Source organism: Ranitomeya variabilis, chromosome 5 (assembly GCF_051348905.1).
Source record: "Ranitomeya variabilis isolate aRanVar5 chromosome 5, aRanVar5.hap1, whole genome shotgun sequence".
NCBI classification, from domain to species: Eukaryota; Metazoa; Chordata; class Amphibia; order Anura; family Dendrobatidae; genus Ranitomeya; species Ranitomeya variabilis.
The window spans coordinates 222097433-222235759 of record NC_135236.1 but is presented as its reverse complement, the minus strand read 5'-3'; the positions used below and the strand labels follow the sequence as shown (position 1 = coordinate 222235759).

Genomic DNA, 138327 nt, shown 5'->3' with positions numbered 1-138327 from the left:
CGTCCCCCCTTCTCCTCCTCGTCCTCCAGCAGAAGCGAGAGCTCGTCCACAGACCGCAGTCGCACGACCACTCCATCCGCAGCTGCCACTGTTGCACACGAGGTGTCCAATTATGGAACAGCTAGTGGCAAGCGTCAGCAGGCTGTATTGGCAATGAAGTGTTTGGGCGACAACAGACACACCGCGGAAGTTCTGTCCGAGTTCTTGCAGCAAGAAACTCGGTCATGGCTGGGCACTGTACATCTTGAGGCAGGCAAGGTAGTAAGTGATAACGGAAGGAATTTTATGGCTGCAATAGCCCTTTCAGAACTGAAACACATTCCTTGCCTGGCTCACACCTTAAACCTGGTGGTGCAGTGCTTCCTGAAAAGTTATTCGGGGTTACCCGACCTGCTGCTGAAAGTGCACAGACTTTGCTCTCACATCCGACGTTCGCCCGTACACTCCAGCCGTATGCAGAACCATGAGCGGTCTTTGAACCTTCCTCAGCATCACCTAATCATCGACGTTGCAACAAGGTGGAACTCCACACTGCACAAGCTTCATAGACTGTGCGAACAGAGGCGTGCTGTTATGTATTTGTGGGAGGATACACATACACGGGCAGGCAGTTGGATGGCAGATATGGAGTTGTCAGCTGTGCAGTGGTCGAAGCTCCAAGACCTGTGTCAAGTCCTTCAGTGTCTTGAGGAATGCACTTGGCTGGTTAGTGCAGATAACGCCGTAATAAGCATGAGCATCCCCCTAATGCGTCTGCTGATGCAAAGTTTGACGCACATAAAGGAACAGGCGTCTGCAGCCGAGGACGAGGGAAGCCTTGATGACAGTCAGCCATTGTCTGCTCAGGGAAGTCTACAGGACGAGGTGGCGGGCGAAGAGGAGGAGGATGAGGAGGATGATGGGGATGACTATTTTTTGGATGAGGAAGCTTCTCAGGGGGCAATAGAAACTGCTGGCGGTGCAAGGCCGGGTTCAGGGTTTTTGAGGGAGACAAGTGACGTTGATTTGCCAGAAAGTGCTCCATATGCACTGACTTGACAACTGGAACATTGGCCCACATGGCGGAGTATGCCTTGCGTATCCTCAAAAGGGACCCACGCATTATAAAAATGATGACAGATGACGATTACTGGTTGGCCTGCCTCCTTGATCCTCGCTATAAAGGCAAATTGCAAAATATCATGCCACATGAGAACCTCGAACAGATATTGGCAACCAAACAAGCTACTCTTGTAGACCGTTTGATTCAGGCATTCCCAGCACACAGCGCCGGTGATGGTTCTCACACGAGCTGCAGGGGGCAACAGGGCAGAGGTGTTAGAGGTGCACAGATCAGAAGTGGTGTAGGACAGAGGGGTTTTCTGACCAGGTTGTGGAGTGATTTCGCAATGACCGCAGACACGACAGGTACGGCAGCATCCATTCAAAGTGACAGGAGACAACATTTGTCCAGTATGGTTACTAACTATTTTTCCTCCATTACCGATGTTCTCCCTCAACCGTCATTCCCCTTTGATTACTGGGCATCCAAAATAGACACCTGGCCTGAATTGGCTGAATATGCATTGCAGGAGTTTGCTTGCCCAGCAGCTAGTGTGCTATCAGAAAGAGTATTCAGTGCTGCTGGGTCAATACTGACCGAAAAAAGGACTTGTCTGGCTACCCAAAATGTTGATGATCTAACCTTCATTAAAATGAACCACTCATGGATTTCAAATTATTTTGCCCCACCTTTCCCGGCTGACACCTAGCTTTCCTGTAAAAAGGTCTTGCTTTGGGACTGGTGTTACTGACTGTTCCAATCTCTTAATTTGCAGCTGCTGTTTGTCCAGCATACGACATGTTTACACCTCCCTAAATGGCCTAACTCCCCCCATGGGGCCGTGGTCTCGCCACTTGGCACAAGCACCCGTCAGTGCCGTTTGTCTGAAGAAGTGGGTGTGCCCACTTTTGGTCGATGGCACTGGCACTGGGTCCCTCATAGTACAATGAAGTGTCTCTGGCGGTGGTGGCACGCACCCAACATCAGACACACCATTGTAACATGAGGGGCCCTGGGCCTGTACCGCCGGCCACGAGAGAGTGTCCCCCCCAGGTCAAACAGTGCTCTACCACTTGCAAAATTATCTGTCGCTGCTCCACCACTGTTTAGTCTATGCGCTGAAATCCTTCCATGCCTGGCACAGACAATAACAATTTGTTGACATGTATGATGCTAGTTAAAATAGTCAGGGGCCCTGTCCTACATTTACACCAGTAAACACTTTGCGCCAAATTACAATGTCTGAAAGTCAGCATAGGAGCACACCCCTGTACCTAAGTATGCCACCCTTTTTTTTTTTTTTGGTTTGGTTTTTGTTTGGGATACATTAACATCAATTTAGGTTTTGGGAATCGGAGTACTTACTGTGTCAGACACTCCTTCCAATTCTCCTCCGCTGACCACACCAATGCTGCCTGTGTACCCCTGCCACCTAATGGAAGCTGCATAGAGCCTATTTTATTATTTTAGGCCTAGGAAGTCTGTCTGCAGTCCCTCCTTCCAATTGTCCTACGTTGACCACACCAATGCTGCCTGTGTACCCCTGCCACCTAAAGGAAGCTGCATAGAGCCTATTTTATTATTTTAGGCCTAGGAAGTCTGTCTGCGGTCCCTCCTTCCAATTGTCCTCCACTGACCACACCAATGCTGCCTGTGTACCCCTGTAGTCAAATTTAAGCTGCATAGAGCCTATTTTAATATTTTGGGCCTAGGAAGTCTGTCTGCGGTCCCTCCTTCCAATTGTCCTCCGCTGACCACACCAATGCTGCCTGTGTACCCCTGTAACTAATTTAAAAATGCATAGAGCCAACTTTTTAAGTTAACACATACTACTTTTGTCTGTCTGCGGCGCCACTCAATCACGCTGTCCTCCACTGAAAAAGCTGAACTTCAACCTTCAGGCTCTCATTTAGTAGTTGTTTATATAAGACAGCAGTTACCCTACTACTTTGGTCGGCACCTAGTAACGGTGTCTGCCGCTCCTTGGTGTTCTCCTCCTCCTTGGTGTTCTCCTCCAGGTTTCTTTGTCTGAGCTTCAACCTTCAGGCTCTCATTAAAGGTACCGTCACACTAGGCGATATCGCCAGCGATCCGTGACGTTGCAGCGTCCTGCATAGCGATATCGCTATGTTTGGCACGCAGCAGCGATCTGGATCCTGCTGGGATATCGCTGGTTGCAGGGAGAGTGGACGAACTTTCTTTCGTCGCAACTCTCCCGCTGACATCGCTGGATCGCCGTGTGTGACGCCGATCCAGCGATGTCTTCACTGGTATCCATGGTAAACATCGGGTTACTAAGCGCAGGGCCGCGCTTAGTAACCCGATATTTACCATGGATACCATGGTAAAAGTAAAAAAAAAACACTACATACTCACCGTCTGTTGTCCGTCACGTCCCCTGGAGCTTGCCGTACTGACTGTCTCAGCGCCGTCCGGCCGTAAAGCAGAGCCCAGCGGTGAACCTGCAGTAACAGCGGTTCACCGCTGGGCACCGCTGTTACGGCCGGCCGGCGCTGAGACACAGTCAGTGCGGCAAGCGCCGAGGGACATGAAGGACGACAGAAGGTGCGTATGTAGTGTTTTTTTTTTTTTTTACATGGGGACTTCGGCATCGTTGAAGACAGTTTCAGCGATGCCGAAGTCGCTTGGTCGCTGGAGAGAGCTGTCTGTGTGACAGCTCCCCAGCGACCACGCAGCAACTTACCAGCGATCACGTCGCTGGTCACGATCGCTGGTAAGTTGCTTAGTGTAACGGCACCTTAAGTATTTTTTAATGTCACACTGCAGTTGGCCTACTACTTTGGTTGGGGCCTAGTAACGGTGTCTGCCGCTCCCTGGTGTTGTCCTCTACTGTATAATGCTGAGCTTCAGTCTTTAGGCTTTCGGCCTATATTATCAGATATTAAACTGCATTTGGCCTTCAACTTTGGTTGGGCCCTACTAACGGTGTGTGCCGCTCCCTGGTGTTGTCCTCCACTGTATAAAGCTGAGCTTCAGTCTTTAGGCTTTTGGCCTATAGTAGCAGATATTAAACTGCATTTGGCCTACTAGTGTGGTTGGGCCCTGAAAAACGGTGTCTGCTGCTCCTAGGTTTGCTCCTCCACTGAACAAAGCAATGCCGCCTGTTTAGTCCTGTTACCAATTTTGAACTGCATTTAGCCACTTTATTCTTTGGCCCTATATCTGTGTTTCCTCCTCATCCTGCCCATTGCCCAGCCACTGCTAGATGAGTCTGCTGGTACATTGACCCAGACCACTACATTCCCCTTGCACTCTACACAGCCAGAATCTGACCCTGCTGAAAGTAAGGTTCCCCTTCCCGCACGCTATACCACCTTACACAGGGACAAAGAGGAAGGTGCAGATGAAAGTGCAGGTTCCTTCAGGTGGGGGGGGCATACTCGTTGGCGACGTCACTGGCACAGGGCCCCTCAGAGTACGCAAAAGTGCCGCTGCCGGTGGGAGGCGCCCCCGCCGTGCAAACACACCGCTGTACTTTGAGAGGCCCTGTGCCAGTGCCAATGCCAACGAGTGGGCCCCCCCTGCTTGCTCAGGATCACAGCACTTGCAAACTTGACATACTTACCTCTCACTGCTCCACCGCCGTGACGTAGTCCACGTTTCCTGGGCCCACTAAAAACTTGAACCAGCCCTACCCCCCACAACTTTAGCCAAATGACCCTCAATTTCCAATGCCTATCTATTATTATAAAGTAAATTAAGATTGACAAGCTTCAGTAACAAGAATGGATGTTTTTGCCATTAAAATGGGCACTGTAGGTGTTTTCCTGGCCTCCACTCACTGCCGACTATGCTTCCCCATTGACTTGCATTAGGTTTCATGTTTCGGTCGATCCCCGACTTTTCGCGATAATCGGCCGACTTCACTCGACTCGACTTTTGACAAAGTCGGGTTTCGCAAAATCCGACTCGACCCCAAAAAAGTAAAAGTCGCTCAACCCTGTCATGGTGTGTTCATATTTTTGTCCCATGAGCCAGGGGATAGGTTTTCTCTTTATGTTTTTGTAGGCTTATGACTGTATATTATTACATTATGTGTCTATATTTATGTGGGGACTAAGTGTTGTACTTGTACTGTTTTTAATTATGTTTTACATTTTTGTGTGGTTTTCCAATAAATTTTCTGTTTCTATATATGATTTGTTACGTTTCATACGTTCGTGGAGTGCATATTTGTTGTGGCTTCCTTTTTTCTTTTTTCTTGGTTTACATATAGGCCACTTTTTGCACCCCGGCTGATACTCATTATATACCATTCATTAGTTGTGCGCTTGGTGTGTTTTTGTTTCTTATGCTGTGAGATCTGTCTGCTGCCGGCTCCATGCCATGTGCTCCATGGCCGCTTACTCTGTGTACACTTCCGGGCTGTGTGCATAGGGGGCGGCACCAACAACTCCAGATTCTTATTGAGACTGTGTGCACCTCCCTAAGGTGTCCCTGGCCAATAGCCTAGAGGCCTCTGATACCCATTGGAGGATGCCTGAGCAAACTATTTCCCTCAGCTAGCATTTGCTACTGAGCTGCCAGGTCGTGTCTTTCCTGTCTCTGAGGGCTGCAATACGCAGGCCTTTATCTGTGTTCTGTTTGTGTCTCTGTGTATGCCACCCAGTGGGGCGTTGTACCCTGGTCTGAATCTGTGTTCCGTTACTTCTGTGTCTGAACTCTGGTCTATGTCCATTCCTGTTCCTTCTTTGTTTAACATTCTCACTCTGCTGTGTTTATCTCTACGTTTTCTCTCTGCTTCGCTTGCCACGATCAGTGGCTCTGCATCTCTCTGCTCTGTTCGCCACTACCCATGGTTCTGTGCTTCTCTGCTCAGTTCTGTCACAACCTGCGATTCTGTGCTTTTCAGCTTTGCTTGCCACAACCTGTGGCTCTGCACCCTCTGGCTCTTGGCGTTTCCTCCTGCGGTTCTGGCTCTTGGCGTTGCATCCTGCGGTTCGCTCTTGGCTCTGCCTCCAGGGTCTCCACTTTTGGCTCCGCCTCCAGCATCTCCGCTCTTGGCTCCACCTCCAGCAGCTCCATTCTTGGCTCTGCCCCAGCGGCTCAGTCCTTAGCTTCGCCTCCTCTGCCTTCTCCTTCTCTGCTCTTAGCTCTGCCTTCTCCTTCTCTGCTCTTAGCTCTGCCTTCTCCTCTGCTCTTAGCTCTGCCTTCTCCTCTGCTCTTAGCTCCGTCTTCTCCTTCTCTGCTCTTAGCTCCGTCTTCTCCTTCTCTGCTCTTAGCTCCGTCTTCTCCTTCTCTGCTCTTAGCTCTGCCTTCTCCTTCTCTGCTCTTAGCTCTGCCTTCTCCTTCTCTGCTCTTAGCTCTGCCTTCTCCTTCTCTGCTCTTAGCTCTGCCTTCTCCTTCTCTGCTTTTAGCTCCACCTCCTGCTCTTACTCCGCCTTCTGTGATTCTGCTTTGCATCCGCTCTTGCTCTACCTCTGTTCAGCAACTTGCTGTACATATCTCTACCTGTTTCTTTATGTTCACCAGTCTGAACAGGTTCTTACCTGTTTCCATACACCTGCCTGTATACCGGTTCCTACCAGAGTACCAGCCCTGTCTGCCAGAGTGCCAGACGTGCCCGCCTGTCTGCCAGAGTGCCAGTCGTGCCCCTCTACCTGCCTGTACCTCCGTCAAACCTGCATCTCCGTCAAGCCAGTCTGCCCGTCGGGACCTCTGCCATACCCATCCATCAGCCAGTATCACAGCCGTGCCTGCCTGCCTGTGTCTTGTCCCCAGTGGGATCAGCATCCACAGTCAGACTCCACCCTGGAGTGGTACCTGGTAGCTTCCTATTGCACAAGACTGAACTCACCATCAGAGGCTTTAGCGAACACCTAGAAAGCTACTTAGTTACGCCCCTTGCAGGGACGTTTGGTCTGTGGTCCAGTGGGGCCACACCCCCAGATGCCCGCACCAACCAGTCTCGGCACAAGCCTTACAGGAGAAAGTGCTGCCAACTGGCCCATCATCTCAACCCCTGCTCCTTAGCCTCCTGTGGCCCCGCCCTCCTCCACGACTGCATCTTGTCTCCTGACTCTACCGATGTCCCCGGTGCTGGCAACAACTGCATCCCATTGACTTGTGCCCATTCTGTCTGGCAACCAGGGACCCACTGCTGGAGATGCTCAGTGGATCCGGAGTGTGATTCGGGATAAAAAGAGGCGAGGGCGTCGCATTGTCAAGGAACTGCAGCACCCCGGAAAGGGAGCTCTGGCTCGACAGATGACCAGAGGTGTGGTCCGACATCTTGATCCGGCAAGGGGCTACAGCTTCATCCAGGAGACCGGTACTAGAGAAAAGGTATATGTTAATGCCGGGTCCCTTACTTTTAACGGTCCTCTGCAGTTAAGGGACCATGTTGCTTTCATCAAAGAGCAAGGGCCCCGAGGGCCAAATGTGGTGGCCATACAGATGGCCTTTGATCAGGAGGAAGGTCCACCGCAGGAGGCTCCGTATGTGAACGACCGATTTCCACGGCCAGAGTTCCTGCAGTTAAGCAGGAGGAAGTGACGCCTAGATCGAATGTGGTAGCCGCGGCAGAGTTATCGGAGCAGGTGGCTCTTGGAGCTATGGGGCCACTGCTGGGGGGGTGTTGAGCAGAAGGAACAGTGAAGACTCCTCCTCCAGCAGATCCTCATCCCATGTGGCCCACTACACCAATCAGCGGCCGTGTCTAGATTAATGTGGCCCTGTTTTGGTAAAAATGTATGTTGTGCTGGTTGCACAAGAGGGACCAAAGGGACTGGTCCGCGTCCCTGAGAGGGCAGTGAGACCAGTATGGCACCAAGACTGAGGTGTCAGGAGTGGCCATCACGTTCACGGTTAACCCCTTCATGACCCAGCCTTTTTTGACCTTAATGACCTGGCCATTTTTTTTTTTGCAATTCTGACCAGTGTCCTTTTATGAGGTAATAACTCTGGAACGCTTCAAGGGATCCTAGCGATTCTGAGACTTTTTTCGTGACATATTGGGCTTCATGTTAGTAGTAAATTTAGGTCAATAAATTTTGCGTTTATTTGTGAAAAAAATCGGAAATTTGGTGAAAATTTTGAAAATTTTGCAATTTTCAATTTTTTTATTTTGTTAAACCAGAGAGTTATGTGACACAAAATAGTTAATAAATAACATTATCCACATGTCTACTTTACATCAGCACAATTTTGGAAACAACATTTTTTTTTGCTAAGAAGTTAGGGTTAAAATTTGACCAGCGATTTCTCATTTTTACAACAAAATTTGCAAAACCATTTTTTTAGGGACCACCTCACATTTGAAGTTAGTTTGAGGGGTCTATATGGCTGAAAATACTGAAAAGGGACACCATTCTAAGAACTGCACCCCTCAAGGTGCTCAAAACCACATTCATGAAGTTTATTAACCCTTCAGGTGCTTCACAGCAGCAGAAGCAACATGGAAAGAAAAAATGAACATTTAACTTTTTAGTCACAAAAATGACCTTTTAGCAACAATTTTTTTTATTTTCCCAAGGGTAAAAGGAGAAACTGGACCCCAAAAGTTATTGTACAATTTGTCCTGAGTTCGCCGATACCCCATATGTGGGAGGAACCACTGTTTGGGTGCACGACACGGCTCAGAAGGGAAGGAGCGCCATTTGACTTTTTGAATGAAAAATTGAATCCAATCTTTAGGCTATGTGCACACGATGTGGATTTTGCTGCGGACGCAGCAGTTTCCCATGAGTTTACATTACAATGCAAACCTATGGGAAACAAAAAACGCTGTGCCCATGCTGCGGAAAAAAAAACGCGCGGAAAAGCAGCGGTTTTACACCTGCTCCAATAGAAAACCGCAGGTGTAAAACCGCAGTGAAATCCGCACAAAAACCGTGGTAAATCCTCTTTGAATCCGCGATACATCTGCAGCAAAAACGCAGCATTTTTGCCCAGCGGATTTTTCAAATCCGCTGCAGAAATATCTGCAGAGGACCATTCTACATGTGCACATAGCCTTAGCGGACACCATGTCGCGTTTGGAGAGCCCCTGTGTGCCTAAACATTTGAGCTCACCCACAAGTGACCCCATTTTGGAAACTAGAACCCCCAAGGAACTTATCTAGATATAGTGAGCACTTTGAACCCCCAGTTGCTTCACAGACGTTTATAACGCAGAGCCATGAAAATAAAATATAATTTTTCTTTCCACAAAAAATATTTTTTAGCTCGCAGTTTTTTATTTTCACAAGGGTAACAGGAGAAATTGGACCCCAAAAGTTGTTGTCCAGTTTATCCTGAGTATGCTGAAATCCCATATGTGGGGGGAAACCACTAGTGTTGAGCGATACCGTCGGATAGTATCGGCCGATAACCGAAAAGTATCGGATATCGCCGATACCGATACCCGATACCAATACAAGTCAATGGGACACCAAGTATCGGAAGGTATCCTGTATGGTTCCCAGGGTCTGAAGGAGAGGAAACTCTCCTTCAGGCCCTGGGATCCATATTAATGTGTAAAATAAAGAATAAAAATAAAAAATATTGATATACTCACCTCTCCGACGTAGCCTGGACCTTACCGATGTAACCGGCAGCTTCCGTTCCTAAGAATGAGCGCTTGAAAGACCTTAGATGACGTCGCGGCTTGTGATTGGTCACGTATCGGTCACGTGACCGCTCACGCGACCAATCACAAGCCGCGACGTCATCTAAGGTCTTTCAAGCGCTCATTCTTAGGAACGGAAGCTGCCAGTTACATCGGTAAGGTCCAGGCTGCGTCGAAGAGGTGAGTATATCAATATTTTTTATTTTTATTCTTTATTTTACACATTAATATCGATCCCGATACCGATTCCCGATATCACAAAAGTATCGGATCTCGGTATCGGATTTCCGATACCGCAAATATCGGCCGATACCCGATACTTGCGGTATCGGAATGCTCAACACTAGAAACCACTGTTTGGGCACATGTCAGGGTTCGGAAGGGAATTAGTGAAGTTTTGAAATGCAGACTTTGATGGAATGGTCTACGGGCGTCACGTTGCGCTTGCAGAGCCCCTGATGTGCCTAAACAGTAGAAACCCCCCACAAGTGACCCCATTTTGGAACCTAGACCCCCCAAGGAACTTATCTAGATGTGTGGTGAGCACTTTGAACCCCTAAGTGCTTCACAGAAATTTATGATGCAGAGCCGTGAAAATAAAAAATCATTTTTTTCCACAAAATAAGTTTTTAGCCCCCATTTTTTATTTTCCCAAGGGTAACAGGAATTATTAGACCCCAAAAGTTGTTGTGCAATTTTTCCTGAGTACGCTGATAACCCATATGTTTGGGTACACCACTGTTTGGGCGCACGTTGAGGCTCGGAAGGGAGGGAGCACCATTTGACTTTATGAACTCAAGATTGGCTGGAATCAATGGTGGCGCCATGTCGCGTTTGGAGACCCCTGATGTGCCTAAGCAGTGGAAACCCCTCAATTCTAACTCCAACACTAACCTCAACACACCCCTACCCTAATCCCAACTTTAGCCATAACCCTAATCACAAGCCTAACCACAACACACCCCTAACTACAACCCTAACCCAAACACACCTCTAACCCTAATCCCAACCCTAACCCTAACCACAGCCCTAACCCCAACACACCCCTAACCCTAATCCCAACCCTAACCATAACCCTAACCACAAGCCTAATCCTAACCCCATCACACCCCTAACCCTAATCTTAACCCTATTTCCAACCCTAACCCTAAGTCTATGTGCCCATGTTGCGGATTCGTGTGAGGATTTTTTCTGCACAGTTTTTGAAAAATCCGCAGGTAAAACGCACTGCATTTTATCTGCGAATTTACCACGGATTTCCAGTGTTTTTTGTGCAGATTTCACCTGTGGATTCCTATTGAGGAACAGGTGTAAAAAGATGCGGAATCCACACAAAGAATAGAGATGCTGCGGAAAATACAACGCAGCATTTCCACGTGGTATTTTCCGCAACATGGGCACAGCGGATTTGGTTTTCCATAGGTTTACATGGTACTATAAACATGATGAAAAACTGCTACGAACTGCAGCCAAATCGCAACCCTAACCCTAATTCTAACCCTAATTCTAACCCTAACCCTAGTTCTAACCCTAACCCTAACGGAAAAATAAAAGTAAATATTTTTTTCTATTTTATTATTGTCCCTACCTATGGGGGTGATAAGGGGGGGGTTCATTTATTTTTTTTATTTTGATCGCTGTGATAGAACCTATCACAGCGATCAAAATGTACCTGGAACGAATATGCCGGCCGGCAGATTCGGCGGGCGCACTGCGCATGCGCCCGCCATTTTGGAAGATGCCGGCGCCCATGGAGAAGACGGACGGACACCGGGAGGGACATCGGAGCTCGGTAAGTATGCGGGGGTGGGATCGGACTGCGGGGGAGCGGACAGGAGGACAGAGGGGAGGGGAGGACAGCAGATGACAGGACGGAGGATGGAGGGGAGGAGATCGGTGGTGGTGGTGGTGGCAGATCGCGGTCTCCAGCCATGGCTGATGCTATTGCAGCATCGGCCATGGCTGGATTGTAATATTTCACCAATTTTCATTGGTGAAATATTACTATCGCTCTGATTGAAAGTGAAACATCACTTTCAACAGCCAATCAGAGCGATCGTAGCCACGGGGGGCGAAGCCACCCCCCCTGGGCTCAAGGACCACTCCCCCTGTCCCTTAGGTGAAATTACAGTTAACCCTTTCACCTGATTTGCAGGAGCGCAATCCGACCATGACGCATATGCTGCATCACAGGTCGGATTGGCACAGGTTTTCAGGATGCATACGCTGAGTCAAAGGTCGGGAAGGGGTTAAAGGATTGTGTTTTGTTTACGCCCTCCTCCAAGTTTTTTTGTGCACTCCTTTCTGGATAATGGGGTTGGGTGTCAAACTGTGTGTGCAGCTGCTGCTAAGACTGAACTGTTTTAGCCAAGAACTTTGCCCAATTTTAACCCTGGACTAGCCCCAGTTAAGCACAGCACACAAATACACTCACCGGCCACTTTATTAGGTACACCTGTCCAACTTCTTGTTAACACTTAATTTCTAATCAGCCAATCACATGGCGGCAACTCAGTGCATTTAGGCATGTAGACATGGTCAAGACAATCTCCTGCAGTTCAAACCGAGCATCAGTATGGGGAAGAAAGGTGATTTGAGTGCCTTTGAACGTGGCATGGTTGTTGGTGCCAGAAGGGCTGGTCTGAGTATTTCAGAAACTGCTGATCTACTGGGATTTTCACGCACAACCATCTCTAGGGTTTACAGAGAATGGTCCGAAAAAGAAAAAAAATCCAGTGAGCGGCAGTTCTGTGGGCGGAAATGCCTTGTTGATGCCAGAGGTCAGAGGAGAATGGGCAGACTGGTTCGAGCTGATAGAAAGGCAACAGTGACTCAAATCGCCACCCGTTACAACCAAGGTAGGCCTAAGAGCATCTCTGAACGCACAGTGCGTCGAACTTTGAGGCAGATGGGCTACAGCAGCAGAAGACCACACCGGGTACCACTCCTTTCAGCTAAGAACAGGAAACTGAGGCTACAATTTGTACAAGCTCATCGAAATTGGACAGTAGAAGATTGGAAAAACGTTGCTTGGTCTGATGAGTCTCGATTTCTGCTGCGACATTCGGATGGTAGGGTCAGAATTTGGCGTAAACAACATGAAAGCATGGATCCATCCTGCCTTGTATGGAGCATCTTTGGGATGTGCAGCCGACAAATCTGCGGCAACTGTGTGATGCCATCATGTCAATATGGACCAAAATCTCTGAGGAATGCTTCCAGCACCTTGTTGAATCTATGCCACGAAGAATTGAGGCAGTTCTGAAGGCAAAAGGGGGTCCAACCCGTTACTAGCATGGTGTACCTAATAAAGTGGCCGGTGAGTGTACAGTTGTGGCCAAAAGTATTGACACCCCTGCAATTATAAATCACCAAATGTCCCAAAAATCACTTGGGGCACTTCAACCACTATACCAGCACTAGTCCCATGGATATCATCCTGACACTAAGAAGAGATCCCACAAAATCTAAGATGAAAATACTTTTATTAACAATAAAATATAAAACAGTTGACATATTCAAAGATAACCGTAATAGAGGGTGCCATAGATCCTATGAGAACCAACACTGAGCATAAATGTATAGCTACTGCCAATATTCAATGAATAAAAAAAATCCTAAAATAGCGGTGCCACAATATATCAGCTAAGGTTTATCCCATGAAGCAATAAATGGAGATCTGCAACAAGTATATATATACCAAGGACCTAATAAAGATCAGATCCAAATACGAAAATCAAAGTTTCAGGATACCCCAGGCCGTGATAGGCACAAAGTCCACTGGGCATAAATAACCCTAAACATACGAGGGGATGCCGCACCCAAATTAGTTGTATATTATATAGGTATATACCTGCTGCAGAGCTTCTCCTGGCGTCCTCTCACCCCGATGCGCGTTTCACCACCAGCTTCTTCCGGGGGCATGTCAGGGTGAAGTGCGGCCAGATTTTTATATCAATAATGTCCAATTAAAATGCAGGGGTATGAGTCATGTGCCGTTGTAGTTGGCGCATCGCGCGTCTGCCCGCCCTCAGAGTACTTCACTTCCAGCCGCCGCTCAATGACAAGGCAAGCCAAACAGGCTGCGTGTCAGTGTCAGAGCATCACAGGAAGCGACGGAGGACCGGGATGGCGCGCATGCGCAACATTAGCAGAGACATCTACCTGAATAGTGGTCAAAGAAAATGGGAAGAAACAAACCAAACAAAAGGGGGAGAAAGTTGATACCGTGCGAAAATACCATACCATAATGACAATGAGGACCTGCACATGAAAACAATATCATACAAAATAAACATATCTAAAATATTGCTATTAATTATTATTAATAAATCACACATTGTCTAAAGCAGGTGATATCCGTATAAATACGAAGTGTCAAGAACAACAGGCAAATATACAAACTAATATACATATTATACAGTACATACAAGTCAAAAACTACATGTATATATACACAAATATTTTTAAAGTGCATAGTGCCGATTGTTACAGTGATTAGATGTAAAAACACATACGTTACAGTGATCCAATATGGAAATATATATATATTTTTACAGTGATAGAACATAAAAATGCATAAATATTAATAAATTCTAAAAACTAATAAAAAACTATATATTATACATATACCCCACAATTCATAAATATAGTCAACTACAAATATAAGTATGTAGCAACCAACAATGGATAGAAATAATAATAGTACAAAAAAAATGAAAATAAAAAATAAATGAATACATAGATAATAAATAATAAAAAAAAATAATAGCTAATAAAAAATAAATAAATAAGAAAAAAATAATAAAATAAATAAATAAAAAATAATTAAATGATTATTCAAAAATAAATAATAATAATAATAAACAATAAACAATAATAAACATAGAATTCTTCATGGAATGTTCACATGTTCAAATTCCTGTGCAAATCATCACCATAGTTCTAAGTAAATCCGCTCCATAGCTCCCTACTCCCTGGGTCTAAACTAGGAAAAGGAAAAAAGGAAAAGTGTTAAAATCAATATCACAATACATCTAAAACCCCTAAACAAAAGTATAAATATATAACCACACAACCCTCACCCATAAAAGGATGCCCCTTTAGAGAAAAACAGCGAAACCCATGTTCTCATTGAGACCATTTGGACTGAGTGTCCCAAGATGATGGATCCAACGGCATTCCAATTGTGCCAGAGCCCTACCCAGGTCCCCACCTCTAATACCTAGATGTAACTGATCAATGGCTTTAAATCGTAGACCCTTAGGATTACATTTGTGGTACCTCTTAAAGTGCCTCGGCAGTGTTTTTAAACTAGTTTCATCCTCAACCGTGGCAGCTTTTTCGATATCCAACAAGTGTTCCCTAACCCTAAGTTTGAATTCTCTAGTGGTGAGGCCTATATAAAATTTTCCCACAGGGACATTCGGCGTGATAGATGACTCCCTTAGATGTACATGTAAGATGTTTCCTAATTTCATACATGTGGGATCCATCAGCGTTCTTAAAATTTTTGGTCCTTATCAAATTCAAACAAGCTTTACATAGGCCACATGGAAAGAAACCCAATTTCTCCGGAACATTATTACTGCCTTTTTTGGAAACCTCGTAATGACTATGCACCAAAAGGTCTTTGAGGTTAGCCGAACGTCGGGCTATTGTCATGTCGGACGCTGTTCAGACCAGGTCGTCTGACAGACAGCGGTAATTCCGCTTTCGACCACTATGTGCTCATTGGCGTCAGCTAGATTTTATCTAGCTGTTCCGGGGTTAATTTACCTGATCCTCGGATTGGAAGCTGGGCCATGCCCATTGCCTTTAAATAGTTCTCCTGATCATTGGGCGTCGCCGATTATAGCTTCTGTCTTGTGCGTTGTTATCTCGGTCTGGAGTGGAGAGCTGGTTGTTGGAGATTCGTTGCTGGTGGTGTATTTTCCTTTGTCTTATTCACTCCTTCCTATATTTGTATTTATTTTGCCCTGCACATTTATAGTGTATTCCTGAGTGACTGCGGCGTGGTGTATATTTTCCTTTATCCTTGTCTATGCTAACTGTGGGTATTGGTGTATTACCTCTTCACTGGGTGGTGGGCAGAGGTTTCAGCCTAGGGTTGAAACAGGAGACAGGGTGAGGTTCGAGGCCTGGACATGCACAACATCAGTGTAAACTCCAGGTAGAGGGTCAGTCAGGATTTCCCTAGTCTGAGGGAAATTGCAGGGGCCCGGGTTATTAGCTCTCGCTCACCTAGTCTCCCCGTGACATTATAATCGGCCCAACAAGAAAAAAAAAGGGGGTTCTTTTTTTGTGTGTTTTGTCATGGATCCCATGACTTCCATAACCCGCCAGTTGGAGGCGCTGTCCCTACAGGTCACTGAGTTGAGGGGGGCAGTACAGCAACTGGGACTAGCAGTATCTAATGTGCAAGCTCGAGCAACAGGAAGACTTGCTGAGCCTAAATTCCCTTTGCCTGAAAAATTTGCTGGGGAACGCAGTAAATTTGTTTCTTTTCATGAAGCTTGCAAACTGTATTTCCGTATGCGCCCGATCTCCTCGGGTAATGAGGCTCAGCGTGTGGGCCTGGTGTTGTCATTGTTAAGCGGGGAACACCAAGCATGGGCGTCTTCTCTGCCATCTGATTCTGCTGCATTTGACTCTGTGGAGAGTTTTTTTTCCTCTCTTGGAAAAATCTACGATGAACCTGACAGAATGGCTCTAGCAGAATCTAAGATCCGCACTATTGCGCGAGTTGCAGAGGATTACTGTTCTGAATTTCGTCGCTGGGCGATCGATACACAATGGAATGATCCAGCATTGCAGAGTCAGTTTATTCATGGGGTTTCTGGAAGGGTTAAAAAAGCCCTTCTGATGTACGAGACTCCTGCTTCGCTAGATTCTGCTAGGAGTCTGGCTGTCCGCATTGATCGCCGTTTGCGTCAGGGGGAGCATGAGACACCGCCTATGGGAGAGGGTTTAGGTTCACATGAGGTTGCTGCAGGTGAGCCCACGGAGCCTATGCAAATCGCAGGGGAGTCACATGTGAAGCGTCGAGCCCCTGAGCTCAGGAAGCAGGGAGCCTGTTTTTACTGTGGTAAAACTGGTCATTTTATTAACATCTGTCCTCTGCTAAGAAAAACGCAACGGCAGAAAACTTCTAAGCTCAGAGGGTGTGGAGGAGACCAATCTGAGCTTATGTATCCATGGTGGTTTCTCAATGCATGCTCCCTGCTAAGGTTTTTATCGCTGGCAGTGAGCTGCCAATTACTGTTTTTGTGGATAGTGGTTCAGCCACAAATCTCATTGATGAGGAGTTTGCGCACACAGCAGGTTTTAGGATTGAAAAACTGTCTCATCCTATCCGTGTGGTCACCATCAATGCTGCTCCTCTCTCTCAGGGGGAGATTACTGAATTTGTGGCTGAGGTGAAACTCCACATTGGGGTTCTACATTCCGAGCGGGTTACATGTAAGGTGCTCAGGAATCTTCCTGCTCAGGTGGTTTGGGGTTATCCTTGGTTGTCTATGCATAACCCGGTAATTGACTGGAAAACTCAGGACATAATTCAGTGGAGCGAGTTCTGCCAGGAGAATTGCCTGGCCACATGTGTGGCTGCGGTGACTTCAAGCATTCTGGAGTCACTTCTGGATTTTGTGGATGTGTTCTCTGAGAAGGGTTGTTCAGAGTTGCCGCCACATCGTCCCTATGACTGTTCTATCAGGTTTAAACCAGGGGCCAAGTTGCCTAAAGCAAGGATGTTTAACATCTCCGTTCCGGAGAGACAAGCGTTAAGAGATTATATTGCTGAATGCTTGAGCAAAGGGCACATCAGGCCGTCATCCTCGCCGGTGGCAGCAGGGTTCTTCTTCGTGAAGAAGAAAGATGGCAGATTACGCCAGTGTTTGGATTTCAGGGAGTTGAACCAGATTACGGTTCGTGTCCCATACCCTATGCCACTGATACCAGATTTGTTCAACCAGGTGGCGGGTGCTAAGTGGTTTACCAAGCTTGACCTCAGGGGGGCGTACAACCTCATAAGAGTCCGTCAAGGTGATGAGTGGAAGACGGCTTTTAATACCCCTGAGGGTCATTTTGAAAATTTGGTGATGCCCTTTGGGTTGACTAACGCACCTGCAGTGTTCCAACATTTCATCAATGATGTGTTCTCGCATGTTTTGGGGAAATTCTTTATCGTGTACCTAGATGACATTCTCATATATTCTTGCGACCGTGATGCTCATTTAGATCATGTCAGGCAGGTGTTACAGCTTCTCAGAGAGAATAAGCTGTATGCTAAACTTGAGAAATGTGTATTTTTTGTTCAGGAGTTGCCTTTCTTGGGTTATATTGTGTCTGCTTCTGGTTTTAAAATGGACGCCACTAAGGTGCAAGCGGTGCTGCATTGGGAACGTCCTGATAACCTGAAAGCACTTCAGTGGTTCCTTGGGTTTTCTAACTACTATAGGAAATTTATCAAGGATTTTTCCATCATTGCTAAACCGCTAACTGACATGACCAAAAAGGGTACCAATTTCTCCGTTTGGCCTGAGGCTGCTGTGCGCGCATTTTAATTTCTTAAGAACAGTTTTGTTTCAGCCCCCATTCTTGTGCAGCCAGACGTATCAAAACCCTCTGTTGTGGAAGTCGATGCATCTGAGGTTGGTGTGGGGGTGGTGCTATCTCAAGGCTCATCTTTGAGTGGTTTGCGTCCGTGCGCTTATTTCTCCAAGAAACTGTCGTCCGCCGAATGTAACTACGATATCGGCAACAGGGAGTTGTTGGCTATTAAGTTGGCCTTTGAGGAATGGTGACACTTCTTGGAGGGGTCGGTACATCAGGTTACTGTTGTTACCAATCACAAGAATCTGCTGTATTTGGAGTCAGCCAAGCGTCTGTCCCCCAGGCAGGCTCGCTGGGCATTGTTTTTCACGCGGTTCAATTTTGTTGTCACTTACAGACCGGGGTCTAAAAACACTAAGGCGGATGCTCTGTCCAGGTGTTTTTCGGGGGGAGAACCTCGGGAGGATCCAGTACCCATCCTTCAAAAGGGTGTTGTGGTTTTGGCTCTCACTACCGAGGTTGAGGCTGAGATTGCCGAGGCTCAGGAGGAGGTACCATCTGAGCTTCCCATCAATAAATCTTTTGTACCGCTTCATCTCCGCTTAAAGGTTTTGGCGGACCATCATGATGCGGTCCTGGCTGGCCACCCAAGGGTTAGAGGTACCTTGGAGTTTGTGTCACGTCGGTTTTGGTGGCCCAAGATCCGACAGGACATGGTCTCATACGTGTCAGCTTGTACCTCGTGCGCTAGGGCTAAGACACCCCGCTCCCGTCCTGTTGGCACACTACTTCCTCTTGAGGTACCTAGTAAGCCATGGACGGAAATCTCCATGGATTTCATCACTGATTTGACCTCATCAGCTGGGAACACGGTCATCTTGGTGATAGTTGATCGGTTTTCAAAAATGTCGCACTTTGTGTCCTTGCCTTCGTTGCCTAACGCTAAGACTCTGGCTCAGGTATTTGTGCAGGAGGTGGTCAGACTTCATGGGCTTCCGTCTGACATCGTGTCTGATAGGGGGTCTCAGTTTGTGGCAAAATTTTGGAAAGCATTTTGCTCACGGCTGGGGATCAAGTTGTCTCATTCTTCGGCGTTTCATCCTCAGTCAAATGGTCAGACTGAGCGTATGAACCAAAATTTGGAACAGTATTTACGCTGCTTTGTCTCTGATAACCAGGAGGAGTGGTCTACGTTCCTTCCTTTGGCTGAGTTTGCCATCAATAATCACTGCCAGGAGTCGTCTGGGGAGTCTCCATTTTTTTGTGCTTACGGGCTACATCATCAATTTTGTACTTTGAGTCAGGGGGGCTCTTCCGGCGTTCCGGAGGAGGACCAGTTAGGAGCACAATTGTCGTCAGTCTGGAAGAGAGTTAAACAGCGCCTGTTGAGTGTGGGTGCTAGGTACAAACGTGTGGCTGACAGTAGGCGTGTGCCAGGTCCGGACCTGAGTGTGGATGACTGGGTGTGGTTATCCACAAAAAACATAAGACTCAAAATACCATCCCTTAAATTGGGTCCACGGTTTATTGGTCCATTTAAGGTCACCACCATCATTATCCCAGTAGCGTACCGATTGGAGCGCCCTACGGTGTATGAGATACACAACGTGTTCCACAGGTCTCTTCTAAAGAAGGTGGTGGGTTCTGTGGACGCGGCGCCTATGCCACCTCCAGTCTTGGTGGATGGTAATTTGGAATTTGAAGTCTCCAAGGTGGTTGACTCTCGTGTAGTGCGTCGCACTTTACAGTACTTGGTACACTGGCATGGTTATGGGCCTGAGGAGAGGTCCTGGGTACCAGCCTCGGACATTCATGCGGATCGGCTGGTCAGGTTTTTTCATCGTCGCCATCCAGACAAGCCGGGTCCTATAAGCCGTGAGGGCCCTGGGGTCCCTCGTAGAAGGCGGGGTTCTGTCATGTCGGACGCTGTTCAGACCAGGTCGTCCGACAGACAGCGGTAATTCCGCTTTTGACCACTATGTGCTCATTGGCGTCGGCTAGATTTTATCTAGCTGTTCCGGGGTTAATTTACCTGATCCTCGGATTGGAAGCTGGGCCATGCCCATTGCCTTTAAATAGTTCTCCTGATCATTGGGCGTCGCTGATTATAGCTTCTGTCTTGTGCGTTGTTATCTCGGTCTGGAGTGGAGAGCTGGTTGTTGGAGATTCGTTGCTGGTGGTGTATTTTCCTTTGTCTTATTTACTCCTTCCTATATTTGTATTTATTTTGCCCTGCACATTTATAGTGTATTCCTGAGTGACTGCGGCATGGTGTATATTTTCCTTTATCCTTGTCTATGCTAACTGTGGGTATTGGTGTATTACCTCTTCACTGGGTGGTGGGCGGAGGTTTCAGCCTAGGGTTGAAACAGGAGACAGGGTGAGGTTCGAGGCCTGGACATGCACACCATCAGTGTAAACTCCAGGTAGAGGGTCAGTCAGGATTTCCCTAGTCTGAGGGAAATTGCAGGGGCCCGGGTTATTAGCTCTCGCTCACCTAGTCTCCCCGTGACAGCTACATATTGAGGAGAAGATGGTAAAATCCGTTTCAAGATGGGATCTGTGAGTAAAACTCCCCAGTGTCACGGGTGACGCAACCTTTTTCCCACCATACAGCAACTCATCTCTCATAGTGAAGGAAGCTCTTTTATATCCTCTACGGATCATTCTACGGCTGTACCCCCTGTCTTCAAACCTCCTTGTCAATTCCAAGCATTGTTTCTGAAATGAAACAGGGTCCAAACAAATTCTCCTGGCTCTTAGAAACTGGCCAATTGGAATACCCTGAATTGTACTAGCAGGGTGGGCTGAGCCTGCCATAAGATACAAATTAGTGGCCGTAGGTTTTCTCTAGACATCTGTACGGATTATACCCTCTATTGATGCCTCGATCCATGTGTCCAGTAATTCCAAGCACCTGCCCGTTTTGAAGGTAAGTTTATCATTATTGTTGTTGAGTTTCTGTATTAGATTCCCTAGACCGGACTCCTCACCTTCCCATGCAAACAATATATCATCGATATATCTCATCCAATTATGTACCTTGCCTATCTCCTCTATCTCCTCCCCCAAGAATATTTGTCTTTCCCAGGCTCCCAGGAAGAGGTTCGCAAAGGATGGAGCGCATGATGCCCCCATGGCCGTACCTTGCAATTGCCGGTAGATTTTTCCATTGAAGGTTAACATGTTAAAATTAACATTAAAATTCAAGTCAAATTAAATTCGAATAAGACTAGAATAAGGTCGGCCAGAGGGCTATCAATGTTGCTGGATCGTAAGAACCATGATGTTGCAGCCAAACCATCACTATGCTTGATTGAAGTATACAGCGCTTCTACATCCACTGTTAATAATATCATGTTGTTTTCCAATTGCACTTGATCCAATCACTGTAGAGCCTGGTTGGTATCCCTAATGAAAGATGGAAGAGTAGAGACAATGGGTTTCAAAAAAATAGTCAACCACATGCGAGATGACTTCACACAAGCCCCCATTTCCTGCCACAATTGGGCATCCTGGAGGATCCATGGGGTTCTTGTGTACCTTAGGGATGAGGTAGAACGTGGGGAGTCTGGGCACCAATTTGCGAGTCCTGTCCAAGAGGGTTTTAGAGATCAAACCTTCATCAAATGCCTTCTCCAAGATGGAAACTAAAGTCTGTTGAAAGGATACAGGGTTATAAGTCAATTTTTTGTAGCAGTTGTTATCATTAAGCAGTTTTAGAGCCTGACGCTCATACATTTCAGATGGCCACGCGACCAAATTCCCCCCTTTATCTGCCGGTTTGTATACAACATCGTCCCATCTTTGTAATTCGCTCAATGCCCTATGTTCCTCACCAGACAAGTTGTCTCTGTTTTTTATTATGGGACAAATCCTCTATATCCCTGGTGACTAGTCGAGTGAATATTTCTACTGCTGAGGACAAGTTCAAAGGGGAAAAAGTTTGTGATTTTACAAAGGGCCGGGAAGGGATCGTAGTCACCTCTTGTGGTTCATTTTCCTCAAGGAGGGTTTCCAGAATGTGCACAGTCTCTGCATCCTCCATAGTGTTGGAATGACTAACTCAAATCGTCGGATTTAAAATGTAGTCTCTTTAACAATATTTTACGAGCAAACAGGTTAAGATCCTTTATGGCAGTAAAGCCATGTAGATGTCAGATAATACTCAGTTTCTTCCTGAAAATGGATTGCAAACACAAATTCTTTGGTAGTATTATCTTCATTTAATTTGTCTTAAATGAAAAGACACAAAAAGAATTGTCCTAAAGCCAAATTGGATATAATTCCACACCAAACATAAAAAAGGGGGTGGACAAAAGTATTGGCACTGTTCGAAAAATAATGTGATGCTTCTCTAATTTGTGTAACTAACAGCACCTGCAACTTACCTGTGGCACCTAACAGGTGTTGGCAATAACTAAATCACACTTGCAGCCAGTTGACATGGATTAAAGTTGACTCAACCTCTGTCCTGTGTCCTTGTGTGTACCACATTCAGCATGGAGAAAAGAAAGAAAACCAAAGAACTGTCTGAGGACTTGAGAAACCAAATTGTGAGGAAGCATGAGCAATCTCAAGGCTACAAGTCCATCTCCAAAGACCTGAATGTTCCTGTGTCTACCGTGCGCAGTGTCATCAAGAAGTTTAAAGCCCATGGCACTGTGGCTAACCTCCCTAGATGTGGACGGAAGAGAAAAATTGACAAGAGATTTCAACGCAAGATTGTGCGGATGTTGGATAAAGAACCTCGACTAACATCCAAACAAGTTCAAGCTGCCCTGCAGTCCGAGGGTACAACAGTGTCAACCCGTACTATCTGTCGGCGTCTGAATGAAAACGGACTGTATAGTAGGAGACCCAGGAAGACCCCACTTCTTACCCAGAGACATAAAAAAGCCACGCTGAAGTTTGCCAAAACTTACCTGAAAACGCCTAAAACGTTTTGGAAGAATGTTCTCTGGTCAGATGAGACAAAAGTAGAGCTTTTTGGGCAAAGGCATCAACAGAGTTTACAGGAGAAAAAAAGAGGTATTCAAAGAAAAGAACACGGTCCCTACAGTCAAACATGGCGGAGGTTCCCTGATGTTTTGGGGTTTCTTTGCTGCCTCTGGCACTGGACTGTTGTGAATTCTGCTCTTGGGCTCCCTCCAGTGGTTGTTGGTGGTAGTGCAGTTGTCTTGGGGTTGTAATCCAGGGCAGGTGTTTCTGCTGATTTCAGCTCTACTAGGTATTTAGGTTTGCAGGATCCATGAGTCCTTGCCAGTTGTCCATTGTTATTGGAGGGATTGCATCTCTCTCTGGTTCCTCATGCCCTGCTGCCAATTCAGCTAAGATAAGTGTCTGGTTTTGTGTCTCTGTGCACACATGCAGTGTGCTTTGCAATTCAGTGCAATTCATTGTATTTTTGTCCAGCTTAGACTTTGTTTGGATTTTTCAGTCATGCTGGATTCTCAGGAGATGCAGATATACTTTCTATATCTTTAGTTAGATGTAGAATATTTGTATTATCTGCTGTGGATATTTTTAGGATTTTAATACTGACCGCTTAGAATTCTGTCCTATCCTTTTCTATTTAGCTAGAAGTGCCTCTTTTGCTAAATCCTGTTTCTCTGCCTGCGTGTGTCTTTCCTCTTATACTCACAGTCAATATTTGTGGGGGGCTGTCTATCCTTTGGGGTTCTGCTCTGAGGCAAGATAGAATTCCCATTTCCATCTATAGGGGTATTTAGTCCTCCGGCTGTGTCGAGGTGTCTAGGACGTGTTAGGTACATCCCACGGCTACTTCTAGTTGCGGTGTTAGTTTAGGGTTTGCGGTCAGTACAGGTACCACCTACTCCTGAGAAAGTCTCTCATGCGGCTCCAAGGTCACCGGATCATAACAGTACAACTGGCCCACAATGAGTTAAATGCATCTCAGAAGAAGGGAAGAAAGAGCCATTTTTTTTTCTGTAGCCGGCTTTGTCTTTTCTTCCCTCTTTTCCTCTGGGTGACTGAGGAGTCTTGTGCTAGCATGGATGTTCAGGGATTAGTTTCTCGTGTAGACCAGCTTGCTGCTAGGGTACAGGGTATTTCTGATTATATTGTTCAGACTCCGCTTTTAGAGCCTAGGATTCCTACTCCTGATTTGTTTTTTGGGGACAGGTCCAAATTTTTGAGTTTTAAAAACAACTGTAAACTGTTTTTTGCTCTGAAGCCTCGTTCCTCTGGTGATCCCATTCAGCAGGTTAAAATTGTCATCTCCCTGCTGCGTGGCGACCCTCAGGATTGGGCATTTTCCCTGGAATCTGGGAATCCGGCCTTGCTTAATGTAGATGCCTTTTTTCAGGCTCTAGGATTATTATATGATGAACCAAATTCTGTGGATCAAGCGGAGAAGACCTTGTTGGCTCTGTCTCAGGGTCAAGAAGCGGCAGAATTGTATTGTCAGAAATTTAGAAAATGGTCTGTGCTGACTAAATGGAATAAGGATGCTTTGGCGGCAATTTTCAGAAAGGGTCTTTCTGAATCTGTTAAAGATGTTATGGTGGGGTTTCCCACGCCTGTTGGTCTGAGTGATTCTATGTCTCTGGCCATTCAGATTGATCGGCGCTTGCGGGAGCACAGAACTGTGCGCGCTGTGGCGTTGTCCTCAGAGCAGATGCCTGAGCCTATGCAGTGTGATAGGATTCTGTCTAGAATGGAACGACAAGGATTCAGACGTCAGAATAGGTTGTGTTTTTATTGTGGTGATGATTCTCATGTCATTTCAGTCTGCCCAAAGCGTACAAAGAGAATCGCTAGTTCAGTTACCATCGGAACTGTACAACCTAAATTTCTGTTATCTGTGACCTTGATCTGCTCATTGTCGTCATTTTCTGTCATGGCGTTTGTGGATTCAGGCGCCGCTTTGAACTTAATGGACTTTGAATTTGCCAGGCGTTGTGGTTTCCCCTTGCAGTCTTTGCAGAACCCTATTCCTTTAAGGGGCATTGATGCTACACCTTTGGCTAAAAATAAACCCAAGTTTTGGACACAGGTGACCATGTTCATGGCGCCAGCCCATCAGGAAGATTGTCGTTTTCTGGTGTTGCATAATTTGCATGATGCTATTGTGCTGGGTTTTCCATGGTTGCAGATACATAATCCTGTGTTGGATTGGAAGTCTATGTCTGTGACTAGTTGGGGTTGTCAGGGGGTTCATAATGACGTTTCTGTGATGTCAATCTCCTCTTCCTCCTCTTCTGAAGTTCCAGAGTTTTTGTCTGATTTTCAGGATGTATTAGATGAGCCCAAGTCCAGTTCCCTTCCACCGCATAGGGACTGTGATTGTGCTATTAAAGGCACAAATGATTGGCCTCGGGGAGACCAAAACATCCAACACCGCGGAGACACCATCACGTGTTTCTCAACGCAGTGATCCAGAACACTGCCCCCATCCCTTATGGGAAATATGCAAACGCATGTAGGATAGCTGCGGAGACACCATCACGTGTTTCTCAACGCAAGCAGTGAATAACCAGACCTTTCCCCGGGAAGGAACAACCATGGGAAGGGCAGCATCCAATAAAGGAAAACATCCAATACAGGAAAACCACCTATGCCAAGCATGGTATCCATCCACAGACAGCTGTTTCGGGGTGTTTGCCCCTCATCAGTGTGGAGTAGGAATCTGGCTATTAGGAGCAGGGCCTAGTAAAAGGCTGTAAAGGCACAGATGATTGGCCTCAGGGAGACCAAAACATCCAACACCGCGGAGACACCATCACATGTTTCTCAACGCAGTGATCCAGAACACTGCCCCCATCCCTTATGGGAAATATGCAAACGCATGTAGGATAGCTGCGGAGACACCATCACGTGTTTCTCAACGCAAGCAGTGAATAACCAGACCTTTTCCCGGGAAGGAACAACCACGGGAAGGGCAGCATCCAATATTCACTGCTTGCGTTGAGAAACACGTGATGGTGTCTCTGCAGCTATCCTACATGTGATTGTGCTATTGACTTGATTCCAGGCTGTAAGTTTCCTAAGGGCCGACTTTTCAACCTGTCTGTGCCTGAACATACCGCCATGCGGAGTTATGTTAAGGAGTCTTTGGAGAAAGGGCATATTCAGCCATCTTCTTCACCGTTGGGAGCGGGATTTTTTTTTGTTGCTAAGAAGGATGGCTCCTTGAGACCCTGTATTGATTATCGCCGCTTGAATAAGATCACGGTCAAGTTTCAATACCCTTTACCTTTGCTTTCCGATTTGTTTGCCAGGATTAAGGGGGCTAGTTGGTTTACTAAAATTGACCTTCGGGGGCATATAATCTTGTTCGTATTAAGCAGGGTGATGAATGGAAAACTGTGTTTAATACGCCCGAAGCCAATTTGAATACCTTGTGATGTTATTCGGGCTCTCTAATGCTCCATCTGTTTTTCAGTCCTTCATGCATGATATCTTCCGGAATTATCTTGATAAATTCATGATTGTATATTTGGATGACATCTTGATTTTTTCCGATGATTGGGAGTCTCATGTGAAACAGGTCAGGATGGTATTTCAGATCCTTCGTGATAATGCTTTGTTTGTGAAGGGGTCTAAGTGTTTCTTTGGAGTGCAGAAGGTTTCTTTTTTGGGCTTAATTTTTTCTCCCTCATCTATAGAGATGGATCCGGTTAAGGTTCAGGCCATTCATGATTGGATTCAGCCCACATCCGTGAAGAGCCTTCAGAATTTTTTGGGCTTTGCTAATTTTTATCGCCGTTTCATTGCTAACTTCTCCAGTGTGGTTAAACCCCTGACCGATTTGACGAAGAAAGGCGCTGATGTAACGAATTAAGCTCCTGAAAGGCAGAGACAGCCACAGAGGACCAAACGCTGATTTACTTCTGCCCCGGTGTTGCGTCAGCCAGATGTTTCTCTTCCGTTTCAGGTTGAGGTTGATGCTTCTGAGATTGGGGCAGGGGCCATTTTGTCTCAGAGGAATTCTGATGGTTCCTTGATGAAACCGTGTGCCTTCTTTTCCCGTAAGTTTTCGCCTGCTGAACGCAATTATGATGTCGGCAATCGGGAGTTGTTGGCTATGAAGTGGGCATTTGAGGAATGGCGACATTGGCTTGAGGGAGCCAAGCACCGTATTGTGGTCTTGACCGATCATAAAAATCTGATTTACCTCGAATCTGCCAAACGGCTGAATCCTAAACAGGCTCGATGGTCCCTGTTTTTCTCCCGTTTTGATTTTGTGGTCTCGTATCTTCCGGGTTCTAAGAATATTAAGGCTGATGCCCGCTCTAGGAGTTTTTTGCCTGATTCTCCTGAGGTACTTCAGCCGGTCGGCATTCTGAAAGAAGGGGTGGTCCTTTCTGCCATTTCCCCTGATTTGCGACGGGCTCTGCAGGAATTTCAGGCTGACAAACCTGACCGCTGTCCAGTGGGGAAACTGTTTGTTCCTGATAGATGGACTAGTAGAGTGATTTCTGAGGTTCATTGTTCTGTGTTGGCTGGCCATCCTGGTATTTTGGTACCAGAGATTTGGTTGGTAGGTCCTTTTGGTGGCCTTCTTTGTCGCGTGATGTGCGTTCTTTTGTGCAGTCCTGTGGGACTTGTGCGCGGGCCAAGCCTTGTTGTTCCCGTGCTAGTGGGTTGCTTTTGCCTTTGCCGGTCCCTGAGAGGCCCTGGACGCATATTTCTATGGATTTTATTTCGGATCTTCCGGTTTCCCAGAGGATGTCGGTTATCTGGGTGGTTTGTGACCAGTTTTCTAAGATGGTTCATTTGGTGCCTTTGCCTAAATTGCCTTCCTCTTCTGATTTGGTTCCGTTGTTTTTTCAGCATGTTGTTCGTTTGCATGGTATTCCGGAGAATATTGTGTCCGACAGAGGTTCCCAGTTTGTTTCTAGGTTTTGGCGGGCCTTTTGTGCTAGGCTGGGCATTGATTTGTCTTTTTCTTCCGCATTTCATCCTCAGACAAATGGCCAGACCAAACGAACTAATCAGACTTTGGAAACTTATTTGAGATGCTTTGTGTCTGCTGATCAGGATGATTGGGTGGCTTTCTTGCCATTGGCCGAGATTGCCCTTAATAATCGGGCTGGTTCAGCTACCTTGGTTTCGCCCTTCTTTTGTAATTTTGGTTTTCATCCTCGTTTTTCTTCGGGGCAAGTTGAACCTTCTGATTGTCCTGGTGTGGATTCTGTGGTTGATAGGTTGCAGCAGATTTGGGCTCATGTGGTGGACAATTTGGTGTTGTCTCAGGAGGAGGCTCAGCGTTTTGCTAACCGTCGTCAGTGTGTTGGTTCCCGGCTTCGGGTTGGGGATTTGGTCTGGTTGTCTTCCCGTCATGTTCCTATGAAGGTTTCTTCCCCTAAGTTTAAGCCTCGGTTTATTGGTCCTTATAGGATTTCTGAGATTATCAATCCGGTGTCTTTTCGTTTGGCCCTTCCGGCCTCTTTTGCCATCCATAATGTTTTCCATAGATCTTTATTGCGGAAATATGTGGTGCCCGTTGTTCCCTCTGTTGATCCTCCTGCTCCTGTGTTGGTTGATGGGGAGTTGGAGTATGTGGTTGAGAAGATTTTGGATTCTCGCTTTTCGAGGCGGAGGCTTCAGTACCTTGTCAAATGGAAGGGTTATGGCCAGGAGGATAATTCTTGGGTTTTTGCCTCTGATGTCCATGCTGCTGATTTGGTCTGTGCCTTTCATCTGGCTCGTCCTGATCGGCCTGGGGGCTCTGGTGAGGGTTCGGTGACCCCTCTTCAGGGGGGGTACTGTTGTGAATTCTGCTCTTGGGCTCCCTCCGGTGGTTGTTGGTGGTAGTGCAGTTGTCTTGGGGTTGTAATCCAGGGCAGGTGTTTCTGCTGATTTCAGCTCTACTAGGTATTTAGGTTTGCAGGATCCATGAGTCCTTGCCAGTTGTCCATTGTTATTGGAGGGATTGCATCTCTCTCTGGTTCCTCATGCCCTGCTGCCAATTCAGCTAAGATAAGTGTCTGGTTTTGTGTCTCTGTGCACACATGCAGTGTGCTTTGCAATTCAGTGCAATTCATTGTGTTTTTGTCCAGCTTAGACTTTGTTTGGATGATTTTTCAGTCATGCTGGATTCTCAGGAGATGCAGATATACTTTCTATATCTTTAGTTAGATGTAGAATATTTGTATTATCTGCTGTGGATATTTTTAGGATTTTAATACTGACCGTTTAGATTTCTGTCCTATCCTTTTCTATTTAGCTAGAAGTGCCTCTTTTGCTAAATCCTGTTTTTCTGCCTGCGTGTGTCTTTCCTCTTATACTCACAGTCAATATTTGTGAGGAGCTGCCTATCCTTTGGGGTTCTGCTCTGAGGCAAGATAGAATTCCCATTTCCATCTATAGGGGTATTTAGTCCTCCGGCTGTGTCGAGGTGTCTAGGACGTGTTAGGTACATCCCACGGCTACTTCTAGTTGCGGTGTTAGTTTAGGGTTTGCGGTCAGTACAGGTACCACCTACTCCTGAGAAAGTCTCTCATGCGGCTCCAAGGTCACCGGATCATAACACTGGACTGCTTGACCTTGTGCATGGCATTATGAAGTCTGAAGACTACCAACAAATTTTGCAGCATAAATGTAGGGCCCAGTGTGAGAAAGCTGGGTCTCCCTCAGAGGTCATGGGTCTTCCAGCAGGGCAATGACCCAAAACACAATTCAAAAAGCACTAGAAAATGGTTTGAGAGAAAGCACTGGAGACTTCTAAGGTGGCCAGCAATTAGTCCAAACCTGAATCTCATAGAACACCTGGGGAGAGATCTAAAAATGGCAGTTTGGAGAAGGCACCCTACAAATATCAGGGACCTGGAGCTGTTTGCCAAAGAAGAATGGTCTAAAATTCCAGCAGAGCATTGTAAGAAAGTCATTGACGGTTACCGGAAGCGGTTGGTTGCAGTTATTTTGGCTAAAGGTTGTGCAACCAAGTATTATGCTGAGGGTGCCAATACTTTTGTCTGGCCCATTTTTGGAGTTTTGTGTGAAATGATCAATGTTTTGCTTTTTGCTTCATTCTCTTTTGTGTTTTTCAATTTAAGACAAATTAAATGAAGATAATAATACCAAAGAATTTGTGTTTGCAATCATTTTCAGGAAGAAACTGAGTATTATCTGACAGAATTGCAGGGGTGTCAATACTTTTGGCCACAACTGTAGGTTAGTATTCCCGTGATCTGGTTAAAGGAGGGATGGGAAGCCGATCAGGAGGACCCGAGGTGCGAGCCGGGTCAGAACTATGGAACTGCATTAAATGACCATCGGGCCCGTATGTTTACAGGAGCCCCAGGGACCTGGGGACCAGGGTCAGACAGACCCATTTAGAAGACCAAGTATGTTTTTATGGACTGTATTATCTTTTTGCTTCAGGAGCTGTTATGGTCAGGGACAACCATATATTAGGAGGGAGGGGTGTAAGGAGGTGGCGGGGACCCTCAGTTGCTCCCTCTCTCCTTCATGTCGGGCACGTATCCCCCATGCAGTGCTCTGATAGTTTGGCTATGTATCAACGTATTACTGTTATGAACTACTGTTTTACTGCTGTACATGTACTGTGTGAGGTTTACCTGATTTCATGCATTTGTATTATATTGCACTGTATTGAACATTACTAGTTCAGGGACAAGTAAGGGTTAACAAAAAGGGGCTTTAGAGCATGATCTAAATTACTTGCAAGAGAAGCACCTGCAAGATCTGTTCCTCTGTCTGGGACATGGAGTCTTTGTGCTTTTCACACCACACCACTGTCCACAGAATATAATAGACTATTTATCTTGACACATCACTATGCTGGCAGTCCACCCAGCTTTGATCAAGACAGAATTGAGATGTTTTTCAGAGTGGATGGTGAGTTCTAGAGAAGGGTAGAGACGTGGCTCTTAAAGGGAACTTGTCACATCATTTTGCCCTACTAAGCTGTCTCTAAAGCCATTAGGCTCATCTCTAACACCTCCTTATGAAGCTAAACATCCAAGTATATAAGTAAAAAACATTTTAACTTTTAAATACCTTCTATTTATATCCCTGGCTTCCAGTCATGTGAGTGCCACTGTATGTTGGTTCAATCAAGTTCCTCCAGCCAAAAGTCAAGCCCACCAAAGATTGAATCATGGACTGAACTGCTCCGTCATGGCCCTGAGGAAATCTCATGGCTTTGTGCTGACCGACACCCCTGGCATGCAAATTGAAACTTGGTGTATGTACTCAGCGATATTTTTCATCCGTGTATTTTGCGTAAGGCGCTAGTGCTCACAGGCTTCCTGCATGACGTTGGAACACTGAGCAATGTGAGCACAGTGACATCATGGCAATTCAGTCCATGATTCAAACAGTGATGGAATTTGACTACTTGCAGAGGAGCATGGAGCAATTAGTCGATTGAGTTTTTTTTAAAAAGGTACAAAACTAAAAATAGCAACAACAAAAAACAATAGTAAAATATTGGTATGAAAAAATGCTAAAATGGGCTTTACATTTTACAAGTTTTTAAACAGGCTGAAAACTTCCTGTGCAAGGAAGCCTTTAGAGTAGAGGTCTTAAACACATGGACCGCTTTCTGCTTACTAGGGGCACTGATGCTCCCAAGAACAGGGTCGTCTGACCGTGATCGGGAATGAAGGGCAAACCACCACATTAGCTATTCAATCTATCGGCGAATCAAAGGCTGGCAGTTGATATGGTTATGACCGTCACGGTGACACCATGCACCACTGCAAGCCCTGCGTTGACTCTGGAGGACTAGATTGCTGCATCATGGGATATGACATTATTACAGGATGGGAGCCAAAGCAGCTGACCTTATAATTACAAGACGTGGACCAGAACAGAAGCCATTATTAAACAATGGGGAGACATTATTACAGGATGGAAGCCAGAATGGGGGAAATTATTGCAGGATAGAGGCCAGGACAGAGAACATTATTACAGGTTGGTGGCCAAAACAGAGGCTATTATAGGATGGGGGCCAAAACAAAGAATATTATTACAGGATGGGGGCCAAAATGAGGACCATAATTAGAATGTGGGAGCAGTAATTACTGCAAGTGCCAATTGTTGTGCAACATGATTGTAGAGGGTGAATTGGATGACAAAAAGAAAAAATGAAAACAAACTGTGAAAGTTAAAATGATTTAAAGTAAAGAATGGAAAAATAACAAAAAGCTATTTTGCCACTACAAAATTTGGTTTTAAGTAAAAAATTAAAATAAAAAAAACATGTTTGGTATCAGTCTGTCCGAAACGACCCAAGCTATACCATAACTTATATCATCAAGACCATAAAAACTCAAAATTAAAACTATGCCAAAAATGTGGCTTTTTCATTAAATTGACACAAAAAACACAGTAAGCAGTGAAAACAAATGGCATTACTGGAAAAGTCATCGCAGCCCATGAAATTAATTTTTTTGTATGTGTGGTCCCTTTACATGGCTGATTTTGAGACTAGGGATTTAGTTCGGCGGTCCTCAACTCTCTTACCCTGAGAGCAGGGCCGGACTGGCCATCGGGCAGAGTCAAAAGAAAAGAAAGTCAAAACCGCACACATTTTATATAGAAATTGAAGGTCTCAGCGGACACAAGGGCGCACGTCCAAAACCAGGGAGCCCATCCTGGCCAGTACCAAGACCACAAAGAACAAAAAGACAGCGCCACAATGGATGGTGAAAAAATAGGAGCTTACATTTATTCTGCCTCCTGTAGCAACATTTCGGTCAACAGACCTTTATCAAGCACAGTATACAGCGTTCTAACCACCATTATATACACATAACCCCACCCACTAATTAACCTAGCACCAATAGGGTGTCAATACAAAAGTGAAAAAAACATTATAACATTAACACACATACAAAAATATTAAAAACAATCCCATAAAGACATTACCACAAAGGCCCTTTATATGGCCCTTTATATACTAGGCAGTTAAATAGCTCTGATCGCTCTTATGAGTAAATGATATCATTTTAGAGCTATTATCCCTCAAAATATAAACAAAGCGATACCACCAATCAATAGACAGCATTATAGTCCCCATGGCGATAACCACCCCCACAGAAATGTCCTTTTAATGCACAAACCAATCATGGTAATAGCTATGCCCCAACCCACAGCACACACCAGTGTGAATGTCCACTCGCAATGACCAGACCCTATCAATCAAACACTGATAGGCAAGATTGATGTAGCTGTGAAACATGAGTTCCTGCATGAGCGTAGTTGAATCAATCCTCTGGTGAACACACAGCTGGCCAAACTGCACACGTCCAAGATAACCCCGGCTTGCGCTTCTCCGGTGAAGGTATTGTGCATGTTTCTGCTCCTAAACGTCGTCCTTCTCTGATAAATATGGATGACTTGTCATCCACATAGCACAACAAAATCTTACGCCTGCACAGTAGCATTGCCGTCCTGCGCAGGCGCACTTTCACCGATGCTGGAATTACATCTTTTGCCGCATATCCAATAATGTGCCTTTCGCCACCCGCAGAGCACAGTGGATGGGCCCGGCGATGCTACTGCACAGGCACAAGATTTCGTTGCAATATGTAGATGACACAGGACGAGTCATCCGCACCAATCAGAGCCGGAGGACGGTGATTAGGAGCAGGGAGGAGGTGCAAACACCAGATGGTTTTGGGGCTATACAGGGCTCAATATACACATTAGTGTAATGCAGCACAGATAACAGTGGTGACATTTGTTGAGAGATTCAAAAACTGGTGACAGGTTCCCTTTAAATTTCTAAATTGCTTTTAACACTTATTTTTCTTTTCAATCTGCTTCTTTTGTGGGGTGGGTGGGGTGGTCCTATGCCTCCATCTACCTTTTTCTTAAAATGACACCTCCTTTTAAAATGCAGCAATTTTAACATAATTTATGTGTGATTTGGTTTTGTTCTCATAGCGATATACCTGCCCTATTGAGGGCAGAGCAAAGTACTGCAGTGCGCAGGAGTCGGGAAAGGTCAGAGAGGCCCAGCACCTGCGCACTGCAGTACTTTGCTCTGCCCTCAACAGGGAGATAAAGTACACCTGTGCCGGAGCCGCGGCATGAAGCAAAGAAGAGGACGTCATTGCATGAAGATAGGAGGCGCCGGACTGGACCGCAACACTCATTGGACCGAACCGCAGCGGACCGCCCCTAGGTGAGTATAATCTAACCTCTTTTTCTCATCTTTCAGGATACATCGGGGGCTTATCTACAGCATTACAGAATGCTGTAGATAAGCCCCTGATGATGGTGGCCGCAGATTACAGGCCAAAAATGGGGTGACAGATTCCCTTTAAACTTTTTAGAGAGCAAGATTACAGAAGTTACAAGATGTGGGCCTGTGTTCTTAAAAATGCCAGGGCTGAATTTCAGTCCCAGTCCGGCCCTGCCTGAAAGCCATATGCTGCTATGAAATCTGTTCGCGAGCCATTTCCAGTGTTCCCAAAAAATCTCATCTACACATAGTGGGTATATGCTCTATGTAAATCGGCTGCGTAGGGAATTTTTAAAGCCATAACATGTCAACTCCTTGTACAGATTTAGCACGGATTTCTCCCTTTGCAATGGTAAGGGTGAAATCTGCACAAAACTGCAACAGAATGCACATTTAACAGGCTTAGATTATCCTGTAGATAAACTATAGAAAAACACTGTACCAAATATGCAATATGGGTAACTAACCTTATGTTGCAGATTTTCACCGCAGATGTTACCCTTTGCAAGGCATATAGTAAATTCTGTAGCAAAATCTACACTAGGTACGTTTGTGACACAATCTGCAGCAGAAAATCCAAAGTCGAAATGGTAATGAAGTGCTTCACAGTCTTCTAGAGAAGGCCTTTCATCATTAGGCAAGCCTTCGAATTAAACAGTAGCAATTGTGAAAATCTATTTGGGTTTCCAGCTTAAATTACCGTCACATTAAGCGACGCTGCAGCGATATAGACAACGATGCCGATCGCTGCAGCGTCGCTGTTTCGTCGCTGTGTGGTCGCTGGAGAGCTGTCACACAGTCAGCTCTCCAGCGACCAACGATGCCGAAGTCCCCGGGTAACCAGGGTAAACATCGGGTTACTAAGCGCAGGGCCGCACTTAGTAACCCGATGTTTACCCTGGTTACCAGTGTAAATGTAAAAAAAACCAAACAGCACATACTTACATTCCGGTGTCTGTCCCCCGGCCTCAGCTTCCCTGCACTGTCTCAGCGCCGGCCCTAACAGCAGAGCGGTGACGTCACCGCTGTGCTTTACGGCCGGCCGGCGCTCACAGTCAGTGCGGGAAGCTGACGGCGAGGGGACAGACACCGGAATGTAAGTATGTAGTGTTTTTTTTTTTTTACATTTACAATGGTAACCAGGGTAAACATTGGGTTACTAAGCGTGGCCCTGCGCTTAGTAACCCGATGTTTACCCTGGTTACCAGTGAAGACATCGCTGAATCCGTGTCACACACACCGATTCAGCGATGTCTGCGGGAGATCCAGCGATGAAATAAGGTGCTGGCCTTCTAGCTCCGACCAACGATTTCACAGCAGGATCCAGATCGCTGCTGCGTGTCAAACACAACGATATCGCTATCCAGGATGCTGCAACGTCACGGATCGCTAGCGATATCGTTGTTAAGTCGCTCAGTGTGAAGGTACCTTTACATGTTAACATAGTGCGCATATAATAGCTCACAAGGCCTCTTACATGAGCGCTATAGACAAACATATGTAGATGACGCCTCCTGACGAAGCCGAAGGCGGTGAAACGCGCGTCGAGGCTCCTGCGTGTTTCATCGGCGCCCCAGCTCACGATTTGCACCATGTCCGAAGATAATTAACCTCATATATAGGCTTTATTGCATTTTTTACTGTGGACCGTTTGGTGCATTATTCGCATGGACTCTCTGGCTTAATTATGAGCAATAGCTGGATAGCATAGAATTTGACAATATCAGCCTAGCATCATGGCTGGCCACTAGATACGGGTATTTTTTACCTTTTACTCTATTCTTATGATGTGATCGGTTTTTGGCATAATAGAGAGATAGATAGATATATATATATATATATATATATATATATATATATATATATATATATATATATATATACACATACATACAGTGGGGCAAAAAAGTATTTAGTCAGTCAGCAATAGTGCAAGTTCCACCACTTAAAAAGATGAGAGGCATCTGTAATTTACATCATAGGTAGACCTCAACTATGGGAGACAAACTGAGACAAAAAAATCCAGAAAATCACATTGTCTGTTTTTTTATCATTTTATTTGCATATTATGGTGGAAAATAAGTATTTGGTCAGAAACAAAATTTCATCTCAATACTTTGTAATATATCCTTTGTTGGCAATGACAGAGGTCAAACGTTTTCTGTAAGTCTTCACAAGGTTGCCACACACTGTTGTTGGTATGTTGGCCCATTCCTCCATGCAGATCTCCTCTAGAGCAGTGATGTTTTTTGCTTTTCGCTTGGCAACACGGACTTTCAACTCCCTCCAAAGGTTTTCTATAGGGTTGAGATCTGGAGACTGGCTAGGCCACTCCAGGACCTTGAAATGCTTCTTACGAAGCCACTCCTTCATTGCCCTGGTGGTTTGCTTTGGATCATTGTCATGTTGAAAGACCCAGCCACGTTTCATCTTCAATGTCCTTGCTGATGGAAGGAGGTTTGCACTCAAAATCTCACGATACATGGCCCCATTCATTCTTTCATGTACCCGGATCAGTCGTCCTGGCCCCTTTGCAGAGAAACAGCCCCAAAGCATGATGTTTCCACCACCATGCTTTACAGTAGGTATGGTGTTTGATGGATGCAACTCAGTATTCTTTTTCCTCCAAACACGACAAGTTGTGTTTCTATCAAACAGTTCCAGTTTGGTTTCATCAGACCATAGGACATTCTCCCAAAACTCCTCTGGATCATCCAAATGCTCTCTAGCAAACTTCAGACGGGCCCGGACATGTACTGGCTTAAGCAGTGGGACACGTCTGGCACTGCAGGATCTGAGTCCATGGTGGCGTAGTGTGTTACTTATGGTAGGCCTTGTTACATTGGTCCCAGCTCTCTGCAGTTCATTCACTAGGTCCCCCCGCGTGGTTCTGGGATTTTTGCTCACCGTTCTTGTGATCATTCTGACCCCACGGGGTGGGATTTTGCGTGGAGCCCCAGATCGAGGGAGATTATCAGTGGTCTTGAATGTCTTCCATTTTCTAATTATTGCTCCCACTGTTGATTTCTTCACTCCAAGCTGGTTGGCTATTGCAGATTCAGTCTTCCTAGCCTGGTGCAGGGCTACAATTTTGTTTCTGGTGTCCTTTCACAGCTCTTTGGTCTTCACCATAGTGGAGTTTGGAGTCAGACTGTTTGAGGGTGTGCACAGGTGTCTTTTTATACTGATAACAAGTTTAAACAGGTGCCATTACTACAGGTAATGAGTGGAGGAAAGAGGAGACTCTTAAAGAAGAAGTTACAGGTCTGTGAGAGCCAGAAATCTTGATTGTTTGTTTCTGACCAAATACTTATTTTCCACCATAATATGCAAATAAAATGATAAAAAAACAGACAATGTGATTTTCTGGATTTTTTTTTCTCAGTTTGTCTCCCATAGTTGAGGTCTACCTATGATGTAAATTACAGACGCCTCTCATCTTTTTAAGTGGTGGAACTTGCACTATTGCTGACTGACTAAATACTTTTTTGCCCCACTGTATATATATATATATACAGTTAGGTCCATATATATTTGGACAGAGACAACATTTTTCTAATTTTGGTTATAGACATTACCACAATGAATTTTAAACAAAACAATTCAGATGCAGTTGAAGTTCAGACTTTCAGCTTTCATTTGAGGGTATCCACATTAAAATTGGATGAAGGGTTTAGGAGTTTCAGCTCCTTAAAATGTGCCACCCTGTTTTTAAAGGGACCAAAAGTAATTGGACGATTGACTCCAAGGCTATTTCATGGACAGGTGTGGCCAATCCCATCATTATGTCATTCTCATTTAAGCAGATAAAAGGCCTGGAGTTGATTTGAGGTGTGGTGCTTGCATTTGGAAGGTTTTGCTGTGACGTAAACATGCGGTCAAAGGAGCTCTCCATGCAGGTGAAACAAGCCATCCTTAAGCTGCAAAAACAGAAAAAATCCACCCGAGAAATTGCTACAATATTAGGAGTGGCAAAATCTACAGTTTGGTACATCCTGAGAAAGAAAGAAAGCACTGGTGAACTCATCAATACAAAAAGACCTGGGCGCTCACGGAAGACAACAGTGGTGGATGATCGCAGAATAATCTCCATGGTGAAGAGAAACCCCTTCACAACAGCCAATAAAGTGACCAACACTCTCCAGGAGGTCGGCATATCAATATCCAAATCTACCATAAAGAGAAGACTGCATGAAAGTAAACACAGAGGGTTCACTACACGGTGCAAGCCCCTCATAAGCATCAAGAATAAAAAGGCTAGACTGGACTTCGCTAAAGAACATCTAAAAAAGCCAGCACAGTTCTGGAAGAGCATTCTTTGGGCCGATGAAACCAAGATCAACCTCTACCAAAATGATGGAAAGAGAAAAGTATGGCGAAGGCGTGGTACAGCTCATGATCCAAAGCATACCACATCATGTGTAAAACACGGCAGAGGCAGTATGATGGCTTGGGCATGCATGGCTGCCAGTTGCACTGGGTCACTAGCGTTTATTGATGATGTGACACAGGACAGAAGCAGCCAAATGAATTCTGAGGTATTCAGAGCCATACTGTGTGCTCAGATCCAGCCAAATGCAGCCAAACTGATTGGTCATTGTTTTATACTACAGATGGACAATGACCCAAAACATAAAGCCAAAGCAACCCAGGAGTTTAGTAAAGCAAAGGAGTGGAATATTCTAGAATGGCCAAGTCAGTCACCTGATCTCAACCCAATTGAGCATGCATTTCACTTGTTAAAGACTAAACTTCAGACATAAAGGCCCACAAACAAACAGCAACTGAAAACCACCGCAGTGAAGGCCTGGCAGAGAATCAAAAAGGAGGAAACACAGCGTCTGGTGATGTCCATGAGTTCAAGACTTCAGGCAGTCATTGCCAGCAAAAGGTTTTCAACCAAGTACTAAAAATGAACATTTTATTTAAAATTATTGAATCTGTCCAATTACTTTTGGTCCCTTTAAAAACAGGGTGGCACATGTTAAGGAGCTGAAACTCCTAAACCCTTCATCCAATTTTAATGTGGATACCCTCAAATGAAAGCTGAAAGTCTGAACTTCAACTGCATCTGAATTGTTTTGTTTAAAATTCATTGTGATAATGTCTATAACCAAAATTAGAAAAATGTTGTCTCTGTCCAAATATATATGGACCTAACTGTACACACTCACTGGCCACTTTATTAGGTACACCTGTCCAACTTCTTGTTAACACTTAATTTCTAATCAGCCAATCACATGGCGGCAACTCAGTGCATTTAGGCATCTAGACATGGTCAAGACAATCTCCTGCAGTTCAAACCGAGCATCAGTATGGGGAAGAAAGGTGATTTGAGTGCCTTTGAACGTGGCATGGTTGTTGGTGCCAGAAGGGCTGGTCTGAGTATTTCAGAAACTGCTGATCTACTGGGATTTTCACGCACAACCATCTCTAGGGTTTACAGAGAATGGTCCGAAAAAGAAAAAAAATCCAGTGAGCGGCAGTTCTGTGGGCGGAAATGCCTTGTTGATGCCAGAGGTCAGAGGAGAATGGGCAGACTGGTTCGAGCTGATAGAAAGGCAACAGTGACTCAAATCGCCACCCGTTACAACCAAGGTAGGCCTAAGAGCATCTCTGAACGCACAGTGCGTCGAACTTTGAGGCAGATGGGCTACAGCAGCAGAAGACCACACCGGGTACCACTCCTTTCAGCTAAGAACAGGAAACTGAGGCTACAATTTGTACAAGCTCATCGAAATTGGACAGTAGAAGATTGGAAAAACGTTGCTTGGTCTGATGAGTCTCGATTTGTGCTGCGACATTCGGATGGTAGGGTCAGAATTTGGCGTAAACAACATGAAAGCATGGATCCATCCTGCCTTGTATGGAGCATCTTTGGGATGTGCAGCCGACAAATCTGCGGCAACTGTGTGATGCCATCATGTCAATATGGACCAAAATCTCTGAGGAATGCTTCCAGCACCTTGTTGAATCTATGCCACGAAGAATTGAGGCAGTTCTGAAGGCAAAAGGGGGTCCAACCCGTTACTAGCATGGTGTACCTAATAAAGTGGCCGGTGAGTGTATATATATACCCTGTGCTGCGGTGCCAGTATTTATACACTTTCTTTTTTTCTTGCACGGATGTAAAGTAGACATGTGGGAAATGTTACTTATTAAGTATTTTGTGTGACATAACTGTGATTTAAGGGCATAAAAATTCAAAGTTGGAAAATTTTCAAAATTGTCACTAAATTTCCATTTTTTTCACAAATAAACGCAGGTAATATCAAAGAAATTCTACCACTAACATGAAGTACAATATGTCAGGAGAAAACAATGTCAGAATCACTGGTATCCGCTGAAGCTGTAAGTTGTAACCTCATAAAGGGACAGTGGTCGGAATTGTAAAAATTGTCCTGGTCATTAACGTGCAAACCATCCTTGGGGGTAAAGGGGTTAATCACACTTTTTTTGCTACAGTTTTTGTCTTCTTTTGATATGTCACATTTTAAATAAAACAGCTTTTTCCTGCATTTCCACAGCAGAAACGGACTGAAAAACATTTGTGTTTATCTGCAGCTTCTCTTCATCTCATTCTAGTCTATGGAGAAAAATTCACAAATAAAATGCACACGTGCAGCAAGAAAAAATAACATTTTGCAGATATAAAAAATTCACTGCAGGTCAGTTTAGGCTGCACAAAAAGAAAAACACAACAGGCATGAGATTTCTGCAAATTACTTTCACTGTACTGGAATTGTAATACACTCCATTTTTTACAAAGTTAAAATATGCAGCTTCAAATACTCATGCTATGTACTGTATACATGACCTTTTTTCAGGTGGATTCTGCTCGGAATCCACCTGAAAACTTGCAGCAAAAGCACCAAATTAAATTAAAAAAATGCACAGCAATGTGAAAAAGAACATTGATGTTGTCATGTTCCTTTTTATATCACATTTTTTAACCGTTTCAGGGTTCGGAAACCCTTAAGCAGTTAAAATAAGTGGCCTGTCCAATCTTAGGCTACTTTCACACATCAGGTTTTCGCCGTCAGGCTCAATCCGGCTAATTTTCGAAAAAAACTGGATCCGGCGAATGTTGCCGCCAGAATCGTTTTTTTTCCCATAGACTTGCATTAGCACCAGATGACCTTGCGTTTCGTCTGGTTTTCGCCGGATCCGGAAAATCTGCTGTTTCCCGTTTCTGGGAAAAATGTCCATAGCAATGTTTTTTGTCTCCGGCGAAAAAGCCGGAAGCCCTGGATCCGGCGCTTCCAGCTGTTTGATAGAATGGAAGCCTATGGGAGCCGGATCAGGAAAATGACGGATTTCGGCGCCGGATTCCGTTTTTTTAAATTGAGCATGCTCCAAATTTTTTTTTTATCCAATTAGGCTACTTTCACACTTGTGTTTTGTGCTGTACGTCATTGTGCAGCAAAGTGATGTATCGACGGATGTCACGAAAATAGCGAAAAATGTGTGTGTGTGACTCATCCATTGTAATGACGGATGCGTTGTCCACAATTTGAATGGAGAAAGAGAAAGAGCGAGAGCGAGAGACACTTCTTCCCAGATTTGAAAATCCTTCCGGGCATGCTCAGAGGGGAAAAACGTGATACGTCGCTGGATTCCTGTGTGGAACGGTCAGCGACGGATCCTGTGCCCATAGGCTTCCATTATAGCCGACGATGGGCAGCACAGGATGCGTCGCTGACCGATTTTCCGACGTGCAGAAAAAAACGTTCATATGAACGTTTTCTCCGCACGTCGGACCACTATTTTCCGACGGATCCAGTGCACGATGGATGAAATGGATGGCCATCCGTCGCTAATGCACGTCTATGGGAAAATGCAGGATCCTGCAAATTTTTTTGCAGGATCCTGCATTCTCAAAAAATCGACAGATTGTGATGGAAGCTGAAAAATGCAAGTGTGAAAGTAGCCTTATCTGAATATGCTAGTTGGATCAGTTGAAAAAATGGATCCGTCGCATCATTTTTTCACAATCTGCGTTGAATCCGTTTTTTTCCAACATTCGACGGATTGTGCCCGACGGCAAAAACCTGATGTGTGAAAGTAGCCTTACGGCGGCTTAAGCTATACTTGAAATTATAGAGTGAACGTTGCAGGCAGCAAGAATGATGTCAAAACCACTAGTGAAGTTGCATCACGAAAACAACCACGGGCATATAAATGACATTGCGTGTATAGCCTAATGCTGTTTTTAATTACATCCTCATGGCCTCCTACTGTATATTTTTAGGCTTTTGGTGCAGGAGACTTGTTATATAGAAATTTTTAGGGTCCCATCAGAAAAAGGTTACCTTGTTGTGGCTTGCAGACACAAATGCATTGGCCAATTTGTGCACAAAGTACCTTCATTTTCTAAGTATATTCTACATGGCAGTCATGCAGACTAAGTTTCACATTGTCAGTGTTTTCATGTATATTAGCGCTTACCGTATTTTTTTGTATAATATCGACAAATCAGCTCACACCTGTTTACACATGCTTCATTCTGTTGGGAGGTGCTGGTTTTGGTTTCTTTGTAGAAACCTTATGTTAATATAAAGGCATTGTTAAGAAAACTTTACCCTGACGAAGCTGCTGCAGCAGCGATACGCGTGGGGCCTGCTTCCACCATACCTCCGGTATAGGCTCAGACCATTTTACTGCCTCCTCCATTCGCCACATGGATACCTATTTCTGGCTCATTACCCTGCACCATTCATGCTGCTTCTTTCTACCAGCCAGATGCATGGGCTTATTTGACCATTGACAGGTTGTATATACTTGGATGACCTAGGATATTATTGCCATTTGCCCTGCACGGACGGTTTTTGCTTAGACACACCTAATTTGGTGTGATAGATATACCACCAGGGTTGGCCTCTAGGGTTTCTCCATGTGGTTTCTCTCATACTGAACATATTGAGTGATCTGGAGGTAGCCATCATGTATGGACATATTTATTAGGCTTTTATTTGCCTTGGGGTATGGTGCATGTACAGATATGTATATCTCATTTTAAATGTTTTTATGTCTTTTTGAGGTGTAATAAAGGCTTAGTGATATTTATATATATTTGATTTTGACATCTGATTTTTGTGTGGTTGTGCATACCATATGAGTCTGCCTTTCTCTTGGTTTTCTGTTAATAAAAAGGCATTGAACGGACTAGTGAGAGTCACATTGCTGACCACAAGGGGGCAGTGTAAAGCTGGAGGACAAAGCTGTAAGACTGTACTGATGCATGGAGAAGTATGTAACGTTACATTCCTGTACACGCTCTAATAATGAGCAGGGAATTTCTTCTATATTCAAAGTTTACAATCGAACACATAAATAAGAAACGTTTTTTAAACTGTTTCAAAATAAGTAGGATTCATGAGTTTGAAAAATCAGACACAATTTTATAAAAAGTTTTTATGGCATGCTTTTGAACATAAGCTATAATGCCAGTTAAGGGCACACATGGTATTTTCTCAATTAGAAAATATTAGAAAATTTACAAATACAATTTATTTCACATTCGTTTAACATCGGATCACTGTCACAAAAAATATAGAAACTTTATCTGAACATAAGCATGAACGTAGCATGAAGAATACCGGCAGAGTATTGTCTTGCTGCGATAAGGACTTAGCCATGAGTAAAGTTTCATGTCAAACGTAGATCATAAAAGAATTATGTAAAGAGGACCTGTCACCTGCTAACAACAATATTATTATTAATTATTACTATTAAGTAATGTTGTTTACCTAAATATGTCCTTGCTATTTCTTTTTCCTGAGATGTGGCCCTCTCTTCCTTGTATGAAAATGGAGTCTCGTTAGCCAAGGGGGGATGATCCTGACCTCTTCTTTGTGGGTGACTGTATGACGTTCACGTCTGTTGGCTATCAAGACTAGGTTTACATACAAAACAGTGAGGGCTGTATCTCAAGAATGGTAGGCAAAGGAATTGTAAAAAAAAAAAAAAAAAAAGTAAAAACCTGTCAGATTCAAAGATGAAGTTTATGGCATGTGACATGTCCTCTTTAAGGGGACTCTCACCTGAATTTGGAGGGAACAATTTTCAGCCATAGGGGCGGGGTTTTCAGGTGTTTGATTCACCCTTTCCTTACCCGCTGGCTGCATGCTGGCTGCAATATTGGATTGAAGTTCATTCTCTGTCCTCCATAGTACACATCTGCGTAATGCAAGATTGCCTTGTGCAGGCATGTACTACGGAGGACAGAGAATGAACTTCAATCCAATATTGCAGCCAGCATGCAGCCAGCGGGTAAGGAAAGGGTGAATCAAACACCCGAAAACCCCGCCCCTATGGCTGAAAATTGTTCCCTCCAAATTCAGGTGACAGAGTCCCTTTAAGGCTATGTGCAAATAGCTTCTTTATCAAGGGGATTCCACAGGAAAAAAAATGCCCGAAAAGCGCTCCGAAAAATGAACATGAGATGAACACGACTTTCTCGTGTATATGTTCAGTTTTAGGTGATGTCTTTTAACCACTTCAGGTTTTGGAGACCTTGAAGCAGTTAAGAGAAGTGACTTGCACATTTTGTGGACTGTTTGGGTATGTTTCCACTGTCAGGATGGCCGGCGGTATCGCCGCAGCGGCGAAGCCGCTCGGCGCTAAGCCCCGCCCCCTTTCTGGGACGCGATCATGCCGGATGTGTTAACTCTTCACATCCGGGATGATCGCTCGCTCCCATAGCGCCCTGTGATATGCCTTGCGGGGACGCTGCATCCCCGCAAGGTGTACGGACATGCTGCGATCTGAAAAGACGTGCAGCATGTCCGTAGTCGCAGGGCCGCCGCGTGCGGGTTTCCACGCATAGTGGAGACGGGATTTCATAAAATCCCCTCCACTATGCTGGAACATCTGGACGCTGCTTGTTTGACGCTGCAGCTCTGCGCAGCGTCAAACAAGCAGCGTTTCCTGACCGTGGAAACATACCCTTTCTGCTGGGAAGTTGCCTGCTCTCTATACTTCACAGTACAGAGTAAGGCCGGCTTCACACTGGGCGTAAGACAATACGCCACGTATTATACGGCCGTACTACGGCCGTAATACGGAGAAATGTTCCCAAAATATTGATCCGTAGTCAGGGTGTGTCAGCGTATTTTGCGCATGGCATCCTCCGTATGTAATCCGTATGGCATCCGTACTGCGAGATTTTCGCGCAGGCTTGCAAAACCGACATCTAATGGATTTATGTGCTCAAATGTTCGGGAAAACATATATACAGTATATATATATATATATATATATATATATATATATATATATATATATATATATATATATATATGTCATTGGGACACATATATATATATTCTGTATTTAGATTTCATTCAGCGCGATATGTGTTAAAAGCCGGTAATTCAATTGCCGGCTTCTCATTTCTCCTGCACAAACCCGACAGGATATGAGACATGGTTTACATACAGTAAACCATCTCATATCCCCATTTTTTTTGCATATTCCACACTACTAATGTTAGTAGTGTGTATGTGCAAAATTTCAGCGCTGTAGCTGCTGAAATAAAGGGTTAAATTGCGGAAAAAATTGGTGTGGGCTCCCGCGCAATTTTCTCCGCCAGAATGGTAAAGCCAGTGACTGAGGGCAGATATTAATAGCCAGGAGAGGGTCTATGGTTATTGGCCCCCCCGTGGCTACAAACATCTGCCCCCAGCCACCCCAGAAAAGGCACATCTGGAAGATGCGCCTATTCTGGCACTTGGCCACTCTCTTCCCACTCCCTGTAGCGGTGGGATATGGGGTAATGAAGGGTTAATGCCACCTTGCTATTGGAAGGTGACATTAAGCCAGATTAATAATGGAGAGGCGTCAATTATGACACCTATCCATTATTAATCCAATTGTTGGAAAGGGTTAAAAAACACACACACACATGATTTAAAAGTAGTTTAATGAAATAAACACAGCGCACTATGTCCCAAAAGTATTTTGCTGTGTTCTAGGACATAGTGCATGCACGCGAACTATGGAGGACAAGTACTCTAAGGCTACTTTCACACTAGCGTTAACTGCAATCCGCCACAATGCGTCGTTTTGCCGAAAAAATGCGACGGTTGCACCATGTTGTGGCAGACCGTCGGGACCAAAAAACGCTACATGTAACGTTTTTTGCTCACGACGGTCTGCTTTTTCCGACCACGCATGCGCGGCCGGAACTCCGCCCCCACCTCCCCGCACTTCCCCGCACCTCACAATGGGGCAGCGGATGCGCTGGAAAAATGCATCCGCTGCCCCCGTTGTGCGGCGGAGACAACGCTAGCGTCGGGAACCTCGGCCCGACGCACCGCGATGGGCCGAGCCCGGCGCTAGTGTGAAAGTAGCCTAATTCACGAACACATTGCGGACAACAGGGACGGATGGGGTGGAGAAATGAAGACGAAACACCGCCCATCGGACCGGAAAAAAAGGCATTTACATATCCCGCCAATTTGAGGCGACAGGTTCCCTTTAAGGTACAAGTCTGCAGTCACTATTTGACTGTAGACTTTTGGATCCTCACATCGTGTGTATTGCATGTTGTGAGCATTCTCAGGTGCAGGAAGCGGTGGGCACTTGACTGCAAGTATGTGATGTGCATATACGTGGTCACATGCTGACTAGATGGGTATGGCCTTGCTCAATGTAAGTGTATTCAGCAAGGCCAGACAAAGTGTAGTTGGAATGTGGCCAGAAGTTTGTAAATCACAAACTTGTGGTCACATGACCGACCAACCCACCCACTCCCGGCACCGGAGAATCCTCACAGCGTGAAGTTCACACAATGTGAGGATTCACAAGTCTGCAGTCACATAGAGTGAGTACAAACTTGTAGCCTAAGGCCGGACATCCCCTTTATGAGTGTTTGGTATACGTTTGTCATATGTTTAAGTACTAAGAAGCATGTGAGACTACTAGTGATGAGCGAACGTGCTTGGATAAGGTGTTATCCAAACATTCTCCTGTGCTAGCCAAGTGTCTTCAGCGTGCTCGAAAAATATCTTAGATTCCCGCAGCTGCTGTCGAACAGTCACGAGACATGCAGCCACGGGGACTCGAACATATTTTTTTGGATCAGTAATTATAGGTTGAACTGTAGAAAGATGTCGGCAGCAGAGCCACCACAAGAATGATGACAAAACCGCCAGCGAAGCGGCTTAAAAATAAAAGACCTCCGGCTTTTTCCCAAAGCAGCTTTAACCTAGGAAAACCTCAGCAGGTCCTTTATCGTCTATAAGGCTTCTTTCACACTTGCGTCGGTACGGCTCCATCGCTAAGCGTTGGCGCGACGTACCGACGCACGTTGTGAAAATTTGTCGTCATCGTGGGCAGCAGATGCAGTTTTTCAACGCATCTGCTGCCCATTGTAAAGTCCCGGGGAGGAGGGGGTGGAGTTCCGGCCGCTCATGCAGGGGTAGGAAATGGTGGACCCGACGTACGAACAAACGTTCCCTTGAACGTTTTTTCGTGCCAACGGTCCGCCAAAACACGACGCATCCAGTGCAAGATGGACGCGACGTATGGCAATACGTCGCGATCCGTCGGCAACACAAGTCTATGGGCAAAAAACGCATCCTGCGGGCACATTTGCAGGATCCGTTTTTTCCCCAAAACGATTCATTGCGACAGATGCCAAACGACGCAAGTGTGAAAGTAGCCTAAGACGCCGTGTGTGCATACTCTCACTGTATTTTTCAATGGGATTATTTTTTTTTTTTATAGGCGAACAGAGCCCCCAAAAATAAATAAGCAAACCAATTCTAACTTCCATATTCCATTGCATGTTCAGTAGCACGACAGAGTGAGGTACAGATGAATCCACAAAGAGTAAAGTGAGGACTTGCAGAGTCAGGTGCAGCAAATTTAGTTGAAGTTGCTCACTTCTACAGTAAATACATTTGGTGCATCTTTGTGTATCTGTACGCCAGATAAAGCTAATTAGAAAGAGCAAAAATTATTTGGCGATAATTTATATCTATTTCTGTGGTGGCCCCACCTTTGACCTAAAAACACTGCCCACTTTTCATGTCACTTTCGAAAAGTGGTGATGGACCTGCAAAAAGGAGAAGAAGTCATCAATAGGAAACTAATGGACATTCGCTTTTAAGTGACTCGAGGCATTTATCTGCCAAGAAAAAGCTGTAAATTTTAGTATGTACAAATTTTGCACAAAAAAAAATAAAAAAAATTAGTTTAAGCTATTTTTTAATATTAAACCCTTTAACAACCAGAGGTATTTTTGGTACTGCATTTTCATTTTTTGTTCCTCTTCTTCCCAGAGCCTTAACTTTTTTATTTTTTGGTCAAAATGGCCATGTGAGGGCTTGTTTTTTGTGGGACGAGTTGTATTTTTGAACGACACCATTGCTTTACACACATCATCTTCTGGAAGATGGGAAAAAAATGTGCAGTGAAATTGCAAAAAAAAGTTCAATTCCATAATTGTTTTTTGTTTTGTTTTTTCAGAAAATGCTAAAACTGACCTGACATTATGATTCTGCAGGTCATTACGAGTTTATAGACACCAAACATATCTAGATTCTTTTTTATCTAAGGGTATGTGCACACGTTGCGGATTTCCTGTGGATCCGCAGCATTTTTTGCCATGCAGAAACAACGCTGCAGATCCGCAAGTGATTTACAGTACAATGTAAATCAATGAGAAAAAAAATGCTGTGCTAATGGTGCGGAAAATTCCATGCAGAAAATTCCATGCGGAAACGCTGCGGATTAAAAGAAGTAGCATGTCACTTCTTTTTTGAGGATCTGCAGTGTTTTTGTACCCATTCCATAATAGAAATCCGCAGGGGTAAAAAACACAGTAAATCTGCAAAAAATCCGCAGCAAATCCGCATAAAAAACGCGTCAAATCCGCACCTGCGTTTTCTGCCAAGAGATGCAGAATCCACACAAAAAAATTCCTAAGCCTAATCCGCAGCGTGTGCACATGGCCTAAGTGGTGAAAAAAAATTCCAACGTTTCTTTAAAAAATTTTTTTTAAAAACTGCTGCATTTTTCGATACCCATAGCGTCTCCAGTTTTAATGATCTCTGGTTGGGTGAGAGCTTATTTTTTCTCTAGTCACCTTCCACGACGGCATATGGAGGTTGTCTCTTTGCCCTAATGGGGAACAGGAAACACAGAGGTTAAAAGGACCTCCCACCTCCCACTTGCCAGTGTCTTTCCTGTTCCCCATGGGACAGGTAGAGGTTTCCTCATGTGCTGTAGTGGCCGGTGGCTACGGTACCTTGCAGGCGCTGCCTGTTTAGCCGGGCAGCAGATGGTCGCCTCTGGCCTCCTTCTCATGCTGCTCCCGTCGTTCCTGCTTGCAGGGCCTCGGGACCCCCGCCCGGCCTTCCCGCGCCCCCACGAGGGCAAAGCAGGCCGGGGTTCCCTAACCGGGCTCCTCCTGGAGCTGCCCGGCGTCCTCCTCCTCCATGTTGTCGGCTCGGCGTTCCGGAAGTGACGTCAGCGGCTCTCGTGCGTCACTTCCGGTTTCTTCATGCATCCAGAAGCCGGTACTTCCGGGTCGCCGGCCGGCGTGTCGGACCGCACAGCTCCCTCACCTGGATTCTGGAGGGGGAGGGGGATTAATCGCTGGAGCAGCTGCTTGGACGGCGTCCATAAAAGCCTGCTGAACCACCACTGAGGTAAGGCTATCTCCTTCAGTATGGAAGGTTCTTCATGCCCCGTATCTGCGGAGCCCAGCGCCACCCCTGCCTCTGTAAGTGTTCGCAGGGATGGGATCCGGGAGGAGTGTAGCAGGGGTTAGAAGTCCTCACCCCTCTCTCCCTTTATATATTTCAGGGAGAAAAACCTGCCCCTAAAGGTGCCTATAGAAAGAAGTGCCCTATCTGTTCCACTAAATGTCCTCCTAACTGGGACAAGAAACTTTGTCAGTCATGTACGGACAAGATAATAAGAGCTGAGCAGCCATCACTATTGGATGAGATTCGCTCATTAGTAAAACAGGAGGTACAATCTTCTCTGGCAGCCTTTACACCTCCACCCCCACCTCCATCTCCGCAGCCACAACCTCATTCCCCGGCTAAGAAGAGGAAAATTCAGGTTGTGGAATCCGACTCTGATTCGGACCTCTCTCATGCCTCATCTGTTGGCTGGGAGGATCCAGTATCCCCTAAAGCTGAGGTCAGGAAGTACCTTTTCTCCTCAGACTATATTGAGGATCTAGTCTCTGCTGTCCGTAATACCATGGGACTAGAAGAGGAACCTGTACCGCAGTCCATACAGGATCAGATGTTCGGTGGTCTTTCATCGGAGAAGAGAGTGGGCTTCCCAGTTCATGCCAATATCACTAATATGATTAATCAGGAATGGGAACTACCTGAGAGGCGTCTTAGTACCCCTTCAGAAATGAAGCACAGATTTCTGCTTGAGGATGACCTTAAATTAGATATTCCCAAGGTCGATGTGCAAGTGGCTAGAGTCGCCAAGAGAACCGCACTCCCCTTTGAGGATTCTTCTCAATTGAAGGATCCCATGGATAGAAAGATCGAAAGTCTCCTCAGAAAATCATGGGAAACTTCTGCAGCTGTCCTTAAGGCTAACGTCGCCTCCACCTGTGTGGCAAGAGCCCTCTCCTGCTGGCTTGAGAAATTAGAGAATCACATATCTCAAGGTACCTCAAGAGGCGAGATATTGGATTCCCTACCCATTCTGCATAAAGCTACAGGGTATTTGGCGGACGCTTCTCTGGAGTCTGTAAGAGTCGCCGCCAGATCCCTCGTACTTTCCAACTCCACCAGAAGAGCCCTCTGGCTTAAGCTCTGGAGTGGGGATATCACCTCTAAGTCTAAGCTCTGCACCATACCTTTCAAAGGAGACTACGTCTTTGGTCCTGCCCTAGACGATATTCTCGATAAAGCCACCGACAAAAAGAAGGCGCTCCCTGAGCAAAAACAGCCTAGGAAACGTTTTTTTCGTGGCCCACAACCTCAGCCCTCTCAAGCAAGAGGCAAAGGAAAAACCGGCAGGTGGAGCTACGCAAAGGGCAGGGGAAAGAATATCTTTGTCCCGCAACAGCAGCAGCAGCAACAATCCCAGCAGGACAAACAATGACTCCGACCCGGTGGGGGGAAGACTCTCGAAATATGTGGTTCAGTGGGAGGATATTACCAGCTCCCACTGGGTTCTCAATGTCATCAGAGACGGCCTGTTAATAGAGTTAATTTCTCCCCCACCTCAGGGTCTAAAAGTCACTTCCCTTCCATCATCAAGGGATCGCAGTCTATTGTCCTTAGGTCTCAAAGACCTTATCAGATCAAATGTAATTTCCCCAGTCCCACAATCAGAGTGGGGGAAAGGACACTACTCCCGACTCTTCCTGGTTCCCAAACCTTCAGGAGACGTCCGGATTATTATAAACTTAAAGGGTCTGAACCAGCACGTGAAATATCGCAAGTTCAAGATGGAGTCCGTAAGATCTGCGATTCCTCTGATAGAACATCACTCTTTTATGGCTACCATCGATCTCAAGGATGCGTATTTCCACATCCCTATTCACCCGAGACACAGAAAATATCTCAGGTTTGCGATACAGGGGAATCATCGGGTGGAGCACTATCAGTTTGGAGTCCTTCCCTTCGGCATTTCATCAGCACCGAGGGTGTTCTCCAAGGTGATGGCCGAAGTAGTGTCATTTATCCGAAAGCAAGGTGTCTGTATAGTGCCCTATCTGGACGATCTTCTGATAGTAGCTTCCACCGAGATAACCCTGATAGCACATGTCTCTACCACTCTAGACATTCTGAGATCTCTAGGTTGGATTCCGAACCTACAAAAATCTCATCTTCAACCTGCAAAAACCAGGAGATTTCTGGGAGTAATGCTGGACTCAGCAAAACAAATGTCCTTCCTCCCAGACGATCACAGACTTCCCCTACTAACAAAAGTCAGGAAGTTCAAAGAAACGAGATCTCCTACTCTGCGAGAGGGAATGTCGCTGTTGGGTTCCATGACAGCCTGCATACAGTCGGTGGCTTGGGCTCAAGCTCACTCAAGGACTCTACAAGCCCACATTCTTCACAATTGGGATGGTCAACCTGGCACTCTTGCCAAGAGGATCCACACTCCGGGCAGAGTGAAAGCTTCTTTAACATGGTGGATGAAGCCCAGGAACCTTCTGAAAGGGGTATGCTGGATTCAGTCTCCTCTAACCACCATCAAAACAGATGCCAGCAAGAGAGGCTGGGGAGCCATAGTGAACCATGTCCCCTATCAGGGCCAGTGGAGCCAATCGATTTCCGAGAAATCATCAAATTTCAGGGAGCTCAAGGCTGTGGAAGAGACTCTACTAGCGGCAAGTCATCAGATTTCGGGTCAACATGTACAGATATACTCGGACAACATGACCACGGTGATCCTGATAGCTCCATTGTGGCCCAAAAGGAGTTGGTTCAACCTAATTACCCAACTACAAGTGGATGGACCAGTAATGTTGCCGATAAAACACGATCTTCTTTCTCAGGGTCCCATTCTCCACCCAGACCCTCAGAAGTGGAGCTTGGCGGCGTGGTTGCTGAAACCCAGGTTTTAAGAGCTAAAGGACTATCAATTTCTGTCATAGCTACCCTACAAAAAAATCGAGAAAACCGGTGACCAACGCCATCTACAACAAGATCTGGAAAAAGTTTTCTTCATTCTGTCTGCCTAACCTTCCAGACCCCCTCAAGCCTAATATACCCATTATATTGGACTTTTTGCAAAAAGGCTTGGAAATAGGTCTCAGGCCTAGTACCCTCAAGGTCCAGGTCTCTGCACTTAGCGCGGTCTTTGATCAAGATTTAGCGAGTCATCGCTGGATTAAAAGGTTCATGACATCGGCTACTAGAATGAATCCTAGAAAACAGGTCATAGTTCCCCCATGGGATCTCAATATAGTTCTCCAGGGTCTGACAGGCCCACCCTTTGAACCACTATCATCTTGTTCTCCACAAAACCTAGCCTATAAAGCCGTGTTCTTGGTTGCCATTACTTCAGCCAGAAGAATTGGTGAATTACAGGCCTTGTCTACACGAGAACCTTATCTCCTGGTAAGAGATGATTCAATTGTGCTTCGTCTTGATCCGTCCTTTCTTCCGAAGGTTATCTCTGACTTCCACCGTTCTCAAGAGATTTTTCTACCAACCTTTTGCCACAATCCAGCAAACTCGGAAGAAAGAAGATTCAACACCTTGGATGTTCGACGTATTCTTTTACAATACTTGGATCACACCAGTACATTCCGAATTGATCATAACCTGTTTATCCATCTCTCAGGACAAAACAAGGGGAAAAAGGTAGCCAAAAGTACCATCGCTACATGGATCAAGAAGGCTATTACGGAAGCCTATCTCGCTCAAAACAAGTTACCTCCAGTAGGTATCAAAGCCCATTCAACAAGATCCACATCGGTTTCCTGGGCAGAAAGAGCAGGCGCATCTCCGGAGCAGATTTGCAGGGCAGCAACGTGGTCTTCACTCCATACTTTCTCTAAACATTACAGACTAGATGTATTGTCCAACAAGGACTTAGCCTTCGGCCGCAAAGTACTCCAGGCCGTTGTCCCTCCCTAGTGCCAAAATTAGTTGGTATTCCTCCATATGCCGTCGTGGAAGGTGACTAGAGAAAATAGAATTATTCTTACCGTTAATTCGGTTTCTAGGAACCTTCCACGACGGCACTAATTTCCCACCCGATATATATTCCTGGATTAGTTCTGGGATTTTAAAGGTAAACCAGTGCAATGGTCTCAGTTGTAAGTCACTGGCAAGTGGGAGGTGGGAGGTCCTTTTAACCTCTGTGTTTCCTGTTCCCCATTAGGGCAAAGAGACAACCTCCATATGCCGTCGTGGAAGGTTCCTAGAAACCGAATTAACGGTAAGAATAATTCTATTTTGCGTGCCAAGCTGAAAAAATACGTAAGGTTATGTGCACACGATGCAGATTTGCTGCGGATCCGCAGCGGATTTTTCCACGCAGAAACGCTGCAGATCCGCACTGTGATTTACAGTACAATGTAAATCAATGGCTTAAAAAAAAAAGTTGTGCAGACGGTGTGGAAAAATCAGTGCGGAATTGCTGCGGATTTCAAAGAAGTGCATGTCAATTCTTTTGTGTGGATCTGCAGCGTTTCTGCACCCCTCCATGATAGAAATCCGCATCAATTCCGCGGTAAATCCGCACAAAATCCACATAAAAACCGAGGCAAATCCGCAGCTGCGGATTCTGCCAGGAGATGCGGATTTTGTGCAGAAAATTATGCACCACATTTCCTACATGTGCACATAGCCTAATTCTGGCATTTTTGCTTTTTTCCTCATTACGCCATTTAGCGATCAGGTTAATTCTTTTTTTTTTTATACTGATAGATCAAGCGATTCTGAATGTGGCAATACCAAATATGTGTATGTTTAATTTTTTATTGTTTTATTTTGAATGGTGCAAAAGGGGGGGGGTGATTTGAATTTTATTATATATAAAATATTAAATATATTTATATATTTAATATTTTTTAAAACTATTTTTTTTAACTTTTGGCATGCTTCAATAGGCTCCATGGGAGACAAGAAGCTGTCATAACCCAATCGGCTGTCATAACCCAATCGGCCCTGCTACATACAGGCGATGATCAGATCGCCTGTATGTAGCAGAATTGCTCACTTGCTATGAGCGCCGGCCACCGGGTGGCGCTCATAGGAATCTGGCAGTGACAACCATAGGGGTCTGCTGGAGACCTCTGATTGTGATGCCAACCCATCGGCGACCTGCGGTCATGTGACACGGGTGCCGATGGGCAGAATTTCTAGCCTGCTTGCTGGAAGCTCGTGTTAAATGCCACTGTCAGAGTTTGACAGCAGCATTTCACTAGTTAACACACGCGAGTGGATCGCAATCTCACCCACTGTTGTTAGAGGCACATGTCAGCTGTTCAAAACAGTTGACATGTGGCAGAAAAGAGGTGGGCTCAGCGCCGGAGCCTACATCAAAGGGAGGGAGTCTGACGTACTATTACGCACGATGTCAGAAAGGGGGTTAAAACAGTGGGCGCGTGTGACAAAATTACAATAAGACTGTGGTCACACTCTGCAATCACACAGCAGTTTTTAACAGCAGCAGCGCAGTGGTCTTTTTGTTGTTTTCTTGTGAATCACAATTTTGCACAGAAACAGCTTATTCTCCTGTAAGACCATATGGCCACATGAGGATTGGCAGCACGGTCTTGCAGATGAAACAGCTGTTTCCCTGCAAGAAGGGATTGTGCAAGGAAACAGTAAAAAGACCACAACACCACAGGGTTGCTACAGTTAAAGGGATTTAATCAGCAGGCTTTTGCTATGCAATCTGAGGACAACATGAGGTAGGGGCTGAGACACAGATTTATGGGATGGGTCATTTATTAAGCTGTGTGCTGTTGTTTCAATACAATGAATGTGTTATCACCAAAAAGATTATCACTGGCTAGACTGCAACTCCTGTTAGCTCTAGTCCGACCATGCCCCCTCCTCTGATAAGCAGCTCATTGTCAATAAGCTGTGGTGTGGATGGGGTTAGCATTCTGAGATTGGCTACATGCAACATCTATAAACTCTGATTGTGTCAGAACTGTTGTACCCAATAGACTAAGTGATACAACGCTGGATTTCAGGTTCTATTTTCTATGTTCAGTATTTGGTCAGTATTTTACATTGGTATCTGTAAGTCAAAACCAGGAGTGGGTGATAAATACAGAAGTGGTGCATATGTTTCTATTATACTTTTCCTCTGCTTGTTCCACTCCTGGTTTTAGCTTACAAATACTGATGTAAAATACTGACCAAATCCTGAACGTGTGAACGTGGCCTCATATGTGAAAATCACTGATAACATACTGATGGTAAAAAGTGACAAATGGACCAAACACTGATAAAACTCTTTTCTTGCAAAAATGAAAAATCCCTGACATCTGATTGATGCCTAAGGCTACTTTTACACTTGCCGTGTTTTTTGAGGCCCGTTTTTGCAGGCTGTATTGCTGCAATTTTCATGGTCTGCTGCAATAACAGACTGCAAAAAACTTGCGGTTCACCATTTTTCGGGTTCCCAATACTATAGCAAAAGTATTGGGAAAAAACATCGATCCGCAAAACCGGAAGTCAAAACCTGCTGTGTTTGCGACCCCGTTGATTTACAATGGGGGCTGTGTCTGTAAGCCGGGAAAATATTGAGCAGGCTCGATCTTTTTTCACGACCGTAAATACGGCCATACGGCACACGGTATGTGTAAAAGAAGCTTTAGGGCTGTCCCACACGTCCAGATAATTCCGGTACCGGAAATAATCGGTACCGGAGTTATCCGTGTCCGTGTGCTCACGTAGGCCATACGTGCGGCACACGTGTGCTGCCCGTGTGCCGAGTGGGTACCACACGGAGTGTGTGGTACCCACGCGTGTGGTACACTGCATCGTGCTGAAGCCGCGATTCATATCTTCTGTGCAGCAGCGTTTGCTGCATAGAAGATATGAATAATAGTGTTTAAAAGAAAGATCTATCTGTCCGCCGCCCTCCCACCCCCTGTGCGCCCCCCCGCTGTTCTGAAAATACTCACCCGCTTCCCTCGTTGGCTGTCGCTGCTTCCTGTGCTGGCCGGCCCTTCTCCTGTATGCGGTCACGTGGGGCCGCCCATTTACAGTCATGAATAGGCGGCTCCACCCCTATGGGAGGTGGAGCCACATATTCATGACTCTAATCGGCGGCCCCACGTGACCGCATACAGTAGAAGGGCCGGCCAGCACAGGAAGCATCGACAGCCAACGAGGGACGCGGGTGAGTATTTTCAGAACAGCGGGGGGGCGCACAGGGGGTGGGAGGGCGGCGGACAGATAGATCTTTCTTTTAAACACTATTATTCATATCTTCTATGCAGCAAACGCTGCTGCACAGAAGATATGAATGGCGGCTTCAGCACCATGTGGGGGGGACAGCGCTTACTGTAGCGCTGTCTCCTGCACGCCACACGGACTGCACACGGAGAAGGTCCGTGTGTGGTCCGTGTTTTACACGGACCCATTGACTTTAATGGGTCCGTGTAATACGTGCGCTCCCACGAACACTGGCATGTCTCCGTGTTTGGCACACGGAGACACGGTCCACAAAAAATCAATGACATCTGCACAGATGCATTGATTTTAATGGGTCTACGTGTGTCAGTGTCTCCGGTACGTGAGGAAACTGTCACCTCCCGTACCGGAGCCACTGACGTGTGAAACCGGCCTTAGGCTGTGTGCCCATGATGAATTTTTGATGCTGTGCATTATCGCTGCATCAAAAACGCAGAATCTAACAGTTTCAGCAGAGTGGTGGGATTTATAGAGATCTCATCCCCACTGTGCTTTTATTTTATTCAGCATAAACTTACCTGCGATGTGCGTTTCAAAACCGCAGCATGTCAATTTTTGTTGTGGATACTAATTTTTATGTGCTAATTTTTCCATAGACTTGGATTAGATGTGGAAAATCCACAGGTAAAAAACCGCACGTGTTTTCAGTGCATTTTTTTAGCGTAAGCGCATCAAAAACACGTGAAATCCGTACATGACTATGACAATAAAGTTTTGTCAAAGAAAACTACCATGAAGTATTAAAAACAAAGCAGTTTTATTTAAAACATGAAATACCAAAAAGAGACAGAAACCACAGCGTCAAAAACGCTTTGAAAGCAGAAGAAAAAAAAACTAAAACACGTTACCTAATTTATCTGAGGCCACGTTCACACGTTCAGTGTTTCGTGTGTTTTTTCCCCCCTCAGTATCTGTAAGCCAAAATCAGGAGTGGGCAAAAAATGTTGACGTGGTGCATATGTTTCTCTTATACTTTTCCTCTGATTCTCCCACTCCTGGTTTTGCCTTATAAATACTGAGGTAGGGTATGTACACACGTTGCGGATTTTGCTGCGGATCCGCAGCGGTTTTGACGCTTGAGTTTACAGTACCATGTAAACCTATGGAAAACAAAATCTGCAGTGCACAAGCTGCGGAAAAAAACACGCGGAAGAGTAGCGTTGTTTATTCCGCAGCATGTGAATTCTTTGTGCAGATTTCGCAGCGGTTTACACCTGCTCCATAATAGGAATCCGCAGGTGTAAAACCGCAGGTGGAATCCGCACAAAAAACGCATAAAATCCGCTGCAAATCTGCAGTGCTTTTTACATGCGGAATTCTCAGAACAGGTGCAGAAAATTCCGCAGAGGTTCCATCTACGTGTGCACATACCCGTAAAATACTGATCAAATACTGAATGTGTCTTAACAGATGCAGAAAATCTGCAACATCAGAAACTCAGTAAAAAAAATCTCATCACTGGAGCACAGCCCCCGAGGCCACGTTCACACATTCAGTATTTGGTCAGTGTTCTACATCAGTATTTATAATCCAAAACCAGGAGTGGAACAATCAGAGGGAGAGTATAATAGAAACACGTCACCACTTTTGTATTTTTCACCCACTCCTGATTTTGGCTTATAAATACTGAGGTAAAATACTGAACGTGTGAACTTGGCCTTAAGAGTAATTCAATTACATAACACTTAATACACCTGAAATCAGAACCTCCCAGCTTCCAAGAAGCTAACTGGAGGCATCTCTACCTGAGAACTGTGCCATGTCTGCTCATACAGACCCTGCTGCTGAATCGCCACCCTTAAGTATTTCTATTTAATGTGACTTTATTACCATGAATTACTTAGAATTATTATGGGTTATGAATTTAGATCTGTCTCTTGTATAACTAAAGACATTTAATCATTTGCTTTTGGAATTCATTCATCAGTCACAAGCAGTGCTAATTAGGACGACCCTTGCTATAAAGCTATTTCTTCTATTTTTATAGTGTCCAACTCTGCATCTTTCTGTCTTAATAATATGTCCTTGTTTAGTTAGCAGCAGATAGCTTTGTTGAAATTGTATGCTGGGATTTGTAGTTCTCTGACATGTAATTCACATAGTATGAGATTGCATTTGCTGGGCTGGTAGTAAAGTGATCCTAGAAATCATCTTGACACCCATGATAGGCAGTAGCCTTGTACAAACTCTCCAGTGCTCGGAAACCCTCCTGCCCAGGACTGTATCACTGCTGGGCTGACATCCTCTGAACCTTGCAGTCCTGGCTGCTGGTCAGTGAGCCTCATTTCATCCTTGGTCTTGTTTAGCAGTTTGTATCTAATTAGATTCTGAGATGCTAGTCTGGGTAATGAGCTCATGGGCTGCGACAATTTGTCTAAACCCTTTTGGGTTTTTTTTTATGGATGAATTGAACACAACACAGAGGTGCTAATTATTTTTTAATTACTGCAAGGTAATCTCCCTGCAAAGGATTCTCCAAACTTCCACTGCTTGATGGAGTAAGTGCAAGTCAATGCCTGGACACCACACCAGTGAGTGTGGAGGTGTTTGGGGAGCCCAGATCACACTGTAGCATTCAATGTGTTAACAGAAGGGAAGTCCCATTGACTGCTGATGTGACTCAATAGGCTTGTGTTGAGTGGCTTATGTAAATAGACGTTTGTTATTATATCATCATAGGATGAACCAGCCCCCCCTGCTCCTTCCCCTATGGCCAATAAGAAAGGACCCAGCTTGACACCTGCCTATATACAGAGGAAAGGAGCAAAATATCCAGAACACTCATCTTCCCTCCACCACAAACAAATATTAGGTCAGTTGAAAAGATCCAGAGAGGAAAAGGGGGGTTAACCAAAAGCCTCATTTACCAGTATCCAGCTATGACTTCCAGTAAAATAGAGATGCCTGGAGAAGTGAAGACAGACCCTGCAGCTCTGATGGCCTCTTTACATCTTCTGCCTTCACCCACCACAAACCTGGAGGTCAAGCACACCAAGGTAAGGAGCCCTTCTGCTGGGTCACTTGTGAGAAGTGTCTGGATCTCCTCCATTACACACCAGCACAGCTGCGATTAGTATAGATAGGCTGTGAACCAGCCATCCCTCCTCACTCACTGCATTCTTCTCTGCAGCTGGGTCACCACAACTTCACTGGGCAATCCTAGAAAGTAACCTGGAACTTGAGCCTCTGCTTCAGCTGCATTTAGTTCCTTAATGGCAGTTCTGTTATTCCTAATAATTCTGGGATCTTCAAGACGTGTGTAGTAACAACTTTTATCATGTTATGTAATGTAAAATGTGTCCCTCCAGAGATCCCTGCTCTTCAGCTATGTGTACACTCTGAAGGTATCCTCTACTTTTCAGAAAGCTGCATAATTTTCTGCCACTCAATCTATATTTTAGGGCACACACATTAATTGAGTGTTTTGTCATGCACTGCTTACATTTTGTCTATAGTTGTATCATTGTGTAGCAACCTGTGTGTGTGTGTGTGTGTATATGTATGTGTGTATATATATATATATATATATATATATATATATATATATATATATATATATATATATATATATATATATATATATACCAATTTTTAATTAATGTAAATCTGTAGTGGGGTTTTTTTTCTTATTTTTTTTTTTTTCAAAATACGGATATCCCAATAGTAGGCAGTGAATTGTTTTTGGAGTTAGGCAGTGGGGAAAGTCTGGGGGGATGCTATTGTGTAATATTACATATCCGCTTTACTGTATTGTATGAAGATGTTACTCATGAAGGAAGGAATCTTGTGTATGTATGATGTTGCTTCAGTGATTTAAAAAAAAAAAAAATAACATTATGTATTTTCATCTTCGTTTACAGATTATTTTTATTTTTTTTAATATCTGTTGTGAAACTACAAATCCCAGCATGCTGTAGGAATTCATATATTCTCAATCATTTATGGTACTTAAAGTTGTTGTGTTTTTTTAATTTTTTAAATCTGCAGAGCCACAAGTACCGGAATGACTTCTTACACTGTCTGCATTCTGGAACTTGTAGTTTCATACCAGCTGAAAGTCAAATATTGCAATGACATCACATGTAGATATTGGGAATGTTAGCGATTCATTAGAAAATAATGTAAACATTTTATATCAAATGCAAACTTGTACTAAGGAACCCACAGTATGGCAGCACATCTGCTTTATTTTATATTGGTAGGTTTTTCAGTTACTGTTCTATACTTGGTTGAAAAAAAGACATATGTCCATCAAGTTCAACCGCAGGATGGGAGATGATAAAGGAGATGGGGCATGTATAACCATAATGGATGTTTTAGCCCCAAAAATCTGATCCTTCCCTCCTGGCCCCGATTGTCAATCCATTACTGAATGCAGAACAAAATTAGAGGCCTATTTAAAATCTGATTATCTGGACTATAAATTATATGTTAGATCATATTTATTTGAGCTATGCAGACAATAGAATATCATTTTAACCTACAGCTAGGTTTTCATCAAAATAGTCTTCAAGTTCTTGAACCTCATCCGTTTCTCTATACTAGGCAGATAGAAAGCCGTTAAAATAAAATTAGGCCTTTATATTTTATTATTTTAATTATTTATAGGAGTAAGAAAGCACCAATCCCATCACATTGTTCAGTTTATTGATAATGGTGCAAAAAATGAACTCTGGGATAAAAACACTTACAAAATATGCGGCCACCACCTCTCCTCCCACATTACTAATCTTTGTGAGAATATATTTATTTTTTTTAATGTTCATAACAGCAATATATTGGTATTTTTATTATAATAAAATCCACTCTATTCTAAATACCCTAAGGTGCTTATTACAGATATAACTTGTATTAAATGCTTGCCTTGTAAGGTGGCATGCCATGTTTACCCCGCTTGTTGCCTAAAGCTCAAATGACCACATTTTGTTGTATTTTCCATGGTTTATGTGTTATGTACCATGGCACTAAAAAAACAAACAAAAAAAAAAACAATAACTGACCTGACAGTAAGAAAACGATAAGGGTCTTTATCATGAGATATTGCACTAAGGTTATTTTTAACATTTCTTTGTTTGTAAGCCAAAATTAGGAGTCCAAATTATACAAGGGGTGCAAGTGTTATATGTGACCCATGTTACTTCCATTCCTAGTTTTGGCTTAGTATTTGTCCGCATTTTAATATGTGAAAGTACCCCAAATCATAGGGACACAATTTAATTTATCCAAAAGGTGAAATGGCTGTGAATATGGTTTAATATATTCCTCCAACAACCCATTAGAAAATAGGACATGTAATGGGCGTACAATTCTGACTATTATAGAAGGCTAAAATCTAACTTTTAGTTGTCATCAAATGATGGTCTAAAATATGGAACATTTTGAAAATGTTTCTTCTGAAAGGGTTGTAGTGCACTGACTAAGCATTTTCAAGATGTAATTTGGAGCCCAATGGCCCAATTAAATTCTTCACAATTTTTTTTTTCCCCTGTTTGAGGAAAAAGGCAAAAATCTAGCAACTAGTTATGAGGTTTTTTTTTTTTCATGCTAATTTTCTAATGTCATTTGATATAATTTGAACTTTCAAGGAGTTAGTTTAAACGCCATTTGCTCCAAGCAAAAAATAAAAAAAAATGTTTTTTTCTCTTCCTTTTTACTGTCCAACCTGCTTGCCACAAGATGGAATAGCCTTTGGGGACTGAGAGGCTAAGAATTCTGAATAGCGACATCTGACTTTTGCAGACCTTTTTTTTTTTTTTTTTTTTTTTGATTTCTGTGTGAATTTACACTTTGAGTAATGACTAGAATTGGCGACACATATAGTACATGATAACTGCCCAGGATTGCATTAAATTAACCTTCACAAATGGATATTTATTGGTGCACTTTAAAAAGAATGTGAGTCTGCAAGGGGTAGCTGTAATTAATACGACCATTCATGCCCCTTACATGCTGATAGGCATTTCTACCATCTGGGTGAAAAATGTCCCTGATTAATACTACAATGGTGGTTTTAACTCTTCAGTAATTATGCATTTTTGTGTTTGCAACACTGAACATAATTCTGTCACATAAACAGCAGGAGGACCTGCATGGATCTTATATGGGGGTTCTATCTGTAATTCTTCGCATCCTACAAAACTTGCCCTGGCTAAATCCTTCAATTCTCTCTTTTTTTTTTTTTTTTTTTTTTACTTTTTCTTGGTCTCATAATCTCACGACCATAATAATAAAAAAATTATATATATATATATATATACCAATGTGCAGTTTTAAATTCACAAAGTATGGCCATTTTGTTGCAGAAGTTTCTATAGCTGAAAACTGTTCCATATTGGAGAACAGTTGCTGCAGCATGTGGCTAGATCTTTCCAATGAATAATAATAATCTTTCTTTTTGTATAGCGCTAACATATTCCGCAGCGCTTTACAGTTTTGCACACATTATCGTCGCTGTCCCCGATGGGGCTCACAATCTAAATTCCCTATCAGTATGTCTTTGGAATAGATCCATTGCAGAATTTTCCGTAGCAAATCTGCCATATGTAAACTTCCCCTATAGCAGTGCATTTTAAGATGGATATAGAGAATAGAACTGTCAGTAAAGTGCTGAAAATAATTGTCTAGTTTGGACGAAAAAGAGATTCTCCTCCATTTGTCAGCTCATGTAAACTTGGTGGGACGCCAGAGCTTAGGAATGTTTTCAATTAAGCTGGTTGTTTTTGCAGCTTAGTTTAATGTAAATTAATCTGTGCTTAATTTAGATACTTCTACTAAGAACAACAAACCAATAAAACAATATTGTATATGATTAAGCGTTAGCGAGATTGTTGCCCCACCTCTATTTTTATTGCTATATGACCTGACAATGGTTTACGTGACAAGCAAGTTGTCGAAGTCTTCTGCACATACTGTAGATGTCATGGAACTCGAGCCAACAAAAAGAACCTTGAGTCCTCACTAGACCATGGCCCAAAATTGTGTACAGCTACATTTTTAGTAGGGTATAAAAGTGACGCTTGATATGCTTTAGGCTAGGTTCACATCTGTGTTTGCAGGGTCTGTCGCAGATTCCATTATGCTTACTGGAACAAGTGGAGAGGCATGTAGCACCTCTTTTATCAAATTAAAAAACCTCCATTACAGAAATCTAACCTCATTTTAAGATAGTCAGGGTGCATCTGGCACTACTGGTGTCAGTCTTGTGCACTGATCCTTTCCTGACGTCAATAATTCAGTTTTCCTGTTTTGAATACAGTGCAGAATAGAGGAATTCTTATTTCCAATGTGAACCCAGCCATACCGGCAACATGTCAGTTAAGGTTTTTTCAGACATCCATGATCAACGTTCTGATTTTGAATCGTGATGCATTGAATGGCCACACATATCCCGATCTGAGCATAACCGCCTCCTTGAAATATATGGAGCTGTCGCACTCGGGAGACGCGCATCCAGTCCTTGCATTGCGATATAAGATTGGACCAATCATCATGTCTGTCTAAAAGAGCCCTTAACAGAATTCCAGTAGTGAAGGTTTGAGGCTTAGCTCCCTTGATGAACTTTAAACTTTTTTTGTTTTGTACTTTGCAGCGTTTCTGCGCATATTTTTTTGTCTCTACTTGCCATGTCATTTTTTTAAATAAAGCTGCTTTGTTTTTGATACTTGCTGTTACTTGCCTTTGAAAAAACTTTACTGATGGAATCAAGAGCGGATTACATGTTTGTTTGTTTGTTTGTTTGTTTTTGTGTGTGTGTTTTTGCAGCATAACCACAATAAAAACATATATTTTTTTTACCTGCCAATTTTCTGCAGCTACTGCAATCCATACATAAAACTTGGCATACTCGAAATAATTTTTTACATATTGCGGATTTGAAGCATGCACTGCAGGTCAGCTTACACTGAGTAAAAAATAACGCACAGTAAGCACGAGATTTCTAGGAGTCCCATCCATTTTGCTGGAACTGTAAGATGCTTTTTTTTTTTTTTTCTCTTCTCTGTGTAGCAAGGAGAATACAGAGCACCAAAAACTCATCATCGGCACACAGCCTTAGAAGTAGGAATGTTTACGCCATGATCACGTCAGCATAAGGCTGCATTCATATCAAGTTTTAGAAGCTAAAGCCAGGACTCGTGAATGAAAAGGGAAGAAAGTCTGAAGAACAGACTGATAATGTCCACTCCTAGAATGTATTATTTTTTCCCCACATATCAAAATTGTATGTGTGAATCTAGCCTATATGATCTGTGTATTTCAAGAAGTAATGTTACCTATTGTAAAAGGGTATTTTCATTTTCAGCAAACTTGCTGCAGACATATTTAGCAACTGTTCCATTCGTTAAAATGGGGCTTTTAGGAACCCTATTCAGATAAATAGAACTGATTGTGCAATCTTGGTAGTTTGCACTGCCCCCTACTGAGCATGTGCATAAAGTGCAGCACAGATTCATCTCGACTAAAAACCCAGATCCTTAGATCAGGAACAGATAAGACATTTATAGGACATTTCATAACTTTCCCAGCATCTTATAAAGACATTTACAGCACATCCTGCATTGTACTACTGCACCCAATGTATTATATATTTTAGGAGTTTGTCCATTTAATACCGACTCCTTCAAAATGGACACCGACTCCACAGCCCTGAATTCTACAAGCCCAACTCTTGCTCTCTGCTCCCTTTAAAGATCAGATTATTCCTGGATATACAATATGTATGAGGCCTAATAAATGTGGCCTGCAGTAATTTGAGCACTGTTCCTTTTTGCCCAAGATAGCTTGATCTTACTCACTACCACATAACTGGTGTAGATAAACTTTTTCTACGTGGTATATTAATAAAGTAGTATTCTCAAAATTACAATAGAACTACTATTTTATAGAGCAAATCCATCTATTCATAAATCCACTGCACAAAAGTTTGCTCTACCGCTGGGTTTGCAAGTCACAGCCAAGCAGCAACCTTTGCTTATACTTCATTCTTCTACGAAAGTTGTTTAATTAAACTTTTTTACACAATCAATCAAATTCTAAGCCAAGCATGCTAAAACATTTGTATGTTATACATGTTATTCAAATGTTTGCCCCCTGTGGCTAAGAAAACAAACGGCACTGACCTCCCCCTTTCTTATGTTATGGTGTCTACAAATTGCACCAAATGTCTTCAAATTGTTTTTTTTTGAGAGCCATGTCTGCTCAATTCATGCAAATAATCTGAGCTAACATATTTGATTAGCAGGATCTGCAATGCAAAATGTGATGCATTTTATTGTAACTTTGTAGCTGAAACTTTACTTTTAGTCGTTTTTTTGTTTGTTGTTTTTTCTTCTTCTCTCCTATAGGATTCCCTTTCTTGTGCCTAAGGCTCAGCAATTATGCCATAAGTCTCTTATAGACCATATTTAGAAAGGGATGCATTGTGATTATTTTAAAAACTATAGTGAGAGATACGTGGCCAACTTTTGGATTGTGTTTGGACCCAATGTGTTAAGGTCTTTAGAAGAGGCATATTATTGTATTGGATCCAGAGGTAGCAGTTGCACCAGGGCCATTGTGTCTAGGGGAGCCCTGTACTGTATAAGATACCAATGTTAAAAATGGGAAACACTAGATATCTGGACGTTATTCAAAATATATAATAGCCGCGTTTAAAGCCAAAGGCGTGACTAGAGTCTGACAGGCCCTGGTGCAACATTTGGACCAGGGCACCCCACCACGTAAATTGAAGTCATGGTGCCACATAGCAGAAGTATAATGTACAGTCCACAGTCCTCCATGCAGCATAATGCACAGCCCACAGTCCTCCATGTAGCATTATGACCACTGATCTAATTAACAGGAAAAAAAAAATATATACTGTATATTCTGCTCCCCCACTGCACAGCGTCCTATTGTGAAGCCGGCTACATGCGACGGGAGCGCATGATGTCATGTGCATGCCAATGTCAGCTGCTGGCCTCTGACTGGCCAACAGTGTTTATTGCTGCACACAGACGTGATCTTGGGTCTCTGGGTGCAATACACTTTAGCTGGATGAGCGTCCAGGGATGCACATCCAGTTGAAGTTTCTGCTGATGCTGGAAGGCCCCTCATCCACTGGGCGTGGTTGCACAACCCCGGTCATTACGCCACTGCTTAAAGGGGTTGTGTAGTGAAAACAAGTTAACCTCGCTAATCCACAGGATAAGTGGTAGCTTTTATCGGCAATAGAATTTTAGAATTCTCGACTGCTGTTTCATTCATTCTTCATAGAGAAGTTATGTGCTGCACTGGGCTTTTTCACAAAGTTCCAGAAGGAATTGAACATCAGCTGTGCATCTGACCTTCCACTGCACTTTATAACTTGCATAAAAGTTCCCTGATCTGCTGATTGGTGCTGGTCTCAGCAATGGAGCACCCAGTGATCATCAAGTTATCGCCTATCCTGCATATTGGTGATAACTTGTTTTCACTGGACAAAACCAAAATAGTACATGTATTTGCAGGCCATACAATTAGCAGATTAGAATTTGTTCTTCGATTTGCATACTCAAGAAATATTGGAAGAAAATTTAACTAGGCATTGCATTCATTAGTAGATTTTCAGATCCAGCTAAACTGAACCAAATATTGAGAACACTATAACGGCTTTAAAGGTGTTGTCCACTACTTTTGATATTTAGCTTTCCAGAGGATGGGTCATCAATATCAGATTGGTGAGGCTCCCACACTGAGCACCCCACAGATCAGCTGTTTACATTCAGTCCTCAGCAGAGATAACAGCGCTGCTATGAACCCTGCTTAGTGGATTTCACTTTTTTTTTTTTTTTTTTTTCCCCTGCTATTCAGTTGAGTGATAGCCTGATAGGTCATCAATATCGACCTGCATAGAGAGAAAATGCCACACTGTCCTTCTCCCACACTCTACAATTATTGCCATCATTTACTAGTTGATGTTCCGTTGTCTGATTACACATATACTTTCTTTTCGCTTTGTATGCTTGTTTTGTGTTTTTATGTCGCCAACACCTTAACTTGAGCATTATTGAATAATTACTGTTTTTTATTTTTTATTTTTTTAAGTAGTGATTTGTTTGACAACAAAATTTGGATTGCAGATTTATAGATATTATTGGTAGCATCATTATTTAAGGGATTGGTTGCACCTTATGGCCGGGGTCACACCTACGAGTGCAGGGCGAGAGACTCGCATCAATACCCGGCACTGCTGCCGGCACTTGGAACCGGAGTGTGCGGCTGCATGTATTTCTATGCAGCTGAATGCTCCGGTGCCAGGTATTGATGCGAGAGACTCATATTGCACTCGCCATTGTGACCCCGGCCTATTAAGGTGACTCTATTTTTGTCTGTGATTTCCATTTTTTTGTTTTTTTTTTGTTTGCTGATCCAATACCCAATGCTGTATATGTAACATAATTTTATTTTTTTTGTTCAAAGAATTAGACAACCCCTTATTAAAGCGATCTTAAATATAGCCCGATCCCCTCCCCCATACCAGCCACAAGCTCCTTTTACTGATTTTTCTCTCTATAGATAATTATATCTGCATTCCTGAACAATGTAATGATTTTCCTAAGATTCCTAGAATATTAACTAACAGGAAGCATGCGTGTTCTGAAAGAAAGGTTTGTGTGCTTCCTCTCATGGTACACTTATTACAGGTGCCTACTATCTTGGTGCAGAGCAATGGATTTTGTATGCCTCTTAAACTGTATATAGTTTCTTTCATAAAACAAAACCTGATGTTGCTAAAGGGCAAACAGATGTGATTTATTTCTAAACTGACTGTACTCCAAAAACAAACTTGCGGTTTCAGTTTTGTGGGATACACATGGAAGGTCTACCAGATAGCAAATGGGCAAAATCATAACTTTTTTTTTCTTGTCTATTAAAAACAAAAAAGTAGATGCGCCGGTTTTGCATGTTGCACACTAGATATAAGGCTTTCAAGATGAACTTGTTCTGGAAATCTCTCCCATCCACCTGAGATTGTGCTGTGGCCATGTACTGTGCTGCCTACAGGATTGAAGAGTGCTCCGTAGAATAAAGGTGTTGTGGTGTATTTACAAATCTGTTCTAATTGAGTGGGGTTGGATGGTCATAAGAACATGCATGTCTGCAAGCTCCAGGTATTGCATTTGTTCTTTTTACATGTGAATTGATTGTTTTTTTTTTTTATTAATCCATTAACCTAAAAGCTGCTTGACCCCCCCCCCCCCATTCACACCAAATTAAAACCTTAAAAAACTGCAACGGATGCTGTAAAACGCCAAATTTATACTAAATTCTTCTTTTCCTCAGCAGTCCAGCACAGACCTTCTGATGGTACTCCCAGTCTTTGTTTATAAGCAGCCTGAATGCCACAGCTGCAGAAATAAGGCATTCTGCCTTAGTGTAGCTGTCAGGGTTCCCTACATCCAGCAATCATGTGATCACTGTATCCGGTGATGGATATGCTAACAGTGCTTCCTATTTTGTATACACCATGCTTGTTCAGCACTGTGTATACAGGGATAGTAAAGGCAAAAATGTAAAGGATTTCTCAGCAAGAATCCCTATAGAGAAGGCAATGTCGGACAGCCGCTTCTTGCCCGATGTTGTGCAGCTGCTCTACTATGCAATGACTTTTAGAACATCACTGCAGAGTAGAAGGTAGCTCACCCAGTCATTTATAGTCTATGGTGGTCCAGTGGATGAACTACGTAATTAAATTTCTCAGCAAAATGCCCTCATTGCACACAGAAAAGTGGCGGACTCTGCATTAGGCTATATTCAGATGGTGTTATTTGAGGAGAGGGGTGTGTGTGTGTGTGTGTGTGTGTTTAATATTTGGTATGTATTCTTCTTAAAAACTCATCTACAGTTGCTGTGCTGTAGAAAAAAGACAAGGACTGCGCATTGAAAAATCATAAGTTGATCTAATACCACTAGGCAAAAATTTACAAAACTGAACATTAGGTTCTTGGTTAACCATTCTGATCAGACTGTAAGAAGCTCTTTTTATAGCCTTCAAGGCGCCATGTGCCAACCACTGACACCTGCACCAGCAGTTCATCAATAGAGTTGATATATATTTACCTTGTAATGTCTTCACATCCTGTTCCGTCCATATCCCAGAATTCCAAGCGGCAGAAGTTCACCGACCGCTATATTGGGACACCCAAGTGATGGGTGTCTTTATATGGAAACTGCTGGTGATACCAGCCTCTTGCATGGTACCACCAGCAGAACACCACACACACACACACACACACACACACACACACACACACAATGCCATAAGCAACCTCTTGCACGGTACCACCAGCGGAACACCGTCGCGAACACGCCGCCGCCGGGATCAGCTGAATGATTCACTGATCTTTGTACACAAAAAATTGCCTGTCTGACCGTGTACCGAGCATACCTCATCTCCATGGCAGGGGAGGAAGCAAAAGATATTACTGACATTACAGCAGGGGATCACAGAGGATTCATTTTGTCAGGTAAAATATTTCACTGACTGTTTTTAAACAATATTTTACATCCCAAAATGTATCCTCTGCGATCTTTTGTTGTATTGTCTCTTGCTTCCTCCCCTGCCCAGGAGCTGTGATATGTTCTGTACACGGTCAAACACAGACAGGTTTTAAAATGAACTTTCGTTTGTGGGAAAACCCCTTTTAAAAAGCAAATATCAAAGCCAACATGGCTCATCCTAAAAAGTACGCCAATGACAATGAAAGGAAAGCAGCAAAGGCACAACGTCGAACACAACAATAGGCAAATGAGACTCTTGAAGAGCAACAGCATCGCTGGGACAAAACCAATGCATATAGCACATGGGCCTCCGGAAGAAGCTGGTGGCGAAACGAGCGTCGGGATGAGGGGACGCCGAAGGGACACACAGCACCTCTGTTACAGGTAATATCTTCATTGAGGATTGATTTCTGGGACTAGCATTTGACTTGCTTAGGGTAATACTGATAGTGTGATTTGCATCAGTCCCATATTTGTACCAATTGGTACGGGGACGATATATTTATACAATACCATTTCTTTTCATTATATTATTAACCCCACACGGTTAATGTCTTATCTGTGTGCTTCACATAAGTACATTTTTAAGGGATATCCCTACCTTCGCATGTTTAGTCCCAGTTTTTATTGACACATATAGGTGTAACACCCCAGGTAACTGGTTGTTACAGTGATGTTTCCTTCTTTTCGGGGAGGGCAATATCATGCGTGAAGGCAAAGGGGATTTTCTTTACCAAGTAAGCACACATATGCAACACATTCTGAATCCAGGCCAGGAGGGGGAACTCAGGGCCTGGATTTAGGGGAGCGTCCCTCAAATATGGACATATGTTCTGGTCTGGAGGAGGAGTTGGACAGTCTGGGAGAGACAGTGGACAGAGACAGTTGGTCTCCCGGAGGGAGAGATAAAGGAAGGACATCTGGAACAGACAGAGAGGCTAGTAGCCATGTGAGAGTTGCAGCCTCTGGGAAGAGGAGAGCCTGAAGGGTTGTTGCATGCATTGAGGAAAGGAGCGCAGGAGTGGAACAGGGCTCAGCAGCAGAACAGTGGCAGGACACCCTCAGAGCCAGAGCGCAGCAGCCGGGTACCGGGAGCCCGAGGCCTTAGTGGAACTGTAGGACACTTGGCAGTACTGGAGGATTAAGAACTTTATGTGATTGGCCCACACCATAATTATGTGTAATAAAACCTGGCACTCAACTTATATTTGGAAGCGAATTTATTTTCAGCAACAAAAAACGTTTCGGTCACCAATTTGACCTTCATCAGTTACGTATAGTGGATGGTGTTTGAGAAAAGGGTGCCAGTGTAGGCAAATAGTAATTAGCTTCCTTAGTCTATGTAAAAGAGTGGTATGTATGAGACATACCACTCCTTCACATAGACTAAGGAAGCTAATTACTATTTGCCTACACTGGCACCCTTTTCTCAAACACCATCCACTATACGTAACTGATGAAGGTCAAATTGGTGACCGAAACGTTTTTTTGTTGCTGAAAATAAATTCGCTTCCAAATATAAGTTGAGTGCCCGGTTTTATTACACATAATTAAGGTGTTGGAACCTACCTGGGCACCACACGTCGAAAGCTGTGCACACGTTTTTTTTAATAAACTAGATGGTGGCCCTATTCTAACGCATCGGGTATTCTAGAATATGCATGTCCACGTAGTATATTGCCCAGCCACGTTTGTCACAGGTTAAAAAATAAAAAATAAACATATACTCACCTTTCCGAGGGCCCCTTGTATTCCACGGCAGCTTCCGGTCCCAGGGTTGGTCTGAGCGCAGGACCTGTGATGACGTAGCGGTCACATGATCGGGTAACGGTCACATGACCGGGTAGCGGTCACACGACCGTGACGTCACGTTAGGTCCTTTCTGCGCAGGCGCGCAGACTTGTGATGTCATCGCGGTCACATGACCGTGACATAATGGCAGGTCCTTCTGCCATACCATCTTTGCCACCGCAACCTGCAACGGAAGATGGCGGGCGGTGCGAGTGGCTCAGCGGACTACAGAGGGTGAGTATAGCAGGTTTTTTTTTCTATTTATTATTTTTAACATTACATTTTGTACTATTGATGCCGCATAGGCAGCGTCAATAGTACAAAGTTGGGGACACACAGGGTTAATAGCGGCAGTAACTGAGTGCATTACCCGCGGCATAACGCGGTCCGTTACCGCCGGCATTAACCCTGTGTGAGCCGTGACCGGAGGGGTGTATGCGGGTGCCGGGCAGTGAGTGCGGGGAGTAAGGAGCGGCCATTTTTTTCCGGACTGTGCGTGTCGCTGATAGGTCGCGGAAGCCATGACAGGCAGCTGGCGAGACCAATCAGCGTACGAATAACCGCGACAGACAGAAGGACAGACGGAAGTACCCTTAGACAATTATATAGTAGATTGGCCCACACCACACCTGAGACGCAGCAGCACCTGAAGAGCCTGGGGCATGAGAGTCCCTGTAAAACGGCTCAAGCTGCCCGTCGTGCAGGTACCTGTCTTAGGACAGGGGGAAAAGAGGACTTTGCTAAACAGCTTCAAGCAGCAAAGACCTCATAGGACAGCGCTAGTTAGAAAGGCTAAAGGACCTCACCTGGGAGAGGGATTCCCCAATTGCCTCCAAGCTGGCTGGACCCTAACTACACCTGTACCTGGTACCCTGGACTGAAGTCTGCTACATCTACAGTAAACCAGGTAAAGACTTTTTACAACTTGTGTCCTCCACTTATTCGTTGGCATACACCATCATCACCACACACCTGGGGACCCTGCTTCACATGTGGGAATCGTTATCATCATTGCTGCGACAACATCCCCCCCAGAGTACCCCTTTAAAGCAGCATCGGTCCCCCTATTGACCGAACACCACAGGTGGCGTCACGACAGACTTTACCACAATTCCCCTTTAAAAGACCTTTCCCTTTCCCCTTTCCCCAGGACCACGGACCGGGTTGCAGCCACCGTGACATCCCCCTTAAGAGCGACCAGACCCGGTGCCAAGTACCCCACAGCCCAGGCGGGGCGCTCCATAGGGAGTAGATATGTTAATCAGATGGCAGTTTACATCGTTACACTTGCTTAAGATATCTGTGGTGCCTCATAAATTGCATCTCATAGGCATAGCAGTGTTATTTTGTCTGCATTATGATTGTTAATGTAGAATATCCCTCATATCATTAACTTCAGTTTATTATTTGGTGTTTTCATCTGTTCGGTGTCCCTTGACAGTAATTTTGTTTTTTAATTGGTTTATGTATTACTAAGTAAGTTTTTTTTTTTTTAAACTTATTGCATCTGGGATCTCTTCATATTTCCATGAATATTATGCAAGATGGGAATTTTGTGATATTGTGTGTAGAAGTGCCCCTCTTACTTTTTGGATACATTGGTTGTTAATATAACACATGGGGTAGACAGGTCAAAGAGAGCACAGAAGGGAGAAGTCAGCACATGGGGAAAGAGAGAGTAGATAGGTGGGTGGGGAGATTCTCCACGCTGCAAAGCCTGCCCCCATTGTGACATTACCGCCACCGCATCGGGCCTCCATCTAGTATACAGTATATACAATGTCTAGGAATTTCTAGTAGGTGATGATTTACAGCACTCCCTATTGATGAGTTTCTGCTTGTGTAGGGTTTCAAAGGCACCCGCCACAGCACTTCTCACTTTTTTCTTTCACAGCCACCCCAGGAATCCACACCTTTTTGATAAAGGTCTGGATTTTGGGCCCAAATTTTAAGCTTTCTGGATTAATTGGATTGCATGAATAAATAGCTTCATTTCATCCTTTTGAGTGTCGAGTTTTCATATACCTACTGTCCAGGAATTCTTGTTCGGTTGGCACACCTGCTTCTAATTCATTTCCATGAGAAATCCACTTTACTGTTCACATAAGGGTGTTTTGTTTTTTTCTCTTTTTTAAGGTGGAGTGCATGTCACTGCTTTGTAGTGGATTCTGATGATATCCACTCCAAATCAAAAAGCTGAAAAAAAAAAAAAAAAAAAAAACCTTCCGGTAAAAAAAACTCCCCAAGGAGTTCCTGAAGTGTTTTCTGTTTTGAAAAGCTCCATGGCTTTTTTTAAATTTTATTTTTGTACGCCTTTTAAGAAAAAAAATCTGCGCGCACATACCTACGGTGTTGTAGTTTTGCTGCCGCTGGAAAACCACAGGTTGCAGACTAGTTCTGTAGACCGATTACTCATTGAAGCCCTCCTCCTGCCATCGCTGTTGCCCATTCTCAAAATGTAATTTAATAAAAATTTAGATGTGTTTAAGGAAATTAGAAAATCGCTGAAAGTTTAGTTTAAAATCTGAAAATTGGCAGTAACCTGCACCTGGGGAGGTTGGCTATAAATAATCGCATCATAGAAACTATATCAAATGAAGACTGCAAATCATCATTGTTCCTATGGCACATCATTTTACAACTGCTTTTAAAAAAAGGAAATTGGATCTTACATTGCCACCACCTGTTGATATGTGTTTTAAATGAATGGTGTATGTGGCCTACACTGAAAGTTTTATGTGAGGTGTTCACTGATTTAAATTATTACTGATGCATGGGGGAGTTTTAATGGGTTGTTTTTAACTTTTCTTCCAGTTTGCTATTTCTAAGCTATCTATGGATGAAAATGCCCTCTACACCTCTCGGAAAGCCTGCCGTAGTTAATCAATTACTTTTATTTTTCTTTAAATATGTGTACTTAATGCTGAATTAAGCTGTAAAAACACCAGGGCTGATTTATGGTAAAAAGTCGTCCTTAATTAACGCTGAATCCAGGGGAATGGCAATAGTGGATGGCTTTTGCTATTGAATTTGAACAATGGCCTCTCGGGGTTCTGCACAGTGATTTACATGGAAACAAGTCTTGCTTCACTAAGGGTTTTCATTTCTTTGTCACGCAGTCCTCCGCGATGACTATATATACTCTCCAGATAGGATGATTTCATGTCATAGTTTATCTGATTTACACACTGCCCTTGGACCACACTCTATAAATTAGAAAGGGTGGTGGTGGGGAAACTAATTTAAGCTTTGCAGGGATTCCTTGTGTTTTCTTGCAATGTGTCATCACTTGTCCACTACATGGCATTTTTATGAAGTGCCCATAATGAAAGTCAGATTAAATGCACAGGGTATATACATTTTATCGACAAGCATCAGACTTTGTATAGCTGGAAGAGTTCTATATATGTGTATAAAAGCCCCAAGTGAATGCAAATTTATTGCGAAAGAATGTGGGCTTGGTGGTATGGATATGTACAGGCTGGTACTACCTGACACAGAACACTTAAATAACTCACTTTTCAAAGTCTTAAGTGTAAGGTTTTTGCTTGTAAATCCAACAGCTGGTGCTTTTCAAGACTTGAATCTGTTCCAGAATGTTAGGTGAAGGTACTTTACACACACTGGAGTAAATGGTAGGAGTTTTACAGCCAATTTAAATGTAATCAACCTTTGGTAATAATAAAATAATGTAACTTGCCGTATTTGAGAGAAAAGAAGTCGCATCGTGATTTGTGACACACTGCCTGAATGTGATATCATGGTTCAATTTTTCTTTTTTTAATTGTCTTTGTGGTGAAATATTTTTTGCAAATTAGCTTGATGGCAGGTTTATAAATTTGTAACCCACGTTTGGTGCACACTCGGTAAAGCCTGAACTGTCTTGCCTGGTTGGACCTAACTTTATAAAAAATGCAGAAGAGCAAAACCCATAATCATTAGTCTGCACCAGTTCTACTTAAATTTTTTATTTTTAATCTATCTAGGCGCTATTACAATAAAATCAGTACTGGTCTCAAGGCCCTTTATATCATGGCATGTTGGCTTAGTGGTCAGCACTGTTGCTTTTCAGCATTGGGGGTTCTAGGTTCAAATCCCACAAGGGACAATATCTGCAAGGAGTTTGTATGTTCTTCCCCTGGATACTCTGACTTCCTCCGAAGACCTAGACAGTTTACATATTTTTATAAATCAAATTGACTCTGGAACTGCAAGATGCTGCATTGATTTATCCCAAGCAAATATATGCAGCATCAAATACTTATCAAAATCTTATGTGTGAACTTATCCTTACTAATCAGAAAAAAAAAGTATTTATTGTTTTATTAATGTTAACAACTTTACCTATTCTGCAATAGGAACACTGATTTGCAGAAAATCACTCTTAGCAGAAGACTTCATCCACTATAAGTTCATGCTCAAAACTTAAAACTCTGCCCTTCATCTGGCCAAACAATCCCACTTCACCACCCTCATCACCTCACTATCCAATAACCCAAAATGACTTTTTGAAACCTTAAACTCCCTCCTGTAACCTAAAGTACAGGCCCCCATCACCAATCACAGTGGTGAGGGTCTTGCCACTTATTTCCTCGAAAAAATCCACCACATCCATCAGGATATCTCAGCCCAATCTCCTCAGTGCCTGGATCCCCTTCCCTGCTGCACCTCAAGCTCACTAGACATCTTTGAGCCTGTTTCAGAAGAAAAAATTTCCAAGGTCCTCGCTTCTGCTCAGCCTAAAACCTGCAACAATGACCCCCTTCCTTCACATCTCCTGCAGTCTTTCTCACCAGTTGTCACCACTCACCTGACTAAAATATTTAACCTCTCTCTTTCTTCAGGTATCTTTCCCTCCTCAGTTAAACATGCCATCATAACCCATTTACTTAAAGCCATCCCTGGACCAGAACTGCATTGCTAACTACAGACCTGTCTCTAACCTTTCCTTCATCTCTAAACTCCTGGAACGCTTGGCCCACTCCCGTCTAATCCACTATCTCTCAGATAACTCTCTTCTCGACCCCTTACAATCTGGTTTCTGCTCTTTACACACCACTGAAACTGCCCTCACTAAAGTCTCTAATGATCTAATAACAGCTAAATCCAAAGGTCATTGCTCCCTGCTGATACTCCTGGATCTCTTTGCCACATTTGACACTGTGGATCACCAGTTCCTCCTCACTATGCTCCGCTCTATGGGCCTCAAGGACACAGCCCTCTCCTGGTTTTCCTCCTACCTCTCTGACCGCTCATTCACTGTATCCTTTGCCGGCTCCTCTTCCTCTCCTCGTCCCCTTACTATCGGAGTTCCGCAGGGCTCAGTCCTAGGCCCCCTCCTCTTCTCTCTATACACTGCCCCTATTGGACAAACAGCAGATTTGGGTTCCAGTATCATCTCTATGCTGATGACACCCAATTATACACTTCTTCCCCTGACATCACCCCTACCCTAATTCAAAATACCAAGGATTGTCTGTCTGCTGTCTCTAACATCATGTCCTCCCTCCTCCCTCTATCTGAAACTAAATCTCTCCAATACTGAACTTCTTGTGTTTCTGCCCTCTACTAACCTCACTCTACCTAACATTGAAATTACCCTAGAGGGTTCAACCATAACTCCCAAGAAGCATGCCTGCTGTCTAGGGAGTCATATTCGACACCAAACTTTCCTTTACTCCCTATATCTTATCACTCACTCGCTCTTGTCACCTGCATCTTAAAAACATCTCCACAATCTGACCTTTTCTCACCTTTGAAACTGCTAAGACTCTTACTGTCGCTCTTTATTCATTCTTGTCTGGACTGCTGCAACTCTCTTCTGATCGGTCTCCCTCTTACCAAACTTTCTCCTCTCCAATCCATCTTGATTGTGGCAGTCAGGGTCATATTTTTGTCCAGCCACTTCACCGATGCCTCCATCTTGTGCCAGTCATTACACTGGCTACCCATTCGCTACAGGGTCCATTGTAAACTCATCTCTCACCCACAAAGCTCTCAACAGTTCTGCACTGCCTTATATCTCCTCTCTCATCTGTCTATCGCCCTACATGTGCCCTCCATTCTACAAATGACCTAAGACTAACATCCCCCGTAATCCAAACCTCGCACCTCCGTCTCCAAGACTTCTCTCGTGCGGCGCCAGCTCTCTGGAATGCACTTCCCCAGACGATCAGACTGATACCTAGCCCCGACCTATTCAAGCACGCTATGAAAACCCATCTCTTCAAACAAGCCTACCACATCAACTACTCAGTAAACTAACTTTGCCCTGTTCTCTCCTTCCAAATATTCTGAATCTGCACCCTACTATTCATCTGTCTCCACACCCTCCATGCACATGATAACTGCACTTGATAATTGATTATTGCACTTAAACACAGGCTGATGACTGGATCGTGCAGCTTTATATGAAAATCCCTATTTATTATAATTGCCAGGCCTGAAATAACAAGCACTTTTTACCTATTTTGTCCCCCCATTTCCTTGTAGATTGTAAGCTTGCGAGCAGGGACCTCACTCCTAATGTCACTGTTTAAATTGTCTTAACTGGTATTGAATTTGTCTGTACATGTCCCCGCTTAATTGTAAAGTGCTGCGGAATTTGTTGGCGTCATATAAATAAAAATTATTTATTATTCATTTAATGACCTAGAGAGATGCAGTATATCAGTACCAGTACATTATACATGCCAAGAAGAATGTAAGTGCTTGCGTACACAAGCACACACTATCTGATGTTTTATTGGATAGCACTCTGTACAGTGTTATACTATTGGGCAATGCCGACTAGTGCTCCCACCCCGACCACTCATGCCCATGCTGATTCAGCATGAGTAAAAAATCACTGCATTCTGTATATGCATCTGATAATTGGACCACATGCACCCATACGAGTCTGTGGGTTCATGTGACAATCGGCCTGCACTCAGATGTCATGTTTTATGGCGACACAGGCAATGTACAAGATGGACAAATGAAGTTCTCCATAATCTCCGCACTTGTGATATTTCATGCAAGAGAATCTGATCACTGTAAGAGGACACTTGGCTCAAAGTCTGATAGTTTGAGTCAAGTATCATTAGCATAATAGGCCCAATTCTCTTGCATGCATGAGCAAATATGCGGCTGCGCAGCCTTTAGGCTAAGGGTACCGTCTCACAGTGGCACTTTGGTCGCTACGACGGCACGATCCGTGACGTTCCAGCGATATACTTACGATCTCGCTGTGTCTGACATGCTACTGCGATCAGGGACCCCGCTGAGAATCGTACTTCGTAGCAGATCATTTGAAACTTTCTTTTGTCATCAGATCACCCGCTGTCATCGCTGGATCGTCGTGTGTGATGCCGATCCAGCAATGTGTTCACTTGTAACCAGGATAAATATCGGGTTACTAAGCGCGGCCCTGCACTTAGTAACCCGATGTTTACCCTGGTTACCCGGGTGCTGCAGGGGGACTTCGGCATAATTGAAGACAGTTTCAATGATGGCGAAGTCGTTCCCCTGATCGTTGGTCGCTGGAGAGAGCTGTCTGTGTGACAGCTCCCCAGCGACCACACAACGACTTACCAACGATCACGGCCAGGTCGTATCGCTGGTCGTGATCGTTGGTAAGTCTTTTAGCGTACCGGTACCCTAAGGTTGCACACTATCAGTAGTTGTAAGCCAGAACTAGGAGTGGAACCGAGAGAAAGTATAGTAGAAACACGTCACCACTTCTGCATTTTTTTTTTTTTTACCCACTTCTGATTTTAATTTTGAAATACTGATGTGAAATACTGCCCAAATAATATTGTGACCATAGCCTTGGGCAAAGAAAATCCTCTCACAGTAGTAGTATATGGGTTACTTAGTGTTTTTTGACCTACCATACATCAAGACCTAAGATTTGAGACTTGATCAAAGATAAGGTTAAGAAATTAAATGTAAGTGAAATCTGCCCCATGGGACCCAAGAGTTTTCATAACCTTACGGATTGGTGATGCCAGTCCCAAATAAAATAACTTAAGTATTAGGTTTTTATTTTTTTCACTCATGTGAATTTTGTCCTTGAAAGATGGCACTCTAACCGTCTGCACACTTTTTATAAATAAAAAAAAAAAAAAAATGTTCTAAATCTTGTCATTAAAACTGACTTTTTTTAATTCTTTTTTTTTTTTTTTTTTTTTCTTTAGATTTTTATCAATAATGAGTGGCAAAGTTCAGAGAGTGGAAAGTTGTTTCCGGTCTACAATCCAGCCACTGGAGAGCAGATATGTGAAGTTCAAGAAGCCGAGAAGGTAATCACTTTAAAAGGCCAGCTTCTCACTTTTGAAAAAGTTTGTGTTATAAAAAGAACAAACCTCAAAATTTCAATTTCAGGTTATTATTTATTTTTATTTTTTATTATTTTTTTATTTTATTTTTTTTTATGTCCAGTTGGCTTTTGGTAATTGTAGTCTTGGTGGATGATGTTCTTTTCTGTTAATGTTCTTTTCTTCTCCTCAAAGACTGATGTAGATAAAGCAGTGAGAGCTGCTCGCTTGGCATTTTCCTTGGGTTCTGTATGGAGAAGAATGGATGCATCAGAAAGGGGGAGACTCTTGGATAAACTTGCTGATTTGGTTGAAAGGGAGAGGGCCATCCTTGCCGTAAGTAAAGTACATTTCTATATGCTGTATATTGGGCATTTTTTCATTGGTTCACTATGGTAGACTTCTATTCAATAGATCTAATAATTAAAAAACACACACAATGCACACTTAATTATGTGGGGGTTTTTTTTTTTGCACCCATTCTATATTTTTAAATGGTATGCATTTGAGTTTTATGATGCAAGACTTTAATTCTCCACTTGATAAGCTACATCATACTTTAAGCAACATTAAAGCAGATGCCGACCTCTTGAGTACCACAGCAAAGTGTGTGAGTTGGGTAATCTGCAGGTTAATGGCATTGTGAGCCTGCCCAACGCCGGTATTTAGATGTTCAGGTTTCTGTTATGGTGGCAGCTCCAATGCGTGTTTGGTCACCGCTTTGTGTAGTGGCGGCTGTAACCGTGCCCCCGGCACTGACTGACAACCAGCCCGAATGTTGATCTACTGTCAGCCTGTACATTGCTCCATGACTCCTATATGCAGCTTCCATATACAGCACATTACTCCACAGCTCCTATGGAGGCTATATACAGTATATGCAGGACATGGCACCTCAGCCACTGTACATAGCCTCCTGTGTGTAGTATATAGTGATGATCGAATAGTGAAATATTCCGATTCGGGAAAATCGGCATGATCAGCTTCTGTGTATTTGTACCGAATAACGAATCCAATGCAAGTCAATGGGAAAGCCGAATATTTTTCTGCTGGACCCAACTAACAGGTCTGGGGGCATGAGAAAAAAGCTGAAATGGTTTGGAAGCTCCAAGGCTGTGTACACATGTTGCAGATTTGTCGCATTTTTTTCGCTATAAAAACGTGAAAAAAATGCATACATTATGCATCCCATCATTTAGAATGCATTCTGAAATTTTTGTGCACATTTTTCCTCCAAAAAAAACGCATTGCGGTAAAAAACGCAGCATGTTCATTAATTTTACGTTTTTTTTGCAAATTTCCCACTATATTATTGCATTGGGAACTTCCAGAAAAATCCGTAAAAAAACCCACCAAAAGCGCGAGAAAAATGCTGGCATTTTTTTGCAGAAAATGTCCTGTTTTGCTCAGGAAATTTCTACAAGAAATCCTGAACGTGTGCACATAGCCTAAAAGTGAAAAAGGCTAAGATAAGTTACTTCCTTCATAATATGTACATAACGCTAAATAAAAAAAATAAAAAAATAACATAATTGTACCTCTACCTTAGCATATGTTCACACTGGGCGTTTTGGATTTAGTTTTCTATTCCATTAAAAACACAGTAAGTGTAAAAGAAGCCTAACAAAGGTCTTATGTACAAATTCACTGTATCTAGTAATAGGTGGCTATTTTTTGGGGGGAGATAGTCTTGCTGACACTCCAAATGCAGAGTAATGAAGATTATTGCCTCTGCTAAATTGTCACATGATTATCTCTACCCAGATTGCTCCAGTCTCACAACTGCTAGAGAAGTATTAGGTATTTTAAGTGGAAAATATCAGAGAGCTGCAGCATGTACTTGCAATGATCAAACTCAGGTGCCTGCCTTTCACCCACCCTCCCTTCTATTAAATCTCTCCCTACTAAATCCCCATCTAAAAAACAACTTCTAAGAGCTGACAATCTTCAGCTCTTAAAATAGCTTTTTGGAATAAAACAATGCTTACTGTAACCTCCTATCACTTTCCCTACGTTCTTTTCAATGTCCCTTTTTGCTGTAACTGCACTCTCTCTATTCTGTTTCTGGCTGCAATGTGCGCAAGATGGCGCCAGCAGCCTTTAAATATTCCCTATGATGCTAGAAGACCAGCCAATCGCAGTAATGCCACACCAAAGATGGCGCCAGCATTGTTTTTTGACAAGCCAGCTCAGCATGTTCATTAGCTGCAAATAAAGCGTTAAACTTGCTGGTCACTCGAATATACCAAAGCAGCTACCTAATTACTCGAATACCGTACTATTCGCATGAGTAATGAATAGTGCCGAATGTATTCACTCATCACTAGTAGCATATACTCTACAGCCCCTGCGTACAACCTCTGTCTTCAGTACATGCTGCTTAGCCTTCACATGCAGTTTTTTGCATCTCTTGATCTCATGCTCCTCTGTCAGGTAGGAGGGGGCATGTCCTCAGTGTTCCCCTGCATGAGCCCATCCTGCTCGGCATCACTGGGGCCTGCTTGGGGCCGCCGGGTGCTTCAGCATCGCTGTACTTTGCATTACATCACATGCGGTTGCAGCACAGTAGGACCTTACAGATTGTGATGAGACTGTGTGATTTTATTCAAGGTACAGTGCGGCCGAGGTTGTGTCGTCCTCAATAGGGTTGAGCGAAATGGATCGGACATTTTCAAAAATCGCCAACTTTCAGCAAAGTCGGGTTTCATGAAACCCGACCCGACCCCACTGTGGGATCGGCCATGCGGTCGGCGATCTTCACGCCAAAGTCGCGTTTCATATGACGCTTTCCCTGCCATTTTACAGCCAATGAAGGAGTGTGGGCAGTGTGATGACATAGGTTCCGGCTTGCTTTCTGCAGCGTCACAGGGGGTAAAACCACCATCTTACCGTTGGGGATGTAGCGATTTCCACAGTCCAACACAACTTTGCTTTGCAGGGACGGACGGAGAGAGAGAGAGACTTCGCTTCCCCATTGACTTACATTGGGTTTCGTGTTTCGGTCGATCCCCGACTTTGCACGATAATCGGACGATTTTACTCGACTCGACTTTTGACAAAGTCGGGTTTCGCGAAACCCGACTCGATCCTAAAAAAGTTAAAGTCGCTCAACCCTAGTCCTCAATAGTTACTGGGTGACTGGCCCAGGGGGAATCTACCTCTCCCCCTGCCCAACCCTGGGCCACTGCTGTGTGTTGTGGTGTTTGTAATCACTAAGAACTAATAAAAAGCCAATAAAATAACATCTATAGATTAGTCATGGGCGAAAAAAGACAAATTGAACATAATTTCACACAAAACCCCAAAATGGATTGGGCAAAACTGTTGGCCCCTTTACAAAACTATGGAGAAACCACTTTATTTCAAGCTTGTGATGTTCATTCAAACTTATCTGTGGCAAGTAATGGGTATGGCCAATATGGAAACAGATGAGACCAGATAAAGAGATGTTATCTCAATCTTTGCTTTGTGTGCCACACTTAGGGTACCGTCACACAGTGGTATTTTCATCGCTACGACGGCACGATTTGTGACGTTCTAGCGATATAGTTACGATCTCGCAGTGTCTTACACGCTACTGCGATCAGGGATCCTGCTGAGAATCGTACGTCGTAGCAGATCGTTTGAAACTTTCTTTCGTCGCTGGATCTCCCGCTGTCATCGCTGGATCGTTGTGTGTGACAGCGATCCAGCGATGCGTTCGCTTGTAACCAGGGTAAACATCGGGTTACTAAGCGCAGGGCCGCGCTTAGTAACCCGATGTTTACCCTGATTACCAGCGTAAAAGTAAAAAAAAACAAACCGTACATACTCACCATCTGATGTCCGTCAGGTCCCTTGCCGTCTGCTTCCCGCTCTGACTGTCTGCCGGCCGGAAAGTGAGAGCAGATCACAGTGGTGACGTCACCGCTGCACTCTGCTCTCACTGTACGGCGGCACTCAGTCAGAGCGGGAAGCAGACGGCAAGGGACCTGACGGACATCAGATGGTGAGTATGTACGGTTTTTTTTTTTACTTTTACGCTGGTAACCAGGGTAAACATCGGGTTACTAAGCGCGGCCCCGCGCTTAGTAACCCGATGTTTACCCTGGTTACCAGCGAACCTCGGCATCGTTGGTCGCTGGAGAGCTGTCTGTGTGACAGCTCCCCAGCGACCACACAACGACTTACCAACGATCACGGCCAGGTCGTATCGCAGGTCGTGATCGTTGGTAAATCGTATAGTGAGACGGTACCCTTACAGTATCATGAAGAACAGAAAGATAAGAAGAGAACTTTCTGAGGTCTTAAGAACCAAAATTGTTGAACAATATCAACAATCTCAAGATTACAAGTCCATCTCCACAGATTTTGATGTTCCTTTGTCCATGGTGCGCAACATAATCATGAAGATTGGAACCCATGGCACTGTAGCTAATCTCCCTGGACAGAGACTGCAGAGAAAAAGTGAACAGTTGCAACACAGCATGGTCCAGATGCTGAATAAGCTCCAATCAAGTTCCAAAGAAATTCAAGCTGACTTTCAGGCTCAGGGTGCATCAGTGCCAGTGTGAACTGTCAATATTTTAAATGAAATTAAACGCTATGGCAGGAGATCCAGGATGACCCACGGCTGACATATAGACCTAAAAAAGCTAGACTGCAATTTGCCAAAATGTACATGAGTAAGACAAAATCTTTCTGGGAAAGCATCTTGTGGACAGATGAGACCAAGATGGAGCTTTTTGTTTAAGCACATCATTCTACTGTTGACTGATAATGGAATATCAAAAGAACACAGTGCCTACAGTCAAACATGTTGAAAGTTCTAAGATGTTTTGGGGTTGTCTCTGGCACTGGGTGCCTTGACTGTGTGCAAGATTTCATGAAATTGGAATATTACCAAAGGATTATAGGTTGCAATGTAGTTGTCAGTGCCAGAAAGCTAGGTTTGCATCGTAGGTCTTCCAAACATGCTTCAAGAAGCACCCAGAAATGGATGGAAACAAAGAGTTCTGAAGTAGCCAGCAATGAGTCCGGATCTAAATCGCATTGAACATTGAAAATTGTTGGTGGAAGAAGGCACCCTTCAAATATGAGAGACCTGGAGCAGGTTTCAAGAGTGGTCCAAAATCCCAGTTAAGGTGCAAGAGACTTGTTGATGTAGGAAGCAATTAATTGCAATTATTTATTCCTAAGGGTGTGCAACGAAATATTAAGTTGAGGGAGCCCACAATTTTGTCCGTCCTATTATTTTTTGGGAGGTTATGTGAAATTGAGTCCATTTTTTTTGCTTTTATTTTTGTTTTTTTTTCTTGTCGTGTTCCAATATATATACAGGAAATAAACATGTGTATGAAAAAAATGTGTAATTGCAATAAGTTTCTGGAACAATTTTAAGGGTGCCAAAACAATGGAAAAAAATATGAGAGAGCTGGCATAGGAGATGTCTCGAACACCAACTGGATAGGCACACCCTGTCACTTATGCAGCTTGGTAATGTAAGTGTTGCCAGAATACCTCAAGGATAATATTTTATATTTTTACAGCAAGAGGCATTTACCATATATACTTGTGCCAAGTAGTGTTCTCCAGCTTTACTACTTGCTACTGTAACACTCTATTGCAAACAAAATTAATTTTGGAGGGGTAAGTAACCACAAACTAGCATCACTTGTGGAATAACTTCATAAAAAACAAGGTGTTGGTTCTTACCATTTGACTCCAAACATTTTCTCATTAATTTTCGTACCTCCTTTAGTATAGAACGGTTTCCAGTAAGTGTTTTTCTAACTCACTTTATACTTCTGCGTTAAGGCAATATATTTCAGCTTTATAATTGCTGGCTTTTCTTTTTATTATAAAAGTAGAAACTAAAGTGTTGACCTTCCCATTCACTTCTCAGACACTGGAGTCCCTAAATAGCGGCAAACCCTTTCTACAGTCCTTTTATGTGGATCTCCAAGGTGTGATTAAAACATTCCGGTACTATGCTGGCTGGGCAGATAAAATACATGGCATGACCATACCTGCAGGTAGGTTCTGCATAATCTTACTGGTCTTGGTTTATATTGTACATGTAGGCATGCAGTAAAATTGAATACAGTAGTAATGACTTGGTACTGCAGATATCTTGTAAGGATTACATTTAGGATGGTTACTAATGTTTTTTTGAACCCTAGCCCTTAGGTTCACACTTTTTTTTTTCTCTGTATTATAGATGGGGATTACTTCACATTTACAAGACATGAACCAATTGGAGTATGTGGACAGATCATCCCGGTGAGTATTGATAAGTTTTATTGAAATAGGTGGCTTAATTTTAAAGCGATTCTGTCACCAGGTTTTTTGCCATCTAACCTGAGCGCATCTTAATGTATAGACAAGAGACTCCAGGGGTGTCATTTACTGGTCTGATTAGTGAAGTTTTTTTTATAAAATCGATATATTATCAACAGGAGATTATAACTGGAGGACTAGTAAATCTGCTCGGTATAACCCCACCATAATTACTGTCATGTTTCTGTGTATATTGTGCATGGGCAGAAAGCTGACCATCTGTGGTCAGGGCAAGGTTATGTAGAGCTTAGCATTCAGACAGCAGGTAGAGCTAAAGCAGCCCAGTAAGTGACACATCCCTGGAATCTGGGTCTCTGCCTTAATTCCTACTACTCTCCGATTAGGTGTCAAAAACTTAGTGAAAGAATCTCTGTAAAGTCATACTCCACATGAGTCACAGCCAGTAGCGTAGCTACAGGGGGTGCAGAGGGGGGCTCTTGCCCCGGGCTCTGAGGTTGCCCACCTGGAGCTAGGCTATTGTAACTGTATTGGCATGCTGTGCCACCCGGCCGCTATGGAGTCCCTGAGCATGCAGGGGGACCCGATGCCAGCAGTGGCCCCCGCATGTCATCACAAGTGTAACTGTATCAGCTGAATGCCAATACAGTTGACTGCATTGATAAGAAAAGGAGTGTCATGCTCCCTCTCTCATCATTCCCCCTGACAACGTCTGACAACACCGACACTGACGGGGGGGGGGGGGGGGGGGGGAGTTGCGCGATGATGTCACCACTAGGCGCCTGCGCTCACAGCTGTATTTTTTTGTTTGTTTTTTTGATGAACAGAAAGATCGCTACGGTTTCTAGAATATTTGCTATAGAAATGAAATGGCATAGAAAATATTTAATTTCTCAGGATAAATTGGTAACTTTACTGACGTGTACATGTGGATTTGGGGTAGAATATCATGATGTACACTCACCGGCCACTTTATTAGGTACACCATGCTAGTAACGGGTTGGACCCCCTTTTGCCTTCAGAACTGCCTCAATTCTTCGTGGCATAGATTCAACAAGGTGCTGGAAGCATTCCTCAGAGATTTTGGTCCATATTGATATGATGGCATCACACAGTTGCCGCAGATTTGTCGGCTGCACATCCCAAAGATGCTCCATACAAGGCAGGATGGATCCATGCTTTCATGTTGTTTACGCCAAATTCTGACCCTACCATCCGAATGTCGCAGCAGAAATCGAGACTCATCAGACCAAGCAACGTTTTTCCAATCTTCTACTGTCCAATTTCGATGAGCTTGTACAAATTGTAGCCTCAGTTTCCTGTTCTTAGCTGAAAGGAGTGGTACCCGGTGTGGTCTTCTGCTGCTGTAGCCCATCTGCCTCAAAGTTCGACGCACTGTGCGTTCAGAGATGCTCTTAGGCCTACCTTAGTTGTAACGGGTGGCGATTTGAGTCACTGTTGCCTTTCTATCAGCTCGAACCAGTCTGCCCATTCTCCTCTGACCTCTGGCATCAACAAGGCATTTCCGCCCACAGAACTGCCGCTCACTGGATTTTTTTTCTTTTTCGGACCATTCTCTGTAAACCCTAGAGATGGTTGTGCGTGAAAATCCCAGTAGATCAGCAGTTTCTGAAATACTCAGACCAGCCCTTCTGGCACCAACAACCATGCCACGTTCAAAGGCACTCAAATCACCTTTCTTCCCCATACTGATGCTCGGTTTGAACTGCAGGAGATTGTCTTGACCATGTCTACATGCCTAAATGCACTGAGTTGCCGCCATGTGATTGGCTGATTAGAAATTAAGTGTTAACAAGAAGTTGGACAGGTGTACCTAATAAAGTGGCCGGTGAGTGTATATTGTAATAGATTTTTATTATAATTTAGTAGATCACAAAATTACACAAGAGTACACCATTCACATTTGGTGTGTTAAATTTAGTGTTATGGCTTTCACTCTACCTCACTGGAAGTTCAGTATTGCACCTAATGGCAAAAAACTCTAATGATCTCAAACCCCCCCAAAAAATTGTTGCTCTACATAAAGATGGCCTAGGCTATAAGAAGATTGCTAACACCCTGAAACTGAACTGAACATGGTGGGCAAGATCCTACAATGGACAAGACAGGTACCGTTTGGAACTGGCCTCCCCATGGTCGACCAAAGAAGTTAAGTGCACGTGCTCAGCGTGATATCTGACTTTTCAAAATAGACGTATGAGTGCTGTCAGCACTGCTGCAGAGGTTAAAGGGGTGGGGGATTTCACCTGTCATATGCCTTACACTGCATCAAGTTGGTCTGCTCGGCTGTCGTCCCAGAAGGAAGCCTCTTCTAAAGATCATGCTAAAGACAAGCAGACTAAATACGTGGTCTGATGAGACCAAGATTAACTTATTTGGTTTAGATGGTGTTAGGCGTATGTGGCTGTAACCAGGTGAGGAGTACAAAGACAAGTGTGTTAATTGCCTACAGTCAAGCATGGTGGTGGGGCTGCATGAGTGAAGTGATGTCGGATGTGGGCAGTTCATTGAGGGAACCATGAATGCCAATGTGTACTGTCACATACTGAAACAGAGCATAATCTCTCTTCCTTGGGAGACTGTGCTCCAGGGCAGTATCCCAACATAACTACCCAAAACACACCTCCCCAGACAACCACTTCCTTGCAAAAGAAACTGAGGGTAAAGCTGCTAGACTGGTCAAGTATATCTCCAGACCTAAACCCTTTTGCGCTTTTGTTGGTTTCCTCAAAAAGAAGGTGGAGGAGTGCTAGGTCTCTAACCTCCACCAGCTCAATGATGTCATCATGTAGGAGTGGAAGATGATTCTAGTGGCAACCTGTGGAGCTCTAGTGAACTCTATGTCCAAGAGAGTTAAAGAAATGCTTGAAAATAATGGTGGGCACGCAAAATATTGACACTTTGGCCATTTTCACTTGGGGATGTACTCATTTTTCTTGCCGCTGGCTTTAAAATTAATGCAGAGATGAACAACTCCAGTCCTCAAGGGCCACAACAGTGCAGGTCTTTAGGATTTCCTCAGTGATAAGTGATTAAATTAAGAAATCCTGAAAACATGCACCGTTGGTGGCCCTTGAGGATTGGAGTTGTGCACCTCTGCATAAATAGCTGTGAGAGTTATTTAGTATGCATGTAAAAAAAAAAATAGTATATATCCTGCTCAAAAAAATAAATTAAACACTTACATCTTGTTGTTTAACTCCAAGTCAATCACACTTTTGTGTAATCAACCTGTCCAATTATAAAGTAGCACCGATTCTGAATCCATTTCTCCTGCTGTTGTGCAAATGAAAGAGACAACAGGTAGAAATGATAGGCAATTAGCAAGACAACCCCTATAAAGGAGTGGTTCTGCAGGAGGTGACCACAGCCCATTTCTCAGTTCATACTTTTTGGTCACTTTTGTATTTTATCATTGCTCTCACCCCTAGAGGTACTGTACAGTAGCATGAGGCGGTGTCTACAACTCGCAGAACTTGCTTAGGTAGTGCGGCTTGTCCAGGATGGCACAGCAATCTGAGCTGTGGCAAGAAAAGATAGCTGTGTCCATAGCATGAATCGGATACCAGGAGACGTGGAGGGGGCCGTAGGAGGGCAACAACTCAGCAGCAGGACCGCTATGTCCTTCTTTGTGTAAGGAGGAGCAGTGCCAGAGCCCTGCAAAATGACCTCCAGCAGGCCACTAACATCTATGTGTCTGCTCAAACTGTCAGAAACAGACTCCATGAGGGTGGTAAGAGAGCCCGAGTTCCACAAGTGGGCGTTGTGCTTACAGCCCAACACAGTGCTGATCGATTGGCATTTGCCAGAGAACACAATGATTGACAGATTCAACATTGGCATCCTGTGTTCTTCACAGATGAGAGAGGGTTCACACTTAGCACATGTGACAGTCTGGAGAACTTCTGCTGCCTGCAACATCCTCCAGCGTGACTGGTTTGGCAGTGGGTCAGTAATCGTGAAGGGAGGCATTTCTTTGGAGGGCATATCATGTGCTAGCCAGAGGTTCCCTGACTGCAATTAGGTACCGGGATGAGATCCTCAGAACCATTGTGAGACCATATGCAGGTGCACTGGGTTCCTTCTGATGCATGACAATACTAGGCCTCATGGGGCTGAAGTGTTTCAGCAGTTCCTGCATGATGAAGGCATTGAAGCTATGGACTGGCCTGCCCATTCTCAGCCTGAAACCAATTGAGCATATCTGGAACATCATGTCTCGTTCCATCCACTAACAACCCATTGCACCACAGATTATCCAGGAGTTGACTGATGCTTTAATCCAGATCTGGGAGAAGATCCCTGAGGAGAACATCCGCTGCCTCATCAGGACCAGGCATTGTATATAGGTCATGCATGCACGTGAAGGCAGAACACACTACTGAGCATAATTTCCTTGTCTTGAGGCATTTCCACTTAAGTTGGATCAGTCTATAATTTGATTTTACGCTTTGATTTTGAGTATCATTTCAAATCCAGACCTCATGGGATATTAATTTTGATTTACATTGATCATTTTTGTTTTGTTGTTCTCAATGCATTCCACTATGTAAGAAATAAAGATTTACAACCGGAATATTTAATTCAGTGATCACTAGGATGTGGTATTTTAGTGTTATATATCACATACTTTTTTTTTTTTTTGCTTTTCTCTTTGTGGTGGTAAGAACAGTAGATATCTGAGCGCCAGATGGGGAAAGGGGTGTTTATCACCAACATAACTACATTGCTTTTTAGGATTGGAGATTGGACAAAGTAATTATCTTAACAAATATAATCAGGAACCTTTCATGTTCTAGTGTATGTGAATTACTATAGCACATAACTAGTGGAACATTTAAATCCAATACAGTCTCCCATTTAACACACCCATGGAAAATTCTTGTGGCAGGCATACTGTATGACTGTAATATCAAAGGGAATTTGCACACTGGCTTTTATGGGAAACTTTCTTTAATGTGGTGGTTTCCTGTAAAATGCTATCTTCCATGCATCAAATTTTGTTTTGATGTCACAGTATATAGAGTTGAGGGAGCACTGCTTATTTATCTGCAGAGGTGGTCAGAATCAACATTTCTAAACTTCATTCTGCAAGTTTCCTTCTTCAGTTCTCATCCATCTGTAACTAATAGCATTTTGATACAGAACAGTAGTCAAAGAAATTCCTTCCCTTCAGTAGATCATTCAGTGTTCTTATTTTTGTATCTTGCATAGCTTTTTAGGAACACTCGCATCCATTTCTACAGCTGGTGCATCATGCTACATTATGTAATTGTTCACTAAAAATGATCCTGTGTGTTACAAAGGGCATGTGGCTAAAGCAAGAAGTACCAGCTTATACTAGATATTTGAAGATCCTAAGCAATATATAGTCCCTCACAGTCCTTTTGATAGTGATGGTTGCAACAAAACATTGTCTTTTTGTCACTACTTGGCAGAACAAGTTGTTTTTTGTTTTGTTTTGTTTTAATGTGAAGATTGAATATTGAGATCCAGAGGCATAGCTAGGTGTTTGTTTCAGGGGGAGGGAAACCTCTGAGTGGGCCCTTAACCATTTAACTCTGATTGCAAATCGTGTGGTGCACCCCAATATTAGATGTAGGAGAACCTCAGCAGATGACAGAGCTGTTACTAAAAAGAAATCTCTATACAAAGACCGACACTCATATTACTGCCGTATGGTGACCATATAGTGGTAGATACCTGTCCTGCAGAACATATAAATGATTACGGTACAATTTATTGATGGTGACTCACAACTGACGTTCTTTCTGTTGGAGTCATTCACTTTTCCTCTAGCCCATACTGAAATGGCAACTTCTTCCAGCAAGTGCTCAGCTGCGGAGATTACAACAAAGACACACATGACTTCTCACATTTGAGGCACAGTCTCCATCTATCCCCAACCTGCACAACCTTCGCATCCTACTGATACCCCAATACTGAGCTGCTACTGCAATATGTGTCCCTATTGCTGCATCTGTGGGCCCTCTAATTTTTCTACTGCTGGAGTCCTAGATTCCCTTTCCATTTTACTTGTAAAGTATGATGTCAATAAAAGTGCTCCACAAACAAAGAAACCCCTACAGTGAATTCCTCCACACTCACATCATGATGACCCTACTGTACCTTACCCTTCAACTGCTTGGGAAAGTGTGGTGATCCCACAGTATGATCCCCACACAAACCTTCACACTATATATAATGGCTTGCATACAGTTTAAAGACTTCCACATAAGCCTCCAAATATAACAGCCCCCACTTAGTCCTCCATGCAGCTTAATGCACCCCATTGCTAATCTATATATATAAAATATATATATATATATATATATATATATATATATATATATATATATATATATAATATATGGCACTTCCGTCTGTCTGTCTGCCATGGAAATCCCAAGTCGTTGATTGGTCGTGACCAATCAGCGACAGGCACAGTCTGGCCGCAAAATGGCCGCTCCCTACTCCCCTGTAGTCAGTGCTCCCTCCATATCCCCCCTCAGTCAGCGCCCGCCGCCCACATAGCATTTTAGCAGTCTGTTAAACCGTGGAATAACGCGGTGTAATGCAGTCTGTTAACGCTGCTATTAACACTGTGTGACGAATTTTTACTATTGATGCTGCCTATGTAGCATCAATAGTAAAAAGATATAATGTTAAAAATAATAATAAAAAAAATAAAAAATGGTGCTGTTCTCACCCTCCGCCGTCCACCGATGCGCACGAGCGGCGAGGGTGCTGCCAGCTTCCGTTCCCAGAGATGCATTGCGAAATTACCCAGATGACTTAGCGGTCTCGCGAGATCGCTAAGTCATGTGGGTAATTTTGTAATGCATCACTGGAAACGGAAGCTGGTGGCAGCCTCGCCGCTTGCGCGCATCGGTGGATGCCGGAGGGTGATTTATATAACTATTTTTTATTTTAATTATTTTTTTTTAACAGAGATATGGTGCCCACACTGCTGTATACTATGTGGGCCATGTTATATACTGCGTGCTATATACTACGTGGCTGCTATATACTACGTAGCTGCTATATACTACGTAGCTGCTATATACTACGTAGTTGCTATATACTACGTAGCTGCTATATACCACATGGCTGTGCTATATACTACGCGGCTATGCTATATACTACGTGGCTGTGCTATATACTACCTGGCTGTGCTATATACTACATACTATGTGGCTGTACTATATCCTGCACCCGAACCCCGACATCCTGCGACCAATCAGCGACAGACGCAGTCTAGCCACGAATTGACGTGGGATTTAAACCTCGCTTCTCTGATTGGTCGCGACCAATCAGCAACAGGCGCAGTCCGGCTGCGAATTGGCTCCAGATTTGAACCACGCTTTGCTGATTGCTCGCGTCCGGCTGTCCAATCAGCGATATTGGCGCGGAATTTAACCCCCACTCACAGCGCGCCATACATACATACATACATACATACATACGTGGGTTGGACAAAATAATGGAAACACCTGGAAACATCAACAAAAGTTAGTTTAATATGGTGTAGGTCCACCTTTTGCGGCGATTACAGCCTCAACTCTCCAAGGTATGGATTCATACAAGGTGTGAATTGTTTCCAAAGGAATTTTAGCCCATTCTGCAGTTAAAACACCCTCCAGTTATTTGAGCGACAATGGTGGCGGAAATCGACGTCTAACCTGAATCTCTAAAATCAACCATAAATGTTCAATAATGTTGAGGTCTGGGGATTGTGGGGGCCAGATGAGATGCTCAACTTCATTAGAATGTTCCTCGTGCCAGGCTTTAACGATTCTAGCTGTGTGAATTGGTGCATTATCATCCTGAAAGATGAGGTTCCCCTCCAGGAACAGTGTTTGAACCATTGGATGCAATTGGTGGCCCAAAATGCCTAAATAATCCGGGCTGTTAATTCTTCCATGAAAGGATATCATTGGCCTGGCGGATCTCCACGAAATAGCACCCCAGATCATCACAGAACCTCCACCATGTTTTACGGTTGGGAGAAGGCAGTCTGGATGGAATGCTTCTTTCGGCTGTCTCTAAACGTACACTCGGCCGGAGGTCGGAAATAGGGTAAACGATGATTCGTCTGAGAATATCACATGTTTCCATTGCTCGAGGGACCAATTCTGGAGGTTTCTACACCATTCTAAACGCTTGGAAACATTTGTCATTGTGAGCAGCGGTTTTCTAATTGCAGCTCTTCTGTGGAATCCAGATTTCTGTAGCTCCCGACAAACAGTTTTCGTGGAAACTGGGTTCTGTAGGTGTTTATTGAGCTCCGCAGTGATTTTCGGAGCCGTGGTCTTGCGATCCTCTCTCACAATTCGCTTTAGAGTCAGACGGTCTCTCTGTCAACGTTGACTTTTGGCCGGACCTGTGCTTTGATGCTGACGTTTTTCCTTCTCTTTCAAACTCGGTCATTAATTTGGAGACAGTACCTCTTGACACTCCAAGCATTCGGGCACTTTCTGTTACACTAGCGCCTGCCATACGAGCACCAACGATTTGGCCTCTTTGAAAATCAGAGAGGTCTGCCATTGGTATCAGGTTCTCATCAATGTTCTTACTATTATGCAAAATAAACACTTAATTTACATACACATATCACATAACACAAATAATCAACTACAAAACATTACCATATGTCACGGTTTGCATGTTTATCACATGTTCGAAGATTATGATGCCAAAACGTTAGGTGTTTCCATTATTTTGTCCAACCCCTGTACGTATGTACGTACGTATGTACGTACGTACGTACGTACGTACATACATACATATTCTAGAATACCCGATTGGTTAGAATCGGGCCACCATCTAGTATAGCATAATGCACCCCATGGCCTGTACGATATAATGCACGCCATAGTACTCAATACAGTTTTATGGCCAACACAATGTTCTAAAAAAATAAAAATGAAAATGCTCAACTCTCCTTTTTAGTTGCTTCGCTCTCTGCAGCTTGTCTTCTGAAGCATCGCACATCTTGGACTCCATATAGGAATGTCATCACACTGAGATGTCAGATGCTGAGGAAGAATGATGGGGAATAAGAGTAAGTAGATGCACGAGCACTAAAATGCTTGGTTGCTCATTACTCGAATCGAGCAATTTATAATGCTCAAGGTGCTCATAACGTGTATAGGTAGAATCGATGGGAAATCCAAGCATTCTTCTGACAGACCCTACAAAGAGGTCAGGAGGGGGCAGTGAAAATGTTGAAATGAATGGAAAAAAGTGCTGAATGGAAGGAGAACAGCATGGAGAAGGCTCTTGGAAGCATCTCTGACTCAGAGATCGCTGCTGAGAACAATGGTACCACACTTTTACTCCACTTTAAGTAAGTGACAATTAGTGTTGAGGGATACCGTCTAATACTTGAAAGTATCGGTATCGGATAGTATCGGCCGATACCCGAAAAGTATCGGATATCGCCGATACCGATACCCGATACCAATACAAGTCAATGGGACACCACGTATCGGAAGGTATCCTGATGGTTCCCAGGGTCTGAAGGAGAGGAAACTCTCCTTCAGGCCCTGGGATCCATATTACTGTGTAAAATAAAGAATTAAAATAAAAAATATTGATATGCTCACCTCTCCGGAGGCCCCTGGACATCACCGCTGGTAACCGGCAGCCTTCTTTGCTTAAAATGAGCGCATTTAGGGCCTTCCATGATGTCACGGCTTCTGATTGGTCGCGTGCCGCTCATGTGACTGCCACGCGACCAATCACAAGCCGCGACGTCATTCTCAGGTCCTAAATTCCTAGAATGAGGAGTTTAGGGCCTGAGAATGACGTCACGGCTTCTGATTGGTCGCGTGGCGGTCACATGACCGCGGTGACATCATGGAAGGCCCTAAACGTGCTAATTTTAAGCAAAGAAGGCTGCCGGTTACCAGCGGTGATGTCCAGGGGCCTCCGGAGAGGTGAGTATATCAATATTTTTTATTTTAATTCTTTATTTTACACAGTAATATGGATCCGATACCGATTCCCGATACCACAAAAGTATCGGATCTCGGTATCGGAATTCCGATACCGCAAGTATCGGCCGATACCCGATACTTGCGGTATCGGAATGCTCAACACTAGTGACAATAAAACATTCCAAACCAACAAGAAATTGAATTTTACAGGAAATGAAAGTTAAAAATTTTTTTTTTCCTGTATAATGACTTTTATAATGTACATAGGGCTAAATTTAATTTAACCCCTTTCTGCCATCGGACGGAATAGTACGTCCGATGGCAGATCCCCTGCTTTGATGCGTGCTCCGGCGGTGAGCCCGCATCAAAGCCGGGACATGTCAGCTGTTTTGTACAGCTGACATGTGCCCGCACTAGCAGCGGGTGGAATCGCGATCCACCCGCTATTAACTAGTTAAATGCCGCTGTCAAACGCTGACAGCGGCATTTTAACAAGCACTTCTGGACGGAAATGCGTGCACCGGTGACCCCTGTCATGTGATCGGGGGTCATCGGTGCATTGGCATAACAACCAGAGGTCTCCTGAAGACCTCTATGGTTGTTGATGCCAGATTGCTGAGTGCCACCCTGTGGTCGGCACTCATAGCAATGCAGTAAATCTGCTAGATAGGAGCGATCTGAGCATCGCTCCTATATAGCAGAGCCAATCAAGCTATGCCAGCTTCAAGCCTTCAAAAAAAAAATATAAAAGTTAAAATCACCCTCCTTTCGCCCCATTAAAAAAAAAAAAACAATAAAAAAAATCAAACATACACATAGTTGGTATCGCCGTGTTCAGAATTGCCAAATCTATCAATAAAAAAATTAACCTGACCGCTAAACGGTGTAGCGAGAAAAAAATTCCGAACGTGAGAATTACGTGTTTTTTTTTGTCGCCACGATATTGCATTAAAATGCAATAACAAGCGATCAAAAGAACGTATCTACACCAAAATGTTATAATAAAAACATCAGCTTGGCGTGCAAAAAAATAAGCCCTCACCCAATCTGAGATCCCGAAAAATGGAGATTCTTCGGGTCTCGGAAAACTGCACAATGTGCTTTAAAAAAATAAATAAATAAAAAATTGTGCAATTATTTTTTTTTTTCATTACTTACATAAAAAATAACCTAGACATGTTTGGTGTCAATGAACTTATAATGACCTGGAGGATCATAATGGCATGTCAGTTTTAGCATTTAGTGAACCTAGAAAAAAAGCCAAGCAAAAAAAAAAACAAATGTGGAATTGCACTTTTCTTGCAATTTCACCGCACTTGGAATTTTTTCTCCTGTTTTCTAGTACACGACATGGTAAAACCAATGGTGTCTTTCAAAAGCACAACTCGTCCCGCACAAAATAAGCCCTCATATGGCTCTGGAAAGTAGAGGAGCGAAAAACCAAAATGCAAAGCCGAAAAAAGCTCCGGGGGTTAAAAAAAGGGCTCAAATTATATCTATATCTATGTATATGTTTTTTTTTATTTTATTTTTTTTAAGTAAACCCAAATTGAATTTTTTATTGGAAATTTCAGTGAAATTCATGAAGGAAGCAAGAAGTGTCAAAAATTAGGGACTCCAATATACCCTGTGTTAGACATAAAGGAGGGCTTCATAGAGATTCTGTTCAAATTGTCATGTGGTAATACTCCTAGACTCACTAAGTGTCATCCATACACCCTTGAAGGCACCACCTGTACTGCCTCAATCAAATATTATGAACAAAGTGTTGGTGTGGTACTCCTGCACTCATAAAAGATCTGCACACACTGCAAATCCTACCTATAATTACAAGCAGGGTCACCATCCACTCCTAAAGGCTCCAACTGTAGTGCTTCATAGAAAAAAATTAAGAAAATGTAGTTGTGGCACTTCTACACTCATAAAGGCTTTGCACAGTGCAAAGCCAGGAAAAAATATAAGTAGGGTCATCCATAGACACTAGTAGGTAACAACTGGTGGGTCTCATTCAAATATTGAACATTAAAAACACTATATGCTTCTGGAAGTTGGGTCTAGTCCAGACTTTGTTCATGGTTATCAGAGTGAGCTTGACAGCACTATCTGTTATGACACCACCGCCCGGTTGCACTAAAAACTTGCTCAGACAAGACCCTATTGGCATATCAACACAACTCATCCAAGGCATAGGAGTTCACCTCATGCCAGGAGTCCAGCTGTGAAACCCAATAGCTGAAGGTCACAGAGGGCCTAGGGAGTATGCTGGGTATTGCTTGACCATCTCCAAAAACTTTTCCCTCTTTGTAAAAAAAAATCCCCAGTCATGAAGGCCTGGATGCTGGAAGAGTGTCATGAAATTGGCCCAGGCCTTTGACAAAGTACCCCTGCCTCTGCTGTGTTTCCCTTGCCTCTCCTCCTTGTTGGGCAATGACAATTGCCAGCTGCCACTAGTGTTTGTCTGGTAGGTATTTTTTCAATTTATTTTCCACTATGGATTTTTGGTAGAACACCATTTTCGAAGACCTCTCCGCCTCAGGAAGAGGTGCAAAGTTCTTCTTGGAGCGTGGGTCTAGCAGGGTTAACTACCAGTACATAAAGTCTGCCATAGGTGCCAAGGTCCCTAAAACCAAAAGCTCCCTGTCTCCTCCATGATGATTGCTCTCCATCCCTTCTTCCTCATTCCCATTCTCAGACCATCCAAGTAAGAGAGGAAGGTTGAAGCTTTTGTGGGTACTAGCCTCTGTTGCACCAGTCATCTTCTGTTTCTCCTCTTCCTCAGCCTTCACATCTTCATTGTTACCCAATATGCGCTGAGCATATGAGTTGAGGCTGGGCAGGGTAGTATCTCCCTGTCTCATGTCTTCCTCCATCTCCACCTTGCTGCATGCAAATCTTAGTGTTTCATTGTCAGCAGCGGCTTTTTTAGAAGGGACAAAAGCTGGATAGTTGCACTGATGATGGCATCATTGCTTCTCACCATCTCTGTGGAGTGCTCAGTCTTGAAGAACTGCACAAATTTCAGAAATCCGTGCCCAGTCTTCAGTTGTGTCAAAGTTGACCAGAATACTGGGTAGGTTTTCAGAAACTGCTGAACTACAAAATTGAGCACGTGGGTCATGGCCATTATCACACACGACCATGCCCTGTTGGAAGTTCAGCGGCTAGAGCCACAGATCTGTCTGGTCTGTTATTATCCGATAATTTTGCTGTGGTGTGCGTTTTGTCTCATAGACAAACTGGCTCCAGCAGAGCCTGTTGATGCTTCATTGCTCATGCTCTGAGATGGTACATCGGTGATGGAGGATAAGGAGGAGGTGGAGAAAACCCTGATAGAAGTAGGGCAATCAATCCTCAGCATCAGTAACACATGGGCCACGCCAAGGTGGGACTCTGCCCTGGCTTCCACAATGTTAACCCAGTGTGCCGTCAAGAAAATGTATAGAAAAAGCGCTTGTCCATGTGTCGGTCGTATTAAGGGAACAATCCCAGTAACCGCGCTGGTAAAGGCAAGGGTGATATTCTTGGACATGTGCTGGTATAAGCAAGGGAGGCCACAACAGGAAAAATGGTGGTGGCTGGGAACCGTGTACTGTGGGACCAAATTTGTACATCTGTAGCAGCACAATTTTTGCTTTTTATTTCAAACCAACAAAATTTCAAACCAGGCAGATTCTACACTGTTTATATGACAATGATCAATTTTTGGAACAAAGATATTTTGAACTATACCAGGCAGTTTTTAAAAATGTAAACACACTGTAATTTTACACAAAGTATTAAACTGTATGGTTGACTTATTGAATCCAGAACAAATTTTATAAAAAATATTTTGAAAGTGTACTTCATGTACTCCTACACTGCTAAACGCGTTGTAGATAGTGTAAAGCCAAGAAAGAAATTATAACAAGGGTAATGCAGTATTCCACTTCAGTTGCCCGCTTCTTCTCCTTTCTCAGGAGGCTGGGGGGGGGGTCTGCTGCCTCCACCTGCTTTCTGGAGCTCAATTCCCAGGTGCCTAGGCTGTAAATAACCTGGCTCTGGTAGTTCCTGGAGCTCCTGACATATAGAAATGGGCAACAGCCCCCTGTGTCACCTGCACCAACGCCTGCTCCTGCATAGGAGGTGGGGAACCCCAAGGGCAGTATGATCTCTTGGGGCTGGTAGTAGCCCCATCTCAAGGAGCCTCTCCTAGGCCTATTCATTCCTCAAAAAGGGTTCATCCTGCTCTCTTCCTTCTGGGAACACACCCATCGCATAACAGTGATATTAATCCTCCATTTTCAGAAACATGACCCTGGTTCCAGCAGACAGCTCTTGCTGCCTTCGAGGCAAGTGTTGCCTTTCTACTACCCACTAGTTGAATGAAATGTGATGACTGGTCCCAAGCTCCTTTAATGGACCCCCTAGCCCGCTGCCGGTTGTAAATAACGACCAACCCCCTACCCACCCCCAGGATGCCAACTGCCGGTACCTTGCAGCTACTAGGCCCAATAGCACTTCTCCAGCCCTGGTCCTGGCTCATCTCCGTGTCTCTTCTGACCAGCCTACCCCCCAAAGTCCGCTCACCAGTTCCTGTATCCTGGCTCCCCCATCAGCATTTCGCAAGAACCCTAGTGGTGAAGGCTGCAGCCTGAGTTTGGGACTTGGTAGTTCTGGGAAAGATCCAGACCACAGGCTCCTGCCACCTCTGCTGTCGTGCCAGCTTTCTCTGGCTCCAATATTCCTCCGATCACTCCCTTGGAGTGATATTCTTAGAGGGGAAAATGGTTTTTTGAGTGTAATTTTGTGTGGTAAAAATGACCTGGTGCATGATGATTCTTCTCAATGGTATATAAATTTAGATATCTCTGTAATCATACTGTTGAGGAGCATCATTTTTTATTTTTTATTTTCCAGTACATTGTGATTTTTAAACAAACTGTGTCAATCAGAAATACAACTTGTTCTGCAAAAAAAAAAAAAAAAAAAAAAAAGCTTTTAAAAAGCTTTTATGGCTCTTGGTAGAAGGGGGGAGTTGGAACAGGAAAGCTAAAATGGAAATTGGTTATATTGGGAAGAGGTTAAAGAATGTGGAAAATTAAATCGGAAGTGTTTGACAAAGTTCTCGTCTGTACCTAATGTTTCCTCTATTTATTTATTGGCACTCATCAGCCCTTTACCAGAAAATATGGGCAACATACAATTAAAATATTATATATTTTTTTGTATTGTTTTTAATATCTTTATGAACAATGAGAAACTTAAAGTGGTGAAAAGTTGGTATTTTTAATTTTAAGGACAAGCATTTAGCAGCGCATTAATTTGAAATATTTAGCCTATCAATGCATTTAGGCAATTTTGGTGTCCGGTTCAAGTAATTAAACATTTTTAAAAGCTTTCCACAAGATTGAATTTGGCTCTGTTTTTACATTTTAATGTGAGCAACAAGGAAATATAGCAGAAGTAGATAAATAGTTTTAATATGTGATTAGGTGAATATAGTATTTGATAATTGAATAATTTATCCACGAAAAGGCTAATTTTTGCCACCTGTTGTCTTCTGCAGTGGAACTTTCCTCTTTTGATGTTTGCATGGAAGGTTGCACCAGCTCTGTGCTGCGGGAACACGGTGGTAATTAAACCTGCAGAACAGACGCCGCTCACTGCACTCTACATGGGAGCCCTCATCAAGGAGGTAAAATAAGGCACTAGTAACATTATCGCTTTTTGCAGATACTTAAATTTAACAACTTAAAATTAACTTTATGCAGACAATCTTCACACACCATTTTTTCCCCTTCACATTTATTTTATTAGGCTGGGTTTCCACCAGGAGTTGTTAATATTTTGCCAGGATATGGTCCAACTGCAGGCGCAGCAATAACTTCTCACCCTGGCATAGATAAAGTTGCATTCACTGGCTCTACAGAGGTATGTATGTTTTCTCTTAATTGAGGATCATTTTCCTGAATAGACTGCGCATAAATTACAAGCCAATGCACAGTCTCTGCATCATAGAAAAAACAAAGCTACTTTCAGACGATCCTGTATAAAAAGTTGTATATTGTCTATATAGAATCATTAAAGGAATGTGTCATTACTTATTGTTTAGATATTGGCTTTTTTTTTTGTTTAAATAATTATGAAAATTAAGACTCCTTCCTGTTAAGGTATGGGATACCCTATTGCCCATTTTGGCATAAGTAAAGTGAATCAATGCAAGAGAGCTGTGACCACAACTTACAGTGGATCCTGTGTATTGTATACACTGCTAAGGTCATTGGAATTCTGCCTGTGATGACAAGATTGTTATAAAGTCCTCTGTACAGAGCAGAGAGTCCAACATATGGCTTACAGGCCAATGCAACAATTGGAAGACTTCCATTGGTGAGGAATGTGATAACACAGAGGATGATGATGATGATGATGTGTTAGATCCCAGTTGGCGTGAACATAGAAGCACACAGCTAAGTAAGTCATCTGAGAAGGAAGGCGAGGAGATTACGTTACACCGTCCATCACAAACATGTAGTGATGCAGCCACAACTGTGCCTCTGACCAGCAGCGTCTGCGTTTCTGCAGCTTGCAGGGGTGGCAAGGGTTGCCTAGCCTGTACCTTTTTTGACATGCCGAAGATGAGACAACTCGCGTAATCTGCCATCTTTGCAAAAAATACTGAGTCCAAGTAAAAACTGCAATAATTTGACTACTACATGTATGAACCTTCACATGCGCAATCAACATGCTTTAGTAATGGAATCCTACTGCACAAAAATGCAGACCAGCAGACAGCAACCACCATCATTCGCCCCATCAATCACTTCTGCTGCTTCGTCCTCCTCCTCTGTTACCATTCCAACTATTGAGATGCAGATTTTTGACTGCAGAACCTCGGGTTCTTTACCTGATTGAGTCACTCTGACTGAGAGGCTGCCTTCAGCTGTAACGGAAGCGGAAATGACTGCTGTTTTGACCAACATTAGAGAGTGATCACACTACAAGTTTTTCAGTCCACAGTAGCATCTCCGCCTGCACCTCTCACGATTCAGCAGTTTGTCTGGTTCACGTACTCAGCCCTCTCACAGCACTGCAGCCAGCCCACGGCTTCAGTTGTGGTCACTGAAAAGATTTTCCTCCTACGCATGACAAATCAAAGAGGGTTGAACTCTTCCATCTCCAATTTGTTGGCCAAGGAAATGCTGCCTGGTGGATACTGACCATTTCCGAAAGTTGATGGCCGTCACAGTCCCACAGTACCAATTACCCAGTCGCCATTACTTTTCTAAGAAAGCTGAGCATGCGCTACACTAGCATGTAGCAGACATCACCCGTTCCTTGACAAAATCTCTGTCTGCCAGGGTGCATTTCACCACAGACACTTGGATGAGTAAGCATGGCCAAGGGCATTACATCTCACTGACTGGGCACTGGGTGACTCTGGTGGCTGTGTGGAATCTCCAAGACTTGCAGGCTAAACCTCTACATTTAACACTTCCTCCACTGCTCCTGCCTCCACTGTCTCCTCTAGGGCCTCCACCTGCACCCACAACCTCTGCCTTCACAAGACACGCATTCCAACCTTGCATAGCGAACCACCACCACCTCTGTACTGCGCAGCCAGGGCTCACCTGTCGCTTCTGTGGCTGCTGCTGCTGATACCACAAATTTGTGGAAATGTGAACAGTCATGGATGGTCTACATTTGCTGTGTTAGCAGAAGCAGAAGACGTGTCGGTCCCAATTATACTATTTCTATTCTCGTGACAGTTATTCCACTTCTGTGTTGTCAGGCGCTCATTTTTTTAAATGTTAACACTCCAAGATGGGTGTCCATCTGCTGGATTGGGTGTAGTGAAAGACCTGTCGGTCCCTATTCTACTATTTCTACTGTGGTGAAATTGATGCCACTTTGTTGGTGTCTGCCAATAATTTTGGGAAATGTGAACACTCCTGGTTAGGTCTCCTTCATGCGTGTTGCATGTAGCAGTAGGCCTCCAAGACCGTCAGGCCTCCACTTCCTTGTACTCAACTACCCGTGTTACTATCCTTAAATTTTTCAGACAATGGTAGTCTAGAAAACTGATATTTGTGCCACCTGAGTGTGGTTCAGCATGAAAGCAGGTAGAGGTGTTGCATGCGGTGTCAGAGCTCCCAACAAAAGGGGTCCTACACTGATCCCTCACCCACCTTGTCTTACTGTGATGTTCATTGGAAAGCTTTAAATGCTGTCCCAGACCCGATACCTCATACCTGGCTGATTGCTGCAGTGCCATGCTACAATTAGTACTGTGGGTGAATTGAGACCACTTTCCTGGTTTCTGCCCCTCATTTGATGTGTTTTGGCAGCATTTGGGGCCGTTCTAAGGTGTTGTGCTTGCGTTTGTTTTTGCCTCCCATTGACGTGAATGGTGTTCGGTAATGTTTGGCGAATATTAGATGAATTAATCTGCTAATATTGCAAATTCACCAAACTTAATCCGAACTGAACATTTAAATATTCGCTCATCTCTAGTTATGACATTGAAATATTTGCTCTTCTCTAGTTATAACAGTGCAGTGAAACCTATGATACTGTGGTTGATTTGTGACATACTCACTCCAGGTTTCTGATGCACAGGAAATCTAGTATAACATCTACAAGTGAATCACATATGTATTTGCTGAAGGCAACATTGTTTTGAGCCAACCTTTCATTCTATTGGTCACCATGACTTCACTTTGATTAATCATGTTTATTATACAAATCTGTATACCCAGCCTACAAGAAACGGCATCCAAATAATAAAACCATACATTTTATTAGAAATATATTGTAAAATACTTAATACAAACAAGGGGATTGATTCATAAAACGACTGAGGTCAAATAAACACATTTAGAATAAGATCAAAACAAACTAAATTTTTATTTTGTCAAATACATAAAAAACAATACATAAATCCAATATCAAAAAAAGACCCAGTAGACATATAGAAAGTTACAAAAAAAACTACTGTTGGGCGAGTATGCAATTTTGGGGAAAAAAGAGCAAAAAGGCAAAATACACGGTAACTGTATGGACAGCACCCCTAGAGAACAGGTCAGGAAAAAATCTCTCTGCTAAATTGCGTTGATCCAGAACCTGTCAGCCTAACCAGAAGTCAGATGTCAAAAATGTGCCAGACCGGGTATACAGCCCGGATATCTGCATACATCTGGCTCCTGCTGATTGCACATAATAACTATGATGCTATTCAAAAAAAAGGTGCTAGTGCAAAAAGTGCAAAACAGCAGCAGTAGGTTAGAATAGTAGCTTACCCATGTGGAGAGGTGGTGACAGTCGCCGTGTATCCGCACTGCCCCGACGCGCGTTTCGCGTTGCGAGCTTCTTCAGGGGACCGTGTAGGATAATATGTAGGATAATATGTCTCTCCTGGGAGTGACTTTTTTGCTTTATGCAAGTCTAAACGTTGGATTGATATCCGCTATGTCGAGTTTTGTCAATTAAACAAGGGGATTGAATAATGGAGACAACTACTAGGTGGAACCACGAGTCAAAGGCAATCTGACATAACAGTTATATAAGCACCCTACCAAAATAAGTACTAGTGTACCTGAACATGTCAAATGCTGACCAAACAATGTGCGCACAAGTGAACTGGTAAAAAGTATCCAGTGGTAAGCATATAAAGAACAGAGGAGGGAGATGGAAGCCATATAAACCGGTGTATTTACCTTAAGACAAGCGGTGCCACTGCCCCTACGGCCGTTTCGGCTTACGTGCCTTCTTCCGGGGGAGAAATCTGTATACCCGTAAGTGTAATAATTGAGCATGCTCAATAGTTCCTCTTCTGCATAAGAGGACACTAAAATTCTAAATGGGAAATAAGATCCATCCCCACCTCCACTCCTGTTTTGCAGTTCCATAAGTAGTTATTCAGTGTCCTGACTTGGTTACTGTTTTTGTCACAAATGATTAAGAATAATGCTGCTAAAAATCACCATGTACCTTTCTTGCCAGTTTAATTTTTTTTTTATCTTCAGAGTCCTCTGTTTTAACTAGCCTTCCCATTGGCCCTTGTGCCTGGGTATAAGCCAGCAGTGAGCAGGAACGAGTTGACTACTGTCCAGACATTCCAGTCTGGAAAAATGGGGCACTTTTTTGCCCTGTCTTTTTTTTTTTATTTTTAAGGTGAAGAAACTTATACAAATTATTTTGACACTAATGATCATTATTTTACATTGAATACAGCCCATACTTCCATTATGAGGACATTAGCTGCAGACATATATAAGTTCTAATCATGATTTATTATGGTTTAAAAATGTGTGCATAAAATAAACATTGTCTACTTATTTTTTTCTGGACAAATAGAAATCAAAGTTCACAACTCTGCCCCTACCCTTCATAACTCCATCTAAACACCTCCGACAGCTTAACAAAGCCTCAGCATAATGTTCTGTCCAAGACACTAATACAGGGAATAAAGGTAATGCACAAACCACCAAAACAGCACCTCTGGCAATAAAGATTAGTCCCCTAACCCTTAATATTATACAGGAAAATTAGCAGGTTGTATGTACATTAGTGTATAGTGCTGAGTGTGTACATATAGAGACTCTGTTGTATACATTAACCTACAAAGGAGCTCCGTGTCTGCAGCAGCAGCATGCACAAGAGCAGTGTGAGCTCTGCTGAATGGAGCACCACCTACTCAAACAGCAAATCACACCCACCTGTCTGTTTCCAGAGCCTGAATTGTCAGGGAAATTTTGACATGACCTCACAGGAAGCCAGCCAGAGATCATGTGACCAGGAGAGCAGCCTATGTTGCAGAAGATTTTGAGAAAGTAAGGTAGTTAGTAAGGTGCCCACCTGTGGTAGTTGGTTCACATGAAAGGGACTTGAAAAATAGTGGCTAACCCTTTCAAGGTTAACTAGCCTAAAATTGTCCTTCCTTCATATTTCTAAATGTTGAAAGCTAAAATGAAACTTCAATTTCTTAACTTTATACATGTTAAAATTTTTCAATGATGGGGTTCTAGGTGCCAACACACCGTTTGATTGCAAAAATGAATGAGTGGTAGCACTCAGACAAGCATTGACCTTCTTACTCTAAGGCTGGGTTCACATTAGCATATTTAACAGTCCATATTAGGACCGCAATGCCCAGGCTGACCGTGGTTCTCCCAACTGAAACTTCCAACCTACTACATCTGTATGAGGCTATAAGTTTGTGTTTGGAGAACCACTGGCAGATATGGCATTGGGGATCCTTGTATGGACCGTGGGATGTGCTCTTGTGAAGCCAGCCTAAGGCTGAAGACTGATTTCTAGGCTTTCTATTCAGTTTCTCTTCAGTTTCTGAGAGAAACAGCACTTCAGCTACTCCATTTGAGAGGTTGAGGGTAGGGGGTGGGGTTTCTATACCCGGACCCTCACCAAAAAAAAAAAACCTTATGTCAGAGTAGATACTTTCTAAATTACTTTTAAAATGTTTTCATTTCTGAAAGGGGTAAAAAAAAAAAAAAAAAAAAAATATATGGTCTTGAAGATCAAAGGATGTCATACTTCTAAAATTTTAACTTTTACCAATACCAAAACACACTTTCTAATGAAAAGTGGCAGGAAACACAAATATGAGAAATGGGTATTTTAAATAATAACAGATGGTGTGTGTTTTGTGTTTTGTTTTTTTATATTCAGTTTTGAATATATATATTCAAGACTGATTATAGAGGTTCCAGATTTCCAGTAACAGTGGTCAATAGTATCACCTTCTTAAATGCACCTATTGTAATAACAATGTGTAAACATGGAGTTTTTCTTCTAATTATATGAAGAAAATGCTTGCATGAAAAGGGAGGGAATGCGATTTCCATCATGACATTGTTATACCCTTACTGAGAGACTGTCACATTAAAACCACAGCTTGTATATTCCAAGATTGGCTATTCCTTTAGAGGTACCTGGCCTTTAGATACTTAATTCCTGTTGCTTTTGGTAAATGAATTCTAAATGGATTCTGCTGTAACAACTTTGCAACATGATTATTATGGTGTTTCCATAATTTTCTTTTAGAAAATGATAAATGCATGGTAAACTTTGATCTTGGTTTACAGTCTAAAAATTGATGAAAAGTACTGAATGCTTCAGATGGGACAGTTTGTATCTTGCACTTGGTTGATAACTCATTCCCAATGCAAAACAAGGGCTGAGTGCTTGATCTTGACAACTATTTATATATATATTCAGCCACCTTGGTCATCAGGTACCTGTAACTGACTGGGTGGTGAAACCATTGTGCTGTGATCCGAGGAGAGCCTGGAGGGGCATGATTATCTACCTTACCAAGTCCAACCTCCGATAGATGGCGGATGATGATACCGCGATCCGAGAAGAAACAAGGGAGGTGGAACCAGGTTCCACAACAGAACTGACCTCTGGTGGAGGGCAGGATCAACCCAGAATGGTAGGCAGGTGGACACGACTGATAGGCAGGCAGGCAGGCAAGCAAAGTTGATAGGCAGGCAGGTATACAAGAGTATGAGCACTGAGAGCTAGCAAGCAAGTTGGACACAGTATACAACATTGCACAGGCACCTCCCACCTGCCTTAAATAAGGGTCTACCAGCCATTGGCTTAGTCCACTTTAGGATGGTGCGTACTCTCCCTTTAAGACGGCGGTACCACGCGTGCGACCTAAGCACAGTGCCCGGTAATCTGTAAGCCATGCACAGACCCTATATGATGGCGGCGGCAGCAGCAAGCGGATGAAGGAGAAGTGCGGGACCTCAGCGATGAGTCATCATCTCTGCCGAGGAAGGGGGGTGCGGATACGCCAGTGCTACATACCTTGACTCCAAGCTATTGCAAGTCCTTATGGTCCCTGTCACACATCAGTTGTTTTTTTTTTGTGTGTGTGTGTTTTTGTTTGCTTTTGTTTTCTTCCTCAAACAGACTTGATTTGCTTGTTTGCTGATCAACCTAAAGGTACCGTCACACTCAGCGACGCTGCAGCGATATAGACAACAAGCCGATCGCTGCAGCGTCGCTGTTTAGGTCGCTGGGGAGCTGTCACACAGACGGCTCTCTCCAGCGACCAACGATCAGGGGAACGACTTTGGCATCGTTGAAACTGTCTTCAACGATGCCGAAGTCCCCCTGCAGCACCCGGGTAACCAGGGTAAACATCGGGTTACTAAGTGCAGGGCCGCGCTTAGTAACCCGATATTTACCCTGGTTACCATTGTAAAAGTAAAAAAAAAACCACTACATACTCACATTCTGATGTCTGTCACGTCCCCCGGCGTCCACAGGGTTAAACTGCTTTCGGCAGGAGCGCTTGCTAATGCTGCGCTGGTGCTGAGAGCTTGCCTGCACTGAATGTGTCAGCGCCGGCACCCGGCAGTAACAGCGGTGACGTCACCGCTGTGCTCTGCTTTACGGCCGGCACTGACAGTCAGTGCAGGGAAGCTCTCGGCCTGAGCGCGTGCATTTAGCAGCGCTCCTGCCGAAAGCAGTTTAACCCTGTGGACGCCGGGGGACGTGACAGACATCAGAAGGTGAGTATGTACTGTTTTGTTTTGTTTTTTAACTTTTACAATGGTAACCAGGGTAAATATCGGGTTACTAAGCACGGCTCTGTGCTTAGTAACCCGATGTTTACCCTGGTTACCATTGTAAAACATTGCAGGCATCGTTGCTTTTGCTGTCAAACACAACGATACACACCGATCTGACGACCAAATAAAGTTCTGGACTTCTAGCTCTGACCAGCGATATCCCAGCGGGATCCAGATCGCTGCTGCGTGTCAAACACAACGAGATCGCTATCCAGGACGCTGCAACGTCACGGATCGTTGTTGTTCTCGTTGTAAAGTCGCTCCGTGTGAAGGTACCTTTAGACAATATCCACATAAAGAAAAACCAAATACGTCTTGTCCATATTTTACTGTTTTTTTTTTCTTAGAACATATGCAAAAGGATAGTTGTTACAAATGCGCAGACCCAAAATGTGTCGAATACTGAAAAATAAAAATGGATAGTTTTTCCCTTGTTGTGGGAAAAAAAGACAATGTGACATGTAAAATTGGACTAATGATTAGCTGTTCTCAATAGGGGAAGGTGTGCCTATCCACATGAAAAACATAGTTGTGACAGTCAAATCCCTCAGAGCAAGAACTGATTTCTGTAGCCAATTTTAAAAGGGAACATGTCAATCAACTCGTGCTGCCCAAACCGTGGGCAGTATAAATCGTAGCTTTGCTGCTCGATTGCTGTCAGATTTATTTAACCCCTTAACAACCGCCGATACGCCTTTTAACGGCGGCAGTTAAGGGTACATAAACCACAGTGCCGCTTTTTAACAGCGCTGAGGAATAAGGGGATAGCGCCCCCCAGAGTCGTAATTTTTCTGGGGTCTCGGCTAAAAAAAAGTCAGATTTTTAAATTTCTCTCTCCTCTAATGTGGTCGCACATCAGAGGAGAGAGAAATGGAATCCCCTGATTTCCCCCCCCCCCGTACCTCCGTTGTCCCTGCAACCCCCTGTGAAGTTCCCAGGGCTGCCGGTGTCTTCTCCTGGGAGAAAATGGCGGGCACATGAGATCTGCCGGCCGACACTTGGCAACAATGGGACATTTTTCCTATTGGTTAATTTTGATCACTATGATAGAGGCTATCACAGTGATCAAAAAAAAAAAAAAAAAAGTGAATAAAAAAACTCTTTATCATCCCGTTAGTTAGCTAAAAAAAAAAAAAAATGTATTTATTTCCATTAGGGTTAGAGTTGGGCTAAAAAGTGAGTTGGGCTAAAGTTAGGGGTGTGTTGGGGTTCGGTTAGAGGGTAGAATTTGGGGGGTTTCCACTGTTTAGGTACATCAGGGAGTCTCCAAACGGGACCTGGCTGCACCATTGATTCACGCCAATTTTACATTCAAAAAGTCAAAAGGGGCTCCCTCCCTTCTGAGCCCTGCCATGCACCAAAACAGTGGCTTTTCCCCACATATAAGGTGTAAGGAAAAACACACGCATGAGAAGAGAGCCCGGAGTATACGTATATCCCCCCCCGTCATGATGGAGCTTACAAAGCTCTCTGGTGCCCCCCTTATCCTCAGGTCAGTCAGGGAACTGCACCTAGGATAAGCAGTCATCGGAGAGGCTGCCCTGTCACGCAATAGTTATTGGGGCACTCTGCAGTGAGGACAATAAATATATCACCAGTCCCAGGCCGGAAAAATATATATATATATATATATATATATATATATACATACACATATATATATATATATACATACACATATATATATATATATATATATATATATAATATTACAGACCAAAAGTTTAGACACACCTTCTCATTTAAAGATTTTTCTGTATTTTCATGACTATGAAAATTGCACATTCACACTGAAGGCATCAAAACTATGAATTAACACGTGTGGAATTATATACTTAACAAAAAAGTGTAAAACTGAAAATGTGTCTAATATTCTAAGTTCTTCAAAATGGCCACCTTTTTGCTTTGATGACTGCTTTACACATTCTTGGCATCCTCTTGATGAGCTTCAAGAGGTAGTCACCGGGAATGGTTTTTATTTCACAGGTGTGCCCTGTCAAGTTTATTAAGTGGGATTTCTTGCCTTATAAATGGGGTTGGGACCATCAGTTGTGTTATGCAGAAGTCTGGTGGATACACAGCTGATAGTCCTACTGAATAGACTGTTAGCTGCTTTTTTTCTTGCCATAATACAAATTCTTAGTAAAGAAAAACGAATGGCCATCATTACCTTAAGAAATGAAGGTCAGTCAGTCCAAAAAATTGGGCAAACTTTGAAAGTGTCCCCAAGTGCAGTGGCAAAAACCATCAAGCGCTACAACGAAACTGGCTCACATAAGGACCGCCCCAGGAAAGGAAGACCAAGAGTCCCCTCTGCTTCTGAGGATAGGTTTATCCGAGTCACCAGCCTCAGAAATCGCAGGTTAACAGCAGCTCAGATTAGAGACCAGGTCAATGCCACACAGAGTTCTAGCAGCAGACACATCTCTACAACTGTTAAGAGGAGACTTTGTGCAGCAGGCATGTTACTGTAAAATAGCTGCTAGGAAACCTCTGCTAAGGACAGGCAACAAACAGAAGAGACTTGTTTGGGCTAAAGAACACAATGAATGGACATTAGAGCAGTGGAAATCTGTGCTTTGGTCTGATGAGTCCAAATTTGAGATCTTTGGTTCCAACCACAGTGTCTTTGTGCGACGCAGAAAAGGTGAACGGATGGACTCTACATGCCTGGTTCCCACCGTGAAGCATGGAGGAGGAGGTGTGATGGTGTGGGGGTGCTTTGCTGGTGACACTGTTGGGGATTTATTCAAAAATTGAAGGCATACTGAACCAGCATGGCTACCACAGCATCTTGCAGCGGCATGCTATTCCATCCGGTTTGCGTTTAGTTGGACCATCATTTATTTTTCAAGAGGACAATGACCCCAAACACACCTCCAGGCTGTGTAAGAGATATTTCACCAAGAAGGAGAGTGATGGGGTGCTACGTCAGATGACCTGGCCTCCACAGTTACCAGACCTGAACCCAATCGAGATGGTTTGGGGTGAGCCGGACCACAGAGTGAAAGCAAAAGGGCCAATAAGTGCTAAGCATCTCTGGGAACTCCTTCAAGATTGTTGGAAGACCATTCCCGGTGACTACCTCTTGAAGCTCATCAAGCGAATGCCAAGAGTGTGTAAAGCAGTCATCAAAGCAAAAGGTGGCTACTTTGAAGAACCTAGAATATAAGACATAATTTCAGTTGTTTCACACTTTTTTGTTAAGTATATAATTCCACATGTGTTAATTCATAGTTTTGATGCCTTCAGTGTGAATGTACAATTTTCATAGTCATGAAAATACAAAAAAATCTTTAGATGAGAAGGTGTATCCAAACTTGTGGTCCGTGTCTCTCTCTCTCTCTCTCTCTCTCTCTCTCTCTCTCTCTCTCTCTCTCTCTCTCTCCCCCAATAACACCAGAATAGTATGCTGCCACCTGTTCCTCGTTAGATATAAGTCCGATCTGTTAACAAGCTTATATCAGGTCAGAAATCAACCCCAAGTAGCGTATAAGTACTAGCTGAACTGACGGACATGGGAAATCGGGTTTTCAGATTAAAGAGCAGCCCAAAATTAATTGATATTTTAATTGCCGAAAGGTGCACTAGATACTGCAAATATATACAGAGTAATATACAAAAAGAAAAAAGTGAAAAAGCAGCACAGAAAACAAACATAGGGTGCAAAATCTTAGTAAATATATCCACAAAAGTGGAAGCAGCACACCATAGTAGAATCAATTCACGTGCAGTTTAACAGTCCATCTGGCGACGTTTCTGTCTAAAAAAAAGTGGACCTTTTTCAAGAGTAATATACAGAGATTACAGACAAAAATACAGATAAAAGTAGGGTACAGTTTAGGGATAGCAGTTAGCTGCATGTGTCACTTAAGCATTTCTTATCGTGTGGATGGAGAGAAGCTCTCGTATCCACAGGCACCTTCTTTGTTTCTGATCGGTCTACACACGCGACGTGATGTGGCTTTCATGGCAGGACAATGCCAAAGGCTAAAGGTGTGTAGCTAGCTTTTAACCCCTAGGTTTCCACCCCTCCCATATTTGCTACCGCCCCGCTGGGTTGGACTGAATTCTCCTCCCTTGACCTCCTAGCTGATTTAATTCCCAATATCTAGGATTGGTCATAACTTCCTAGCGGGGATCCAAACGGGACGACTGACGTCTCAACGGGTTAGTTGGGGCTAAACAGATACAGAGAGTCCAAACTTAGGTTGGCAAAGTGGTTCTGAGAGCCAGTGTCGATAGCTCGGATTCCCAGACAACTAGAGAAATATGAAACAGAGGGATGTGAATGGAGGGCTCACAGGGTTCTGGTGGTATATTGGACTTAACCCTGAGATCCATGGTACTCTCATAATTCATCTCTAGGTGTTGGTGCCTAAGCATCTACACTTTCCCTTTGATGTGGGCTGCCTTGCACAAAAGACAGTAGGGGGTCTCAACGCTGCTCCTCCTTGCCTTCATTAACATGTGGCCTCTAATTTTCTGGCCAAATGGCGGGAGTTCAGTTCTTTTGGGGATTTGAGTACTTCTCCCAAGGGTGGGGGCCGCTTCAGGACTGGAGGAAGATCTCTGGACAATATATTGGGCCTGAATTAATATATCCACAATGGAGTCTCCCTTGTCTCTCACATGGGCATATCGGCGTACTCAGGAGAAATTGCACAACAAATTTTGTGGTCTATTTTCTCCTGATACCCTTGTGAGAATTTTTTTTAAAAAATGGTTCCAAAGTAAATGTTTTGTGAAAAAAAAAAAAAAAGTTAAATGTTCATTTTTTCCTTCCACAGCACCTGAAGGGTTAACAAACCTCTTGAATGTGGTTTTGCACACCTTGAGGGGTGCAGTTTTAAGAATGGTGTCACTTTGAGGGATGTTCTGTTATGTTGAGCCCCCAAACTCGCTTCAAATGTGAGGTGGTCCCTAAAAAAATGGTTCTGTATATTTTGCTGGAAAAATGAGAAATTACTGTTCAACTTTTAACCCTTATAACGTCCTACCAAAAAAATTGTTTCCAAAATTCTGCTGATGTAAAGTTGACATGTGGGAAATGTTATTTATTAACCATTTTGTGTGACACCACTCTGATTTAAAGGTACAAAAATTAAAAGTTTGAAAATGTCAAACTTTTTGCCAAATTTCCGTTTCTTTTTTCATAACTAAACGCAAGTTTATATAGAAGAAACTTTACCACTAACATGAAGTACAATATGTCACGAAAAAACAATCTCAGAATTAGTGGGATAAGTTGAAGCGTTCCAGAGCTATAACCTCATAAACTGACTGGTCAGAATTGTAAAAATTGGCTTGGTCATTAAGTATCAAATTGGCTTTGTCTCTAAGGGGTTAAACCCTTCACACCCGGTCCATTTTTTGTGTTTTTATTTTTTGATCTTCTTTCCAGAACCATTTTTTTATTATTTATTTTTCTGTCAATATGGCTGTGTGAGGGCTTGTTTTTTGCAGTACGAGTTGTACTTTTGAGCGAAAAACATAAAAAAAATTTCAAAGGTTTTGAAATTGCAAAAAATAGCATTTCCACAACTTTTTTTTTAATCTTGTCCACTAAATGCTAAAACTGACTTGCTGATATTATCCAGGTCATAACGAGTCTGCGGATACCAAACATGTATAGTTTTTTTTTATTTAAATGGTAAAAAAAAATGGCACCAATTTCAGAGACCCATGATCTCACTTTTTCTGGGGTTGGTGAGGGCTTACTTTTTGCTCGTTGAGCTGACATTATCAATACAATTTTGGGGTAGATGCAATCTTTATTGCCTTTTATTGCAATGTTGTGTGACATAATTCTAATGTTTTGAATTTTCTTTTCTCATTACACAGTTTACCGATTTGGATTAATTCTTCCTATATTTTGATGAAATCGGGCATTTCAGAACATGGCAATACCAAATATGTGTGTATTATGCATATATATACTTTTTTTTTTTTTTTTTTTTTTTTTTAAAGCTTGGGGCAAAAGGGGGTGATTTGAAATATATATATTTCAAATCACCTCCTTTTGCCCCAAGCTTAAAAAAAAAAAAAAAAAAAAAAAAAATTTGGAAAAAAATATTTTGAGGACATTCACTACGTTTCTTCAAAGTGGTATTAAAGGGTCTCCTTCTTCTAAGAGACCCACTCCTTAGTAATGGAGAAAAATGCTTTTCTGATGCTCCACCTTCTAGTTGAGGGAACATTTTTTGAAAACCAAAAAAGCCGGTGGGTTCTATTAGTATATGATCCAGTGTCTTGTTGTGAACTGTCAGGGGGTCAAATAGGGAGTTCTCACACTGCATACAAGATTTCACAGCCGGGACAAGAGAATTTGTACAGTAAGTACAGAAGACCCTGGTCTCCACCCCATCAAGCTGAGTACATGCAAAACACTCCACTATATTCCCTAGCAGGGTTGATTGAAGTAATATTCCTTGATGCTGCTACGTTAAACTAAGATTTTTTTTCAGGGATAGTTCAAATAGATTCTATTCTCTAATAATACCGCTCTTATCTGCAATTCATGTAGGACGAGCTGTTGCAATAGGGATAGCTACTACTGGTAAGGAGGAAAAAATTGTGCAAAATAGGGTCTTATCAGATAGTAATTACTAAAAATGGTATCAATAGATGCTGACCTTATCCCAGGTTGTATGGCTGCTGCAGATCCATGGGTGATTTCACCAGAGAAATATGTAACAAATGGAAAGTTTGTGGTCTGTATAGTCGCTGCCAGGTGATGAAGAAACATCCAATGCCATAGATAATATGAAAAAAGTGTGTGCTTTCTTTTTTTTTCCCCCTACGTGTTTCAAAGTGTAACCCACTTCTTCAGGAAGATTTTTTTTTTATATTATCTCCAGCATTTGATGTTTCTTCATTATCTGGCTGCATGGATACACTCCACAAACTTTCCATTTGTTTCAGTAGGGATAGCGTATTACAGACATCTAGTCATGAATTATTGAATAATAAACTATAATCCTTGCTGCTGCAACCTTGAAAAAAAAATCTAGGTAATATCTATTTTATTCCTTACGATTTCCCCTGTTGGCTGCATTTAGTATAGGGATAGATGTTGGGTATCATCTGCTGGAAATGAGTGTTTTATTCTGGTCAAATAAATCTTACGCAGTCTATAACTTGATTGCTACTTTCCATACTCATTGACAGATTTGTGTTTTTACGGTGATCTGTACTCAGAAATTTACCAAAGCAGGCACAATTAGTTGATTTGATTGTGTCCATTCACAGTTTCTCTGAAGTATCAGTTTGTAAGTGGTAGTGGTGGGAGACTTTGCGCTACTGGAGCTAAAATGACCACTTCTGAACTCTCCAGTGCTTTGTTTCCATCTATTTCTGTGTGCTTCTTGAAGTATGTTTGGGGTCATTGTCCTGCTGGATGACCCATGACCTAGGATGCAAACCCAGCTTTCTGATACTGGGCACTACATTACAACCCAAAATGCTTTGGGAATCTTCACATTTCAACATGCCTTGCACACAGTCAAGGCACCCAGTGCCAGAGGTAGCTAAACCACCCCAAAATATATTTGAACCTCCAATATATTTGACTAACTACTGTTCTTTTATTTGTATGCCTCATTCTCAACTGTTCACAAGACTCCTGCTGGCCCTCTAATAATAGTGAGTGCCACCTGCTGTCAATCCAAGTTTCAAACTTCACCGTATTAATACGAAAAAGAAAATTTTCCCATCTGATGGATAAATTTATATTGCAGTAGTAAAGGTACCGTCACACTAAGCGACGCTGCGGCGATATAGACAACGAGCTGACCTAAACTAGATCGCTGGAGCGTCGCTGTTTAGGTCGCTGTAGAGACGTCAAGCACAGCAACTCCAGAACGATGCAGGAGCGATCCTGTGACGTAACGGCGACTCACTTCTCGTTCTCGCTGGTTGTTAGCTCCATGTCAAACAGCCGGAGTGTACCGACTGGCTAGAAGGAGACGCTGCGACGCCCCCTATGCTCGTTGCTGGCGTCGTTGCTTTTGATGTCAAACATGACGATACACGCCGACCTGGCGACTAAATAAAGTTCTGGACTTCTAGCTCCGACCAGCGATGGCACAGCAGGATCCAGATCGCTGCTGCGTGTCAAACACAACGAGATCGCTATCCAGGATGCTGCAACGTCACGGATTGTTGTCGTTCTCTTTGCAAAGTTGCTGAGTGTGACGGTACCTTAATATACACTATACAAAGCATAGCTGGCTACTGGCTCTCCAAAAAATGCTTAGTGAGGACTGGCTGCTGGCCTTCTAAAATTAGTGAGTGCCGCCTGATGGCCCTGAAAAAAAAACGTGTGTAACTTTCAGCGTCCCTCCTTCATAAATTTAAACCGAATGTGTCTGATCATGTCTCACACACCACATGGCCAGATGAGGTAGTAACATGTTAAAATTACATTTCCTGGTGAATATTTATTCTTTTGTCACCATTCAATGCAATGCAAATATGCAAAAACTCTATGTGTGAACATAGCCCAAGGTGTGGAGGAGCATTTTTTTTAATTTATTTTGCTTTTATATAGTATATAATTTTATATAAGTCCTTATCGTGGAAAGAATCTTTCTTAATATTCCTTCCAGTAAATTCCATTTTATCTTCGGTACTGTATATTTTTGTCAGTCCCTAAAAGTGGCATAATACTTTGACAGCATTGTTCCCAGCAGCGACCTGGGTTTTAGAGATGTTTCCAGTGGTCTTCCTCATTCCGTTTCATGCAATTTCAGTGCAGTTTCCATCAATTTCAACAATTTTTACACTCCTACAGACCTCTGGGGCGGGACCACTGGAAAAATGCTCGAGTTTCCCATTGACTTCCATTATACTCGTTACTCGATAGGAGCACCCGAGCATTACGATTTGCTCAACTCGCGTAAAGAGTAAATGAGCATTTTAGTGCTTGCTCATCACTATTAAAGATTTGGCTATGATCTCCAACTGTATTTTCTATTGTAAACAATGGAGCTTTTCAGAGAATGCATGCCGGCTTGCACTTGTGCAGGCAGATTGTGATTCCAAGCACATCTCTTCTTACCAATTCCTCCGGTAATGGTAGAGGTATTAAAATGGAAGATGATGACCTAATTCTTTCATTTTTAAAATGCCCATAAAACCTATATAACTTGAAGCTTATGGGCACACAGGCTTAATCTGAAACAGGGCCCCCAGCTATCACACATCTCTAATAGGACTGATTTTTCTAATATGGGTTAGAGGAACCTTTGGCTCCCACTAGGCTTCAAGACCAAATTTTGTCTGCAATCCCTATAACACCCTAGATAGATTCAAGGAAGGTTACATAAGCCATCACAGTGACCTATTTTATGATTGGCAATGAGGTTTTTAAAAAGTTGAAACTTCAATTATTTGTTGCTTTTATTGTTTTTCTATGAATAATAACTAGGGATGAGCAAATAGCTTCGGATATTTCCTTTTCCGAATAGCTATAGCGTTTACCGAATAGCTGCATCGGATACCTAGAGCTCTTCTGATAATCAGCTGTTCGACGCCGTCGCGGCTGTATGACAGTCACAACACATGCATGGAGACCCTGCTTGTTGGGCTCTCCATGCATGTGTTGTGCCTGTCACACGGCCACGACACATGCAGCTGCGGTGCCGAACAGCAGAGCGCTCCAGGTATCCGGGTTCCCGATGCAGCTATTCAATAAGCGCTACAGCTATTCAGATAAGGAGTTATCCGAAGCTATCCCTAATAATAACCTGTAATGGCATTAAGGTAAGTACTTTAGCGATCCAATGTATTATGCATGTCTACCTAACCATGCATATCGGGAGTCAATTAAAATGGATTCCAAGAGGAGACCTGTTCTTTGTTTGTAGCTTTTTTGTGTGTGTGTGTGGGGGGGGGGAATTGCAGATTATTCATGAAACATATTTAGATTGTTATATTATTTTTGAACACTATTAAACCAACTTTTATGTTCTGTTATGCTTGGCAATGCATTTTCTTTATACAAACTATGATCTCATCTTTGCTCAAAAGATACAAGTGTAGCCATCAAAGCGCACTACAGGAGTATTACAAGTCCTTAATGCCAAACAAATGTTTGGTAATACAGCTGTTTGCTACACTGATTCTAATTTACTCAGCAGGATTCCCTTTTCATTTCTTAAGTGAGATTAATGTCATGTACTGTATGGTATACACAGAGCATCCAACCTCCGCTTAATTAATGAGTTGTTAACTTGATTGTGCAATGTTTTCTAATAACAAATGAGCCAAAAGTAGAGAATGGGTTTTATGGGGCTAGGACATTAGCTGCAGCTTTCAGTCTAAACATTTTTGCTACTTCAAGTGTATTTACTGTTGCAAATTCTAATCTTTCTTGCTTTTATAAAACTCATGCAGCAGAAAAGCCATTAAATCAGGCCTGACTTGTATTTCTTAAGCCAGACATAAACAAGGTTTGTCCATCCATTTTTGTGGGATCAGAAATTGAAGAGCTGCAGATTGCCTAAGCTTAACTTTACCCTTCATAAAGCTTTTTCTTTTTTTATTTAGTTTTATATTGATCTGTTTTACCATCCAAACTTCATTATATACTAATATACTTCTGTAGTATACCTTGGCTTATATTGTTTGGTAATAACTTGCAATAATGCAATAAAGTTTCTGGGGTTGCTATAAATCTAATCTTTTTCTTAAGATGGGTAAAAGGAAAGATGAAAATAAAATCCAGGATACCCTAGAATTTCTTAATTTGTCTTATTATTAAGTTTGGAAACAAGACTTCAATGCAGTTCTTTGTACAATTACACATTAATCTTAGCATGGGGTGGAAGTAAAGCTTTCTATGTTCGGTGAAAATTCATATACTGCTCATTCACTTCTGTAGTTTGATGTAAAACAGGAAAACTCAGTGGGAAAAATGGCTTCCAATGATATATGCTGTGGATTAAAATGTATATATCAATAGACTAGGTCCAACTCTACAAGTTTAAACTACTTGACCTAAAGTATCCGGAACAGTTTAAATGGCTGATATTCCATAATATAGCAATTCATAGTTCATTTCCTCTGTAGCCTTTTCCTCTTGACTTTTTTAAATGCGTACCTTCTAAACGACAGATTAAAATGGAGGTTAGGGGCACATGGTTAATTATATAGATTTTAGTTCTGATAAAGTTACATAGAAAAGCATGTACTGGGCATTTTTACTATAGATTTAGATTGATCCTGCTTTAATATACCTCTCTGGGTTTGGAGGGGAAAGTTAGAAAGAAAAAACGTGAAGCGTGTATATATTTTATGTAATGGCTCTACATTTGATAGCTTTCCCATGTTTGATAATACAATTTTATTTATATATATATATATATATATATATATATTTTTTTTTTTTTAAGGTTGGAAAGTTAATTCAAGAAGGTGCCGGAAAAAGCAACCTTAAAAGAGTGACTCTTGAATTGGGCGGGAAAAGTCCCAACATTATATTTGCAGATGCTGATTGTAAGTGTGTCCTCAACCAATGCTTTCATATTTATATGGTCAATTATGTCTTAATCAACAACTTTATTATCTTTTCTAGTGGATTATGCAGTGGAACAGGCACACCAAGGTGTCTTTTTCAACCAAGGACAGTGCTGCACGGCAGGCTCACGAACATTTGTCGAAGACTCTATTTATGATGAATTTGTTCAGAGAAGTGTTGAACGGGCAAAGAGAAGAATAGTTGGAAGTCCCTTTGATCCAACTACAGAACAAGGTCCACAGGTATTAGAAGTTCAACACATTGGATAACCTTAAAAGAATTTACAGGGGTTTTCCAAGCTCCTCACAATAATTATAAGGATTTGACACCCACCACACCTAAAAATCAGCTGGGTTTTTTTTCAGCTACAATAGCTGCTAGATGTGAATCAAGCCAAATGGCACAGCTCCATTAAGTGCATAGTGTCCACTCTATCTAGTGAGTAGAAACCACTGACAGAAAATTCTGGTGGCTCATGTCCCCTGAAAACAGTTTGAATTTCAACTGCCCAATATTTGTTTTCCCCAATAGATAGTGGGGAAATGATCATTAATCTATTTAGAGAAGCAGATGGCTCCCTATATAGATCATAATTGACCAGTCCTAAGGAAAATGGTGACCTTAATCGAACATGTATGGGAGCCTTACACATAGTCTGGGGACTGGCTCACACTGTCCAATTACACGTTGGTTTCGCTTGATTCTGTTTCTCTTGTTTTTTCCAGACAGACAAGAAGCAATATAATAAAATTTTGGATATGATTCAGAGTGGTGTTGCTGAAGGTGCTAAACTGGAATGTGGAGGCAAACCTCTAGGACGGAAAGGATTCTTCATAGAACCAACGGTTTTTTCCAATGTGTTGGATGACATGAGGATTGCAAAAGAGGAGGTAAGATCGCTTCATTTTTTTGTTTACTCTGACACAAAACTATTCTGCATCTACTGCTAGAATTAGAAATTAGTAATTCTCAAGTTTCTGACGCATGTCTACACACGGCAGCATTTGGCATCATTGCACTTGATATTGTAAACTTAAAATTAATCTTTACCTTGCCCACTAGATATGTAATGTTAAATCTAGCCATGCTACTCTGTAGTTAAGTCTAAGTAATATACTTTATGGGCCCTAGGCTGGCAAAATAAATATTCCCTTTCCATAAATTATGCAGATTATTATAAAGAAACAAACTGAGTTGTACTTGTCTTATTTGTGCCTACCGAAAAGTCTCCACCGATACTCAGTCTGTCATTGGCTTGTGGGTCTGACATCCTGTCAACAGCACGGCAGCCTATTTGTGCCTAATGTCCCTTTCAGAGCTGCTGAGTGCACTGATTGACTGGTAAAGTGATGCCTGTGCGATTGCCAATGCCAGACACCGTGATCATCAGCTGAGACTGGTCAGTGGAACCGGGGAAAGAGTATACTGCTGTTTCTCTTGATGCTAACCTGCAGCTGAAAACGTTGATTTACTGAAGGGCAACAACCCATTTTTAAATGTTGTGGGTTTTTTTTTAAAGTTATATTGACTCAGTTTAGAATGCAATTTCCATATAACAAAGTATTTGTGATATTTACATATAACACAAATCCTAATGATGATATCTCAAACCTATCTGATTTTTTTGTAGCTCAGCACATTCCAAATATATACAGAAAATGGAGAAATTAACAGTTATGTATAGTGGGTGTCTTTCATATTTAGTATCAACTGGCAGAGAGAAATCAAGGACAGAAAAAGCACCACAAAACCGACCGTATGTCCAATCCAATATAATTTTATTAATATAAATTTCTGATAAAAAAAAAAAAGAGTACAAAAGGGAAAACTAATACAGATATAAATTATGGGCCACAGTGTCTCAATCTAAATGGTATAGGAAAATTGTATAAAAAGAACAAGGACGCTTACCCAGGAGAAAATATGCTGTAAATGTAGCTGGGTGAAACACCGATTTCTTTGTCCACATGATTTGATAATCATGGATCTGTGATCCTTTTTGTCCTTCCACACACTTCTGAGTATAACAGTTGTTGCCTTGGTGCCCTGGTGTAACCAGTAAATATAAAAAATAAAAAAAATGATAACAAAGCCATCAGCAAAGATATATAGTGTGTAAAACAAGCATAGTGCCAAAGAAAAAAAGGGGGACTAGGGGAGGACGCCATCCAGGAGCCAGGGATCCACATACTTACTGTGAGTGATTATCTATACTGCCATCAAACCCTCCCTATTCCACTGTGATCAATTGCTTTTCTTCCACTATAACGCCTATTATATGGTGTTACCCTGTGATTGTGTATTTCACTTGTTATTTCTAAAAGGATAATGGTTGCCCTTTTTTTCTTTGGCGCTATGCTTGTTTTACACACTATATATCTTTGCTGATGGCTTTATCATTTTTTTGATGTTTTATATTCACTGGTCACACCAGGGCATCAAGGCAACAACTGTTATACTCACTTAGATTTCTTTGTCCACATGATTTGATAATCATGGATCAGAACTTTATAATAATAAAATTATACTGGATTGGACTTATGTTCGGTTTTGTGGTGCTTTTTTCTGTCCTTGGTTGATAATTCTCCGACTGTCCATTTTTCTTTACACTGGTCCGGCTTATCAGTAGTAGATAATATATAGTAATTTACTTCAGATTTATTTATTTATTTCATGACTAGCTCTCTACTACCACTGTGAGCACTCCTTTGTTGTTATTATTGGGCAGAGAAATGCATAATATTGTACAAACCGCTTATAGACAATGATAAGTTGTTGCTTTGCTTGTGTTTTTAAATTCTGACGCGTTGCACAAATCATTTGCAGATATTTGGACCGGTACAACAAATACTAAGGTTTAAAACCATGGAAGAAGTTATAGAGCGAGCCAACAATTCTGACTATGGGCTAGTTGCAGCTGTATTTACAAATGATATCAACAAGGCCCTTACGGTGTCATCAGCGATGCAAGCTGGAACTGTATGGTAATAACATACCTGAAAACTTTCTAAACGCCCCAGCAACCAACAATGCATGCCAAATGTATGACATCTGTGTGCATGTACTTCAGAATTTTACTGTTGCACCCCTGTAGAATATTGTACAGTCTATTGACCTCACTTAACCCAGTAACCCTTTGCTGAATTCAAGAACCCCTTTTTATAAGGGGTTTTGCAAACTATGATATAAACTTTGTGTCCTGCTCAAGTGTTTTGTAAAATCTTGCACGTTTAACCATTTATTTTTTTACACTTGTTTCAGTTTCCAGTTAATTATTTGCAAAGTAGGCAATGCTAGTAGATCTTTATATATATTTTTTCTTTTGAGTTGCCTTTAGGCATTTCTTGAAAATGTAAATTTTAAAATGGGCCTTTCCAAGTTCATGAAAATATTTATTGGCTATGAATTCTAATTAAAGGAAATATGACATCACTTTAAGGTTATTAGAAGCAACGCAATTTATGGAGTTTCTAGCCCAAAGAGCTTTTTAAAGGAGAACTATAGCTTGAATTTTACAATTAATTTACAAAGTAAATTGGTGCAATGGGGTTTCACCACAATACTAAGCTGAGAACCGAGGCTCCTGAAAGTCAGTATAAATTCCAAATCCCTTACAGCTCCAGATCCCGAATTACAAGGTAACAGGAGGTCATTCTAATTCTGTGTACAAAATATATATTTAATGCTTGCTTCCTGTCTTGGTGATCAGTAATGGGTTCATATATTTTAACCCATTTTTCATGTACATCAGTAAACTAGTGGGTTTTTTCATATTGTCAAAGATTAGATGTGTAGTGGTATGCAAAAATGGGACCAATGCAGTCAGTGCCACAGTAGTTCTATCAAATACAGGGCTTCTCCTGAGCATTTTGGTCACCCAAGAGAAGTCTATACTTCTAGGTAGAAAACATTAACGTGATCTGCTTAGCTGAATACTAACTAGCTTCCCTGACTACACAGGTGCCTTACAACCAAGTACTCAAAAAACAAACAAACAAAAAAAACCTCATACTGTCGTAACAACTGGAGACCAGCAGCACTCAGTAACAGTCTCTTTGGCAGATGCCATCTGTCCATTCAGTACAGGTGAATGGCAGACATTATGTCAGGGGAAGTGCAGGCTAGTACAGTAGAGCTGATTGCATAAAATTAGTAAAGGGAACCTGTCACCTCCCCCCCCGGCGGTTGTAACTAAAAGAGCCATCTTGTGCAGCATTAATGCTGCATTCTGAGAAGGTGGCTCTTTTAGTTCGGGTCCCTGGCACTGCTGCGATAATCGCTTTTGAAATTTGTCCCTCATACCTGTGAAATCGTCCTGGGGGCAGGTCTTTCCCCCTAATCCAGACGCCTCACATCCGTCACTCATGGCTTCTGTGCATCGGGTGCCGCCTCTTCCTTCAGTAGCGTCTCCGGCGCCTGCGCTGTAAGTTTGAAGGGCAGTGCAACTGCGCATGCCCCCAAAAAAAAAAACAAAAAAAAAACAGCGCAGGCGCTGGAGACGTCTCTGAAGGAAGAGGAGGCAGTGCACACAGCTAAAATAACAAAGGAGTGGCTTCAGAACAACTCTGTGACCATTCTTGACTGGCCCAGCCAGAGCCCTGACCTAAACCCAATTGAGCATCTCTGGAGAGACCTGAAAATGGTTGTCCACCAACGTTCGCCATCCAACCTGACGGAACTGGAGAGGATCTGCAAGGAAGAATGGCAGAGGATCCCCAAATCCAGGTGTGAAAAACTTGTTTCATCATTCCCAAGAAGACTCATGGCTGTACTAGCTCAAAAGGGTGCTTCTACTCAATACTGAGCAAAGGGTCTGAATACTTATGACCATGTGATATTTCAGTTTTTCTTTTTCAATAAATTTGCAAAAATTACTACATTTCTGAGGTTTGTTTGAGTCAAGATGGGGTGCAGAGTGTACATTAATGAGGAAAAAAATGAACTCTGCAATGAAACAGAGTGAAAAATTTAAAGGGATCTGAATACTTTCCGTACCCACTATAAGTGTGTGTGTGTACAGTAAGTCTATCTATCTATATTAAGGCAGTACCAGAAAAAGAGGGGACAGTGGTGTAGGGCTGTCTCTATGGGCTATTAATTTTGTACATTTTCTACTTTGGGAGTGCTGCTATTAATGATGATAATTGCATCATATGATATGTTTTTGGCGCTTGTTTATGAATCCGCTTTGTTTTAGGGTTATCTTTGCCAATGTGGGTTTAGAACATAGTTGATGCATGTTTTGTGATATTATTCTTTTTCCTCCTCCAAATATTGTTTTATAATTCGAGATAAGCGAACGTACTCTCACTTGAGTATCACAGTGCTTGTTACTCGGCAAGCAATGAGAAGTGCTCAACGTAAAACTCGAATCCCATCCCCGCACCTTTGGCGCTAGTTGCGCAGCCAATAAGCAAGTGGGGATTGCCTGTAAGTCACTGTAATGCAGTAGCCATCATGGTTGTGGCATTACTGTAATTGGCTGCCCATCGGACTTCATTCCATAGCTCTGTGACACTTGTTGGAGTAAGAAAGTGGTTGTCTAAGTGGGTGTGTGCACATTTTAACAAATCATAGGCCTGTAGTGTTCATACTGATGCTGAAGTTGAGCCATCATGCTAACAGCCCTTCTAAGGGCTAATCATTTGATTTGCTGTTTATATCACATACAACCTGCATTTAGCCTAGGGAGGGAGGGAGAGTGACCAAATCCAGTCTGTAGACTTGGATTAGGCTTGTGCAGTCCATTGGCAAATATATAGCTGCAGCTTTTTGTAGGGTCCAAATAAAAATTGAATATATTTTTGATTACCTGCTTTGATGTCCTTTTTTGTGTTGCATAACACGCCCACAAATCATTGAAACCTTTTCCTGGGCTACATTTCTCAGTCAAACACTAATCTGTAGTGTGCAGTACATTTCTGTGATCTGTAATACTGTGAAAAAGCTTTTACAAAATGTTATTGGCTTAGAAATTGAAGCCTTACAGTATTGCATGGTTTGTGAACTGTTCTGTGATCTCTAAAACTGGAAAAAGCATTGAAACATTTTCTGGATAGAATTTGTCATCCATATACTTTTGCACTCTCTTTTTGTTTACAGAAAAAAAAGTTTTGATTCCTGCCTGTAACCATTTTTTAAATTTAATTAAAAATAAACTTCGTTTCAAAAGACCTAACAATTACAATATGCGTAAGGTGTGCATTAAGGGAAGTTAAAGTGCAGATGCTGAGGACATGGGGCAAGTGTGACTCTGCTTGTTGCTTTGGCACAAGGTACACCCATCCACAACACATGAGTTCCTATCCCACTTTGCAGAGAGGCACGATACACCACTTCTGAAGCCAGAGCAGTGAGAACAGGTGGTCGGTTGGACAGCAGATAATGCTTCCAGTAGGCTTGGTAGTACCACAATATTCCACATGGTCCAGTCTTACCTGCCCAAAGTCTGGATCACTTAATCTTCAACCTGAGCCTCCTTCCTCCCACTATGTTAAGTCCCAGTAGACTAGTGATCCCATGCTAGGATACTCCAATGAGCTATTTACCACATTTCTTAATTGCATGCTGCAAGAGGGACAGGAGGACATGCTGTCTAGTTATGCACAAAACTTACAGCAGCCACGGCCACCAGAACATTATGGTGGTATACAGCAAATTTGGGATAAGGAGGAAGATGATGATGAGACACAGTTGCCATTAAGTCTTGTTGTTGTTAAGTCACAAAGTCGAGAGGACCTGGGTGCAGTGGTAGAAGACTAGGTGGTGGATGACTAAGTCACTGATCCAACATGTGAAGCAGGCATGCAGAGCAAGGCCAGCAGCGCTGCGGAGGAGAGATAGGCAGCACGGAAACACAGGAAGATGTGGGGTGACCAGAGGGAGAAGGCAAAATTTTGCTATTGATTCAATGACTCATCCATACAGTTTTAACATTTTTATTGTTGCATTACGGTGGTATGTAAAACTTTCACTAAGTGTAAAAAAAAAAAAAGTTCAGGATTAGCTTACTTATCCATATCGTATTACGTGCATTCTGTTACATTTTGGTGGTATATAACTGTACAAAAGTAGAGGGGAGGAAATAAATCCAACGATAACCTTATGTCTTTTTAATAAAATTGCTTTATTTAGTAGTGAACGGCAAACGGGCAATTAAAAATATAAAAACAGCAAATGCCAACAGGACATCGGGAGATACATCTGCAGACCCATATCAGACAATTCTTATAAAAAATATCAGTATATAGGGTCACAAATTATAGGACCAAAGTAGGGGAGTTTAAGCTGAAAAACTCTCATATACAGAAAATTGCTCTATCACAATCATGGTAATATAATACTATATATAGCCTAACATAATATACTGCAACAGAAAGAAAGTTATAATAATAATGATTATCATGTATAGCAAGTGCAAAGTCCCATAGGGGGCGCCCCCTGACGAAGGTGTGCCGAAACGCGCGTTGGGGCGGATACCGGGACCTTACATCTGCTGTATACTTCAATTTTGGGTGATGTATTAATTTTTGTTATCGCTCTTTCCTGCTGCACCAATCTGCATTAAGCTATATATGGTACATGAGACTGTTCCCTATGGGACTTTGCACTTGCTATACATGGGTCTGCAGATGTATCTCCCGGTGTCCTGTTCATGTTGTCAACATTGCCCGTTTGCCGTTCACTACTAAATAAAGCAATTTTATTAAAAAGACATAAGGTTATCGTTGGATTTATTTCCTCCCCTCTGTTTGTATGTTGTTGAGATAACTGTCTTGATCCACATATTGGGCAAATATATTGCCATCTGTTAGGCATTGGTATATATAAAATCTGTTTTATTGGTCCAGATGGTACACTATACACATGTTTTGCCTTTGGTTACCCCTATTCTTTTTCAACTGTACAAAAGTGTCTGAAAATGTTGCTTGTTTGTTCACATTTCTTACCCTCAGTATGTGTTCTGGGGTAATTTTTTGTGATATATAAGACTCAAAAAAATGTTTAAAAAATGTTGCTGGGCTACATTTTTCAGCCATACAGTATTCCATGTTCTTGGGTACATTTCCTTGCTGTGTAACTCTCAAAAAACCTTCAAACATATATCGGTTTATCTGTTGCTCACCCATAGACTATTTCTTGGTCTGGAGTACATTTCATTGGTATATAACCCTTAAAAAATCTTTACAAATGTAGGCTGTGTGCACATGTTGCAGATTTCCTGTGTTTTTGTTGTGTTTTTTTTCTGGGTGGATGTGTAGCAAAACCTGATACTAGCAATGTGAATGAGAAACCGGACATGTTAGGCACACGTTGAGTATTTTTAACTGCAGCATGTCAATTTTCTGTGTGTTTTTGCCCTGCATTTTTCAGTTTACTTCATTCCAATAAAAAATGCAGGCTTTTGAAGCTGCATTTTTCCTGCCAAAAGATGCAGAAATTTTCCGTGTGCACATACCCTTATGTGTATTATTGCTCAGTCATGGCAAGGAACTGAACTCCAGACCATGGACTAGTCTATGTAACCCTCAAAATTGCATAGCCTTTGAGTCTAGGAGTACCAATACATGACAATTTTAACAGAATATATAGGAGGCCCTCCTTTATGTCTAATACAGGGTGTACCTAAGTCTTTTACTTTTCGCAGTTCTTGCTTCCTTCACAAATCATAACTTAAACTGAAATTTTGGTTTACTATAAAACACACACACACACACACACACACACACACACACACACACACACACACACACACACACACACACACGTATATGTATGTATATATGTGTGTGTTGTTTTTTTGTTTTTTTGTTTTTTAAATTGGACTTGCCAATGCACTTGGCAAACTATACATTGCTGGGGGTATCCAACTTTTGTGGATTATTAATATCTAAAATCTTTCACATTTTTTTTCTATAGAAGATATACGTGTATATGCAAGGAAGCTATGGGACTAATGGCAATCCTCACAATATCTAATAATTTGTGTTTGGCTACTATTTCTACAGGATCAACTGCTACAATGCCTTAAATGCCCAAAGTCCCTTTGGAGGATACAAAATGTCTGGAAATGGGAGAGAAATGTAAGTATTGTCTCATTCTGCCCACTTGCTAGGTTTAACATTAAAAAGGGACTCCATATGTTGATTTAGTCAAGTCGGTTTGGGCAGGCAGCAGTTTAGGGTGCCAAAGAGTGAAGGATTGCAATTTTTGTAATTATCCTTTTTGGGAGGATCTTGTTTCTGTAGGCACGAAGATGAATTTATTGCTTTACCTGTACAGTAAGAGAACTGTCAGTCACAGCAATAGACCTTCACTCTGTGATGGGCACTACAATGTAAGGACAAATAAAAAAACAAAAAACTTTGATTCTGTACACTTTCACAATGATTGATTTTAAAATGGGTGAGAGATGGTGTCAATAAAATCTAAACATCCATCCCCAGCATGACCAGCAATAACATCGGAACATGTGTAGAAGGAAATGTCTATTCTAAATAATTGAGAGTAGGTGGATGAGATAGCATAAGCCTGAAAAACAATCTTCATTTTTTCTTTTTTTTTCCATGCTGTCATTAATCATAACTTTTTAAAAGAAATATACCTGTTTGTTTTCTTGCAGGGGAGAGTATGGATTAAGGGAATACACAGAAGCAAAAACTGTGACCATAAAGATCTCGCAGAAGAATTCCTAAGAGTCCAGTAGAATGTTCAACATAGAAATCTGCAGAATAATGTTGCTTGAAAGCATTTAAGTATTGACAGTTCTCAACCTCCATTTTGGTCAATACCAGTAAATTAAACTACATTTGGACTGTGCTCTTTTGTTAGATGACTGGTCTGCTGCCACTTCTGTAAAATTTATCCAGATCACTACTCAGGAAAAGAATGCATTAATCCATAACCTGTTTAAAAAAAACATTTTGTACTTAACGCAATAACCTGGAAGAAATCATTCATCTAAACAACACTTTTACAACTGATAAGAATTTGTAGCTTTTTTTTATTTAGGTCAGACTATGCTGAGGTTTGCCCATGTTTGACGGTGAGCTAAATCCGATCCGTGGTCTTCATTGTGCACGGAAATATTTCCGCCTCTACAGACTTTCGTGCATAAAAGCCAGCTGCTTGTAAGTTTGAGGATATATGCCTCATTTTCTAAAACAAAATCCAAATATTCCAGATTTCATATTTTTTTTTTTAAATGTACTTTGAGCCAGATAACATCTACTATTTACAAGAAAGTCTTGTTCTAATCGAGCCAATGTTTTTAAATTGGATTTTAATTGTTTAGTTTTTTTTTTTTTACTGATGAAGGCCCTTATGATAAATGGTGGGAGGAAAAAGCGTGTTTTCTTGCCTTTAAGTATTCCCTGGTCTTGATTAATATGAATGTAGTTCAACCTCACCGTTCTAAATGATATATTAAAGCTTCCATTACTGGCTTTATTGCTTAATAAAATGGACACTAGATAAATCAAGCAGATGGTTTTTCTTTTGGACATTTTAAATATTTACATGAAGTGGCTAGTAAAATCTGAAAGAGTTCTGCCTTTAGAACGTCCATTTTATAGCTATGTAGGAGTTCATGCAGCTAGAAAACATTTTCGTATGCAGTGATACTGTATTGTAACACCTCTTTTAATTGACACTGTTTTTTTTATAGGTTTGTGGGCTAAAGATTTAGCTTGTATATAGTTAGTAATAAAAGTAAGCTTAAACTTATTTGTCATTGCTGATTACATGGTAACTGTCTGCTTACATTCTGCATCTATGTGTATATAAATATACTACTTGCTCATACTGTAATCTGCTTCTTATTACTGTGAACACATGCCTCTGTCTAGCTGTGGAATAGCATGCATTGTCTGTATCCAGCAATGTAAAAGCATGCGCTGTGGTTGCTATGTCCTCTAGTATTTTTCACTCTATGTATTCTAGATTTTTGTAGACCAGATTGGACAGATCTGTTATTTTCTTGGCTGAAAATGTGTTAAAGGAATTTTTAAGTGGGATCATCCCTTCTAAACGGTCATAGAAATCATACAAAGTTGAATAAAATGATACCTTGGTATCAGAGTTCCGATGTCTTATTACAAAGAAATCCACGCTTTTATTAATATGTAAATGAGCTGTTTAAGATCTATGTGCAGGGCACTGATCTCCCTGAGAATCTGCCTCCACAGCTTATTTTAAATGAAAGGGGCCTTACCAGTGTGAGACATGTAACTCGGGAGAGCAGACTGTCGGTCACTATATGTCTCACAATGGTTGCGCCTCATTTTATTTTAAAAAAAACCTATAGAGGCACATTAATATTTGTGATCTGTGTCCGGCCCATAGATCTGTACAGATATTTTACATATTAAGAAAAACTTTCTCTGGAAAAGGACATCAGATTGCAGATATCAAGGTTTCAGCTTATTCAACTTTCTATGACCTATATGTCTATATCGACTGTTTAGGATGGTTGATCCTAATAACGGATTCCCTTTAAATTCTTCATGGCCTTTTGCCATTTCCTGGTAAAAAAGATATTTATCTCTTTTAATAATTCCACAAAGCAAAGCTGTCCAAACATTTGGGATTTAAGATGGCAGTATTTGAATGACCTATTCATCGTTCGTTTTGGAAGGTTATCTTCTTCGGTAACCGTGCCATAACTTAACTTAAATTGACAACAAAATATTGTCAGCTCTAGCTAGTCTTGTCTTGCATTGTTGGCCTGCAGATATGCAGTTTGACACCACTGAATATTCAACTACAGCACACAACAACTGAACAAACTCCAACATGATAGATTGACAGCTGTCTGCCATTAGTTGGCTTCTGTCCTGTTTCTTTGTGCCTTTCTTTGACACAAATGGCTGGCCGATTAAAACTGGTCTTTTTCCTTGACCAGCCACACTACATTATTATAGTAACTCTAATAGCCCCGACAATTGTAACTAGAGATGGGGGATTTTTCTTTCCTTTCTGCTGTAATGGAAATTGCTATTCTATTGACCAGTGCCACAGAGCCTGAGCTTTTTAGAAGATTAGTTAATGTTTGTCCACCATACATTATTTTAATGTGTACATGGAGGCCACAACATGGCTTAATGATTTAAATGAATCTTAATAAAATAAGTGCCACACAGCACCGGTGTGTGATTCAAAATATCAATTGCATGATTTAGGGCTCATGTATATACAACTGTTTCAAATGTAAAGGAATTGAATATTTTGTATTTTATTTTGTTTGTTTTCATTAAAATTTTAACGAAAACATTTGTTTGAGTCTTTTTCCAAGTGGTTAAAATATCCTATTTAATATCAGATAATAGAAGTTTACTACTTGTCTTGGGTGTGGGATTAAACTCTCATAACCTGGAATTTTTACTGCATCGTTGTGGAAAATCTACTGGCGACATAGGCGGAAAACATGGACATTGTATAATTGGTGTCCAAAAAAGATGATGTAATTTTCAAATATGCAGGAAAATATGGATACTAGAAACAATTGCCATTGTTAAGAATCTTCTTGAAATATGTTACTGGAAGAACCTAGATATACACCTCAAAAGGGTTTGTTGACTTCTTAATGACCATCAATACGCATTAAAATTGGCGGCCGGTAAGAGTACTTAATCCCTCATTGCTGTAGAATAAGGCGGTAGTGCCCCCCCAGATTCGGAAAATATCCAGGGTCTCAGCTACTGGGGGTAGCTGAGAAACCGGAGAACATGATCAGGGCTGGATTCTCCAGTGTCCGATCACGTGATCACCATTATTCAGTGAATACGGTGATCATAAAAAAGGAAAAAAGGTTGGCCGGCTCTTTCAATGATTTCTTTCGGTCTTTTGAAATGATTTACATGTCAGAGAGAAATAATGCCCCTTGGTACATTTGCCATCCCCCCCATCCCTCCTGATCTGTCCTCTTCCTGATCAAAATTAAAAAAAATTGTAAGTCAAACCCTGCTTTTTCATTTTTCACCCCCAGTTAGATATAGAATTAATTAAAAAAAAAAAAATATATATATATATATATATATATATATATATATATATATATATAATAGTAAACGAAAAGGGAAACAACACAAAAAGATGTAAAAAAGAGGACTTTAATGCCCTGTGGCGTGGCAACGTTTGAGAGTGGATTTGTTTTATCCGAAATATTTTTGTGCCGTTTCCCTTTTTGTTTACTGTCTGAAAGGCCATTGGAATGCTGGTCAGGGAAGCGTGCACGCTTTAAGGTATTTTTTCTGGTGCTGTTCATTCTTTGCAGTTAGGGTTTGGGTCGGAACGAAATCAGAAGTAATAACAAAAAAAACAAAACAATATGACAGCTAGTGTTGAGCACAAGTGCTCGCTACTGAAGTTTGCAAAGGGGCTTGGGTATGCATGGAGCATGTCACTCGAGCACCCGCAATATTTGGCAAACTGGAGTAGCAAGCACTTGCGCTCAACACTAATGATGACATATTCAATATGACAACCTAATGTTAGCAAATTTTGACGTACCTGTGGGTTCAAAATGCTCACTATTTACCTCTGGATAAAATCGTTGAGGGGTGGGGTGTGGTTTCCAAAATGGGGTCACTTGTGGGGAGTTTCTCCAACTTAAGCACACCAGGGGCTCTCCAAACACGACATGGCATCAGCTAATTATTAAAGCAAATTTTACATTCAAAAAGTCAAATGATGCTCCTTTCTTTCCGAGCACTGTCGTGCGTCCAAAATTGTACTGATCTAAAGTAGACATGTGGGAAATGTTATTTATGAACTATTTTGTGTGACATTTAATTCTTCTGCCCTTAAATCAGAAATAGAAGTTTGAAAATTGTGAAATTTTCACCAAATTTCCATTTTTTTTTCACAAATAAAGACATTTTACCACTATTATGAAGTACAATAGCATGAAAAAAAATCTCAGTATCAGTGAGATACATTGAAGTGTTCCAGAGTTATAAACTCATAATGTGAGAGTGGTCAGAATTATAAGGTCACTAGATGGTGGCCCGATTCTAACGCATCTGGTATTCTAGAATATGTATGACAGAACTTGTTCAGTAAACGTAGCATATAACAGCCCACGTAGCATATAGCACAGCCATGTAGCATATAACAGCCCACGTAGCATATAGCACAGCCACGTAGTATATAGCACAACCCATGTAGCATATAGCACAGCCACGTAGCATATAACAGCCCATGTAGCATAACACAGCCACATAGCATATAGCACAGCCATGTAGCATATAACAGCCCACGTAGTATACAGCACAGCCACGTAGTATATAACACAGACACATAGTATATAGCACAGCCACGTAGCATATAACAGCCCACATAGCATATAACACAGCCACGTAGTATATAATACAGCCACATAGTATATAGCACAGCCACATAGTATATAGCACAGCCACATAGTATATAGCACAGCCACATAGTATATAGCACAGCTACATAGCATATAACAGCCCACGTAGCATAGAACACAGCCCACGTAGCATAGAACACAGCCCACATAGCATATAACACAGCCCACATAGCATATAACACAGCCCAAGTAGTATATAGTACAGTCCACGTAGTATATAGCACAGTCCATGTAGTATATAACACAGCCCACGTAGTATATAGCAGTATGGGCACCATATTCCTGTTAAAAAAAATAATTTAAATAAAAAATAGTTATATACTCACCTTCCGGCGGCTCCCGGATCCAGCCCTGGAGTTAGCAATGCTTTTGCCAGGTCCGTTCCCAGTGATGCTTTGCAGCAATAACCCGTGATGACATAGCGGTCTCGCATGATCCTACGTCATCTGAGGTCATTTCTCAAAGCATTACTAGGAACAGAGCTGCCGAGAGCATCGCGAGGATGGGGAAGGCTTCGGGGGCCGCCGGAAGGTGAGAATACCACAATGTTTTATTTTTTTAATTATTTTTAACGTTATATCTTTTTACTATTGATGCATAGGCAGCATGAATAGTAAAGCCTGTCGCTGATTGGTCGCGGCCGGCCGGTCGCGACCAATCAGAGACGCAGGATTTCCGTTACAAACAGACGGAAATGGACCTTAGACAATTATATATATATATATATATATATATATATATATATATATATATAGATATATAGATAGATAGAGATATATATATATATATATATATATATATATATATATATATATATATATATATATATATATATATATATATATATATATATATATATATATATAGATTAGATTAAGGTCACAATTGGCTTGGTCATTAGTGGTTAAAGGGAGTTATCCAGCTCAAAAGAATTAATGTGAGAAAATGTACGTTTGTCAATTATCAAGTATCCAACTTTTCACTTCTTTGCTATCCCCAGAAGCTCCACATTTGGCTTGGATTCAAAACAGGAGAGCAATTTTTTTTTTTTCTTTCTTTGTAGGTCAATGTGAGGAATGCAGTGTGTGAAGGGTCAGTGAGTAACTGGGTTTATTTCAATGCATATACATCAGTTGTCACAGAAGGGGACTGGCTTTAGTATTGAAATGTGAGTCAGCCAGCCCCTTTGTCACAAACAGCACTTGTGTTACACATAAGTTGAAAGTGGCTCTGCCGCAACTGACCTTGATCTATTTCAATTAAGAAAGGTGGCCTGGTCTTCAGTTGTTAGTAAGTTATACATTTTACTATTTTAAATACTTTTTCATATTTTCTCTCATATAAATACTTTTAAAAAATTTTAAAGTCTTGTTCAGCTCACAAAAAAATTCAAAAGCCAAGTCCCTCCTAAATTTATACTTCCAATGAGCTATAGAGTTCAAGTCCTCTTTTTCTCTGAAGAAGCCATTTGCATATTAAATTTCCTAGAGGAGCATTGCACCGCGAATAAGCCTGCTTACCTTGACAAGCCAGCTGGTATGTCACTCTCCATAAGGAGAAACGTTACCCCTTAGACCTCAGTCCAGATCCTCTCACCTAGCCTAATCAGTTCTCATGCTTCACACAGACGAGGACCAACAGCCCGAAACACCGTGTCTGCGAATTGAGATACTGATTTGACTCTTATCCTAAGTCATATTGCACGACTCGTTAAAGGGTTGCTTGTGACTTGTAGGATCGCTACTTCCAACAGGTGGCGCTATAGAGTTAAG

At 42.7% G+C, this 138327-nt stretch overlaps 1 protein-coding gene across 2 annotated transcripts; it reads left to right on the top strand.

Annotated features, from left to right (window-relative positions):
* Positions 1 to 58928: 58928 nt before the first annotated feature.
* Positions 58929 to 132378, top strand: ALDH1A2 (aldehyde dehydrogenase 1 family member A2). Of its 2 annotated transcripts, XM_077263823.1 has the most exons (14): positions 58942 to 59038; positions 59916 to 60232; positions 80723 to 80827; positions 81038 to 81178; positions 86727 to 86856; positions 87042 to 87103; positions 102626 to 102754; positions 102877 to 102990; positions 122060 to 122162; positions 122242 to 122426; positions 122910 to 123074; positions 125011 to 125168; positions 131193 to 131267; positions 131807 to 132378. In XM_077263823.1, exons 2-14 carry the CDS (start codon positions 60116 to 60118, stop codon positions 131877 to 131879), a joined length of 1557 nt encoding a protein of 518 aa, XP_077119938.1. In that variant the 5' UTR covers positions 58942 to 59038; positions 59916 to 60115; the 3' UTR covers positions 131880 to 132378. The 2 variants fall into 2 exon arrangements, with proteins under 2 accessions (XP_077119940.1, XP_077119938.1); XM_077263825.1 differs by lacking the exon at positions 59916 to 60232 and having other exon boundaries at positions 58929 to 59038.
* Positions 132379 to 138327: the final 5949 nt, after the last annotated feature.

Coding starts and splice junctions, on each gene's coding strand:
- ALDH1A2 (XM_077263823.1), top strand. CDS start 60,116: ATGACTTCCAGTAAAATAGAGATGCCTGGAGAAGTGAAGACAGACCCT. Junction 81,179..86,726: donor GGGAGAGGGCCATCCTTGCC/GTAAGTAAAGTA, acceptor TTCACTTCTCAG/ACACTGGAGTCCCTAAATAG. Junction 87,104..102,625: donor TATGTGGACAGATCATCCCG/GTGAGTATTGAT, acceptor TGTCTTCTGCAG/TGGAACTTTCCTCTTTTGAT.